This window comes from Zea mays, chromosome 2 (genome assembly GCF_902167145.1).
Source record: "Zea mays cultivar B73 chromosome 2, Zm-B73-REFERENCE-NAM-5.0, whole genome shotgun sequence".
NCBI classification, from domain to species: Eukaryota; Viridiplantae; Streptophyta; class Magnoliopsida; order Poales; family Poaceae; genus Zea; species Zea mays.
Genome location: NC_050097.1, coordinates 194,361,159 through 194,501,979, shown reverse-complemented (window position 1 = coordinate 194,501,979; position 140,821 = coordinate 194,361,159). Strand labels below are relative to the sequence as shown.

Genomic DNA, 140,821 nt, shown 5'->3' with positions numbered 1-140,821 from the left:
TGGGCTTGTCGGACCAGTCTAGGTAGACTGGCATTGCTACCTTCACCGAGCAGACCTCTCGGCGCTCTTGCTTGCGGTGTCGAGCCGAGGCATCCGCCATTTGCCCACCATAGATCATGAAGCAGTTGTGGACCTCTGGGAACTCTTCTTCTCTGTCGCCTCCCTTCTTGTTGTTGCCTTGGTCCTTGCCGTCCTCCGCCGAGGGTCCAGCCTTATTGAAGTAACGCCGGAGCATGTTGCACTCTTCAAGGGTGTGCTTGACAGGACCCCTGTGATAGGGGCACGACTCCTTGAGCATCATGTCGAACACGTTGGCCCCTCTGGGAGGCTTCCGAGGATTCCTGTGCTTGGCAGCAGCGACGAGATCCGCGTCAACGGCGTTGCGTTTTGCTTGCGCCTTCTTCCTGGTCTTCTTCTTTGCGCCACGCTGGACGGATGCCTCGGGGTCGTCTTCCTTCTGCCTTCCCTGAGGCTGCTTGTCCTTCCAGAAGATGGCTTCGACCGCTTCCTGACTATAGGCGAACTTGGTGGCTATGTCCATCAATTCGCTCGCCTTGGTGGGTGTCTTGCGCCCTAGTTTGCTTACCAGGTCCCGGCAAGTGGTGCCGGCGAGGAATGCTCTGATGACGTCCGAGTCAGTGATGTTAGGCAACTCGGTGCACTGCTTTGAAAACCACCGGATGTACTCTCGCAGGGATTCCCCTGGCTGCTGGTGGTAGCTCTGGAGATCCCATGAGTTCCCAGGGCGCACGTATGTACCTTGGAAATTTCCAGCGAAGGCCTTGACTAGGTCGTCCCAGTCGAAGATCTGCGCAGGGGGCAGATGCTCCAGCCAGGCCCGGGCAGCGTCAAAGAGGAAAAGGGGGAGGTTGCAGATGATGAGGTTGTCGTCGTCCGTCCCTCCCAACTGGCATGCCAACCGGTAATCCGTGAGCCACAACTCCAGCCTTGTCTCCCCTGAGTACTTGGTAATGGTAGTCGGGGCCCAGAACTGGGCCGGGAACGGCGCTCATCGTATGGCCCGGCTGAAGACCCACGGACCTGGTGGTTCGGGCGAGGGGCTCCGATCCTCCTCGATGTCGTAGCGTCCCCCGCGTCTGGGGTGGTAGCCTCAGCGCACCTTCTCCTCGAGGCGGGCTCGACGGTCGCGGCGGTGTTGATCGTCACCGAGGCGATCCCGAGCTGCAGGTGTCTCGTCTCTTGTAAGCTCGGTGTGGACCGAGGCCTCGCGCATGTGTCGCGAGGACGCTACGTGATGCACCGAGGGGCACCCTCGCCTTCGGGAGGCAGAGCTCTCGGCTCGTCAGGCTGCGGCATTTTCCAGGAGGTCCTTGAGTTCGCCCTAGATACGCCACCCCTCGGTGGTAGATGGCTCCGGCATCGTTCGAAGTAACATCGTCGCTACAGCTAGGTTCTGGCTGGCCCCATTGAAGGCCGGGGGCAGCATTGCCCTGGAATCGTCAATAATACGACGCTGGACGTCTCGGGCCCGATGACGCGCTCCTTCGGCGAGCGCTTGGCCTGCCCACTCTTGCTCGAGGTTTTGTCGGAGCTGCACGAGTCGTCCCGTTTCTTCGTCGAGCTTGGCCTGCATCTCGCGGAGTTGCTCGAGCTGTGAGCCCTGACCCCCATGGGGACCTGGGCCATAGCTAGCTCCCGCGGGATCTCAACGTGAGACGCAGGTGCAAGGGCGTCGTCATCCCCTGGCATGCCGGGGTGGTTGTCTCCGTCGTGATCTTCCTGATCGATGTGGAAGCACTCGCGAGTTGGGTCGCAACCCTCGTTGTCGAGGCTGTGGCCATCATCAGAGCAGCCGGAGAGGTAGTGGTCACATGCGGACATGAAGTCACGCATGGCATCGGGATCACGGAGTCCGGAGAAATCCCAACTGACGTCGGGGTCGTCCTCTTCCTCGGAACCCGTGGGTCCGGAGGTTGAGACGGCCGTCAGTCGGTCCCAAGATGACCACATATGATATCCCAGAAGGTCAGGATATGCCCTTACGAAAGCGCTTACCGAAGCGGGGTCGCTTGGTGGGTCGAAGCTGAACCTAAAGGGAACAGGATGGAAAACTGAAGATACCTCTTGGTTGGTGGGCGGCGTCGAAGTTGCATCGGAGGTGGAATGTGTCGTTATCTCAGGTGCGAGACTAATGCCCGACAAGTCCCTCGCAAGGGTGCCGGCGTCATCAGTCCGCCTGGGGCTGGCGTTTTGCTGGGAAGCGACACCCGTCGTTGTCTCAGGTGCGAGGATAACACCCGACATGTCCCCCGCAGGGGTGTCGACGTCATCGACTCGCTCTGGTCTTACAGCCGTCGAGGTGCTGCCTCTTGCCTGGCCATGGTTGCCCCGTCTCCGTCTCCTCCGGCGAGGAGGGTGGTGGGGTTGACTCGGGTGTTCCTCTTCCGCCACGGGGGGATGTCGTCGTCGAGTTCGCTTCCACCGGGCAAGACGACGACCGTCGTTGTTGTCGCGCTGCGGGGGGAGGAGTACCATGTCATAGCTACCGTCGGGGGACATGAACTCGAGACTCCCAAAGCGGAGCACCGTCCCGGGCTGAAGAGGCTGCTGAAGATTGTCCATCTGGAACTCAACGGGAAAGTATTGTCAACACACAGCTTCCCCTACCTGGCGCGCCAACTGTCCGCGTTTTGGACCCAGGGGACCCTCAACCGGACCGACTAGTAAATTTTGTGCCGCGTGCCCCTGTCTGTAGCATCCCAAAAATTCAAATCTTGGAAATTTCTCAAACTCGCTCTAAATTCAAAATGAATTTCAAATTTCATTTCAAAATGTTTGTTTGCGAGTTGATATCAACAAAAAAATTATAGTGGTCTATATTCTCTCTAAAATCTCCTCAAAATATCCTACAAATATTTCCCTAGTGATCACCCTCAAACTCTTTCAGAAATACTGCCCAAATATTCCACCGATATATGTCCAAGTATTTTCTTCCTGAGAAATACCTTCAGAATCATTTTCAAGTCCCTACAAATATTTTCTCCATAACTTTCCCCATGCTCATACGTATATGTATGCCTCCGGTGTCATACGGTGAGCTCTACAAGCTAATTACACTCATATAAGACAAATCCATGCTAATCTCCCACTAATCCTCTCATCCTCCCACTAATCCCCTCATCCCTCCCCCTAATCCCCCCACCATGGCTATAAATAGAGGGGCAAGGGCCTCCTCTCATCCCACCCCAAGCCATTTCATGGCAACTCCCTCCCCCCCACATGCCCACTCCCACTCCACTTCCCACACAAGCACACACTAGCACAAGGATCGTTCGATCGTTCTTCGATCGTTCGTCCACCTGTTCTTAGTTTGTTCGTTCGTTCGTCCGATCGTCCGATCGTTCATGGTTCGTTCGTCCGTTCGTCCGATCGTTCGATCGTTCGTCCGTTCATTCGTCCAAATAATCTTTTTCCTGCCATTATGCTACCGAAATTCCGATCGTTCGTTCATAGTTCCTATTCATCGTTCATCGTCACTATTCATCGTTCATCGTTCGTTCATACGAACTATTCACCATCACTATTCACCGTTACTATTCATCGATCATCTGATTACCCCAAATTTCAACTACTCATCCGTCATGCTGTCCAGTCCACCTAAGACCAGCCAGACCCATATTCCAGTCATACGAACTCCGGTGACTGTGATTTTCCTTCCAGTAGGGAACTTCCCATCTGGTCACCCATCCTAGATTTCTCCAAGTTGAGCACGCTTAACTTTGGGATTCTTTCAAGCCAGACTTCCAAAAAGAAAGGCGAACCATGTTTGTATGGATACGTCTTCAATCCTATAAAACCTGGCCCAAGATACCACAACCCACTTGGACCAGAATACCACAGCATCCCAGCTATTTGGGTCCCGCCTTACTGTTGTCTGATGAGACACATTAGGTAGGAACAGTTCCCACCAACATAAACCTCTGCCCAAGAAAAGCCCAAAAATAATTCCTCGCACCCCGCTCAAAAATACATTTGTATTTTTGATCTTCCAAATATCTCTAAATATTCAAATTCTAGAATATTCCTTTCCTTTCCTTTTTCTCCCTATGATTATAAAATCCAAAACTCCTCCATCCAAACTCAGATTTCAGTCATTCTTGTTTCTAAAACTCTTGTCAAACTATTCCCTATCCAACCATGTCATCCCTTAAGCATGGTTTATATTCCCGAAAACTCCCAAAATACTCTTGTCCCATATTCTGCCTATAACTCTCCTGTCCATGCTAAGTCAGACGATTCTTTCGTCACTATTCTCACCAATAGTGAACTTCACGTAGCTACACCACATACACCCAGCTACCCTCTCCCACTCCACACACTCAACACCCTCAGCCAAGGCAAACACCCCACCCACTCAGTTACTCCACTCTGCCGGCTATACGCATAGTGTCGCTTCGCTTCCAGTCCACCCTCTTGGTAAGCACCTCTGCTCCACCACTAGTAGTACCTCAACACCACATGACACAGATTCTACTCAAGACTCTGCCCATCCATATATCGCTATTCTGATCACTATAATAAATATTTGTTGGTATACTTGCTTGTTTGTATGTTGCTTGTTCATGTTGCATAGTTATCGGAGCGTTCGTGTCGTCTCGTGGAGGCCAGATCTGCAAGTCTACGCCAGGCGGTGGAGCCAGAAGCCAGTTCCGCGAGCTCCCCTTCCCCTTTGCCGGATAAGCACGGCAAGCTCACTGGATCCCTTTGATGCATAAATTACCTGTGCTTTTACAACCACAACCCCCAGTCTGTTATTTTATGCATGATATGATTTTGAGACAAGTTATTATGGCCACCAGTTGCTTGCCGCAATCAATCCTTGATATATTTGTTACAAGTGATTTGAGAAAAGGTGTGAGTTTTCAAAAGAAAATGCTTTTCAAAATGTGTATGATGAAGGGTTTTCACCCTTATCACCTTTGAGTAGGGATGATTAGGGACTCCCTGGTTTAGGGGAGGGCCTAAGGTGGTGGCTCAGCTGGTTTAGGCGTGAGCAGAAGGATTGTCCCCTCATATAAGGACCGGTTTGTCATCCTTCACTACCTGTACTCATGATAAGTACAACCACTCGAGACTGTGTGGGCAGTCACTCAATCTGAACTCGTACGGTCCAACCCCAGGGTTATGAAGGCTAGGGAGCACCAGGAGGATAAGGAGGGGGAATGTTTTGTCCGGTTTGGGCATGGTGGTGGCCTGACTCCTTCCGGTATAACCGTTAAGGTTAGGACGTGCGAGGAAAGAAAGAGATTCGGCATTCGGGTCTCACGACGGTGAGATCGCAGAAACCGAACTAGTGGGTAAAGTGTACACCTCTACGCAGAGTTTCAAACCTATTCGAATAGTCCGTGTCCACTGGTATGGACGAGTCTGGTGTGGTATGGCAATTAGTGTTTTGTTTTCAAAAAAAAGGGTGCGTTTGAGAAAAATGGTTTTTAAAAGTTCCGTCGGTTTAGTCGTGAGCTATGTGTGGACGGGAAGTCCAGTAGCTGTTTTTGAAAATGAAAACCAGTGGGAAACTGTTGAGATACCTGGATGGTTTAGTCCAGGGTATTTTATTCTATATTGACAAACTTCCTGCTCCTTTTGGAGATGATGCGCTTTGCAAAATGCAAAATGTTTTACAAAATAACCCTGCATCAAATATTGTTGTTTCTGCAAAATATCCTGAGCTCCACATATTCCATGCATTATATCTGATTTCCCCATTCCGCGGGTGAAGGTGGGCTGCTGAGTACGTTTGTACTCACCCTTGCTTATTTGTTGTTTTTCAGAAAAAGGAGATCGGGTAAGAGTTACGACTGTTCCCAACTTTGCCTGTGGCTTTTGGACCGTTGATTTGCTTCGCTGCGTATATCGGGCTGCTTCAGCCCCACTCTTATGATATGTCCCGAGTTGTGGACCAACTCTTAAAGTTGATCGCCACCTTTATAGGTTGGTCTCGTTTAAGCAGATCTGAAATCATCTGTTGTATAAATGTGTTTACTAGCCTCCTGAGACTAGTAATTGTATCACATTTGAGTCCCAGAGGATTGGGGCGCTTCAGGTGGTATCAGAGCTGTTAGGTTGGCCGCAGGACGTAACCCTCAGCGTGATCCAAAAGTTTTTGAGTCAAAACTATTTTCTTAAAAAAATCTTGCTCTCATCCCTTCATTTCAAAAATGTTTTCTCCCTTTCCTTCTCTCAGAAGTCAGATGGAGGTTCGCTGCCAAACCAGCTTTTGCCAGAATGAAGATGGTTTTCCCAAGTTGCTGAAAGCATGCACAGTCTGCCTCGGAATCAGGAGCCAGCCAGAGTGTGATGGTCGTGAATTCATCGAGCATGGCACAGAGAAGTGTGTCGTGACTGTATACATTGGATCCAGTCCGCACCATGTGGAATGGAGTGTCACTGTTGCTAGGCACAGATTCAAAGACACCTGCCAAGTCGTCGCTCGCAAGGCATTGAGGACCCTGTGTCAACTGTATGAAGAAGAAGTGGCCGACAGACCGCTCAGATTCTTTCCACCCCTTCAGAGAGACCGTCCCATTTGGATGGTCAAGATGCGTGCATTGGAAGGTCAGCAACTGCTTGAGGACGACCCCTCAGTCGTGTACCTCACTGCCTACCTGCTCACCCTGGATGCACAATATGATTTCTTGGCTCGACACCACTGTCAGATGATTGCCCGAGCAGAAGATGCAGAGAAGCGCAACCGTCAGCTCCATGTGGGTCTCACCTCAGCTCAAGCCCATGTAGCTGCATTGGAAAGTCATGAAGCCATTGCTGTTGAAGCCCTAAAGCAAGCTAAGGATGAGCACGTCTAGAAGTTGATGGAGGCCTACTTGGTAACCCATAACCAACGTAGAGCCCTGCGGATCCAAGAGCCCGCTTCATCTAACCCTGTTCAACCCATCATAGCTGAAGACCCCCAGATTCTTAAAGGTCACTTGGTCTCTATCAGAGGAGAGAAGAAGACTTGGGAACTCCCGGAAGGAGCCATAGTCTTAGAAGGAATTCCAGTCTCCCCAAAGGCTTTGGATAAGCAAGATCACCCTGAATCCTCCCAAGATCCCCCGCTAGAGTTGTTTGAGCCCCTCACCATGAAGAAGATTCTAGCACCGTCCCGTGAGATCAAGGAAGAAGCTGCAAGCACCCCGCCAGCACCACTGCCCTCTGAGGAGCTACAAGAGCCTGTCCCGCTTCCAGAAGAGTTCGACCCCGTGTTGCCATCTCAGTCACCGCCAGAAGAAGTCATCAACATCAGCTCCCTCTTAACCCATCCAGGAGATGCCTCAGATTGAAGTTGTGCGCCAGCCTTGCTAGAAGAGAAGCTGTCTCGTCTGAAGTTAGTTATGCCCAGTCCTCTGCATGCATTGGGTAGTGAAGTTTTTCTTCACTTTGGCTAGAGCCCTGCATGTATGAGAGGTAATCGTGTAGCCCCGTGTTTTGAAAAACTCTAATTGTGTGGCCCCCTAGGGCATTTCAAAATGAATTTCGCTTGATGTTTTCTCCCCTTTTGAGTGCATATGTGATGCTTTAACGTTAGTGCTCATAAGTTGCATTTAGCATAGTTCTCAATTCAGGAGCCAAGCAATAGTAGTTATGCTTAGCCCCCGAATCTGAGTAGTTCGTGCTTTGGAAAAACTCTATTCTTCCCTTATTCAAAACATTTGATTTGTTTGTGCTTATCATTGGTGAGCTTGTGTGTTTTCTTTTTGTTTTTCTTAAAAAGGTTTTCTCTAAAAACATAGATAACAAATTAGAGCTAATCCTCACCTTATGCTTCCATTCTCATCTTAACCCATCTCAAGAGAAAAGTGCCTTACCCAAGAAGATACTGAGAAGCTTACCCTTGAAGCCTGGAATAAGCTACAAAAGGAACCTATCCAGCCGCTCAGTCAAAAGGACCGATCGTGAGAATCAAAGCACCGCCCCTGAGTCAAAGTAAACAGAAAAAGAGGACAAAAGGAGTTATTACCATACAGAGAGGCAAAGATTCTGGGAGCCAGACACCACAAATATTAGGGTCATTGACCCCACCACTCACCCGTGCTCCCCCCACGCATGCCCTGCCTCCAACCACCGCCCCACGCCCCCTTTGCAGCGCACTACCGCCACCCATGCCCCCTTTGCAACGCACTACCGCCACCCACGCCCCCTTTTGTAGCACACCCACCACCATCGTCGCCGGCAACAGGCCCCCTTCCCCTTGTCGCACCTGCTGCCTCGTATCACCTGCTCCATCACTACCACTCCTCACCCCCCCCCCCCCCCCCCGAGCACCCCCCACTCGCCTATAAAACCCCCACCAGCTCCCTCAGTTCCTATTCCGCTGAAAGCAAAACACTCCCGATAAAATACCCTCTGCCAAATTGCAAGCAACTCCATTTTCCACTCCCTCGCCCCTAAGATCATAATGCTTGATGATTCTTGGGTTGAAGACTATTGTACATGGTTCACAATCTTTGGTTTCCTCCTCTGTATGATGGTAATACTCATCGATAGAATCCTCCAGTGGGAAGAGCAAAGAGAAAGAAAGAGGCAATAAGAAGAGAAAAGAAAAAGCGAAGAGAAGATAAGAAGAAGGTTCTCCCAGAATCAACCCTATGCCAGTCATCTCTCAGCAGTCTGCTCAAGCAGCAGTAGAAGAAGGCCCCGTAACACCCTTGTTATGTGGTACTTCAAGGAGTTCAAATCCCCGAGATTCAAGAGTTCTACCCTCATTCTTTTTAAGTGGGGTAGTGTTCCAGCAAGGTTCCTGCTATGGAGAAGAAGAAGAAGGCCTGTAGCAAGCTTGTGGAAGACCAGATCATCGAAGCTTATAAGTTTCTGGATGAGAAGTGGTCACCCAAGTTCCGTTGATGAAGCACCAGAAGACTAATCAAGGAAGGAATCCATGTGGAAGTTCGCAAGAGGAAGGTTTGTGTGTTGGCATCGATGCTTCTTCAATAAGCTAGCTGCCAAGCGAAACCTAGAAGCCTGAAGATGATCTTGAGTAGCCAGAATCAGCGTTTGCAATCGTCAACCAGATGCTCCTCAAGGCCAGATCTTGTTGAAGTTCCATCTCCTCGAAGAGTTGCAAAGTGAAGATATGTAGCTGAAGTAAAGCTATACCCATAACCCTTCTAAGCCGAATCTCGAGGATGAGATTCCTTTTAAGTGGGGTAGATTTGTAGCATCCCAAAAATTCAAATCTTGGAAATTTCTCAAACTCGCTCTAAATTCAAAATGAATTTCAAATTTCATTTCAAAATGTTTGTTTGCGAGTTGATATCAACAAATAAAATTATAGTGGTCTATATTCTCTCTAAAATCTCCTCAAAATATCCTACAAATATTTCCCCAGTGATCACCCTCAAACTCTTTCAGAAATACTGCCCAAATATTCCACCGATATATGTCCAAGTATTTTCTTCCTGAGAAATACCTTCAGAATCATTTTTCAAGTCCCTACAAATATTTTCTCCATAACTTTTCTCATGCTCATACGTATATGTATGCCTCCAGTGTCACACGGTGAGCTCTACAAGCTAATTACACTCATATAAGACAAATCCATGCTAATCTCCCACTAATCCTCTCATCCTCCCACTAATCCCCTCATCCCTCCCCCTAATCCCCCACCATGGCTATAAATAGAGGGGCAAGGGCCTCCTCTCATCCCACCCAAGCCATTTCATGGCAACTCCCTCCCCCCCCCCACACGCCCACTCCCACTCCACTTCCCACACAAGCACACACTAGCACAAGGATCGTTCGGTCGTTCTTCGATCGTTCGTCCACCTGTTCTTAGTTTGTTTGTTCGTTCGTCCGATCGTTCATGGTTCGTTCGTCCGTTCGTCCGATCGTTCGATCGTTCGTCCGTTTGTTCGTCCAAATAATCTTTTTCCTGCCATTATGCTACCGAAATTCCGATCGTTCGTTCGTTCGATCATTCGATCATTCATCGTTCGTTCATAGTTCCTATTCATCGTTCATTGTCACTATTCATCGTTCATCGTTCGTTCATACGAACTATTCACCATCACTATTCACCATTACTATTCATCGATCATCTGATTACCCCAAATTTCAACTACTCATCTGTCATGCTGTCCAGTCCACCTAAGACCAGCTAGACCCATATTCCAGTCATACGAACTCTGGTGACTGTGATTTTCCTTCCAGTAGAGAACTTCCCATCTGGTCACCCATCCCAGCTTTCTCCAAGTTGAGCACGTTTAACTTTGGGATTCTTTCAAGCCAGACTTCCAAAAAGAAAGGCGAACCATGTTTGTATGGATACGTCTTCAATCCTATAAAACCTGGCCCAAGATACCACAACCCACTTGGACCAGAATACCACAGCATCCCAGCTATTTGGGTCCCGCCTTAATGTTGTCTGATGAGACACAGTAGGTAGGAACAGTTCCCACCAACATAAACCTCTGCCCAAGAAAAGCCCAAAAATAATTCCTCGCACCCCGCTCAAAAATACATTTCCAAATATCTCTAAATATTCAAATTCTAGAATATTCCTTTTCTTTTCTTTTTCTCCCTATGATTATAAAATCCAAAACTCCTCCATCCAAACTCAGATTTTAGTCATTCTTGTTTCTAAAACTCTTGTCAAACTATTCCCTATCCAACCATGTCATCCCTTAAGCATGGTTTATATTCCAGAAAACTCCCAAAATACTCTTGTCCCATATTCTGCCTATAACTCTCCTTGATATATTTGTTACAAGTGATTTGAGAAAAGGTGTGAGTTTTCAAAAGAAAATGCTTTTCAAAATGTGTATGATGAAGGGTTTTCACCCTTATCACCTTTGAGTAGGGATGATTAGGGACTCCCTGGTTTAGGGGAGGGCCTAAGGTGGTGGCTCAGCTGGTTTAGGCGTGAGCAGAAGGATTGTCCCCTCATATAAGGATCGGTTTGTCATCCTTCACTACCTGTACTCATGATAAGTACAACCACTCGAGACTGTGTGGGCAGTCACTCAATCTGAACTCGTACGGTCCAACCCCAGGGTTATGAAGGCTGGGGAGCACCGGGAGGATAAGGAGGGGGGATGTTTTGTCCGTTTTGGGCATGGCGGTGGCCTGACTCCTTCCGGTATAACCGTTAAGGTTAGGACGTGCGAGAAAAGAAAGAGATTCGACATTCGGGTCTCACGATGGTGATATCGCAGAAACCGGACTAGTGGGTAAAGTGTACACCTCTGCGCAGAGTTTCAAACCTATTCGAATAGTCCGTGTCCACTGGTATGGACGAGTCTGGTGTGGTATGGCAATTAGTGTTTTGTTTTCAAAAAAAGTGCGTTTGAGAAAAATGGTTTTTAAAAGGTCCGGCGGTTTAGCCGTGAGCTATGGTGGACGGGAAGTCCAGTAGCTGTTTTTGAAAATGAAAACCAGTGGGAAACTGCTGAGATACCTAGATGGTTTAGTCCAGGGTATTTTATTCTATATTGAAAAACTTCCTGCTCCTTTTGGAGAGGATGCGCTTTGCAAAATACAAAATGTTTTACAAAATAACCCTGCATCAAATATTGCTGTTTCTGCAAAATATCCTGAGCTCCACATATTTCATGCATTATATCTGATTTCCCCATTCCGCGGGTGAAGGTGGGCTGCTGAGTACATTTGTACTCACCCTTGCTTATTTGTTGTTTTCAGAAAAAGGAGACCGGGTAAGAGTTACGACTGTTCCCAACCTTGCCTGTGGCTGTTGGACCGCTGATTTGCTTCGCTGCGTATATCGGGCTGCTTCAGCCCCACTCTGATGATATGTCCCGAGTTGTGGACCAACTCTTAAAGTTGATCGCCACCTTTATAGGTTGGTCTCGTTTAAGCAGATCTAAAATCATCTGTTGTATAAATGTGTTTACTAGCCTCCTGGGACTAGTAATTGTATCACATTTGAGTCCCAGAGGATTGGGGCGCTTCACTGTCCAGATGGGTTGATGCAAGATAGAACACAAGAGGAGGGATGAGGTTTATATTATCTTGCACCGGGGGTGCTTGCAGTAGGGGTTATAAGCTTCGCGAGAGAGGGAACGGGTCCTAGGCCTCCTGAGGAGTCTAGTGTTGCGGAGTGGAGCTCGATGTTTGAGTGAGTCCGTCTCCGTTGTCCTTGCTGCCTGTGCTCTCCTATCCCCCCTGAGAAGGCCCTGGGCATCCCCTTTTATAGATACAAGGGGATGGTCCAGCTGTACATATAGGGGTGTTGCTATGTGCTAACGTGGCCGGCGGAGGAGTGCTTGAGCCCTGTATGAAGCGTAGCTGGCGGTGCGGCCCTGGGTCCTGCTGACGTTTCTTTGCCTTCGTAGAGAGCTCGAGGGCTATCGACGTCATAGACGCACGCGGGGAGCCATCATTACCTGTGGCCGGAGTAATCTAGATGTGACTCTGGTCTTGTTCCTTCGTAGCCTGAGGCAGCTAGCTAGAGGTAGGGTAATGATGTATCCCCTGTAGCGTAGTCGGTCTGAGGCCGAGGTTGGGCGAGGCGGAGACCTCCTCCCGAGGCCGAGGCTGAGGCCGAGGTCGGGGTCGGGGTCGGGCGAGGCGGAGACCTTCTCCCGAGGCTGAGGCTGAGGCCGAGGTCGGGGTCGGGCGAGGCAGAGACCTTCTCCCAAGGCCGAGGCCTAGGGTTGGGCGAGGCCGAGGCCAAGGCCGAACTCGGGAAAGGCGGTGACTCACTGTTGTTAGTCTTTCCCTGGTGGTTGGCACAGTAGTCAGAACGGGGTAAATAGTGTTGTTTTCCTGTCAGAACAATCAGTAAAGGGGCGAAGTGACTGCGGTCACTTCGACCTTGCCAACTGAGGCGCGCGTGTCAGGATAAGGTGTCAGGTGATCCCTGCATTAAATGCGCATGCGATACGGTCGGTGGTAAGGTGATTTGCCTGAGGTTGCTATACGACAAAGTCTGCCCGAGCTTAGCCTCGGACGAGCTGGGGGTGCGCCCGCTGCCTGAGGGGCCCTCGGGCGAGGCGTGAATCCGTCCGGGACAACTGTTCTTGCCCGAGGCCAGGCTCGGGCGAGACGAGATCGCGTCCCTTGGTAGATGAGGCTTTAACTTTGCGCTGTGCTTACCATCCTTTACGGTCTGTTTTGAAGATATTTTCCAGCTATGCTTAGGAGTATTGGGGGTACCCCTAATTACGGTACCCGACAGATTTTATGTATCAATAACATATATTTATATACTGTAATTTATAACACGTTCTTCGGCTCGCTATCCTCTCGAAAACATACAAGGGCTACATTTCATTGTATTTAAGAGAAAGGAATCAGTCCCATACAACTTCATCCCTTCATTTTGGACCGAGTCATGAGAGCATCTCCAACGGTACCTTAAATCAGTATCTTATCTTGAAATATAGAGCTTAACTCATAAAAACCGCTCCAACATTATCATGTTTTACAAATTTTTATAAGAAAATATAGGACACACAATGAAGTGACCTAAATATACTACACCTCATATTAGTGCCATTTTCTTGTTTTTACTCCATTCTAAAGAGTTCGTTTTCCTAATTATGTAACTTACTTTCTAAAATACCTGATTTAGGGCTTAATTATTGGAACAAAATTTATTTGTAGTGCCCTAAACACATTAAATAATGTAGTATTTTAATTTTGGGACACTATTTTGAGGTACTTAAATAATGTAGTCTTTTAATTTTTAGGATACTATTTTAAGACACTTTGTTGGAGATGCTCTCAGGGGTATCAAATAAAAAAACATAAGTTTTACGGGAGAAAAATAGGAAGGGTGAGACCTGAATAACAGCCCTTAGGCTTGGCTGGAATCCCTCAAACAGGCTTGCATTGTGGTGTTTTCAAAAACTTCATGCGCCCAAAATGACAGAATGCATTCCTTTTCGTTTTTCCGGTAGTAGCGATTTACAGTGGGAAATAATGTCGATAGTAGCACAGGATGGGTGGAGACAATGTCAGGGCTAGGATGAGCACTTGAATAGCAAGCAGATTCTTGCCCCTCTAGTCATATTCTCCCATGTATGTCCTCAAGTCTTAGAGTTATAGGTGTACATTCGGGCCGCCCGGCTTGACCCGATCCAAGCTCAAAAAGGCCCGGCACGTTTAATTTCAGGCTGGCCCGGTGTTGGGGGCCTTCGGTTTCCGAAGGTTCTTAAAAACATGATTTGATAATGTTTTCCAAGTGAAATATGTGAACATGTATCTTCAGATCCGGATCATGAGCATACAAAGCATGGTTAGGACGAAGCCTGAGCGAGACGAATGGTGATTATGACGAAGGACAAGGTGATCACGAAGCTGTACACAGGAAAGCTTCGGCATGACAGTAGAAAAGGAGAACCGACTTAAAGATGAAAAGACAAATTAGACCTCGAAGGATTACTATAGTGTTATTGGCAAATATAAAGGGCATGAATGTAATTTTACATGGGCTGCGTCCCTTGCCTATAAATAGATGAACAATATTCCCGTACTGTTCACGCTGACTCAGCATTCGCTTTCCGCATCACGTCTGTACCTTTACTTTCCGTCAATCCGAAGGTACATGTATAATTTGTTATTTTGAATATGATAATGCAAATAAATATAAGTTGATAATAATATCTAAATTATTCTTTGTATCTGGTATATGAATTCTTCTTTATTGTCTGTCAAACTTATGAAAGTTTTTTCCTTCATAACCTTCGTCCGGAATTCATTATGTCCGAAGGGATATAATGTCTTCAAGGATGAAGGACTTTAATATTTAACACTTTTTATGGTGCCTTATTCTTAACTCTTAGCATTTGAGAACAAGTCCCCAACACCCGGCCTAGTATTAAATTCGGGCCGACCCCTCGGCCCACGGCCTGACCCGTATTCAGCTAAACGTGCCGGGCTTTAAACGGGCGGCCCAAAAATAGTAAAGGCCCGAAATACACATTTGGGCCCGAAATACAAAATCGAGCCCAGAATACATAATTGAGCCCAGAATACAGAATCGAGCCTGAAATACACTAAAGCCTAAAATTGGAAACATACAATCAAATATGATCAGCAAACCAACAAAATAGAAGACAAACAATTTTTGACCAAAACAAACTTAATATTATTAGAGCTGTGCAATGGCTGCCTCATTAAAAAATCCTTTGGTAAGAAGGGGAAAAGAGTGCAGCTAGCTCTAGATGCAGTTCAATAGTTCATAAGTTCAAAGTTCATTGTCCAAGTACATAACAAAAGTAAAATTACATCACAAGAAACATCTAACTACGACCAACGCCAGCTTCGCGTTCTTTATCCAAGTACATATTCTTGTAGTGTTCTTCCATGTCGTTGTTTGCAATGTTGTGCTGCTCCCGACTCTCTCCTAGCTGCCAATCCTTTAAGCAAGTTAGAATCTCCACCATTTCACTTGTTAGAGACCGCCTTCTCTCCTTAATCAACCTGCCAGCAAGACTAAAAACAGACTCGGAACTGATAGTTGAAACAGGAACAGCTAAAACATCCTTAGCCAAAAGAGACATGATAGGATAATTAGATTTATGCTCATGCCACCAACTTAGAATATCAAATCCATCATCAAAGACAGTGGTTGGGTCACTATCTAAGTACATTGCTGTCGGGGACCATAATTAGGGGTACCCTCAAGACGCCTAATTCTCAGCTGGTAACCCCCATCAGCATAAAGCTGCAAAGGCCTGATGGGCATGATTAAGTCAGGGATCAGTCCACACGAGTGACTCGATCACGCTTCACCCGAGCCTAGCCTCGGCCGAAGGCAGCCGACCTCGAGAGACTTCCGTCTCGCCCGAGGCCCCCTTTTTATGGCGGACACATCACCGGCTCGCCCAAGGCCTTGGCTTCGCTCAGAAGCAACCTTGACTAAATCACCACACCGACTGACCAAATTGCAGGGGCATTTAACGCACAGGAGGCCTGACACCTCTATCCTGACACGCGCCTCCGGCAGAGCCGAGGTGACCGCCGTCACTCCACCGCTCCACTGGCCAGTCTGACAGAAGGACAGCGCCGCCTGCGCCACTCCGACTGCAGCGCCACTCGACAGAGTAAAGTCTGACAGGCAGTCAGGCCTCGACAAAGACCCGGAAGACGGCGAACTCCGCTCCGCCCGACCCCAGGGCTCGGACTCGGGCTAAGACCCGGAAGACGGCGAACTCCGCTCCGCCCGACCCCAGGGCTCGGACTCGGGCTAAGACCCGGAAGACGGCGAACTCCGCTCCGCCCGACCCCAGGGCTCGGACTCGGGCTAAGACCCGGAAGACGGCGAACTCCGCTCCGCCCGACCCCAGGGCTCGGACTCGGGCTAAGACCCGGAAGACGACGAAACTCCGCCTCGCCCGACCCCAGGGCTCGGACTCCGCCCTGGCCTCGGCCGAACGACTTCCGCCTCGCCCGACCCCTTGGCTCGGGCTCGGCCACGGCAACAGAAGGCAGACTCAACCTCGGCTTCGGAGGAAACCCCACGTCGCCCTGCCTAGAGCACAGACCGCCACGTCAACAGGAGGCGCCATCATCATCCTACCCCGAATCGACTCGGGTCACGGAGAACAAGACCGACGTCTCGTCCGGCCAGCTCCGCCAGAGGGGCAATGATGGCGCTCCACAAGCTCTATGACGACGGCGGCCCCCAGCTCTCTTACGGAAGCAGGACAACGTCAGCAGGGACTCGACCGCCCCAACAGCTGTCCCTCCATCAGGCTCCGCCGCACCTCCGATAGCCACGACATCACGCCAGCAGGATGCCCAGATCTCTCCGGCTGCCACATCGGCATGTACCTAGGGCGCTAGCTCTCCCTCCGCTAGACACGTAGCACTCTGCTACATCCCCATTGTACACCTGGATCCTCTCCTTACGACTATAAAAGGAAGGACCAGGGCCTTCTCAGAGAAGGTTGGCCGCGCGGGACCGAGGACGGGACAGGCGCTCTCTTGGGGCCGCTCGCTTCCCTCACCCGCGTGGACGCTTGTAACCCCCCTACTGCAAGCGCACCTGACCTGGGCGCGGGACGAACACGAAGGCCGCGGGACTTCCACCTCTCTCACGCTCGGCTCCGACCGCCTCGCCTCTCCCCCCTCCGCGCTCGCCCACGCGCTCGACCCATCTGGGCTGGGGCACGCAGCACACTCACTCGTCGGCTTAGGGACCCCCCTGTCTCGAAACGCCGACAGTTGGCGCGCCAGGTAGGGGCACGCTGCGTGCTGACGAACAGCTCCCCGTCAAGCTCCAGATGGGCAGTCTCCAGCAACCTCTCCGGCCCGGGACGGTGCTTCGTTTCGGGACTCTTAAGTTCATGTCCTTCGACGGCAGCTACGACATGACACTTCTTCCACCGCCGCGCGACTACGACAATGGCGGCCGACAACCCGCCCTCCGGCGGTGGAATCGACGACGTCTTCCCCGCGTGGTGGAAGAGCGATATTCGGGCTCGCTCCGTTCTCTCCCCCGCCAACGGAGGAGGAGGCGGGGCCGTCAAGGCCAGACGGGAGGCCGCGCTTCGTCAGCCGTCGAGTGGATCGACGCCCCCGACGCCCCGACGCCCCGACGGAAGGCACGCCGGACATCGACCTCGCGTTCAAGACGGAGGCAAGCGCCGTCCCCCCGCGGCACGATGACCCCGAGCAAGAAGACGACGCCGGCGCGCTCGCGGAAAGCCTGCAGGACGTCGCCCTCGAACCAGAGATGACGGCGCAACCAGTCCCCGATGTGACTACGTCGCTCCTCGTCGACCAAAAGGTAACGACTAACTCCCATCTTGCGTCATTTCGACTCGGCCTCAACCCGCCAAACGACCTCGTTTTGGCGGGCGCCCTCATTGAGGCGAGTGCAACCCCACTGAGGTTCTGTATGCGGTCGCCTTGGGACCGACTGACGGACGTCTCGACCTACGGGCCCTCTGGGTCCGAGGAAGATGACGATCCCAGCATCGGTTGGGATTTCTCCGGACTTGGCAACCCCAGTGCCGTGCGGGACTTCATGACCGCATGTGACTACTGTCTGTCCGACTATTCCGATGGAAGCCGCAGCCTTGGCGACGAGAGCTGCGGCCCAAGCCGCGAATGTTTCCACGTCGAGCTAGGGGATCCCACCGAAGGCAACCACCTTGGCATGCCGGAGGATGGTGATCTCCCTAGGCCGGCGCCTCGCGCCGACATCCCGCGGGAGCTAGCTGTGGTCCCCGCTCCGGCGGGGGGTTACGACCCACAACTCGAGCAAGTCCACGAGGCGCAGGCCAGGCTCAACGAGGGAACAGGAGCGCTTGAGCCGATCCGTCGAGACGTCGGACAGGCATGGGTGGGCCAACCCCTGGCCGGAGAAATACGTCATCTGCCCCAAGGTCTCCAGCACCGCGTCGCCAACGACGTCAGGATCAGGCCGCCGCCCGCATCCAGCGGGGTCGGTCAGAACCTGGCAACTGCAGCAATGCTCATCCGCGCGATGCCGGAGCCGTCAACCACCGAGGGTCGGCGAATCCAGGGAGAACTCAAGAATCTCCTGGAAGGCGCTGCGGCCCGGCGGGCCGAGAGCACTGCATCCCGGAGGCAAGGATATCCCTCGGAACCTCATGCCGCGACTTCCCGATTCATGCGGGAAGCCTCGGTCTACACCGGGCGCACGCGCAACACCGCGCCTGCGGCCCCGGGCCACCTCGGCAACGAGCACCATCGACGCGACCGTCGGGCTCACCTCGACGAAAGGGTGCGCCGAGGCTACCACCCCAGGCGTGGGGGACGCTACGACAGCGGGGAGGATCGGAGTCCTTCGCACGAGCCACCCGGTCCGCAGGCTTTCAGTCGGGCCATCCGACGGGCGCCATTCCCGACCCGGTTCCGACCCCCGACTACTATCACAAAATACTCGGGGGAAACGAGACCGGAACTGTGGCTCGCGGACTACCGCCTTGCCTGCCAACTGGGTGGAACGGACGACGACAACCTCGTCATCCGCAACCTCCCCCTGTTCCTCTCCGACACTGCTCGCGCCTGGTTGGAGCACCTGCCTCCGGGGCAGATTTCCAACTGGGACGACTTGGTCCAAGCCTTCGCTGGCAATTTCCAGGGCACATACGTGCGCCCCGGGAACTCCTGGGACCTTCGAAGCTGCCGGCAACAGCCGGGGGAGTCGCTCCGGGACTACATCCGGCGATTCTCGAAGCAGCGCACCGAGCTGCCCAACATCACCGACTCGGATGTCATCGGCGCGTTCCTCGCCGGCACCACATGCCGCGACCTGGTGAGCAAGCTGGGTCGCAAAACCCCCACCAGGGCGAGCGAGCTGATGGACATCGCCACCAAGTTCGCCTCTGGCCAGGAGGCGGTCGAGGCTATCTTTCGAAAGGACAAGCAGCCCCAGGGCCGCCCGTCGGAAGAAGCTCCCGAGGCGTCTGCTCCGCGCGGCGCCAAGAAGAAAGGCAAGAAGAAGTCGCAATCGAAACGCGACGCCGCAGACGCGGACCTTGTCGCCGCCGCCGAGTATAAGAACCCTCGGAAGCCCCCCGGAGGTGCAAACCTCTTCGACAAGATGCTCAAGGAGCCGTGCCCCTACCATCAGGGGCCCGTCAAGCACACCCTCGAGGAGTGCGTTATGCTTCGGCGTCATTTCCACAGGGCCGGGCCACCCGCCGAGGGTGGCAGGGCCCACGACGACGACAAGAACGAAGAACACCCAGCAGGGGGGTTCCTCGAGGTCCGCGACTGCTTCATGATCTATGGAGGGCATGCGGCGAATACCTCGGCTCGGCACCGCAAGCAAGAGCGCCGGGAGGTCTGCTCGGTGAAGGTGGCGGCGCCAGTCTACCTAGACTGGTCCGACAAGCCCATCACTTTCGACCGGGCCGACCACCCCGACCATGTGCCGAGCCCGGGGAAATACCCGCTCGTCGTCGACCCCGTTGTCGGCGATGTCAGGCTCACCAAGGTCCTGATGGACGGGGGCACCTGCCTCAACATCATCTACGCCGAGACCCTCAAGCTTCTGCGCGTCGATCCGTCCTCCGTCCGAGCAGGCGCTGCGCCCTTCCACGGGATCATCCCTGGGAAGCGCGTCCAGCCCCTCGGGCGACTCGACCTCCCAGTCTGCTTCGGGGCACCCTCCAACTTCCGAAGGGAGACCCTGACGTTCGAAGTGGTCGGGTTCCGAGGAACCTACCACGCCGTGTTAGGGAGGCCATGCTACGCGAAGTTCATGGCCGTCCCCAACTACACCTACCTGAAGCTCAAGATGCCGGGCCCCAACGGGGTCATCACCGTCGGCCCCACGTACAAACACGCGTTCGAATGCGACGTGGAGTGCGTGGAGTACGCCGAGGCCCTCGCCGAGTCCGAGGCCCTCATCGCCGACCTGGAGAACCTCTCCAAGGAGGTCCCAGACGTGAAGCGCCATGCCGGCAACTTCAAGCCAGCGGAGACGGTCAAGGCCGTCCCCCTCGACCCCAGCGGCGACACCACCAAGCAGATCCGGATCGGTTCCGGGCTCGACCCCAAATAGGAAGCAGTGCTCGTCGACTTTCTCCGCGCAAACGCCGACGTCTTTGCGTGGAGTCCCTCGGACATGCCCGGCATACCGAGGGATGTCGCCGAGCACTCGCTGGATATTCGGGCCGGAGCCCGACCCGTCAGGCAGCCTCTGCGCCGATTCGACGAGGAGAAGCGCAGAGCGATTGGCGAAGAGATCCACAAGCTAATGGCGGCAGGGTTCATCAAAGAGGTATTCCATCCCGAATGGCTTGCCAACCCTGTGCTTGTGAGGAAGAAAGGGGGGAAATGGCGGATGTGTGTAGACTACACTGGTCTCAACAAAGCATGTCCGAAGGTTCCCTACCCTCTGCCTCGCATCGACCAAATCGTGGATTCCACTGCTGGGTGCGAAACCCTGTCCTTCCTCGATGCCTACTCAGGGTATCACCAGATCCGGATGAAAGAGTCCGACCAGCTCGCGACTTCTTTCATCACGCCGTTCGGCATGTACTGCTACGTCACCATGCCGTTCGGCCTGAGGAATGCAGGCGCGACGTACCAGCGGTGCATGAACCATGTGTTCGGCGAACACATCGGTCGCACAGTCGAGGCCTACGTCGATGACATCGTGGTCAAGACACGGAAGGCTCCCAACCTCCTCTCCGACCTTGAAGTGACATTCCGGTGTCTCAAGGCGAAAGGAGTCAAGCTTAATCCTGAGAAGTGTGTCTTCGGGGTGCCCCGAGGCATGCTCCTAGGGTTCATCGTCTCTGAGCGAGGCATCGAGGCCAACCCGGAGAAGATTGCGGCCATCACCAGCATGGGGCCCATCAAGGACTTAAAAGGGGTACAGAGGGTCATGGGATGCCTCGCGGCCCTGAGCCGCTTCATCTCACGCCTCGGCGAAAGAGGTCTGCCTCTGTACCGCCTCTTAAGGAAGGCCGAGTGTTTCGTTTGGACCCCTGAGGCCGAGGAAGCCCTCGGCAACCTGAAGGCGCTCCTTACAAAGGCGCCAGTCTTGGTGCCGCCGGCGGACGGAGAAACCCTCTTGGTCTACGTCGCCGCGACCACTCAGGTGGTTAGCGCCGCGATTGTGGTCGAAAGGCAGGAGGAAGGGCATACATTGCCCGTTCAGAGGCCGGTCTACTTCATCAGCGAAGTGCTGTCCGAGACTAAGATCCGCTACCCACAAGTTCAAAAGCTGCTGTATGCTGTGATCCTGACGAGGCGGAAGCTACGACACTACTTCGAGTCCCATCCGGTAACTGTGGTGTCATCCTTCCCCCTGGGGGAGATCATCCAGTGCCGAGAGGCCTCGGGCAGGATCGCAAAGTGGGCAGTGGAGATCATGGGCGAAACGATCTCGTTCGCCCCTCGGAAGGCCATCAAGTCCCAAGTGTTGGCGGATTTCGTGGCTGAATGGGTCGATACCCAACTACCAACAACTCCGATCCAACCGGAGCTCTGGACCATGTTTTTCGACGGGTCGCTGATGAAGACGGGGGCCGGTGCGGGCCTGCTCTTCATCTCGCCCCTCGGAAAGCACTTGCGCTACGTGCTGCGCCTCCACTTCCCGGCGTCCAACAATGTGGCCGAGTACGAAGCTCTGGTCAACGGATTGCGGATCGCCATCGAGCTAGGGGTCAGACGCCTCGACGCCCGCGGTGATTCGCAGCTCGTCATCGACCAAGTCATGAAGAACTCCCACTGCCGCGACCCAAAGATGGAGGCCTACTGCGACGAGGTCCGGCGCCTGGAAGACAAGTTCTTCGGGCTCGAGCTCAACCACATCGCTCGGCGCTACAACGAAACCGCAGACGAGCTGGCGAAGATAGCCTCGGGACGAACGACAGTCCCCCCCGGACGTCTTCTCCCGGGATCTGCATCAACCCTCCGTCAAGCTCGACGACGCGCCCGAGCCCGAGGTACCCTCGGCTCAGCCCGAGGTACCCTCGGCTCAGCCCGAGGTACCCTCGGCTCAGCCCGAGGTACCCTCGGCTCAGCCCGAGCCAACCTCGGCCCGGCCCGAGGTACCCTCGGCCCCCGAGGGCGGGGCATTGAACGTCGAGGAAGGGCAGAGCGGGGCCACGCCAGACCAAGATTGGCAGGCCCTGTACCTGCAATATCTCCGTCGAGGAGAGCTACCCCTCGACCAAGTCGAGGCTCGGCGGGTAGCGCGACGCGCCAAGTCATTCGTCTTGCTGGGCGACGAAGAGGAGCTCTACCATCGCAGCCCCTCGGGCATCCTCCAGCGATGCATCTCCATCGCCGAAGGTCGGGAACTGCTGCAAGAAGTACACTCGGGGGCTTGCGGCCACCACGCAGCACCCCGAGCCCTTGTTGGAAATGCTTTCCGGCAAGGCTTCTACTGGCCAACGGCGGTGGCTGACGCCACTAGAATTGTCCGCACCTGCGAAGGGTGCCAATTCTATGCGAAGCGGACACACCTGCCCGCTCAGGCTCTGCAGACAATACCCATCACCTGGCCCTTCGCTGTGTGGGGTCTGGACCTCGTCGGTCCCTTGCAGAAGGCGCCCGGGGGCTACACGCACCTGCTGGTCGCCATCAACAAATTCTCCAAGTGGATCGAGGTCCGACCCCTGAACAGCATCAGGTCCGAGCAGGCGGTGGCATTCTTCACCAACATCATCCATCGCTTCGGGGTCCCGAACTCCATCATCACCGACAACGGCACCCAGTTCACCGGCAAAAAATTCTTGGATTTTTGCGAGGATCACCATATCCGGGTGGACTGGGCCGCCGTGGCTCATCCCATGTCGAATGGGCAAGTAGAGCGTGCCAACGGCATGATTCTACAAGGGCTCAAGCCTCGGATCTACAACAACCTCAACAAGTTCGGCAGGCGATGGATGAAGGAACTCCCCTCGGTGGTCTGGAGCCTAAGGACGACGCCGAGTCGTGCCACGGGCTTCACGCCGTTTTTCCTGGTCTACGGGGCTGAAGCTATCTTGCCCACTGACCTGGAATACGGCTCCCCAAGGGCGAGGGCCTACACCGAACAAAGCAACCAAGCCAGCCGAGAGGAATCACTGGACCAGCTGGAGGAAGCTCGGGACAGGGCTTTGCTACACTCGGCGCGGTATCAACAGTCCCTGCGACGACACCACGCCCGAGGGGTCCGGTCCCGAGAACTCCAGGTGGGCGACCTGGTGCTTCGGCTGCGACAAGACGCCCGAGGGAGGCACAAGCTCACGCCCCCCTGGGAAGGGCCATTCGTCATCGCCAAAGTTCTGAAGCCCGGAACATACAAGTTGGCCAACAATCAAGGCGAGATCTACGGCAACGCTTGGAACATCAAACAGCTACGTCGCTTCTACCCTTAAGATGTTTTCAAGTTGTTCATATACCTCGCACCTACGCAAAGTTTAGTTGTCAAGGAAGGGTCGGCCTAGCCTCGGCAAGGCCCGACCCTCCCTCGGGGGCTAAAAGGGGGGAGACCCCCTCTGCGTCGAATTTTTTCCTCGAAAAAGGACCTCTTTTTAGCAGGATTTCTTCTGTGCTTCTTGACTACTTCGGAAAGCGGATCCTGGAAACGACGAGGTACACGTAAGCAGCCAAGGCTGACCGAGCCGAGGGACTCCTACGCCTCCGGGATACGGATACCTCACTCGTCCCCTTCTGCGATAAGTAACTTGCGCTCGGGTAAAGCGACTCCGTGGACCGAACGAGTCATCACGTTCGGAAGCTTTCCTGCCGAAGCAGTCCTTCAAGCTTTCTCGACTAAGTCGGGGACAGGGCCTCATGGACGGGTGAAAGTACGCGTAAGCGGCAAGGCCGACCGAGCCGAGGGATTCCCACGCCTCTGGGATACGGATACCTCACTCGTCCCTTCCGCGAAAAGCAACTCTCGCTCACACAAACATCCCTGTTACCGACAGAGTCCAGATGCTCGAAACAGGAGGAAAAAGGGCGCAGCTTCGCAAGTGCAGCGAGGGTGTTTTCTTCTGGCCTCGGCGGCCGCAGGAAGCACACGCTACAAGATGATCGGATCCTGCAGGCTCGGGTCTTCACGCCGAAGGGAGCTGTAGCACCCTCGGCATCGACGATGTCTTCAGCAAAGCCCGACCCAGCCTCGGGCGGCGCCGAGGTCCAGGGGCTCCTCCAGGAATCCGGCCCGAGCAGGCGGCTCAACCGGTTACCCCTGGGGCCTCGGGCGACCGGCTTCCAAGGGCGCTAGCCCGATCCGAGGCCTCGACTGATCGACTTTGGCGTCGGCCCCGCTGACGGACAACACGGCTAGGCTCCGGCCAACCAGGTTCCCCATTCTCGAGCCAACTCCGCCTCTGTTCATACTGATATCGCTACCCCCGGCCTCGATCCACCAAAGGGCGGCCGAGGGGTCCCTTCAACTAGGCTAGAGGAGCCTCACGTAACAAGGCCGAACGAGCCGAGGGATTCCTACGCCTCCGGGATACGGATACCTCACCCATCACCTTGACACGGGGCAACTCATGCTTGGTAAAGCGGTTCAGATAATCAAACAGGCGAGACTTAGTGCTCGGAAATGAGGAAAAAACACGGCTCCGTGCCGAAATTACATACACGTTCAGGCCTCGACAGCCACAATGAACGAACTCACTGGCATACGAGATGCCACTACCAACGGAACTCCGGTTCCCCCCTCCGTAGGTACGAACGACCCCACTCCATGGGGAAGGCCTGCGGAGCCACAGAAGACCGATGGCCGGCTCGCCGCCGCCCGTCCTGACTGCGGCAACAGTGGGTCGGCGCTGCTGCGGTCTTGTCCCCGCCCCCGCCGACGCTCGAGGGGCGAGGACAAGCACGCCGGCGCGGTGGCCCGGGGCGCGGGCGGTGGCAGTGATCCCGTCGGTGACGAGGACTTCTCGAGCCGCCTCCGCAGCGGCGCCGACGGCAGGGGGCACCAGCCCCCCGGCAGATCCCCACTCAAATCCTCCCGGACGAGTGGGGGCGCCGGCCACTGCACAAGGCCGCCGTCCCAGTGCAAAAGCAGGACCACCCCAGAACACGAACGCCGCCCTAACGGCGCGCGGAATCCTGGGTGGTCCTCCTATGCACACGATGCGGCGGCCACCCTCCGGCAGGAGGGGCCGCCGGAAGCCCAGCCGACGACTCCGACACGCTGGAGGTGACGACGCCCGCCGTCGTTCAGCCCCTCGTTATCGAAGTCCGCGCCGTCCGCAGGGCCAGCGAGCGCCTCCACCCCCAAACGCCGTGGGAAGGGGCGACCCGCGGACCCGCGCGGAAGGTAGAGCGCCGGCTCGGCATGACTCCCGCCCCAGCGGGGATGATGAACATCCTTGAAGCTGAGGGTGGGACCAAGATTGCAGCCTGGCTTGCTCTTCCCCACCTAGAAACCGGCGGTCACCATCCTGGGTGATCGTCGGCATGGGGGTACGGCCGGGCCGGCTGATGAAAATCCTTGAAGCCGAACGATGGCTGAGAGGTACCAACTCCCATGGAGTCGCGTTCCTCCAACGAGGAGGCGGAAAGGCGGCGGATATCCCCCATCCGGGGGCTTGGAAGACGGGAAGACCCGGCGCTTAAGGGAGGAAGAAGACATGGTTGCCTTACGAAAGGAGCCCCCCTCCTTTTAAAGGCAACTCCCCCTACGTGCGTCCCCAGGCGCCGCGGGCCGAGTCTTCTCCAACACGCTCCAAGGCCCTCCCCTGCGACTCGGGGGCTGGGTCCCGCACGTCATGCAAGCTGGCTCAGGGCAGAAAAAGCCAAACCGCCGCGCATGGTGCGCACGACCGTCCAGCGGTTACAGGCGACCCCCCATTTTCGCCCAGACCAACGGGCGGAAGGGGCGGGCAGCCATGCAGGCGGCATGCAACCGCGCCAGATGGACGCGCTTCTCCGACTTCTGACACGCCAGCCTGGAACCCAGGCCCACGCGTCGAGCAACCGGCGCGCCAGTTGCTGCATGCAAGCAACCGCACCGCCACTTGTGCCACCATCGCGCCTCTTCGGTTGCGAAGCCTATGCCATGACTCGAGGCGACCCAACAGCGCCAGACTGGCGCGTCGGTCAAAGCGACCGAAAGTGGGCCAGCAGTAATAGCGGTGGCAGGCGGGCGGGCGCAGCGGTCGCGTCGTCAGCCAGGCTCACGTCCCATCCTGAGACAGCAAGAGAGCCTCCTCTCACGACGTGAAGACGGTGCACCCGTGACCCGTTCCTCGAACGGATCGCACACGCGTAGCGGCCGCCCCGCCAACCACTCGCCCCCTCGCATTAACTCCGTGGCGGGACACGCGGCGCTTCTGGCAGGAGGAGCGCGCGACGCTTCGCCTACGCCTTAATAACCGCGTCAGAAAAGGTACGCCATGTCGTCCGATTTCGTATCCTTTTCCGTTTTCCTCTTTCTCTATCTCTTGCAACAGGGACCGGGGAAGGGGGATACCCCGAAAGGGATCCTTCTCCGCGAAGGAACCGGGCTCCGAGCCCCCCATTACTGATCAGGGGTTCGAAGGCTGGCCCCCCGAGGGTTCAACAACCGCCTCAGATCGCGTGGGCCCGACACCCACTACTGGTCAGGGGTTCGAAGGCCAGCCCTCCGAAGGGCTCCATGGCCGCCTCAGGCTACTCGGGCTCCGCGCCCATTACTGATCAGGGGTTCAAAGGCTGGCCCCCGAAGGGTTCACAGTCGCCTCAGACACCGAGCGAGGGATGACCAGGGGTACGTTCGATACATAACCGAGGCTCGGGCTGCGCTCCCGAGGTACCCTAGGACATTTCCGAGACCAGCGGGAACGATCTTGTAACGGAATCCCATCGGAGGGAGGCATCGAGCCCTCGGACCCCGTCGCCAGGGGACCGGGTCCGGCAAATCACCCGCAGGTACTTTTGGGCGTGCCTCTGGGCCCCTAGCCGACCCCCAACGAACGGGGCACGGACGTCCACTCGGATTACCCGCTTGCAGCTCACCAGAGACACCATGTTCGGTGCCCATCGAGGGTAACATGGCGCACTCCCCCCTCCTCCTTGCGGAAAGGCGACGTAGGGGCGTATGTAAAAAGCCGAGTCTGTCCCTGATCGTCCTCTCGCCCTGAGCAGAGGCTCGGGGGCTGCTCTCGCAAAAACCGGCTCCGGCCAAATCGTTGACAGCGTCAACATACCAGCCCGAGAGCTTGGGCCCCGACCGTGCACCCGGGCTACGGCCAGTTCGCATGAGGGAACGACCAGACCAGCCGAAGCGTAAAGCGAAGCATTAAGACCTCGAAGGAGTGTAACCACTCCTCCGAGGCCTCGGGGGCTACACCCGGCGGGTGCGCTCGCGCGCACCCGCCGGAACGAAATGCAACCGAGAAAGGCTGGTCCCCTTGCAAAAAAGTGCGACAAAAGCCTCCAAGCGAGTGCTAACACTCCCTTCGAGGCTCGGGGGCTACTGTCGGGGACCATAATTAGGGGTACCCTCAAGACGCCTAATTCTCAGCTGGTAACCCCCATCAGCATAAAGCTGCAAAGGCCTGATGGGCATGATTAAGTCAGGGATCAGTCCACACGAGTGACTCGATCACGCTTCACCCGAGCCTAGCCTCGGCCGAAGGCAGCCGACCTCGAGAGACTTCCGTCTCGCCCGAGGCCCCCTTTTTATGGCGGACACATCACCGGCTCGCCCAAGGCCTTGGCTTCGCTCAGAAGCAACCTTGACTAAATCACCACACCGACTGACCAAATTGCAGGGGCATTTAACGCACAGGAGGCCTGACACCTCTATCCTGACACGCGCCTCCGGCAGAGCCGAGGTGACCGCCGTCACTCCACCGCTCCACTGGCCAGTCTGACAGAAGGACAGCGCCGCCTGCGCCACTCCGACTGCAGCGCCACTCGACAGAGTAAAGTCTGACAGGCAGTCAGGCCTCGACAAAGACCCGGAAGACGACGAACTCCGCTCCGCCCGACCCCAGGGCTCGGACTCGGGCTAAGACCCGGAAGACGGCGAACTCCGCTCCGCCCGACCCCAGGGCTCGGACTCGGGCTAAGACCCGGAAGACGGCGAACTCCGCTCCGCCCGACCCCAGGGCTCGGACTCGGGCTAAGACCCGGAAGACGGCGAACTCCGCTCCGCCCGACCCCAGGGCTCGGACTCGGGCTAAGACCCGGAAGACGACGAAACTCCGCCTCGCCCGACCCCAGGGCTCGGACTCCGCCCTGGCCTCGGCCGAACGACTTCCGCCTCGCCCGACCCCTTGGCTCGGGCTCGGCCACGGCAACAGAAGGCAGACTCAACCTCGGCTTCGGAGGAAACCCCACGTCGCCCTGCCTAGAGCACAGACCGCCACGTCAACAGGAGGCGCCATCATCATCCTACCCCGAATCGACTCGGGTCACGGAGAACAAGACCGGCGTCTCGTCCGGCCAGCTCCGCCAGAGGGGCAATGATGGCGCTCCACAAGCTCTATGACGACGGCGGCCCCCAGCTCTCTTACGGAAGCAGGACAACGTCAGCAGGGACTCGACCGCCCCAACAGCTGTCCCTCCATCAGGCTCCGCCGCACCTCCGATAGCCACGACATCACGCCAGCAGGATGCCCAGATCTCTCTGGCTGCCACATCGGCATGTACCTAGGGCGCTAGCTCTCCCTCCGCTAGACACGTAGCACTCTGCTACATCCCCATTGTACACCTGGATCCTCTCCTTACGACTATAAAAGGAAGGACCAGGGCCTTCTCAGAGAAGGTTGGCCGCGCGGGACCGAGGACGGGACAGGCGCTCTCTTGGGGCCGCTCGCTTCCCTCACCCGCGTGGACGCTTGTAACCCCCCTACTGCAAGCGCACCTGACCTGGGCACGGGACGAACACGAAGGCCGCGGGACTTCCACCTCTCTCACGCTCGGCTCCGGCCGCCTCGCCTCTCCCCCCTCCGCGCTCGCCCACGCGCTCGACCCATCTGGGCTGGGGCACGCAGCACACTCACTCGTCGGCTTAGGGACCCCCTGTCTCGAAACGCCGACAATTGCCAACTCAGAAACTTGGGAGCCAAATGATGAACTCGAAACAGATGCATCACTTACCTCACTTACCTCAGGCGATGCATAAATTTTGCCCCAAGCTGTTTTCTTCCTGCTGGTACTTGTGGTGTGGGTTGGTCTCTGCAATTTGGCGGCATATCTAACCTTCTTACCATTTATGTCCTTGAACAATTGCTCGAAGTCATTCCATACATTGGAGGTGCTCTTGCGGCCGCGCTTGTGGCATATAGTATCCGTGCTTGCGGTACTCGCTGTCGCTGTCGACGGCGTCGCAGCTGTACCTGTACCTATATCTGCATCCAAAGCATTCTCGCGACCAGTGGAACTCAAAGTCAGAGGATCGGCAAATGATTGGCTGGTGTTATTGTCGATTCGATTCGAGTTCCCATCCATAGAAATGGTGTACGACTCGAGTTGGCCGTCAGTAGCAGCAGGAGCAGGGACACACGGACGCAAAGGAGGTCGGGGAGGAAGGGAAACTCCCTGTCCTGGGGGTCGGGGAGGAGCAGGGGGGCTGCTCCGGCCGTCCTCGCGGCGGTCGGTGGGCCGGGTGGCCGTGGAGGTAGCTCCACGGCTGCTGGAGTGCTGGAGAACCCTGCCCTCACGACGGCGCCAGGTAGACCAACAGGAACAGCTAGGTCGCAGGGCGCAGGCCGCGCAGCCGCGCAGGGCGCGTCGCGCACTCTCGCGCTGGAGCTCGTGGGGGCAGGGGTGGCTCCGGTAGCGCTCGCGTAGGGGCGGCCGCGGCTCCGCAGGGGCGCAGGGACGCAGGGCGCAGGGGCGGCTCCGGTGACCGGTCACGCTCGCGCAGGGTGCAGGGGCTGCTCTCCGGTCGCGGTCGCGTTGGAGCCTGGCCGCCTTGGAGGCTGAGACGGCGGCCGAACGGGGACGAGAGTCAGGACACGGGACGGGAGCAAGACGGCGGCCAGACGGGGACGGGAGCAAGGTTTCTTGGCATTTGGCAACACCGCAACAGGGCAAGTCGGCAACGGGCAATGGCAGCAAGACCTAAAGCTGGAAATGGGTCGCGTGGCCGCGCCTTAGGCCCGTCTGCCCGTGGACAGGAGTGCGCTGCTGGCCTGCAGGCTGCAGTTGCTGAGGACGCGGAGGCAGCCATTTCGGGCCTTTTCGTGCCTATTAACGGGCCATTTCGAGTCTGCTTAAACGGGCCGGGCTCGTGCCCGCCCGTGGGCCTCGGCGTCGGCCCAAGCACGGCCCGATGCAACGGGCCGTGCCGTGCTTGGGCCGTGCTTTTTTTTCGTGCTTCGTGCCAGCCCATTAAGCTCGGCCTAAATGTACACCTATACTTAGAGTTACGTTGAGAGTCTTGTTTGGAAGCCATGGAAATAGAGAAGATTATGCTATCTTCAGCAGGTTATCCATTCTTATACTCATATTTAAATTCTACACTGCGAACACTATAATATACAATGTAAAATATTACAAAACAGTGTTTTGGTTGACCATATGAATGAACTGCTAGATACGGTCTTAGAGACACTAAAATCTTCCTTCTCCCAAACATTGCCGAGGCTTTGTTTAGATATTCTAGTATTTAGCACAATCCACGTGTAGTGAGATAGATTAGAATATAAATTAAATTAATTTATACTCTAATTCATCTTAATACAGAATACTAGAGTATCTAAATAAAGCAAGGGAGAATAAGGTGGTGAAGACAAATGAAAAATATGGTCTATATATGATTTTTGCGTCGGTACTGTTCCTAAACTATCAACCAAAAATATTGAACGACCGATTTCCAAAGCTGGATCCGATATTCCGATGAAAGAGGTAAATCGAGCAGCGGGCATAGTTGGAGGTGGCCCAAATGACTTCTTTCCTGCTTTACAGTTGAGAGCCCAATCCCATATGGTAGAGGCCCGCACGTTTCCCCTTGCGACGTCAACCTCGTTCTACCCACCAGCCACCAGCCGGCACAAATTCTCCCTTCCCACAAGAACATCACACGGCGATAGCAAAACCTTCCGTCGGAGGATGGCTTCCGCCGGCGCTGGAGAAGGGAAGGAGACGGCTGCCGGGAGCAGCCTCCACAGCAAGACTCTCCTCAAGAGCCAACCACTGTACCAGGTAACCCATCCGAAGCACCAAGCAAAATGTTTCATCCCCCCAAGCCTCCATAACCGTTCGTCTCGTCGGTGCGACCGTGCCACACCGATGACCTTGCTTCGCTTCGTCTAGTACATACTGGAATCCACCGTCTTCCCACGCGAGCCGGACTGCCTGCGGGAGCTCCGCGTCGCCACCGCCACCCACCCCATGTGAGCCCCGCCCCCCGGATCCGCTAGCTGCTCGTTTCGTGCGTTGGCTTGGGCTCGACCGCTCCTTGCACGGTAGGTGTTTGACGTATGTCCCGGTGAGCTGAGCCGCGCTGCAGGGCGGGCATGGCTGCGTCGCCGGACGAGGTGCAGCTGCTGCAGCTCCTGATCGAGATTCTTGGCGCCAAGAACGCCATCGAGGTTGGCGTCTTCACCGGGTACTCGCTGCTCGCCACCGCCCTCGCCCTCCCCGACGACGGCAAGGTCAGTGCGTGACCACTTCGCCGCGACCTTGCAAAATCTGTTCACGTTTGGTGTCGCGCGCGGCGTGCGTGAACCGTGACCTTGCTGTACTGTATCCTTGGTCGCCGTGTTCGGCGCGGCAGATTGTGGCCATCGACGTTACCCGCGAGAGCTACGACCAGATAGGGTCGCCGGTGATCGAGAAGGCCGGCGTGGCGCACAAGATCGACTTCCGCGTCGGGCTCGCGCTGCCCGTGCTGGACCAGATGGTGGCCGAGGTGATGAATAGAAACTTGTATTCCTCTGCGTTTCCGTGCGCGCGGAACGCGTCCATGTGCAGATGTTGTCGCGGTGCAGTGCAGGGATAATGCCGGCCGCTGCGGTTTTGGCTTTGCAGGAGGGGAACAAGGGCAAGTTCGACTTCGCGTTCGTGGACGCGGACAAGGTGAACTTCCTCAACTACCACGAGCGGCTGCTGCAGCTGCTCAGGGTCGGGGGCCTCATCGCCTACGACAACACGCTGTGGGGCGGCTCCGTGGCCGCGTCCCCCGACGAGCCGCTCTCCGAGCGGGACCGCGCGCTCGCTGCGGCCACCAGGGAGTTCAACGCGGCCGTGGCCGCCGATCCCCGCGTTCACGTCTGCCAGGTCGCCATCGCCGACGGGCTCACGCTGTGCCGCCGCGTCGCCTGATCCGTATCCGGTTATCCGCCTCGAAATACAGCAGAGCTGTGGGCTGTCGCTGACACTGCTGTGAGCTCTGTGCTTGAAATGGCCATGGTCTGTAATAACGAACTGGGCTTGAGCGAAAATAAATCCACCAGCGCGCTAGCGTGTGTCAGCGATCATCATGCTCAATCTATTGGCCGGTTGGCTGGGGTAACGGCAGTCCAGCTACGCCAGTGACGAGCCGGCACCTTCTTCCCGGCGGTGAGGGCCTTTGGCGGCTTGGCGCATGGCGGCATGGGCGATGTGTATGCAGTATGTGCCGTTCCGTACCACAATTACCGTTGTTCCTGGGCCGTGAATGTACTTGGGCTTCAGACCGTTCCGTACCACAATTACCGTTGTTCCTGGGCCGTGAATGTACTTGGGCTTCAGAGTGAGCGGAGCGACGGCGAGCCCAACCACTTCTTCGTGCGGCCTGATCGCGGTAACAGCCGTCAGCCCGCCGCCGGTGAGGCGGTGACCGGTGACCGGTGAGCGGTGAGGTGATGGCCCGCATTCTGCATGACGCCGGCTAGTGTGTACTTTGTAGCGCCCGCCAGCTAGGACAAGGGTCCCACACAGAACTGGCCACGTACAGCGAACACCAGTACACCACGAGCACAGATAAGAGTAGGCAAAAAAAAAAAAAACCCAGCATTGTTTACTGACACCTTCTGTTTCCTCTCACCTTCCACTCCTGGATCTCCAGCTCCAGGCAAGGCCCGAACTGGGGATTTCCGATCCCAAGAGCCCCCACCAAGCGCTCCCGCCGATCCCAAGGACTCCTGCCTCCGATGCGGCAACTCATCCCATCCGGCTTCTAAAGCCGCGGCCCCTGTGGTCAATTCCGGTGGCCGGCGGCATGGATTCCGGCGCCAACAGCATCGGCGAGTCGGTGGGCGAGTCGCCGTCGCTGGCGCTGGCGCCGGAGCCGCAGACACGGCCGGCCGAGCCGGTCACCAAGGGTCGCGGGCTCCGCCGGTGGCGCCGTATCCCGCGCGAGCAGCACCAGGAGGGGTCTCCGGGTAGCCCCGGGGCCGATACCGGCGTTGGAGCTAGCGCGGGTGAGGACTTGGCGGCGCAGCTCCACAAGCGTCGTTACGGTCCTGCCGCCGACGAGCCCAAGGGAAAGCAGGACCCGGCTGCAGCAGAGGAGGTCGAGAGCTCGGTCGCGTCCGTGGAGTCCAGCTTCGTGCCGCTGGAGGCGTCCCCACCGCCGGCGCCGACTAGGTTGGACCCGAATCTAGGCCACCTGATTGCCACCGCTGGTTTCTCGGTGGGCGCCGGCGGCGCCGATTCGGACAACAGCGACGACCGCACCAGCAAGTTGTCCACGGCCGCCAGCGCGCCGCGCCACGACTTCTCGTCCGTCGGCTTCGGCCGGGAGCGCGACAGGGCGCGGTCCCGCGCCCCCGGCGCTGCTCACGGCAAGGGCATCCGTGCTGCACGTGTGCGCGGCGCCACTATGCGTGTTGCCTCTTCCCCTGCTGAAGCGGGGAATTCTCGCTCCAGCGTCGAGTCCAACCTCCGGAGCTCTAACGCTGCTCATGCGCGGCGATCTAGTGCTGGCGTCACAAGCAACGGTGTTCACAAGATTCTGTTCCCTGATGGTCATCAAAGTGACGATGAACCTCCAAGTGGGGACATGCGGTATGGTACAGGACGTTTCTACAAGGAGAATGGGAGTATAGAAGGGAGATTGGGGAACTGTGACTCCGACTCCAACCATCATACCTTTGATGAAGCGAGCGTGGGCAAGTTTGAGAATGGAGGGACTCATTCAGGTTTGGATCTGTATGGTGAGTCGATGGCGTTACTTCAGTCGGCACAAGAAGCGCTTGAGAATGGTATTGTTCGGATTTCTCACTACCAACTTAACTTGCGAACTTTCAATTTTTTCAAGCCTTGCCCATTAGAGACGATTGAATCTCATGGTTTTGAAGAGAGAAAGTTGATTGTTGTGGTCCAAGTGTCATATTTTTTCATTACTACTTTTGTTGGACATGCAGGCATCATTGATCTTTTGGTTTGCTAGGTTAGGGGTGACGCCCTGGATCTTCTCAATGAGATTAATTAGTTCAGGTTTATGATGTGGCCTACTCTATTTGCTGGAATGAAATTATGAAAATGGTAATTGTTGTGAATGTGAGATCATTGATTGAAGGGGGGCAACCAGTAAAGGATTGTTTGGCCTTGTAGGATAATATTTTGATGAACTTATTTCATGCCACTCTCTTGCTTCTTTCATACGGACTGGTCGTTAATTCAATAGACACGAGTGTTTGAGTGTGTTTGCTCCACTAGAAGAGTTTGGCTAAGAACATACTGCCAAATGGTCCTTAATTATTTTTTAACAGTGTTTTAGCTGTAAGATGATCTGGTCAAGGTGAGAGCATGCTTGTTTCTAAAACAAATGCAGTAACTTTTGACCTTTTTCATTTTGGTTGACATATCATAGCCGTCAAGCAGTTCAAAATTCATGGTTTTCCCCCAAGAATACGAAGTCCGCTCGAATTGTCTACCGCAATTGTTGATTGTGAAACACCTGCTGGAATTTTCCTGTGCTGTGATGTACTCATGCACTTTAGAATTTTCAGCTGAAAATGACTAATTGCCATGATTCATCTATAACTTCTTGGAAGTGGAGTATTCGTCATTGTATTCAGCTAGCATTTTTGTGCTTATTTTGCTTCTTAAAAAATACAGTACTATGTTTGCACTGTTAATTTGGCGTGCTAACATATCGTCTGCTGCATGGTCATAACTCATCTATATATTTTTACGATATTCTGAAACCTTATCTTGCTTTTCCTAGAAAAAAACTTGTTTTTTGGGTCCTAAGAAAATCTTCTTTGGCCCAGTCAAGTGTTTTCCATTGACCGTTTCCTTCTATATATATTGCAGAGATCCAAAAGTTTGTGGAAATCAGGAAAGAAACTGACGAAGATTCCACAGCTCACCAAAGTGAAATCGAATGGAGCAGCTCACCTGTAGAAGAACTAAATGAGAAGATAAAGATGCTCGAATTGAAACTGGAAGAGGCCACCATGCTCATCAATGAGCGGGATTCAGAAATACTTGAACTAGATGCACTCAGCCATGTACAACCACAGAATACAGTAGCATGTAACAACTATCCGCTGTCCCTACAGTCTGATGTAGACCGGCTGTTCCTGGAGAAGATGGAAGCAGAGATTCAGTGCTTTATCCTTACAAGAGCTTCTCAGGACTGGAAACTCCTGACAATGGATCAATTTGCTCTTAACGAGGCACAGAAATCCCTTCTGTCGGATCACAAATCCCTAGAAACTAAACTGAGGCACGCCGAGAACAGGGCGATGATGCTGGAGGAGATGGTGGATAAACTAGAGTCGCAATGCAAGGCGCTGTCTGAGACTTCAGAAGTTCTGAAGCTGCAGGCCGGAGCTAGCAGGGCCTCTTTGTTCTGCTCGATCCAGTTTGTGCTGCTGTGCATAGCCATTGGGACCCTCCTCGTTCGCTTCCTGTCCTCTTCTCCGGAGATTGTACCTACTTGAGGTTAGAGAATTATGCCAGTCAGCCTTTATGTAGGCGTTGTTGAACGGTTGTTTACTGTAACTTATTAGGGCATCAATCGCCTTACAGATTTTCGTTTTTTGTACCATCAACTCGATTTTGCTAGTAATTTCTTTATGAATACGAGTTTACTCCACTTCTGGGTTCTCTGGATTCTGGAAATGCCACATGTGTAGTTTTTTTTCTATGGTCGGTATAATGTTCGAAAGGGAATCTCGTCACCTTGGTGGTTTATGCTGAGAGATCTGTCATGATGCTTTATGTGTTGTTTGCAACTTGCAAGTCATGAACTCGCAAAAACATTATTGGGCTATCTAAAGTCTTAAAAGACGCTCGGTTTTGGGCGCACCACCGCGTTTCACGGGGCCGGGTGGCTCGGCATTTCGATGCGTACCAGCCTATTTTTCAAAAAAGAAAAAATCTTTTTTCTGAAATCAATCCACCATGCCACCATCCTTATCGAGCCCTTTCGTGTAACCCTAACTGCGGCCAGCGGCAGGGGAGGAGGATAAGGTGGCGGCGACATCGCCTGCGCCCACGGAGGACGAGGCGGTGGGTCCGAGTGCGGGTGACGATGTCGCGTCGTCGCAGACCCCGAAGCGCGTTAAGGTCCCCACGCGTCGTGCCGTCGCCCCACCCCGGCCTCTTCCTCCCCGCGCCGTCGTCGCTAGCGCCATCATCCGCCCCATTCGCTTCCTCCCTGCGTCGCGGCCGCCCCCTCCTGCTCGCCTCCATGGTGACGCGAAGACGAACAAGGTGTTCACCAAAATCTCCCTCAGCCTAGGGCCAAGCCCGCTGTCGCTTCCCGTCCGGACCCCCTCCCCTCCTTGTCTGGATGCCTGCAGCAGCGACAGACCGCCGCAGGAACTCTCACATAGCAACACAATAGCATAAGCTTCTGCATCCCACGCTACTTAAATACTCTAAATTTTTGCAAGAGGTAAGACAGGTCTTCGTTCTCCCATTGCTTTGATAGTCCTAGGAGGATGTAATCGGATTTTCTTTCTGTAGGTTACATCAGGAAATGCTGGATTTGGGGCTACTGTTCTTTCCATCTTATGTATGCCCACAAGCCATAGGCATGAAGAGGTTCTGATTTTGTATTATAAATATTATTAAATTGAAACATATATTTGGGCAATTTGTACTTGCTCTATGTCTCGGTAGATGCTTTTTATCCTTATGAAAATAATAGATAAAAGCACAAACTATTTAATTGTGACTCGAAATGTAAAAAAAGTCTTATTTTCATGTCTAATTATCTACTGAAATCAGATTCTAACACATACCAAAGTCAAAGTATGAAATAAGTGTTTCTTGGTAGATGCAACTGAATTGAAACAATTTCATAGACTGTTAAGTTGGAGCTGATATGTCATAATGACATTATCGATTTCATAAACCTATCAAAAACATTATTTACAGGCAACATTGTTCTTTGGACGGGAAGAACCATCCTGACATGCCTTGTCTTGCTCCAAACTATTATCTGATGCTGTCTCAAAGGGTTTATCATTAATTAACGATGCTTTTCCACAATTCCGTTCAACAGAAGCCACATAATGCACAGGTAGGATAATCAACTGACATGTGCATAGGCTGCAGACCTTCAGCATTGTCATTTCTCTGCTTTAAGCTATCTATATTTTTACTATCACAGCTTGCACATTGAACTGTATCATCATTTTTGTTTATATCATTGATATTAGACCACTATGATTATCACATAGTTTCAATATAAATCAGCCAAAATGTCTTTGGTCCAGAAACAAAAGGATAAAAACGTTTATTTTCCCATCTCCCTTCTGAATATTAATTTTGTACAACCATAAATACGATAGAAGTCCAGCAGAGGTATCAATGCTAGGAACTCGTCATATTACAGATTGGCATGGGCGTTTTGCTGAACTGTTGCTAATCTTGCCAAAATTTTCTAAAAATTATAGAATTACAAATCCCTGCACTGATAGTTCAGTTCATGGTTGTAACAACAAACTGAGGTTTATTTATATATGCTCCTTATCCCTTTAGTTCATCTATAAAGTATTTTTTGGAATTTGATTCGCCTAGGAATTTAGAATTTGAGTTAGATAATTTATTTATATATAAGTAACTTAGAAAGAGACACTTGTTGTCGGGCACCATAATTAGGGGTACCCCCAACACTCCTAAACACGACTGGTAACCACCATCAGCACAAGCTGCAGAGACTGATGGGCACGATTCAGGTCAAGGCTTCGTCTACTCAAGGGACGCGATCTCGCCTCGCCCGAGCCCAGCCTCGGGCGGGAACAGTAGTCCCAGACGAATTCACGCCTCGCCCGAGGGCCTCCTCAAGCAACGGGCGCACCCTCGACTCGCCCGAAGCCCAGCTCGGGCAGGCTTCGTTGTGAAGCAACCTTGGCCAAATCGCCTCACCAACCGACCGTATCGTAGGCGCATTCAATGCGAGGATCGCCTGACACCTTATCCTGACACACGTGCCTCAGTCGGCAAGGTCGAAGTGACCGCAGTCACTTCGCCCTTCCACTGACTGACCTGACAGGAAAACAGCGTCGCTCGCCCTGCTCCGACTGTCGTGCCACCCGCCAGGGTGAAGCTGACAACAGCCAAGTTCAGCCTCAGGCGCAACAGGAGGCTCCGCCTCGCCCGACCTTAGGCCTTGGCCTCGGAAGGAGATCTCCGCCTCGCCCGACCCCAGGGCTCGGCCTCAACTTCGGCCTCAGAAGGAGGACTCCGCCTCGCCCGACCCTAGGGCTCGGCCTCAACCTCGGCCTCGGAAGGTGGTCTCCGCCTCGCCCGGCCCCAGGGCTCGGCCTCGGGAGGAATCGTGTCCTCGCCCGACCCTGGCCTCGGACTCAGGAGAAGTCTCCGCCTCGCCCGACCTTGGGCTCGGACCGACCGCGCCACGGGGGATACATCATTACCCTACCCCTAGCTAGCTCAGGCCATGGGGGAACAAGATCGGTGTCCCATCTGGCTCACCCCGGTAACAAGTAATGATGGCTCCCCGCGTGCGTCCATGACGACGGTGGTTCTCAGCCCCCTACGGAAGCAAGGATACGTCAGCAAGATCCCAGCAGCACCGATGGCTGTGCTTCTACAGAGCTCAAGCACTTCTCCGACGACCACGTTATCACCTAGGCAGGGCTCAAGCACTTCTCTGATAGCCACGTTGGCATGTACCCAGGGCTCAGGCACCTCTCTGCCAGACACGTTAGCGCCTAGCTACACCCCCATTGTACACCTGGACCCTCTCCTTGCATCTATAAAAGGGAGGTCTAGGGCCTTCATGCGAGAGGGTCGCGCAGGAGAACGAGCTGATGAACAGGCTCACTCTCTCTCTCTCGCGAACGCTTGTAACCCCTACTACGAGCACACCCCCCTTGGCGCGGGGTAACACGAGCCACGTTTTCTCCCTTGTGTTCCATCTCGCGCCAAACCATCTGGGCTAGGACGCGCAGCGACAAATTTACTCGTCGGTCCAGGGACCTCCCCGGGGTCGAAACGCTGACAGTTGGTGCGCCAGGTAGGGGCCTGATGCGTGTTAACGAACGACTTCCCATTGAGTTCCAGATGGGTAGTCTCCAGCAACCTCTTCAGCCTGGGACGCTGCTCTGTTTCGGGAGTCTCGAGTTCAAGTCCCTCGACGGCAGCTACGACATGGTACTCCTCCCCCCGCAGCGCGACAACGACAACGACGGCCGTCAGCTCGCCCGGCGGCGGCGAACTCGACGATGTCTTCCCCCCGTGGCGAAAGAGCAACATCCGGGTTTGTCCCGCCACCCTCCTCGCCGCAGGAGGAGGAGACGGGGCAACCATGGCCAGGCAGGAGGCGGCATCTCGTCGGCTGTCGAGTGAGTCGACGGCGTTGGCACCCCAGCAGGGGACATGTCGGGCGTTGTCCTCGCGCCTGAGACAACGACGAGTGTCGTTTCCCCGCAACATGCCAACCCCAAGCGGACAGATGACACCAGCACACTCGTGAAGGGCTTGCTGGGCGTTAGCCTCGTACCTGAGATAACGGTGCAGTCCGTCCCCGACGCGACTTCATCACCGTCCATCGATCGAGAGGTATCGTCCGTTTTCCACCCTATGTCTTTTAGATTCAGCTTCGATCCACCAAGCAACCCCGCTTCGGTGAACGCTTTCATAAAGGCATATCCTAACCTTCCGGGGTACCATATGTGGCCAACCTGGGACCGACTGACGACCGTCTCGACCTACGGGCCCCCAGGTTCCAAGGAAGAAGACAAGCCCGACTCTGGTTGGGATTTCTCCGGGCTCGGTAATCCCAGTGCCATGCGAGACTTCATGACCGCATGTGACTACTGCCTCTCCGATTGCTCCGATGATGGCCACAGCCTTGACGACGAAGGTTGTGACCCAAGTCGCGAATGTTTCCACGTTGATCTAGGGGGTCACGACGAAGGCAACCACCTCGGTATGCCGGAGAATGACGATCCCCCTGGGCCTGCTTCTCGCGTTGACATCCTGCGGGAGCTAGCTGTGGTACCAGTTCCTGCGGGGGGTCAGGACACACAGCTCGAGCAAATCCACGAGATGCAGGCCAAGCTCGACAAGGAAGCAGGGCAACTTGTGCAGCTCCGGCAAAACATCGAGCAGGAGTGGGCAGGCCGAGCACTCGCCGGAGAAGCGCGTCATCAGGCACGGGACGTCCAACGCCGTATCGTTGACGATGCCAGGGCAAGGCTGCCCCCGGCCTCCAGCGGGGTCGGCCAGAATCTGGCTGCGGCGGCGATACTGCTCCAAGCGATGCCGGAGCCATCCACCACCGAGGGGCGGTGTATCCAGGGAGAACTGAAGAATCTCCTAGAGGATGTCGTGGTCCGACGGGCCGAGAGCTCTGCCTCCCGAAGGCAAGGGTGCCCCCCCCCCCCGGAGCATCACGCAACAACTTCCCGACTCGTGCGGGAGGCCTCGGTCCACACCGGGTGCACGCGGGACGCGACACCTGCAGCCCCGGGTCGCCTCGGCAACGAGCACCACCGCCGCGACCGTCGAGCTCGCCTCGACGAGAAGGTGCGCCGAGGCTACCACCCCAGGCGTGGGGGACACTACGACAGTGAGGAGGATCAGAGCCCCTCGCCCGAACCACCAGGTCTGCAAGCCTTCAGCCGGGCCATACGACGGGCGCCGTTCCCGACCCAGTTCCGAACCCCGACTACCATCACCAAGTACTCGGGGGTAACAAGGCCGGAGTTGTGGCTTGCGGACTACCGGCTGGCCTGCCAGCTGGGTGGAACGGACGATGACAACCTCATCATCCGCAACCTCCCCCTGTTCCTCTCCGACGCCGCCCGAGCCTGGTTGGAGCATCTGCCTCCTGCGCAGATCTCCAACTGGGACGACCTGGTCAAAGCCTTCGCTGGAAACTTCCAGGGCATGTACGTGCGCCCTAGGAACTCCTGGGATCTCCGAAGCTGCCGCCAGCAGCCAGGGGAATCCCTGCGAGAGTACATCTGGCGGTTTTCGAAGCAACGCACCGAGCTGCCCAACATCACCAACTCGGATGTCATCGAGGCGTTTCTCGCCGGCACCACTTGCCGCGACCTGGTGAGCAAATTGGGCCGCAAGACTCCCACCAAGGCGAGCGAGTTGATGGACATCGCCACCAAGTTCGCCTCTGGTCAGGAGGCGGTCGAAGCCATCTTCCGGAAGGACAAGCAGCCTCAGGGACGCCAGCAGGAAGACGTCCCCGAGGCGTCCACCCAGCGTGGCGCGAAGAAGAAGGCGAAAAAGAAGTCGCAAGCGAAACGTGATGCCGCCGACGCAGATCTTGTCGCTGTCGCCGAGCACAGGAACCCTTGGAAGCCTCCCGAAGGGGCCAACCTGTTCGACAAGATGCTCAAGGAGTCGTGCCCCTATCACCAGGGTCCCGTCAAGCACACCCTTGAGGAATGCGTCATGCTTCGGCGCTACTTCCATAAGGCCGGGCCCCCTGCGGAAGGTGGCAAAGGCCAAGACAACGACAAAAAGGAGGGCGACAAGGCAGAGGAGTTCCCCGAAGTCCACGACTGTTTCATGATCTATGGTGGGCAAGTGGCGAACGCCTCGGCTCGGCACCGCAAGCAGGAGCGCCGAGAGGTCTGCTCGGTAAAGGTGGCAGCACCAGTCTACCTAGACTGGTCCGACAAGCCCATCACCTTCGATCAAGGCGACCACCCCGACTGCGTGCCGAGCCCAGGAAAGTACCCGCTCATTGTCGACCCGTCATCGGCAACGCCAGGCTCACCAAGGTCCTCATGGACGGAGGCAGCAGCCTCAACATCATCTACGCCGAGACCCTCGGGCTCTTGTAGATCGATCTGTCCACGATCCGGGCTGGTGTGACGCCCTTTCACGGGATCATCCCCGGGAAGCGTGTCCTGCCCCTTGGGCAACTCGATTTGTCCGTCTGCTTCGGAACTCCCTCCAACTTCCGAAAGGAAACACTCACGTTCGAGGTGGTCGGGTTCCGAGGAACCTACCACGCAGTGCTGGGGAGACCATGCTACGCCAAGTTCATGGCCGTCCCAACTTCACCTACCTCAAGCTCAAGATGCCAGGCCCCAACGGGGTCATCACCGTCGGATCCACGTACCGACATGCGTACGAATGTGACGTGGAGTGTGTGGAGTACGCTGAGGCCCTCGCCGAGTCCGAGGCCCTCATCGCCGACCTGGAGTGCCTCTCTAAGGAGGTGCCTGATGCGAAGCGCCACGCCGGCAACTTCGAACCAGCTGAGGCGATTAAGTCCGTCCCTCTCGACCCCAGCAACGACGCCTCCAAGCAAGTTCGGATCGGCACCGAGCTCGACTCCAAATAGGAAGCAGTGCTCGTCGACTTTCTTCGCACAAACGCCGAAGTTTTTGCGTGGAGTCCCTCGGACATGTCGGGCATACCGAGGGATGTCGCCGAGCACTCGCTGGATATCCGAGCTGGAGCCCGACCCGTGAAGCAGCACCTGCGCCGCTTTGACGAAGAAAAGCACAGGGCCATAGGCGATGAGATCCACAAGCTGATGTCCGCAGGGTTCATCAAAGAGGTATTCCATCCCGAATGGCTAGCTAACCCTGTGCTTGTGAAAAAGAAAGGTAGGAAATGGAGGATGTGCGTAGACTACACTGGTCTAAACAAAGCATGTCCGAAGGTTTTCTACCCTCTACCTCGCATCGATCAAATTGTGGATTCCACTGCTGGGTGCGAAACCCTGTCATTCCTCGATGCCTATCCAGGTTATCACCAAATCAATATGAAAGAGTCCGACCAGCTCGCGACTTCTTTCATCACACCTTTTGGCATATACTGCTATACTACTATGCCATTTGGCTTGAGGAATGCAGGTGCGACATACCAAAGGTGCATGAACCATGTGTTCGGAGAGCACATCGGCCGAACGGTCGAGGCTTACGTCGATGACATCGTTGTCAAGACAAGGAAAGCCTCCGACCTCCTCTCTGACCTTGAAACGACATTCAAGTGTCTAAGAGCGAAGGGCGTGAAGCTCAATCCCGAGAAGTGTGTCTTCGGAGTCCCCCGAGGCATGCTCCTGGGGTTCATCGTCTCCGAGCGAGGCATCGAGGTCAACCCGAAGAAAATCGCGACCATCACCAACATGGGGGCTATCAAAGATTTGAAAGGAGTACAAAGGGTCATGGGATGCCTTGCGGCTCTGAGCCGCTTCATCTCGCGCCTCGGCGAAAAAGGCCTACCCTTGTACCGCCCCTTAAGGAAGACCGAGCGCTTCACTTGGACCCCCGAGGCCGAGGAAGCCCTCAGAAACTTAAAGGCGCTCCTTACAAACGCGCCCATCTTGGTGCCCCCCGCTGCAGGAGAAGCCCTCTTGATCTACATAGCCGCAACCACTCAGGTGGTAAGCGCCGCGATCGTAGTTGAGAGACGAGAAGAATGGCATACACCGCTCGTCCAGAGGCCGGTCTACTTCATCAGTGAGGTGTTGTCCGAGACCAAGATCCGCTACCCGCAAATTCAGAAGCTACTATACGCAGTAATTCTGACACGGCGAAAGTTGCGACACTACTTCGAGTCTCATCCGGTGACTGTGGTGTCATCCTTCCCCCTGGGGAGATCATCCAGTGCCGAGAGGCCTCGGGTAGGATAGCAAAGTGGGCAGTGGAGCTCATGGGCGAAACAATCTCGTTCGCTCCTCGGAAGGCCATCAAGTTCCAAGTCTTGATAGACTTCGTGGTTGAATGGCTCGACACCCAATTGCCAACAGCTCCGATCCAACCGAACTCTGGACCATGTACTTCGATGGGTCGCTGATGAAAACAGGAGCAGGTGCTAGCCTGCTCTTCATCTCACCCCTCGAGAAACATCTCCGCTATGTGTTGTGCCTCCATTTCCCAGCGTCAAACAACGTGGCCGAGTATGAGGCTCTGGTTAATGGGTTGCGCATCACCATCGAGCTAGGGGTTCGGCGCCTCGACGCTCGTGGCGACTCGCAGCTTGTCATTGACCAAGTCATGAAGAACTCCCACTGCCGCGACCGGAAGATGGAGGCCTACTGCGACGAAGTTCGACGCCTGGAAGACAAGTTCTACGGGCTGGAACTCAACCATATCGCCTGACGGTACAACGAGACTGCGGATGAGCTGGCTAAAATAGCCTCGGGGCAGACAACGGTTCCCCCGGACGTCTTCTCCAGAGACATACATCAACCCTTCGTCAAGATCGACGACACGCCCGAGCCCGAGGAGGCCTCGGCCTAGCCCGAGGAGGCATCGGCCCAGCCTGAGGTATCCTCGGCCGCCGAGGGTGAGGCCCTGCGCGTCGAGGGAGAGCGGAATGGGGTCACGCCTAACCCGAACTGGCAGGCCCCGTACCTGGAATATCTCCTCCGAGGAGAGCTACCCCTCGATAAGGCCGAAGCTCGGCGACTGGCGCGACGCGCCAAGTCGTTCGTCTTACTGGGTGATGAAAAGGAGCTCTACCACCGCAGCTCCTCAGGCATTCTCCAACGATGCATATCCGTCACCGAAGGACAGGAGCTATTGCAAGAAATACACTCGGGGGCTTGCGGTCACCACGCAGCACCTCGAGCCCTCGTGGGGAACGCCTTCTGACAAGGCTTCTACTGGCCGACCGCGGTGGCCGACGCCACTAGGATTGTACGCTCTTGCCAAGGGTGTCAATTCTACGCAAGACAGACGCACCTGCCCGCTCAGGCCCTACAGACAATACCCATCACCTGGCCGTTTGCTGTGTGGGGTCTGGACCTCGTCGGTCCCTTGCAGAAGGCACCCGGGGGCTTCTCGCACCTGTTGGTCGCCATCGACAAATTCTCCAAGTGGATCGAGGTCCGACCCCTAACCAGCATCAGGTCCGAGCAGGCGGTGGTGTTCTTCACGAACATCATCCATCGCTTTGGGGCCCCGAACTCCATCATCACCGACAATGGCACACAGTTCACTGGAAAGAAGTTCCTGGACTTCTGCGAGGACCACCACATCCGTGTGGACTGGGCCGCTGTAGCTCACCCCATGACGAATGGACAGGTGGAGCGTGCCAACGGTATGATTTTGCAGGGACTTAAACCAAGGATCTACAACGACCTCAACAAGTTTGGCAAGCGATGGATGAAAGAGCTACCCTCGGTGGTCTGGAGTCTAAGGACGACGCCAAGCCGAGCCATGGGTTTCTCGCCGTTCTTTCTAGTCTATGTGGCCGAGGCTATCTTGCCCACAGACTTAGAATACGGTTCCCCAAGGACAAAGGCATACGACAACCGAAGCAACCAGACGAGCCGAGAAGACTCACTGGACCAGCTCGAAGAGGCTCGGGACGTGGCCTTACTACACTCGGCGCGGTATCAGCAGTCTCTGCAACGCTACCTCGCCCGAGGGGTTCGGCCCCGAGGCTTCCAGGTGGGAGACTTGGTACTTCTCCTACAGCAGGACGCCCGAGGGCGCCACAAGCTTACTCCTCTCTAGGAAGGGTCGTTCATCATCGCCAAGATTTTGAAGCCCGGAAGATACAAGCTGGCCAACGACCAAGGCGAGGTCTACAACAACGCTTGGAACATCCAACAGCTACGTCGCTTCTACCCTTAAGATGTTTCAAGTCGTTCATATACCTCGTCATTCTCTTTACATACATAAATAAAGTCTAACCGTCAAGGAAGGGTCAGCCTTGCCTCGGCAAAGCCCGACCCTCCCTTGGGGGCTAGAAGAGGGGAACCCCCTCCGCGTCAAAATTTTCCTCGGAAAAAGTCTTTCTGCCAAAACATCTTTCGCGCTTTTCGACTGCTTCGATAGCGGGATCCTGAAAACGACGAGAGTACACGTAAGCGGCAAGGCTGACCGAGCCGAGGGACTCCTACGCCTCCGGGATACGGATACCTCACTCATCACCTTCCGCGAAAAGTAACTCTCGCTCGGATAAGCGATTCTGCTACCGACGAACAAGTCCTGATACTCGAAACAAGAGGAAAGGAAACGCAGCTTTATAACACGATAATAAGATGTTTAGGCCTCGGCGGCCACAAAAAACATACGCATACTACAGACAAACTGTTCCTGTAGGTTCAGACATCGACAGAGGGAGCAGCAGCACCCTCGGCGTCGTTTCCACCTTCGGTGGAATCTGGCCCGGCCTCGGACGGCGACACGGGCGGAAGGATCTCCACCTCGAAGGAGGACGCCAGCACCGCGCTTGGGCCATCGTAGCCAGGGTCTCCTCCGGGGTCCCGACCCGAGCAGACACCTCGGCTGACCGCTCCGTAGCCACAGCCAGCTGTCCCCCGAGGACCTCATTCCGGCTCACGGCCTCGGCAGCGTGACTCCGAGGTTGGTCCCGCTCACGGATGACCTGGCCAAGCTCCAGCCGCCGCTACTGCACCTCCTCGGCCTGGGAAGCCACCTGCTCCTGGGCCGACAAAGCCTCTTTTTGAGCCGACTCCGCCTCTGTCCACGCCGACACCGCTGCCTCCAGCTCCAGCTCATCGCAGAGCGGCGGAAGGTTCTCAAACTGAGGAAGAGAGGCCTTGAGTGGCAAGGCCGATCGAGCCGAGGGACTCCTATGCCTCCGGGATACAGATACCTCACTCGTCACCTTCCGCGCAAGGCAACTCACACTCGGTTAAGCGGTTCAGCTAGCCGACAGGCGAGTCCTAGTGCTTGAAATGAGGGAGAAACACGGTATTACGCTCAAATACCTAGATGTTCAGGCCTCGACAGCCACAATGAACAAACACCCATACTTAGGGTGCCATTACAAACGGAACTCCGGTTCCACTCCCGCGGGTATGAACAACCTCCACACTAGAGGGCCTATGGGACAACAAACTCCGGGTGGCTCGTCGGCGACCGCTGCACCAACAGCGCGGCAACGACCTCCATCTCGGGCGGCAAGACAGCAGCAGCGATGGCCCCAGGGCGAACGCTATCGCTGGAAGGCCCTCGTTCACGTCCCCTCACAGGGGATGAGAACCAGCCATTAAAGCCAAAGAGCCGGAGGCCCGGAGCGCAGGTGGCGCTGACGGTCTCGTCAGCAAGGGAAATCGCTTCAGCAGAAGCAACCTCCTATGGCGACGACCACCTCAGCACCGACGACAACGACCACCTGCCCACCAACACCGCACCAGCGAGCGACGACCGCCCCAAAGCGCACCGGCAGGTCCTCACTCCCGTTCTCGCCACGAGAACGAGAACGGGACCGTCCCAGAACACGAGTACCGCCCTCGCGGCGTACGACGTGTTGTGCAGCCGACGGCACAGAGAGGACCTGGGCGCAGCCGGCCCGCGCGCGGCACGGCCGTCGCCCGGGTGGAGGACGGACAGTTGCACCCTGTCCAGGAAGCAGCAGTTCGCCTTCCCCCGCATGGCTAGAGGACGCCTCCTCCGCAGAGCTGGAGAATGCCCCTCTCCCCCGAGCGCCGGAGGAAGAAGCGGGTCGCCGGCCCACGCGGAGGTAGGCCCCAACTCGCCCCGCCCTCCTTCCCAGCGAGGATGATGAAGATCCTTGAAGCTGAGGGCGAGGCAGAGGCCGCAACCCGACTTGCTTCTCCCCACCACCAAACTGGTGGTCATCATCCGGGATGACCATTGGTGAGGGAATGCAGCCGGGCTGCATGATGAAAATCCTTGAAGCCAAAGCGATGGCTGAAGGGCGCCAACCCCCGCAAGGTCATGCTCCTCCAACGGCAGCAAGATGAAGGCAACGCGGGCGCTCCCCATCCGGGGGCTCGGAAGGTGGAAGGGCGCGATGCATGAGGGGAGTGCGAAGGCATGGCTACCGCCCGGGGATCGATCCCTTTTTAAAGGCGGCTCTCCCCACTCGCATCCTCAAGCGTCACGGGCGAAGTCTTCACCGATGTGCTTCAGGGTCCTCCCCCTACGACACGGGGGCTGGGTCCCACGCGTCATGCAAGCTGACCCGAAATGGAAGAAGCCAAACCGCCGCACGTGGAGCGTGTAACCGCCCCGCGGTTACAAGCACTCCTCCATCCTCGCCGAAACCAGCGGTCGAAAGGATGGACCGCCATGCAGGTGGCGTGCAACCGCACCGCGGGGGCACACCCCTTCGGCTTTGTCGCATCTAGCATGGAGGCCTAGGCCCACACGTCATGTAACCGGCGCGCCGGTTACTACGTGCAAGAAACCGCATCGCCACTTGCGCCAATGTCGCGCCTTCTCGACTGCGGAACCGGTGCCGTGACTCGAGGCAACCCTGCGCATGGCCCAACAGTGCCAATCGAGCACAACGATCATGGGTCAGTCAGCAGCGGGAGGAGGCGCGACGGTTGATATGGCCAAAAGTGGACCGGCAGTAATGGCGGCGGCAGACGAGCGGAAGCAGCGGTCAAACCGCCTGCAGGCTCGCGTCCCCTCCTGAAGCAGCAGGGGAGCCCTCTCCCACGGCGTGAAGACGACGCGCCCGTGTTCCGTTCCTCGAATGGCTCGCGCACGTGGCCGCCCCGCGAACCGCCCGTCCCGTCGCATTAACTCTGCGGCAAGGCAAGCGACACCTTTGGCAGGCGAAGCGGGCGTCGTTTCACCTCCGCCATAATGACCGTGTCAAAGAAGGTGCGCCACGCCATTTAAATGCATATCATTTTCCTCTTGCCCTTTCTCTCTCTTGCTACAGGGACCGGGAAAGGGGATATTTCGAAAGGGATCCTTCTCCGCGAAGGAAGCGGGCCCCGAGCCCTCCTGCTGATCAGGGGTTCGAAGGCTGGCCCCTCGGAAGGGTTCGACAGCCGCCCCAGAGCACTCGGGCTTCAAGCTCATTACTGATCAGGGGTTCGAAGGCTGGCCCCTCGGAAGGGTTCGACAGCCGCCCCAGAGCACTCGGGCTCCGTGCCCACTACTGATCAGGGGTTCGAAGGCTGGCCCCTCGGAAGGGTTCGACAGCCGCCCCAGAGGACACAGAGCAAGGGATGACTCTGGGTGCGTCCGTTACATGGCCGAGGCTCGGGCTACGCTCTCGAGGTACCCTAGGACATTTTCGAGACCAGCATGAGCGATTTTGTAACGGAATCCCACCAGAGGGAGGCATCGAGCCCTCGGACCCTATCGAATGGGTCCGGGTCCGGCAAATCACCTGCAGGTACTTTTGGAGCGCGCCTCTGGGCCACTAGCCGACCCTTATCGAACGGGGCACGAGCGTCCACTCGGATCACCCGTTAGCAACTCACTAGAGACACCATGTTCGGCGCCCTCCGAGGGCAACATGGCGCTTCCCCCCCCTTCCTCCTTGCGGAAAGGCGACGAAGGGGCGTATAATAAAAATCGAGACAGTCCTTGATCGTCCTCTCGCTCCGTGCAGAGGCTCGGGGGCTGCTCTCGCAACCCGGCTACGGCCAAACCGTTGACAGCGTCAACAAACCAGCCTGAAAACTCGGAACCTAACCATGCACCCGGGCTACAATCAGGTCGCATGAGGGAACAACCAGGCCGGCCGAGGCATCACGAAAGGCATTAAGACCTCAGCGGAGTCAAACCACTCCTCCGAGGCCTCGGGGATTACACCCGGCGGGTGCGCTCGCGCGCACCCCCCGGAACAAAGTGTAACCGAGAAAGGCCGGTCCCCTCGCAAAAAAGTGCGGCAAAGCCTCCAAGCGAGTACCAACACTCCCTTTGAGGCTCGGGGGCTACTGTTGGGTACCATAATTAGGGGTACCCCCAACACTCCTAAACACGGCTGGTAACCACCATCAGCACAAGTTGCAGACACTGATGGGCACGATTCAGGTCAAGGCTTCGTCTACTCAAGGGACGCGATCTCGCCTCGCCCGAGCCCAGCCTCGGGCGGGAACAGTAGTCCTAGACGAATTCACGCCTCGCCTGAGGGCCTCCTCAAGCAACGGGCGCACCCTCGACTCGCCCGAAGCCCAGCTCGGGCAGGCTTCGTTGTGAAGCAACCTTGGCCAAATCGCCTCACCAACTGACCGTATCGCAGGCGCATTCAATGCGAGGATCGCCTGACACCTTATCCTGACACACGTGCCTCAGTCGGCAAGGTCGAAGTGACCGCAGTCACTTCGCCCTTCCACTTACTGACCTGACAGGAAAACAGCGCCGCTCGCCCCGCTCTGACTGTCGTGCCACCCGCCAGGGTGAAGCTGACAACAGCCAAGTTCAGCCTCAGGCGCAACAGGAGGCTCCGCCTCGCCCGACCTTAGGCCTCAGCCTTGGAAGGAGATCTCCGCCTCGCCCGACCCCAGGGCTCGGCCTCAACTTTGGCCTTGGAAGGAGGACTCCGCCTCGCCCGACCCCAGGGCTCGGCCTCAACCTCGGCCTCGGAAGGTGGTCTCCGCCTCGCCCGACCCCAGGGCTCGGCCTCAACCTCGGCCTCGGGAGGAATCGTGTCCTCGCCCAACCCCGGCCTCAGCCTCAGGAGAAGTCTCCGCCTCGCCCGACCTTGGGCTCAGACCGACCGCGCCACGGGGGATACATCATTACCCTACCCCTAGCTAGCTCAGGCTACGGGGGAACAAGACCGGCGTTCCATCTGGCTCGCCCCGGTAACAAGTAATGATGGCTCCCCGCGTGCGTCCATGACAACGGTGGTTCGCAGCCCCCTACGGAAGCAAGGATACTTTAGCAAGATCCCAGCAGCACCGACAGTTGTGCTTCTATAGGGCTCAAGCACTTCTCCGATAGCCACATTATCACCTACGCAGGGCTCAAGCACTTCTCCGACAGCCACGTTGGCATGTACCTAGGGCTGAGACACCTCTCTGCCAGTCACGTTAGCGCCTAGCTACACCCCCATTGTACACCTGGACCCTCTCCTTGCATCTATAAAAGGGAGGTCCAGGGCCTTCATGCGAGAGGGTCGCGTGGGAGAACGAGCTGACGAACATGCTCACTCACTCTCTCTCGCGAACGCTTGTAACCCCTACTACGAGCACACCCCCCTTGGCGCGGGGTAACACGAGCCACGTTTTCCCCCTTGTGTTCCATCTCGCGCCAACCCATCTGGGCTGGGACGTGCAGCGACAAATTTACTCGTCGGTCCAGGGACCCCCCGGGGTCGAAACGCCGACACTTGTCGTTATGCATTGAGCCATTCATTTGTTCGTTTGTCCACATTTGTTTTGAATTTCTAAAAATGCAGTCAAAATATTTAGCCATTCTTTTTCGAAGCAAGGAACAAAATGTGTTGTAGTTTGGTTGGTCTCTCTATCTCTCTCTCCTTGCATGAATGCATAAGAGAAAATCAGGCTACATTTTCACCAACTGGATCCCGGCCTTCATCAATTGCATTGCATCCATGTCTACATCGGTAGATTCTGTTCCACCCGACGGTACCCCTTGTCATACACCACAAAGCACTAAAACCTCCGGCAAGGATAAGGTAACTCATGCTTTTGTACCAGCAGCAGATTCTCTATTGTCACCAACTTAGGCCACCTTACAGACTATATGCCCTTCCATGTAGCGTGCGAGATCGACGACGACACCATCATCAACGCCACTCCAAGCTAGCTGTTTTTCTGTCTGTATAAAGAAGACACAAATCAAGTAAACACACAATTTTAAAAATGACTCTTTCAACTTGTAAAAACTCACAGGAAATACTAAACACTGTGTAGCTTGCAATCAGACACCTATCAGCAACAAAGCTCTTCAACATGCTACCTTTATAGTGTGTTTTTGTACTCACATTCCTGTATTCCTTGTTTGCAACCTCCACAAATCTAGAGTCTGAACACACGATGGATGATGTGCTTAAACAGGGTGAACAGTTCGCTTAGCTTTTTGTGGATTGAAGTGGACTTGCGCTTGTGGTTTGTTGAAGTCTATGTACATAACTGTGTGGATTGCATCGGCCAAGCTATGTTTACCAGTATCATTTATATACCTCCCGCTATGGTGTGTCCCTACGTGTGGCGCGTAACTTAGACTTGGATCATGTCACCTTATTTTGAATCAGCTTCCCGCTGTGATGGGTCTGGTCGTTATAATGTGTTGCACCTCTGTGTATGGTAACTTGCTAAAACAGAGAACAACTATAACTTTAATGTAAAATATTACCTGCCTCTCTATGTGCCTGGTCTGATCGTTGCTTTGTGTTCTGTCTCTCTCGCATGCTAAATAGTTTATAAAATCTTTAGCGTTTCTGTTTTCCCCCTCTGTGTTAGATAGGGTGCCCGAAAGGGCGCCCCCTGATCTAGTACGATATAAACATACTGTAAACTATAGTTCGATATGTAAACTATAGTTCTATATACATGAAACCCATGCGTTGGAAATATACGCAACGCATGCACTGGCATCCTGATTTTTGTGACTAAGCCCTTCTTGATCGGATAAAACCTTCAATGTCGAGACATGTCTGGTGTAATGGCTAGTTTATAGCCATTTGGAAGAACACCAGACAATGTACGGTGTAAGGATCAAGAGCGCATTAGACATATCTGTTGTGTGCAATTCGTGTCCATGAAGAGGTAACAATTAGATTTTAAGTCGGGGCTATAAATAGACTCCTTAGTCGTTTTTGGCTAATATCGCTTCACGTCTTACACACCTTTTAAAACTAAAGAAATACGCTCCACTCGATTGCATCTCATAGATCATCATTTGTTTGAGATCTAGTGCATTACATCTTGTGTCACTAGTTGAGCGGATTGAGCCGGCTTTATACTTGTTACTTCTAGTGATTGTCATCACCTAGACCACCAGCAGTTCATGAGATTATTGAGTGGTTATTATAGATTGTTGTTAGCTTCGCTCATCAGTTGTAAAGGGCTATTATGATCATTCTCCATGGGAGATTCGTAAAGAGCAACTTTAACAAAATTGTGGCTTGTTAGAATTTGTGATCATTCTCCACGAGAGATTCATAAAGAGCAACTTTAACAAAATTGTGGCTTGTTGCCTTTTTTAGTGTGGTTCTTATGACATTATTATTGTGGGTTTGGTGTATGATGCCAATTAGTATATAAACCACCTATCTTGAATTATTGATTACCCCATATGGCTTGCACTCTTTGCTCTTGCAATTGTGTATATATAGTTGTTGTACAATACTTGCTTAGCTAGCACTGCGTAGATTATATTAAATTATATTGTTGCTTGATATGTCCTGATTGTAAGTAGCTTATTTCGGTTTAATACTCTCTCAGTTACAATTTATTATTCGTTTGACTTTTGTACTAAGTTTGAACGGCTCGTTTTATTCTTTTTCGAAAAACTAAAAAAAAATAAAGACATACTTAAAATATATTATATGCTAAATGATATCCTAGTAAAGTTAATGGTAATTATGAAACTTTTTGAATAAGACGAGCCAGTAGTAAAAAATTCAAACGAATTATAAACTGAAACAAAAGATGTATATATTAGAGAAAAATAGAGATGGCCTAAAGGAAAACAAAATAGCCTGCTGCAGTGCTGCTGCAGCTAGGCGTTGCTGCCGTCCGAGCGATCGGATGGGGATGTGAAGATTAGCCTCCCCACCACCAGCCAGCCACCCCAGCGCCGGCGACCTCGTTCCGTGTCGGCATGGTGCAGGCGATCTAGTTTCTTGTAGGCGGGCTCAACCTCGTTGTCCTGCAGCAGCTGCACGCCATGTGAAGTTGTCTATCTGCAACTTGTCGTTGGGACCTTAGCATGTGCTTCTTATTTGGACTAGCTAGAGTATGGTTGTGTTGAAGTTTAACCTTTTGAACTGTCCACATCCCTTCTCTGCTACACTAAATTGAATACCAGCATTACAACCTATTCTTGTTGTGGCATGTGATGAATCAGATCCTCTATATCCTTGTTTGCAGCAAACTATCTATTTGGAATACACAGTTTTATCAGCTCGACGCTTTGTATCATGCTTTCTTATACTGAACCCAACCTGACCAGCATATGTGTTATACATGTCATAAGCATTCTTTTCAGAGTCAAAAGACATCCCAATTTGAGGAACGATCAGAGTTGGTTCAGCATCATCTACCACCTATTAAAATGCGTTCAGAATAAAAGTTCTATTACAATACAAAAGAATTGTTATGCATAGTTCTATTACCTCTGTATCTTCAGGTATTGATATGTCATTAGCCTGATCTTTTGCACTAGTAGTCATCGAAGTTGCTTTACGTGTCTGCTCTTCCTGAACAAGTATTATATTTTTTGCGTAGACCATAAATGACCAAACTACAGGTGAAACAGATGTGATATCAAATAAATAATTGATTCTACATGTGTGTTCTGCTGTCTGTCGCCTCCATGATCCCCAAGAATAGCAGAATTGTCATCAGTAAAAGGGAGCACAAACTTATTTGCCATGCCTTCATGTTCATCCATGTCTTTGTATCTTTTTCGTGGTGATTAGAGGCGTCAACGATACTCAAAGAATATACAATGAAAGAGAATTTTTGTGGAGATAAAGATGTTAACAAGACCTCACCAAAATATAGGACGGTCCGGTCAGCGGCGGCGACGGTGACGGTTACTTCCTTTCTTTACCCTTCCGTGAATTATATGGGCTCTTTCCTTTTCTTAACCTTCCGTGACCTGTATAAATCGATTCAGCTCAGCTCCTATTGTTACTAAAGCCGAGCAAGAGGCCGAGCGAGCTGACTGTACGAAGCCGAGCCCGAGATAAAGGCCACTGAAGCTAGGCTAGAGGCTGATGCTGATGGCGTGGGCCCGCACGCATTGTTTGTCTGGGGCTGTAATACCTTCGTTCTACGTCCGGTCTGTACTGAATTTTTTTCCTGCAGCGAGGGGTTCGCTTTCGTTGCGGCGCCCGCGCTGGACGAGGTGGCCGGGCTGGAGCTGGCCTCGGCCACGCCAGTTGGACGTGCCGGATAGGACCAGGCAAACAACCAGCCCTCGGCATCGCGCATGACATACTGACAGGGGGAGTAACTGAATAGTGAAGACAGAGACAGATCAAATTCATGTTGGCATGGTGCACTATACAAATACCAATTATTCTGCAGTTGCACTACTTGTCCAAATTAACCAAACTTTGATCGGATACATGACAAGCACACACGCACGCACACGGCTGTCTGTAGAATACATCCTCGACGACCGCTCAGAAGAAGTTGGGGTCGTATCCGTTGCTGGAGGTGGCGAGGATGTAGTAGGCGACGATGTGGCCGAGCGAGCCCCAGGCGAGGACGTCGACGAGGTTGAAGCCCACGGGGTCGTTGGACTTGAGCAGGGCCGCGAACTCCTTGGCGCGCTCGTCGCCGGCGTCGAAGTGCGTCTTGCCGTTCTGCGCGGGCACCTGCTTCGCCACGTTCTCCCGCTGGAAGTTGAAGAAGACGAAGCGGCCCAGGAAGAGCGACACGCCCGTGCTCAGGCTGATCACCAGCGCCGAGCTCAGCTCCGCGCGCGCCGCCACGGACCGCCGCGCCGGCGCCGGCGCCGCGCGGAACGACACGCGCGCCCGGCCGGGAGACGGCGCCAGGCGGAGCCCGGCCACGGACGGCGGGGACAGCACGGCGGCGGCGGTCGATGTGGCGGCCATGGCGATCGTGTCCCCTGAGTTAGAGTGCTGGAGGCGGGAGGCGCTTGATCTTGGGAGCAAGCAACGTGTCCGCTTGATTAATGGAGTTGGGTATATAGTGGGATGCTGACTTGGCAGATATGGCGGGGACGTCGGAATGCGAGGTTAGTGGTGGAGGAGACGAGGATTTGGCCGTGTGCCCATGGCGTGTGCCCATTGGAGAGCGCCGGATAAGGTATCCGACCATCCAGAGTCCAGACCTATTTTTTCTCCCGGTGGTGATGTCACTGTCTTCGCGTTTGGCAATTAGCAAGTTACTCGGCATTCTAGTACTTGGTTGAGCTTGTTCAGAGCCTCTGGTCAACCACGAAATTTTACCATGCCGAACAAGTGAAAGCAGAGTTTAGCTGGTTAGCATTGCCTATCTACCACCCTTTTCGGATTTCATTCAGATATAAAGATGTCCATATTATATCTTGAAAACTATCCATCCAGAGAAAAGTGGTACAGCAGCGCGTCATCTGCATCCACGTACGGCGGAACGGCGGAGCGTTAGAAGGCGAACCGGGAAGGAACCCGACACCAGACCCACAGCGTATGCGTGTCAGAAGCTACCTGACTTGAGATGAACCCGGCGGCGGCGAAGCGGACGGCGGCGAGTACGGCTGCGCGGAGCGCAATGCCTCCGTGGGGACCCATCTCTTGTCACGCCTCCTCCCCGATCGGATCGACCCTTGACGGCGCGGCAATGCGCGTTCGGGTTACTACCAGGCGAGCAGAAACGTGCGGGAGTGACACGCGGAGGCGGAGGGGCGCGGCCGCGTGGGCAGAGGTTGGCGCCGGTGCACGCGGGCGGGAGTCGATCAAGAACTCAAATGGGAGGGGAGCGGTCAAAAATAGCTAGCGCTATGGATGGTTCGAAATGCCAAGGGCAAATGACACGGCTCAACAATACGCAGCAGTAGGGCAGCGAAAGCTTTGACATTTTGCAAGCTCTGGAGATCACAGAAGCCAGAGTGTAGCTACAAAAAAAATGATCGATTTCACACGCATCCGCGCATACAGTGTGCCGAGCCAGCGACAGGTTTGGCGTCATGACGCTTCAGAAGTCGAGCAAAAACAAGATGCCAAGGGCAGCGTCAGGTTCATTATTTGCTAACCCAGACAGCTTCGGCGCGACGACGACAACCCTACTCCTATGAACAGCAAAATCTCCTCTGCACAAGTAATCAGAATGGTACGTTCAGTTCCGCCAAATATAGCATCAGGCAAGATTGCATCAACAAGCCTAAAAAAGGAGTTCACGAGTGGCTTACCCTAACGCTGGTCGATTGGTGCTGCAGAGCTTCTACCGTCTCCACCAGTTCCATCTGCTTTTCCACCGCAGCCTGCAGCGCCTGTTGAGATACGAGGCATGTCCATTCAAAGAGCGAAACCTCAGCAATTATATGAGTTCAACTAACGGCACCAGGCGCAATTAAAAAAAAGATGCTTCTTAGTACAGGCAGTGAGAACAAAATAACAAGCCATGTATGAATATGCCTGTCACATATATATATATAGCAGGTTTCTTGCTCCATCGACTAATGGGGAAACTCCGAAACTTAATGTTACTCTGAAGCATGTAAATCATAGTAGATTTTAAAAAGCGCTGCAACACGAATGAATCCTAAACCGTCAGTAACTATAGATCACTCTGAGAACGAGGATGGCCGCAACAAAAGAAAAATCTACAGATGTGACAACACAAGAGCATTGGGAATCATTGTGACAGGGGACATTTTTCGCCTAGGATTGTCCTGGTACCGCACTCATCCTACGAATCTACACAGAGTGATTAGTAGTAAAAAACCAACTTACGTTTTTCGTCGCCTCCAGTTCAGCCTCGAGGGATTTTATCCGATCGAAGGACTGCATCAATACAAGTTCTTTCTCCTTCGGCATATCCGGAGGTTTGCTCATGAGGTGATCACACAGTGACTCGAGCTTCTTGAGGCGTCGTAAACAAGCACTCATGTCCTCTTCCCTTTGAGGTTCTGGTTCCTGTGCCGCGGCACAGGGTTGGACGGTTTCTATAAATCTTTCTTGCCGGTAGACGGAAAGGTGGAAGAAAGATGATATCCTGATCAAGAGTGTGATCAGTCCGGTAGCAAGGTTTTCCAGAGTCCTTCCAGCGGATGTACCATGCAAACTAATGTAAGCATTCCCTGAAATTTCACAGGAAGAACGGTAGGTTATAAAGCAAGTTAACAGATGGTTCAATTCGTAGCTAAATTTATGGTAAGGACGTTATGCAGACGGAAATGACATGTTCAGATTATAAACATTTACGTAGGAACATTTTATTCAACAAGTAACAGTTTTCAGTGCTCTGAAGTCCAAGCAATCACTATTTTTTTTTAAAGATGGAAAGCTTATATCAGATGGTTCAATTATTAACTAGTAATGTTTTATTAAAGACATCATGCAGATGGAAATGACAAATTCAGATTAGAATTGTTTACCGAGGAACATTTTGTTCGACACGATGAACAGTTAGCAATGCAATAGACATGCACTTATGTTTTGTAATGGAGGAAAGCTTATATCAGATGGTTCAATTAGTATCTAGTATTTTTGTGGTGAAGACACCATGCAGATGGAAACGAAATAGATGCAGATCAGAATTGCAGTAGAAAGCAATAGACATTCGCTTAGAGCTTGTTTAGGAGCACGAGTAATGGAGGGAATTGAGGGGGCCAAAATCCCTTACTATTTAAAATTGAATAGTAAGGATTTTGACCCCCTCAATTCTCCCTATTATCCTTGCTCCAAAACAAGCCCTTAATTTTTAATGGATGAAAAGAAAACTTATACCACAAAGTAAAAAGATGCATGTTCAAGGAAAAAAAGTAAAAAAGAGAAAGTATATACCTAAATTATTTAGCCACCCAAAGGTAGGAAAATATTTACGGCAAGTCAACTGAATGGGCATCTCCATTTGAGGGGTGGCCTGAGGAGCTCCAGGAGTTGTATCTAGGAGATGCTTACTGCTAGAACTACAAAATATCGAAGTATCTGACCCCTTGACCTAAGAAAACCATTAGATACAAAATCAGCTCACATAAGGTATCATATATACACGATATTACAGAAACTGGATACGTAGAAGTTTATCCAAGTTAAGGTAAACAATGATTGGAATTCTAAAATTAACATGATACATACTTCTTCATGAACTGGGGTTAGTAAACTGTGGTCCGTACTCTTTTGGACAACTGTTAAACCAACGTCATCAACATCCGACTCAGATTCAGCATTTGATATGTCACTAAGCATGCCCTGCTTCCAAGAGAAATAATAATATCAATGTCTCGGAAAACTAAAGCTGTAGTCAGTGTTGCAATGATTTAGAAAAATGGAATTTCAGAACCTTGCCTTCAGGTTTTCTGCCCTTAGGGAAGAGCCACTTCTTTCGTCCCCGTCAGAAACTTGCTTTATTTCTCTAGTACTACCACCTTCCATACTGTGTATTAGCTACAAATGAAAATTTCTGTTAGTCCATAGAAGGATTTTCATACCCTTTCATGCCTGAAGAGGAACTGAAAGCAAATATCTCTCCTGTCACAGGAAAATGTTCTCCACATGAAGTTCTGGCCAGATTCATTAACGCATTGCAAAAAGACATGGTTACATAATTGTAGAATTTATTAGGGTACCTTCATGATGACAGGGTCATTCCATGGACCCCTGTTAGACCTGAGGCAACCACCCTTCTCACTGCATGTGCATGATCCGCCAAGAAATTTTGGCAATTCACTGATAAAACATATGCAAAAATGTATTTTCATAAGATGGTAAGCCAAATATACGACTTCAAATAATTCTGATGATATAATAAATTGGCACTAACCTTGAGTCAATAACTTCGATAAGTCTGCTCTGGTAGTTGGAACCAAGAACCTATGAAGAAGACTATATAAGCTCTTATGCCGCAGAACTATTGTTTATGCAACATAACTGTCATGTTATAATATCAGTCATGGAGCTTACATGGATCTTGGAAGAAGTTTTTGGGTCTAGGAATCCCTTAACACTGTTCCAGATCAACTTAAACCCACTGCCTGCATTCACAACATACATCTGATGTAGCGTCTGCAAATTCATCTTCAGTTAGAAAGGTTGCTCAAGCAAAACAACCTGGCACATCACATTCATTCACATTCACAACAGCACAAGTACCTCAGGGTAGTAGTCACTGTCTATTCTCTGCATACGTTGGACAAGCTCCCTTGCGGTCTTTGAGAAATTCTTGAACCCCTGAAACAACAGTAAGAAACTGAGTGGACGACAATCTGACAGTACTAGCAACGAAGACATGAAAACTGAATGTTTCTGCCCAGTCACTGGGCCATTAAGCATTAGCATACCACACCATGGACGTCCAGTATAGTGGTAGTGGAGTCAATGTGCCTCTTGGCTGACAGTGTGCAGGCAGGGAACCTCTCCCTGAAGGCCCTCTCGAACTCCTGCACATGGTACTTGATGTAGCGATCCACCGAGGTGATCTGCATGAGCTTGTTCGGATCAACTTTGCCGAGCCTCTCAATGTACACGGGCCGGCCTTCACGGTCGACGCCATGGTAGCCCTGAGGATAGTAGTGGAGTACATCGTTGAGCTCGTCGAACTCAAAGTCCTGACAACATGAACCCCGATTGTCCATCAATGGAAGGATCCAAAAAGAACACAGGTTTGGGTGTTTGACAACTTGTGAAACAAAATTGTGAAGACAAAATCTCTCATCACCTCCAAGATTGTGTCGGTACCAAACTCTTTCCTCCACCTCAGCATCTCTGACCACATTTGCATTGCCTTGTCGGAATCGAACTTCCTTGCTTTAAGAAACCTGCGTTTATCATCGAGAGAACGCACAGGATGAAGTCATTAATGGCAAACGAGGAATGTATCTATTTATATTAATACAACATAGTCAAAAGAAGCATCCACTTGCGCGGAGAGGGTACTGAAATCTCAAGATTAATCGAGAAAAGGAGAAAAATATTCACCATTAGATTTTATGAAGACCTAACGGTCTAAGTTAAACCTATATATAAAATGTAAAAAAACTACAAAAGAAAAGCACCAAATTTGATTTATAGAACAAATGATGCTTGAATGATGGACCTGTATATTAAAATCTCGAGATTAATCGAATGATGTACTGAGATGTATAATAAAATGATGTACTGAAAAACAACAAATGATGTACTGAAATCTCGAGATTAAATCGAATGATGGACTTGCATATTGAAACAACAAATGTATAATAATTGCTTGAATGAGGGCTCCCCCTCCCCTACTCCTCTGTAATCGAACCTCAGCATCATGTGGTAGTCGTCGTGCTTGTCGGGGAGGAGGCGGTGCGCGGCGAGACGGTCGCGGAAGGCGGCGACGGCGCGCTCCTCTTCGGCGTCGCGGACGTCCTCGATGGAGATGGCCGCGGGGAACCGGAAGTCAGTGACGCGACGCCGGGCGCGCTTCTTCCGTAGCGCGTGGATAGCCTTGAGCGGCAGGGACCCGATCTTCCGGCGCCGCCGGTCGTCCTCGGAGCTGGGGTCGCACAGAGATATCTCGTGCTCGTCGGCATGGCTCACTGCAGTGAGAGCGGCGCGTCAGCCCCATTGTTTTGTTTCAGCCAAAAAAAAATCCTAGATTGATGTATTACTGACGAGAACTGCGTTTTACTACCTGACATTGCTGTGACTCTGTGTCAAATTTGGGATTGCGCGCAGTATCGGAGCTCCCGAGATCGATCGAACAGGAGCTTCTTGCACTCGCTCGCTGGTCGCTGCTACAGACAAGCCGTTGTAAGGTCTAAATCTAAAGAGGCAGCGGATGGCGCCGAAGCTGTGAATCCTAGGAACTCCAGAAAGGAATTTCAACAAAGAACTGATGGATAGCAACTGCTCAACTTACACGAAGAAGAAAAAAAACAGTCTTTGTAGCACGGTCCTTGGTAGGACAAAGGTACATCCATGAAAACAAAAGCATAAAACGGATGAGATGCACGAAAACATACATTTTCCCCCCTAATGAAGCCCGCGAGATCCCGATTGTAGGGTAGGCAGAGCAGTGGAGGACTAGGTTCCTGCCGTCCGCTGCAGGTAACCGCTGCGGTGTTGCGTTCCGGCTGGCGGCGGCGGCCTATCTCCGGCGACGGCGAGACTGGAAGGGGCAGTGGCCTGGCCGCCGATCACGCAACACTTGTTTATATGCACCAGGGCCGAGGGCGGGGCGGGGATGCGTGCGTCGTGTACAACAACAAGACAACTATGTGCCGGTGCGGTGACTCGTGGACACATGCAGGCGTACGTGACGGTGGGGCCTCTTCGTCCTCACTCCTCAGAGAGACACGCCGGAGCTCGGACTAAAAAAGGCGTCTCGTTTCGTTTGCTTGCCTGCGATGCGATGCGATGGCATCGGTCAGTCAGCGAGCTGCTTCCTCCTCTCACGAGTCTCGCACGCAAGAGCTAGCTAGAGTTGAAAACGAAGCTCGGTCGCTCACGGTCACGGGCCGCTGCTGAACCAACGGCAGGCCACGCCGTGCCACTCCGATGTCAGAATTCTTTACGGAGTCGAGGCTGAAAAAGGCTCGAAGAGCACATCAGATCAGACACAGACAACCTGGTAGGAGCCGAGTACGTACTACTGGTATGGACGTACGGCGACAAGTTTTTGACCCAGCTAGCTTCAATTAACAACTGATTGTAGCTGCTCGATTAGCAACGTTTCTTTTATTATCAGATGGAATCAGAGACCAATGAGCTCGAGCAGAGAAGTTGTCTCCTGACCGCTGCAGTACCGATTGGACTCGTCTCAGCTCAGGGCCCCGCCGGCCCCAACGGAGCGGAGTAGGTAGAAAGAGGAATAGAGACAAGGATGCTGCCGGGGTGGAGAAAGATGCGTCGAGCCATCGATGCGAGGAGAGACGAGAGAATGGCAAAGGCACTGCACCTGCACGCCGTCTCGTCGTCGTGGGATTGGGAAGAGACGCGTCGGCCGGAGTGCATGCCGGAACGGGGCTGGGCATCTACCGCAACTACTACGTCCGCTCGTTGTTCGCCACGCGGACACCCTCGGAGCCTCGAGTCGCCTGCTCCACGTCCGGCGATTCCGACTCGCCGCTCCTGTGCTGGTGTTTGCGTCCGGCGCCCCTCGTCTCCTCCGCCCGGCCACGACGTGCCCCAGCGACTCCGCTCCGCTAGCCCCGACGCGCCCTCTAGAGGTCACGGAACCAGCCAGGCAGAGGCAGCCAGGCGAAGCTGGTATTTTCGGCTCTTCCTAGCTCCCGTCGGAGAGCGAAGTATCCGGAGCTTGACGCGCGGAGCGGCGCCTCCTTCGCCCGTTTGTTTGGCTAGCGTTGGCAAGAAACAAGCTTCAGAAGCCGGACGACTGGACGAGAAGGCGCTGCCGCTACCCCACGGGCCACGGCCCCCAAGTAGCAGGGCTCATAAGAGTTTTTTGGGGCTAGAACTGTAAAGGGATACTGCTGTCTGCTATACCAAACCCTCTCTTGTCGTGTTACGCTGCGCTCTGGGCACGGCCTCGTGACTGTACAGTGCTCCGCCCCGCCGTGCCGTGCTCCACCGCACCGGACTATTTTTAAATCTGACGCGACTGTGCTCTCGCATCGAAAATGTGCGGCGATCAATGCCAGATTTTTGGGGTGGGGGGTGGGGGCACCGGAGTCGGAGGAGCATGTGACTCTTTAGGTACGAGAGCAGAGCTGCACGTGCTGACGGCTTGCACTTGCCGGTAAGCCGGCATGCCACGCAGCCAGGCCCGACTGGGGATGAGGGGCATGGGGCTAGGGCTGGACCTCTCGTCCGGCGCCCCGCCCGCCGGCCGTCCAGCGCCACTCTGCCCACGCGCGCACCCGGCACCCGCCCGGCATGGTTGGTGTTGGTGGAGCTTCGTTTCAGGACCGCCCGGCGCCTGCGATAGACAGATGAGCATTGGAAGAGGCGTTTCGCTCCATGACTCCTGCGCCTCCTCTCCTCTGCCCTGTTGCCTGTTGGGTCCTTGTCATCTTGCTGGTGGATGTGCATCCATCCAAATGCCGGAGTCCACGCCAGCCATAATGCCTGCAGAAAGATGGCTCTGGCCGTCTGCCGGTCTACCAGCTGCGGCGCCCAGCAGAACGGCTTCTCCGGTGCACCGGAACGCTCCAGGGCACGGGCCGGCGGTGAAGGCCAATCGGTCATGCCGTCTAGACGCCCCTGCTGCATGCAGCACATGCAAGAGGGGTTTTCATCTTGCGATGTTAGGATGGTTCACGAGAGCGTAGCAAGTTTAATAATATAGTCAATTGCTGACTATATGGATCTTTAGTTCTTTACTGCCTATATCTTATAGCTAATATGTATAATAGTTAGCTCTTTACAATTAATAGATGTCCACTCATCACTCTCATAAAATTTATCTCTAAATGATCTGTGGACTAGTCGGGCACTCCAGCGCTAAAGATGCAAATGGTATAGATATTATCCGCTCATATTCGAATTCAATCCGTTTAAAAGAGCTCAGATCCAATCTGTATCAGAGTTCGGGTATCCAGTATTCGATCCGTATTAGGTTTATATCTGTATCCGTATAATTAAAGCCGGATATTTAAGATATCAATATCGATATTTAAATCTTATCCGACACAACTCGATAATATCATTATCTTATCCAAAGAGAAAAAAATATGAAAACAAATATGGTACAAGTAATATCCTTCATATCCGATTCGATTACACCCCTATCTAAGACCGACGTAGGTCGGTTCATGAACCTATCGACCGATCGTTCCGATTGATATGAATTATATTGGAGCTGAATAGATTGATAAGTACCAATCGGAATCAAACCTATATTACAGGGGTGTTTGGTTTCTAGGGACTAATTTTTAGTCCCTTCATTTTATTCTATTTTAGGCTCTAAATTACTAAATACGGAAGCTAAAACTCTATTTTAGTTTCCTTATTTAACAATTTAGAAACTAAAATGGAATAAAGTAGAGTGACTAAAGTTTAGTCTCTATAAACCAAACACCCCCTACATTGTTCGATCGGTACTCACTCGAATCGGACGATAAGGGTCACCTTTAGTGACGCGCTATATTCTGATTGGTCGACATATCAGCTAACTGTTTTTAACCGTTTGATATCTAAAAAAATTCAAAATAAAAATATTGAAAATATAATTTGACATATAACTTAGATTTAATTTATGGAATGTATAGTTTTATATTTATGTTTTTATTATGTAACTCTATTTGCGAATTATGTTTTTTTATGTTTAAGCTAGCCATCTAACTATTAGCTTCATTATATTTAAACGGGGCCTTAATACAAGACATGGCGACTAATTTGGGTGTGCTACTGCTAGTCGAGAACTGTATGTCCTCTGGACGATGGTTACATGAGCAACGTTGTATATATATATTGAATTTGTCATGGGTCACATCAGTGGGTGGGTGTTTGCTCAATATCATGGGTCACATACAGTGGGTGTTTGCTTATATAGTGACAAGCAGGAAGATAAGACAAAGAAAGTGTACTAGTTGGTTGTTCATCGTTGTACGGTTTTATATATCATATAGCTAGATAGATCTCAATTAAATGAGATGTTTAATCAAACATGATTATATATTTTTTTTTATTTTACGATTATTAGTATATATACTTAAAGCATGTCTCTTTATATGACACAAATAGACATGTGCTGTAGTGGCACAAGTTGCTTGCTTTGAGCTGAGCCCAGACACATTTTTTTCTGTATTTTTTTTTGGCGTGCGTTCGCTCTGGGGACGAGACAAAGATTTCTGTGCATGCTTTATAGTTGTAAGTAGAAAGAATTGTAATTTCAATTGGCTGGCAACGGTATTGATAAACAAAACAACGAGGTAGGTTTGCAAAAGTTAGTCATTTTATAATGCTCTGGTACAACTTGGGGAGTTAATAGATCGTGATCAAAATGTTTCTTCACAAATTATTTTTAGTTGAGAAATAAATAGAAATAGGGTACAATACTAACCCGATCCGATACTTATATTTTATAATGTAAATTTAGAGTCTATTGTCACCCCTAGCTACAACCATCAGTCTAGCTACAACCATCAGTAGGATGTATTTGATAGAGTGACATGACAATAAACGTGATGCATGTTAATCTAAGTGCTTGATAGCGCTGTCTGACGTACTGTTTTCTCAATCTAATGGCTTGTTAATACCGTCGTACGCACTGGACGGTACGACACGATGCCCTACCCCCCTGGCCTGTACCTGTACGTCTTTAAATTGGCCAGCCGTCTCACACGTACTACTGTTTTGTACACCTGAGACCCCGTACTGCAGTATTGCAGCTGCAGCATTACGTACTATCTGAATAGTGCAGCATGCATGGACGTGATACTGATGCTCGGGATCGCGATGCACCGTATAGGTAATTAGGTACACGTGCGCACGCGTGATCCTCCCGTCGCGGCGGCGTTGCTGGCCACGGTACGGTAGTCCAGTGCGCCTGTGCCATTGCCAACCTTGCCGCTTTGCGCCAATATGATACCCACCCATCCCGGCCCGTCCCGACGAGAGGAGCTGAATGCTGCATGGAGGGGCGCCAGCGCCATGCATTGCTGCAGCACTAGTCCTGATGAGCGCGCGCGACACGTACGAACGGCCTGCGCTCAGGCGATCGCGACAGGCAGGCACGACCAACGGCTCGCGGGTTCACTGCACTGCACGACTGCACGAGCGAGCTTCTCGCTGCGGCGCCCATGCCCATGCAGGGGCTGGCCGGCTCGTGGCGGCTTTTTGCCGGCCGTCTCGTGATCGATAACGTAATAATTTGGGTTCAGGGCTTGAGGCCCGCCTGCCAGGGAGATGGACGCTGGGGTCGTGGATTCGTGGTGCAGTGGTCGAGGTCTCGAGGACACGACTGATTGGCTTTTGCACTGCACGTCTCAGCTTTTTAGGCTCTCCTCCCAGCATTTTCGCTGCGGTGTGCGGTGTGGGCAGCGGGCAGTGTGTGCGGTGTGCCCCGCGTGTCGGCAAAAAGCCTGGGACTGGGAGAGAGCCTCTCTGCCTGTGCCTCGACGAGTCGGCGTCAGCCTCCAGCTCTCGCTCGCCCGGCACCGGCAGCCCGCTACGACCAGAAAAGCCTGTAGGCTGTAGCTAGGCATGCATGCGTCCGGTAGTACTCTACGTCCGCGCGGTGCACGTCTCGTGCTCGTTCGTGGCGGGGGGGGGGGGGGGGGGGGGGGGGGGGGGGGGGGCTCGGTACGCTCGGACGCACGCTGTAGCTTTTGCACGTAGGTACGGGCGCCGGGCAAGCAGACCGTGGGCCTGTTTGGTTCAGCTTTTTTCTGACCAGCTTTTCTGAGAATCTGACTGTGTAGAGAATCTGAGTATTATTAGGATTACGTGCGGAGGAAGATAAATGTGTCATTAAGACTTAGGATGTAGAAAGTGACAGATTACTATTGCAACGACTCAACCGATTATATGTTTATGTTAATTTTGAATGGTTTTTAACCAAACGAATTTTATAGAAGCTGACTGAAAAGCTAAGCATTTGGCAGTTCGCAGCAGCTTTTGGTGGCCAGAAGCTCTAAAAAGCTGAAACAAACGAGGGCCGTGCCTGTTGTTTGCTGTAGACCTACAGCTCCGCCTGCGCGCACGGACCTGATGGACGGTAGCCTGCCCGGCTGGCACTGTGTCCGCGCGCGCGTGAAACGAAGCTCCCCGTCGTCGTCGTCGTGGTGGCCGCCAATAAATGCGAGGCCGGCCGGCCAGCGGGGCGGAGTCGCGGAGAGGTCGAGAGGAAAGGAGAGGCGAGCGACGGTTTAAGGTCAGCGTCCGGCAAGGTGTCAGCGTGGACACGTGAGACGGTGTGAGGGGCATATGCGCGATCGGCGATACAGGGTTGCAGGGGACGGAGCGAGCGGGAATGGGGGATGCATGGCGAAATTTTATTATCGTGAGGTGCGTCTGTCCAGTGGTGTCCATGTACTGCTCCCCCGCAAGTATCAAGTTCCAAGGCTATGTGTAGTATGCTGTATGTTGCTCCATGCGTATTTGTACTGGAGTATCTAAAAAGAGCGTTCAGTCACCTGCTGTTTGGATCCACATTTTTTTCCTGATGATTTTCTCTTTTTTTACATTTGACTTTGAGATGAGAGTAACGCATCAGATCACCTTTGCTTGCATATATAACTCGCAAAAAATAAACCGCACTTCCATTTTTGGAGCACTAGTTTAACACAGCGGAAAATCTGCATATGGTGATTGCCCGTTGGCCATGATTAAAAACTGTACTAATAAATAAAACAATTTCGAACCCTTGTCACCGTAGGATCCGTGGCGCAATCGTAGCGCGTCTGACTCCAGATCAGAAGGTTGCGTGTTCGATTCACGTCGGGTTCAATACCCCGGTCCATTCTCGGAATCCATTTTTTTTCCCTCTGTATCCCTCCAATATTGTACAGAATTGGGCCGCACATGCGCGAACCTCCTGGGCTCCAGTGACGAAGACAGGGAGGGGCTCGGGGCCAACGTCCCCCATTTCCGTAAATTCACGTGTACCATTATTTTTTAGTTGATCTCTATATAAATATGGTAAAATATCCCCTAACGATGGCCCAACAGCACACTTGTTACTTGTGTGGCCCAACAACCACCACATGCACATTTGTATGGGTACGAGTAAATTGCTCGCGCTAGTCTTTGAGCGATGTAGTTACACAATTCTAAAAGTAGGAGTTTTGAACCTTTTTTCTAATACCCGTTGAAAATTTGTGTATTTTTGGTTGAGCCGTACGAGATGAATTTTTCATATACGGTTCTCGGAGGGGGTGTCGGGCTAGTTACCCATCTCAATAAAGTATATAATTGGTTTGAAGAACATCTTGAGTTTTAGACAATTGCGGATGATATAACTACTAAATATGTTCCTCCTCATGTCAACATATTTTATTGTTTAGGGAGAATTACACTTACTTGTTTTCTAGTACAAGTCGCTACCGGTTTTGCTATAACTTTTTACTACCGACCGACCGTTACAGAGGCTTTTTCCTCCGTTCAATATATAATGACGGAGGCCAACTTTGGTTGGTTAATCCGATCGGTTCATCGATGGTCAGCAAGTATGATAGTTCTAATGATGATCCTGCACGTATTTCGTGTGATTTGAGCGATGTGGTTACTTTTGGTAATATATCAGCAAACTAATAATAACCTTTGGTAGCAAAGGAAATAGTTGTCATGGTGACCATGATTGCACTATAAGTTGAAACCTTATCACCATGCAAAAGTGATTTACAACCAAATAGGTATGATCGGATTAATAAATTTGTAGCATGGAAATTTAAAGCTTAGGTAGTCATAGGGAGGAAGACAACAAAGGTGAGACATCAACATCCGTGTAATACATTTGATAAAATAGGTTCTGACAAAGAGCTGCCATTACCACTCTTGTTTTATTGGAGAAAAAAAGCTTATGTACACGGTTCCTATTCTTCTTAAGAAGTTCACTGCGGTACCTCTACAGAACATAATCATATGTAAAGAAACAATAAATGCAACAAATTTCTCTGCATATGTATAGATGGAACATGAAGAGGAAATAAATATGTATGGTTTTCGCAGGGTATATTAATAATTTTTGGAACATACCAAGCTCATCGCTGGAGGCCCATGAGGGCATGGACGGGCCTCAAATGTCGCAGTCTAATTTGCATCTGAGCTAGTTTCGTTTGCAGGCCCACTTGCACATCTCCATTTGGTAGTGTACCGCTTCACGTTTCATGATCGGTGTCGTGGTGCCTGGGCCTAGCGTCGTCTAGAGCTAGCGGTGCGCTAGACGGCCCCTGCCGGCGACGTACGAGCGACATGCGTCGCTTTCCCTGGTGGACCGTGAGAATCAAGGCACATAATGCATTGTTCACCACCACCATCACAGCAAGAACAAAAACTGATACCACCTACGTCTGAAACATGTTCTACTCGAACTATGGCCTCATGCTGCACAGTGGCAGGGACTGATAGATCTTTTGGATCTTTTCAATAATCCTAACCACTAGATCAAAGCACAGACATAAATTATACCTCTGTTTAGCTCCACCACCGCCGCTCACATTTGTCGGCGAAGCTCTGAGCTAAGGCAACGACAGTCAGAGAAGCAAGTCCGACGCCGCCGGTGGACTTCGCGTTGCTCATGGCCTTCGCTCAAGATCGGCCTAATGTTAAGGTGGGGAACCGAGACACTAGCTACTACGGAACCTCATGTATTAGTTCGTGAACCCCCACCTCTCTATAGCCTGCTCAACAGGGGCGTGAGGTAAAAGACCCAACGGTGCTACAACCAATGCACGTACACAATACCAATTCACGTAGACAATGCTACAAGTAGACGCGACGTTATGATAAAATGATGGAAGAAGAAAACATATACAATTTACTTGTGATTGATTCCGTGACCAATTAGCCGCCAGGGAACCCCACTTGAACAGATAAACTATCTTTTGTGCACAGCTGTACAATTCTGCATTGCAAGCTCTAATAACTTTGCATGGTCTATATCCTATAAGACCAACTCCAGCAGCACTCCGCATGCGGCTCCGTATCCGTATTTTGCGGAGTCTAGCACACTATTCATCAGTCCAGCAGGCTCCGTATCCGGCTCCGTAAAACGCACGGCGTGTACCCAGACTCCCCATTTCCACGCTTTCTCTCTCCTCTCCGCAGCTCTCTCGCGGGCGCGCGCGCCTGCTGGCGGGCCCCAGGTGTCATAGACTGCATGCGGAGTGGGATGGGGAGTGTTGCTGGAAACGGAGCCGGATACGGAGAGGAGAGAGAATGTGTCGGCCGCGCGTTTTAGGGATACGGAGTCCCACACTGCTGGAGTTGGTCTAAGCGAATAACAGGAAATGCATGCAGATTGCATATACACAAATGACAAATCCGCGGCTTAAGGTAGACCCTTAAATAAACAGATCGTCAGGTCATCGCTGCAGTCTGCAGAACTAATGGATCAATAATGAAAACCATGCTTAAGGGTTTCGTTCCTAAATTATATAAGTTAGATTATAGATCAATAATGTAAGTTGTTTGTCACCTAAATTATATTACTTTGGAGCCACAAATAAGCTAAAATAAACCAGCATTAGATAGTTCATTTCAGCTTATTTTTGACCTCAAAATGATATTTTATTCACCTACTCTGTTATCATGATCCAGCTTATATAATATAGGCAAGGGCTAAGTATACCGGTTTTCAAAGATTTTTTTTTTAAAAGTGATAAAAACTGCTTAAAGAAAAAAAGAATGACTAGCCTGGAATAAACAAATAAACAGTGGTTGTTCGTTTCGGATTAAAGACAACTGTTCAGACCGATGTAACTACAATCTAGAGAAATAAAACGTTGTATAAGTAGTGGAAGTCGGTACGGATTAAAGCCACGCGAACACGAAAACACGAAAATGCTGCTTGTCAACGAGAGAAGATCATCTAAAAAGGTAAAAAAAGAAAGGAACTAAAACAAATCCAGTCCAATTAACCAGATAACAACACGAAAAAGGAACACGTTGTACAATCAAATACATACACCCATTCAGTTTTAATCAGCCGATTCCATGTCATGCCAAACTACTACTCGGCGCAGTACAGCAGAACAGAACTTCAAAGAACACCTATCAAATCACCTAAACGTTTAAGCTTGTTAGCATAATACCTGTCCCATTACAGCACCAGCAGGATGAGTTAGGCTTAGGCAATAGCATACACTAGCAGCCCAATCAAAGGGCGCCACCCAGTTTTACAGCAATCTTACCCTAATTTTAGAATCAAACCACAAGTCTTATTTACGCGGTAAGAAGGTGATGATGATGATGATTTACTGTTGAGGCATGGGGTAGTTGGCGAGGGGGTCGGTGGCCGGTGCTCCCGCGGCAGGATGCGCTTTCTCGGCAGCCGCAGCTGCGGCGGGCGCCGCGTCAGCGCCTTCTTTGGCGTCGTCGTGCAGAACGGTGTCGCGAAAGAAGTCGAACACATCGGTGCGGGCGATGGCAGCGACAATGTCGGACTTCTGGAGCATGCGGCGCTTGTTCGCCTCCGCGTGTGCCCAGCCGTGGCGGGTGAGCTCGAGGATGAACATCTCGCAGGCCCAGGGGAACACGACCAAGACCTCGGCGGTGATTGCGCAGACGTCCGGGTCGGCCCTCATGATCTTCTTGATGCGGCTGAGCGGGATGTTGTGTTTCTTGAAGTCGGTGGTGGCCTCGATCTCTCGGCGCAGCTCCAACCACAACATCTGCAGCTGATGCTTGTGCTTCTGCGCTGCCGCCGCCTGCTGGACCGCGGCAGCATCCGGCGGCGCATAGGCAACGCGGACGGGGGCGCCCAGTAGCTGCTGCTGCGCGGCCGTCGCCTGCTGGGCCGCGGCAGCATCCGGCGGCGCGTAGAGCTGCGGCGGGTAGGCGGCGGCGGCGACGGCGACCTCGCCGGGAGGGTACGCCGCCGGAGGGCAGACAACGGGGGCGCCCAGTAGCTGCTGCTGCTGCTGCGCGGCCGCCGCCTGCTGGGCCGCGGCAGCATCCGGCGGCGCGTAGAGAAGCCGCGGGTAGGCGGCGGCGGCGACGGCGACCTCGCAGGGAGGGTACGCCGCCGGAGGGTAGGCAACGGGGATGTCCATGACTGGAAACAACGAAGGGGTGCCGGATTGGCTGGGGTCCATGGATTCGGGGGCTGCTGGCCAGTGGTGAGACGAGGAGGCAAAATGGGTGCGGAGGACGAGGACGAGGACGACTGGAGGAGGACGAGGTCGGTGGCTCGGTGCTTGTCAACTGGTCATTTTTCTGACGTTGGTTTGGTGCTCTAGTACTGTCTCAGTGCCACCCTTTCCTATATTCATATACTTGCCTCAGGCTAACGTGTTAACCCTAGACTTAGATATATTTATCAAATGTCAGGGACAATCGAATCATTTTAATTTTATGTATCCAAACTTAGTAAAAACGTAATTGGTAACATTAAATGCATTCCTTGCAACAAAGAAAAAGTGAAAGAATTTTGAAAGATTAAAATTATATATAAAATTTTCCTGTGTGGTACTTTAGAACAAATGATTGAGTTTCTGTAAATCATATAAAATTTCTATACAATGGCCCGTAGTAGTGATATTTTCGAGGAATTTTAACATGTGGTCTAACTTTTTTGGGAAGTTTCCTTTTGTGTCTATTAATCTTCTCTAATTCCTATGTTGTATTCAAACTTTTTATAAGAATTTTTTCTACGTTTTTAATTCCGACAAAGATTCTTCAAGGGCACTAAACAAATTCGTACTTTAAAATATAAGGCTTAAAACCATAAAACATCTTCCAAGTGGACTGTCCACAAAGATTCTTCATCTATATTACACCTCTCACAACGTTCGCCCTAAATTCTACTATATGTAAATAAAATAATTTCTATTCCAACTATCGTACCTCTCTCCCGACATTTTTTTAACTCTTTGTTTTATTTCATCGCATTTTTTCTAAGACATATAATATTAATGTTAATTACTTTTAAATTGTAATATATTTGCACGTTAATTGTAAATTAATTAATTGTAATGAGATATCACAGAGAAAAGTATATAGGTGCCGCCCTCTTTGAATAGGTTGTCGAAGACGAGCGTCTGGGCGGGCTCGAACCTATCGACGGCGGTGAGCCAGAACTCTTGAAGGCGCCGCCACGACGTGTGAGCTTGCCCTTGCGCATGTCGTGGACTCGTGGTAGCTGACTTGGACGGCGTCGTACCCGTCTATGGTGGTCGTCTTCACCTACGTCACCACGTTCCCGCCCTCTCAGAACCCGACGATGCCCATCGGCACCTGTCGGTGTTTCGGACCCGCGAGGACCGTCAACCGACTATTGAATTTGTCGCTGCGTGTCCCTGCCCAGATGGGTTGATGCAAGATGTAACATAAGAGGGAGGATGGGACTTATATTATCTTGCACCGTGGTGCTCGTAGTAGGGGTTACAAGCGTCGCGCGCGAGAGAGAGAGGGTCCGACCCTGAGGTGAGCTGTCTGAGTTAGCCTCCTCTGCGTTTCTCTCACTCTGCCTGCCTCTGCTCGCCTCGCTCGCTTTAGGAAGGCCCTGGACATCCCCTTTTATAGATACAAGGAGATGGTCCAGTTGTACAACGGGGGTGTAGCTATGTGCTAACATGGCTGGCGGAGAAGTGCTTGAGCCCTATATATGTGCTAACGTGGCCGTCGGAGAAGTGCTTGAGCCCTGTAGAAGCGTAGCTGACGGTGCGGCTCGGGGTCCTGCTGACGTTTCTTTGCCTTCGTAGGGAGTTTGAGAGCAATCGACGTCATGGACGCATGCAGGGAACCATCATTATCTGTTACCGGAGTAATCTAGATGAGACACCGGTCTTGTTCCTTCGTAGCCTGAGGCAGCTAGCTAGAGGTAGGGTAATGATGTATCCCCTGCGGTCGGTCCGAGGTCGAGGTCGGGCGAGGCGGAGACTTCTCCTGAGGCCGAGGCTGAGGTCGGGCGAGGTTGTGACTCCTCCCGAGGCCGAGGCTGAGGCCGAGCCTTGGGGTCGGACGAGGCAGAGTTCCCTGCTGCGCCCGAGGCTGAACTCGGGAGAGGCCGCGACTTACTGTTGTTAGTCTTTCCCTGGTGGTTGGTACAGTAGTCGGAACAGGGTGAATAGTACTGTTTTCCTGTCAGAACAATCAGTAAAGGGGCAAAGTGACTGCGGTCACTTCGACCTTGCCGACTGAGGCGCGCGTGTTAGGATAAGGTGTCAGGCGATCTCCGCATTAAATGTGCATGCGATATGGTCGGTTGGTAAGGCGATCCGGCCGAGGTCGCTGTACGACAAAGTTCGCCCGAGCTTAGCCTTGGGTGAGACGGGGGTGCGTCTGCTGACTGAGGGGACCCTCGGGCGAGGCGTGAATCCGTCCGGGACTACTGTTTTTGCCCGAGGCTGGGCTCGGATGAGATCGCGTCCCTTGGTAGACGAGGCCTTAACTTGAACCGTGCCTATCAGTCTTTACGGTTTGTTCTGAAGATGTTTGCCATCCATATTAAGGAGTATTGGGGGTACCCCTAATTACGGTACCCGACAGCACCGACTTTCCCGTCTCCGGCTCGAAGTAGGTCATCATACCCATCTTGATCGCCATCACGCCCACCTCGCCCTCGTCCGACACGCGCACCGCGCCACTCCAGAAATCGGTAACGTCATGACGCTGCGGGAGGAGGAAGGCCACTGCACCACCCACAACCACGCCCACGGCCGCCATGGCCATGCTTCCTTCGATTTGACCAGGATTAGCTCGGAGCGGAGTTAGACGACGGCAGACAGTGCGGGGAGCGGCGACGGACGGGCGTGGCAAAGTTTACTACGGGCGCGGTAACTAGAGATAGAGTGCCTCCGAGTCGCGAGCGAGAGAGAAGATCGCACTAGAGTAGGGAGACAAGAAGAGGGCATTGAGAGCAACTCCAATAAATCATTGAAACCAGCCCAAAATCGTTTTAATGACTAGCTTGAAAACCACAAAACCGGAGTAAATTGAAGGGGCTAAAATCCCTTCTTATTAATAGTGAAAACTCATCTCCCGACACATCCAACAGCTAGCTCCGCGACCCCTATGGAGCTCAATCTCCCCCAAATATTTGTGAGGGAGGTGCAGGTGCCCACCACCAATCCCCTATTGCAGCTGCTGGCTGCTGCTGCTTCTTGCTGGTGGTCGTCCGACTGATGTGGTCGCCGGCTGGCGTCCAGTCTGTTGGTCGAGCAGTCCGGCTGCTGTGTCCGTCAGCTAGCATGCTGGCTGTTGGTCGAACAGGCGGAGGACGAGGACTCGGATGAGGCTGCCTCTGTGTTGTTGCCTTGTTGGAGAGGGAGTTGGACTCAGCAGTCGTGTCGTGCATGAGAGTGTGGTACCGGCTACCGCGCGATGTCTACGTTGTGCTGACGTGGCAAATGTTTAAATTGTTGGGGATTAATTATTAGAGATCGGCTGTGTGGAGAAAATATTTTTGGGGAAGTAGTTTTTAGTGGAGCACCCAATATATAGGTTTCAGGAATAAATTTTTAGGAGGCTTTTGGAGTTATTCTGATGCAGCAAATATGGGGCCTACTGCGGACTATTGTGATGAGCAAAGTGGACCTCCAATGGGCTTTACAGAATGGCCCCCTGAGCAATTGCAGCTCGTCCGCATGAGCCACGAAGATGATTTTGCTTGGCCGGTTTGGCAGATTCTGGCCGCAAGCCTAGATTACCTCAGTTGTGATTAGGGCTGGACAAAAAACTCGTGGCTCGATAACTCGCTCGACTCGACTCATTAGTGGCTCGACTCGACTCAGCTCGTTTGAAATGAGTTACGAGTTGAGCCAACATTTTAGCTCGGTTCTTAACGAGTCAAACTCGAGCTGGCTCGCGAGTTACTCGCGAGCCTAACGAGCTGTATAGCTGGCTTGTGGCCTAGCGATGTCTAATTACACAGCAACATAGACACATGCTCAAATCATTGCGACCCATACCAAATGTCCAGGCCCAAACCAAATGTCCAGGCGGCAGGTGCCCAGGCCACAAGCCCAGCCCCACTCCCGTACGGGTGGAGTCTCCACTAGGGCACCAGATAACCAGTCACTAGACGTTGGTCAAGCCGCCAAGGGCCAACTCGGGTTCGACAACTCCCAGTCCTAAATCAAAAACCTAGACTGTTAATGCTGACGCCGTCACTCAAGCTCATGCGTCACTGGTCATGCCGCAGTCGCCACTCGACAGTCCACCATCGCCGCCAGCCCGCCATAGCACCATCCGTCCCCGGCTAGGCGTCCACGGTCCATAACTCCAATCGCTTGCCGTGCAAGCTCAGCAGCGCGCTCCACCGCATGCCGAGGCCACAGCGGGCATCCCCTCCTCCTCCAGTTCGGTGACTTCAGTCTCCCGTTGTTGGCTTGTCGCCATGTAGGCCCAAGATCCGGAGCCGGAGGTGCACAAAGGGGAAGGGCGACTGCCAGGACTGCAACCTCGACAAAGTTCTTGCTCCAGTTCTGTGAGCAGGCGCACAAAGACCCTGCATCCAAGAAGAAGTCGGCGACATGTTGGGAGAAATTTGATCCTATGTTTGTCAGTTTGAGTGGAAGTATCCAAATATTTTTGTTTGTTTGATTGAATGAGCTAGTTTCTATTTTGTAAAGTGATTATATGAATTTTCAGCTTTGTGTTTGTTTTGATATCGAGTTGGCTCACGAGCTAATCGAGCTAGCTCGAGCTGATAAACGAGTCGAGCTGAGCAGCTTCTTTAGCTCGTTTTGTTAACGAGTCGAGTCGAGCTGGCTCGTTATCATAACGAGCTAAAACGAGTCGAGTCGAGTCGAGCCAGCTCGATATCCAACCCTAGTTGTGATAGTTTAACGATACGGTATTCTCCTGGACGAATCCATTCATACTGAAATTAGGGGTGCAGCTGCACCTTAAAAAAGCTCTTAAGAGCATCTCCAAGAGATCCCAAAAATAAATCTTTCAATACAAGGGAATTAGGATCTCCCTAAATCTCTTAATTCCAATCCATAGGTACCATCCCCAACAGCTCCCAAGATTTTTAAAAAATCTAAATGCATAGGCACACCACTACCGTATCTAGAGGTAGTATGTGTAAGCTACTGAAAACAATCGCCATATTATCTCAGTTCTCAATAGATAAGACCAAGTATTAAACGCACATATAAACAACTGCATCTGGCAGAGTGCTCCACCTACGAATTTTGTTGCAAGATTACTGGAGACGCATGAAGATCAAACCTTGCTTCCAATTATCAAATCATCATGAGTCGTCGAACATTAACAGATCAGAGCATACCGTGTCTAAATAAGGAAGAACAAGGTGCATGGGGACAGGTGAAGATGCGAGACCCAGGCGTCCGACACGGGAGGACCTTTATATTGAAGGCGATAGCCGATAGAGCGCAGCGCCATAGGATGATCTCTGGACGTGGATAGAGACGGTGAGCCAGCGAGCATATTGAAGGCGAGAGAGAGAGAGCAGCACAACACCCTTTCGCGTGAATTCAAACGAACGCTACAACCGGACTGGCGCGAATCGGTGGAAGCAAGGTGGGAACGGTGTAGACCTCGACTGGGAGCTCCAGAGGCGGCGAAGGTTTGCGCCGTGGAGGGGAATTTTTTCGTATGCGGTATTTTACGGATGCCACATAGGAAACTGTTGGAGACAAAATTTTCTTTTTTCCCTAGAATAAGGATTGGGCTGAGGGTTTTAAGGATCTCTTGGAGATACTCTAAGGTCTTATTCGTTTGTCCCAAATTAAACCTAAAATCGTTCCAGTTAATTAAAGTTCATATAAAAATTAGAGAATCAATCCGGCCAACCAACGGGGCGTAAATAGGGGTGGTAATGGATCATGGCCCTAATACTTGCTTCATAAATCAACAAGTTCCTTAATTTTGTTAGTTTAAAATTGTATTGTTTTATGATCCGGCTCTAACTTGATTCGATCCTTAAATTTACTAGGCTAAATTAAATGGCCCATTACCACCGCTAGGCGTAAAACAATAATTACCCTATATATGCACCTTCTATGTCACACTAGTAGGGTGCCCGTGCGTTGCAACGGAACCGAATTAAAACACGATAACTTACATGTCTCTGTTGTATGTTATAGATATGTGCCCGTGCGTTGCGACAGAAGTAAAAGATTTGTATGAAACATTAATACGGAACGACAAATATTACTATAATATGCAAAATCCGTGTGGCAAACATTATCAATATCACACTAATCAGCTAATCCTTTTTAGCGATATCGATAAGTCTCTGTTGTATGTTTGCAGGGATGACATATCGGCACGAATTATCCTCATAACTTAACAGATCAATCACAAAGTTCCTTCGAACAATCTTTGCATCCTACAGACAAAGACATAAGAGAACAAAATATATTATCTTGTAAAAAGAGATATCTGTAATATATGTTTTGAACATAGAACGAACGTACTACACTTACCCCAACAAATTTCATTCGTCTGTCATTCCCCACATGGACATAGCTTGTAGAACGAGGTAGCTGGTATTAAACCTATAATATAATGTTTGGGCAACTATGTTTTATACAATGATTATCGTAGGAAAAATTTAAACTGCTGATAAGGTGGTACTTAGAAAATACCCTCTTAAGTCAATTGGAACACCAGTCTGAATGGTATGTTCCCACTTAAAGATATCCTCCGCCCATCCAGAACGTTTCTTGCTGTAAGCAATCTTATATTTCTTTGAGGCCATGATAATCGCTTCCGCAAACATCTTGTATGGCATGTGTTTACACCAATCTTGAGTCGGTGTAAAGTCGATAAAAGTCACATGCTTTTTAACATGATCTATTACGAAAAGGGCATGACATCCGTTGAATTTCCATGGCATAAGAACCTGCAAAATATCAGTCATTAGGATTGCAAAGAAGTGTCCTTTATAAATACATTCGAAATGAACACATACTTACATATCTACAACCCGTGATATAATAATTCATTGATGGCCAACAATCGAGTGTTTTTGCTAACTCTTCTGCTGTAGGGTCCTGATGGTACTTTGGAAGTTTACCAAAGCCAACCATTCTCTGGACAGTATATATACATGTCCACATGAGGATTAGATGTAGATATACTATATATTAATACATTAATAATTGGAAACAAACTTACCCAGAAACGCATGTCCATATATTGCTTTCTATTATTTATGATTTCTCCTTTCGGCCTACGTGACTCTTTATTGGCAAGCAGCCGAACAACCATGTCAAAACATCTTAGAATCATATCTTGATTTATCGTTAATATGTTTTGCAGGTCTTTGACAGAGATTTCTATCTTAAAAGGATTGAAACTTCGCACCCATGTCATCCTGTAATGTATCATGACGAAAGTCTATACCAAGAATCTAAGTAGTTGATATACATAAAATAGATAAATAAATGAGCACTTACTCGAGTGTCGTATCGTCTTCTATTGCCATGATATAATCACATAAAACATCTATTGAATCGGCTTTGGTCACTGGCATGTCCTTTGTGGAAAGACCAACCATTAAAAAGTCATTGGTGCACCCATCGTTAGAGACTTTTACAGGAGCTCTTTTATCCCAATCATCAACGAACCACTTTTGCAAGTCTGCTTGAGTAATAGGGCCTTCCTCATCTTCATACACTACTTCGCTATCATGAAGCACGTGGAGTAGTTTCCTCTTCTTAGAATCTATTGAATTTTCTAATATCTCAACATCTGATGGGCTTCCAGAGTCAACTTCTTTATCATTTTTGTATAACAGACACCCCCTTCTCTTATTCAGGTCTGAAGATAGTAATATAGCAGCCATTTTTTTTCCTAAAGTGTGACATGTCATCCTACAAATAAGAAATAATTATTTAGCATTATATATGTAACACTGACTGTAGATGTGCATATATGTCATAGTAGTAATAATATACCTGGGTAAAACTGTCAGACAGTTCATCCCCTGTCCAGTATTCGATATAGTTCAAAAGAAAGAGGCCACATGAAGAGCTACAATATACATTAATAAAAACATAAAGATTAGTATGAATGAAAAAATTGGTAAAGAAGATTTTAGGGCATACCTATCTGTCTGCTTTGCTTATCCCATGTCTATTTCTCTGAGCGGCCAAGAAGCAACTTGGAGGTCTGGCCACCTGTGGTCTTTTAACTCCTTACGTTGAGATATCATATCAATTTGTCTTTGGAGACCTTTAATCTTTATATATTGTAAAACAAAATTAGAGATTGAGATAAGTTAATAGTGAATTCATAATTGTTGAGTTTGTGCATACTCACAGAGTCAGTGAGGTCTTTACGGTCTTGTGAAGTACCAAGTGAATCGGAACTTGAATCTCCATATTTATTGCATGGATCACGGCAAGATACCAGTGCGTCTCTCGGATGTTTATCGGAATAAACACCTACAAAAACAGTTATAAATACTTGCATAAGAATAAAATACATGTACACACTAACTTTTTGTTTAGATTGTAAACTCTTATGTACCATGTCATGGTCTAGGTAAAGTAACACCCTTCGTTCAACGCTACATATTTGTGTCATGTCTTCAATTGGATATAGCTCCTCTGTTTTAATTTCAACATCGCCATCTCGCTTCAAGAAATTAAACTGGAAAGCATTTTCTATGTGAACGCGACCTCCAGATCGGCACTTTAGATGCTTTTGAGTTTTTATCAAATTTATATAACAGTCTATAACCTGCAAGTGTGTAAGTTGTGGTTAAAAATACCAGGGTGAGTAAAAAAAACCTATACATAACAAGGTCACCAAATTTTAAAACTAAGCATGGATTACCTCGTCACCTATATATGCATTCGGTTGAAATAAACATTCCATCGACTTTCTTTCAACAAAGGCATCATCAATAAGCACGACTTCTACCCTTGGTTCACAAGGGATTTCCTTAATAAAATCGATGAGGGCAAGATCACCTTGTGTGCAAATATAGTCTAGAGCAAACAATCGTGAGATAAAAATAAAATTAGTTATTACAATAAAAAACAAATTGATCCATACAGAACTAAGAAAATTATAATACCTTTCGGAACTATTGCGGTTGCCGCCGATTTTTTGCTTGTTATGACACAAGCCTACGGATAGAGATTCCATTCTCGGGACAAAAACCTACATTCATAAAGTAAGATACGCTAGTGTCCATGCTTTGCCATGTTAGTGGAAAAAATAAATGACGATTTAGGATAGTAAGCTAACATGCATAACAAATTATTAGATGCATAATAAATTAATAAATAAATCACGGAGCCATCTCTGAACTAATAGAGTGGACAAAATAAAAAAATGACACATGATTGCTTCAATCTTTACGAGAACAAACAGGTTACTTTCATGTCAGAAAATGAACCAAGACCAAGTTGTTTTTTGTAATAATGTATTAGCTTTTTTTTCCTTCACTATTCATGGTACTATAGAGTATTAGGAGATACATGGGTGTGATGGGTTCGTCTCCGGTGCAGCAAATGAAATTGTCTATTGGCAGCATTCCAGAAACCTAGCGCCGAGCAGGATGGGGGTTGGTGTGGCTGCCACGCTGACACAGAGCACACATGAGAACATGCATAAAAGAACCCAGACACGAGATCGATCTGAAGGTGAGTGAGTGACACAAATTAATACACAGAATGATTTGCTTGGGTACTGTTCTGTAGCATCTTTTTGTTATACAATTTTATGCAACTTGATTCTTTTTTTTGTTCACTCTGCAAACATAGTCGATGAAACTTTATGCTATTCTATATTTGTGTCCTAATGATGTGGTAGTATTGATTCACAGGTGTGCACAACAAACATGAAGCCGAACCTTCAGAAACGGGGCTGTCGCGGGCGAACCTTCACCATGAGTATAGTTTAGCTACAATTTTATGCATATATGATGTTTGCTGTGCACAACAAAAATAGTTTGCGAGCATCACGGGGCTGTCGCGGGCGAGGACCGTGGGGTGGGGCGGCTGCGGGGGCATCCACGCCCTTCCATCTACGGAGAGCAGAGTGGGAGCGAGGATGGCGGGGGTTGGCGCGGGGGCATCCTGGAATGGCGCCCTTTCCATCCACGGATAGCGAGCGCGGGGTGAGGATCGTGGGGTGAGGGCGGCTGCGGGGGCATCCGCGCCCTTCCATCGACGGGTCGCAGAGTGGGAGCGAGGTTGGCCGGGGCTATCGCGGAATGGCGCCCTTTCCATCGACGGATAGCGAGGATGGCTGCGCAGACTGTTGGTAACTCAGTATCCAAGTTTCTGTCGGGCTTCAGCGATGGGAAGACAGACTCGGCAGCGAGAGTTTCTTTCAAGGTTAGCTTTCCCCTTCTGCGCCATGCTAGCGTTGGAAGCTCTAAGGATTAGTACCTTGAGTTTTGCTCATTTTGCTGATGAAACTGCCCCGACTCCCGAACCTTTTCTTGTTATGATTCAGTATGGGTGCACGAGGGGAGTCTTTGGCACGTCGTTTTTCTTTGTGAACGGTTTCCTCGAGCCTGGGGCGGATGGCCCATCGACTACAGCACGTGGATTGGCATCCTGGACCCCCTTGTTTCCCAGAACGGTGAACGGGTCGAGATGTTTACTTCGATGTAAGTGATTGAAGTGGCCTTGCTACGGAGGATACGGTCGTACAGATGTTTCGCTAGTGCCGACGGCGGACAAGCAAACAACTATTATGCAATTGCAAACTGTGTGTAAGCTCTGCAGTGGTAAATAGCATCCCACTTTGCTCGTTGGACTGTTAAGCTAGCAGTTGTGTGCTAGCTACAACTAGTATATCGGGTAAGTATGTGAAGAAACTCTTGCATTGGAGCCTGCGATATGTTAAACTTCGCATGATCCTATATTCGCATTCGCTCTTCTCCATGCTTTTTCTTAACTATTAGCACTCCTCTGCCTTGTCATTTCGTTGACTAACGATACTATGTTTATTGGCCTGTCGTGTCTCAGTGTACACACATGGTCTTCTGCGTTGGCGCGTTTTAGATATATGCGGCCTAGTTTGGTAGACGATCACCATCAGCTAATCACCTCTGCCAAGAACCGAAGCACATGCGAAAGTAAAAAAACTCAACAGTATTTACCGAAGCACATGCGCGGGGCGAGGATGGCGGAGGCGTTGGAAGCCGGGCGACCAGCAACCTCCCTGTCGCTCTGCAACTCTGCTCGTGTTCCGGGACAAGGGATTTGAATGTCACGGATGGCTATTGGCGCGCTGTTTGGAATCCAAGTCGAGTGGAATCCGATTCGCCGTCGAGACTTCAGTCGGCCCTTACTCGTGCTGTTTGGTCTATCGCGCGCGGTCGCGAACGTGGAGGCGAAGTCGAAACAGTGTAAAGCCGCTGTGCGGCAAGCCTAACGACGGAGGAGGGGATGAGCCAGAAAGCATGAGGGCTGCGTGATTTTTTGGTAGCGTGCAAATTAATGGCCACCAAACAACCGAGCAGTGCACAGGGCAAGGAACGAGGGGAGGGAAAGCCGAGGGCGGCTGCTCACCGGAAAAACATTAATAGGATACAGGTTAGCGAGTCTAAAGTTTGTATCAGTAAGTTTAGCCTCACTAATAAGTCACTAAACTAATATACAAAGTTTGTCGCAGCATAGTTACAAACTCCCTGGAGACTCAAACTCTCCACGTCCGACGCATGCAAAAGTAGTTACAGGGAGCATCTATGTTGCGACAAGTTTAGACTCACCGGAAAATTTCAATATGAAGAAAATCTTATTGATGTCGATCAAAGTTCAGGTAGGTTATAGTTGAAACCCAACATAAATCACAAGTCAAGATTCAGGCACATGTATAACTGTTTCCTATGGTGTATGCACTCCTATAGTCCTATTTAAGGCTAAATATTTGGATATATTCTATCCTTTTAAGTCTCCTTTTACTACCTCTCCCCATCTCAAATTTGGCCTTCTCCTGCCTCTCTTCCCATTGCTACTGCGCCTTAGGACCCCACAACGTATTGGTGCTTTTGGAGGGGTCTCCGTTGGACATAAAAAGATCAACTGAGTCAATGTAATCGCGGTTCGATAAAAAGATGTATGTTATATCCGGATCACAAGTCTATTTGTTTCTACGACATCCCATGAATTAATGTAAGGGGTTCGCTACTAACATACAACTGATCAACTGAGTCATCTGAATTGCAGATGCACAGAACCTATAAGCCTATAACAGTTTCATACTTCAAATATGCTTCGAAATGGATAGGTATAGAAACCTTTCACAGAAAAACTACAACAGAAATCAAACATACTGCATTCACAACAATATCCATCAACTGACCAGCTAATCCTTTATACAACTGCAATAAAGTAAGTCCATGTAAGACATGAGTGGCACACAGGTAAATTTATTATGACATAGCAGATGAAAGAATGTAGCACCTTTGTCTCCAGAGTTGTTCACCAGTAATGACTGACGCCTTAAACTTATCGAGAAAATTGAGACATGCTTTCTTAGCAACATCAAATTTGTCGACCAAGAATCTTGGATGTGTCCATGCAAGAATAACAATTGGTTACAATATAATTATAGAAAATAGCTTATTACCAAAAGTGTGAAATGATTCTCTGACTGAAATTGATTCCCTAAGATTCTCTACGATAAACTCTGCACATAGTGATTCTGTGCATGAAGTGAATTAGAAGCTACCTTTTTTCAGCTCCCGGTAAATTTCAATATGAAGAAATAGTGTTACAGGGGGTTTATTCACATCTGGAGACTCAAACTCTCTTACAGGCTGAACCAGTGACCGACACATGCAAAAGGCTGAACTTGTGGACTTTGCAAACCGAGATCTATTAGGTTGTCAAGTGGCACACACACTATGAATTTCTTTGTTCGGTGCTTCTATTTTGCTCACAGAAACATTAGCTCTGACATTCCACTAATATCACTGCAAAGTGCAAACTGAACAAAATAGGTATTGAATCTGTTTCACTTGCAATTCCAGACCCTTGATTGGCACATATCAAGACCTGAGTCGTTGGCACGAGGCCAAGCAAATACAAGGACCTCATCTTGGTGATTCTTGCAGAAACTGAGTTACCTTCCATGTCGAATCACAGAGTGAATGGTAATGCTCTGCAACTTTCTTTTGGAACTCTATCTTTTCATATCGCTCACCCCCATAGCCTCCTCTTTCAGCCGCTTTCTGTAACATTAGATTAGCATTGACAATCATGAAGCCCGAGGATAATACATATATGTATATACTATTGAAGTGAGCGTAGCATATATTACATGGTACTGTCGAGTAACATGTTTAACATCACAGACAACATTTAGCATTATAGAAGTGTGGCCAAAGAAATTTGCTGAACAAAATGTGTTCTTCCCCATACTTCCTGGCTTACTATACTTTAGAATCATAAAGTGGTGTCGGGGACCATAATTAGGGGTACCCTCAAGTCTCCTAATTCTCAGCTGGTAACCCCCATCAGCATAAAGCTGCAAAGGCCTGATGGGTACGATTAAGTCAGGGATCGGTCCATTCGAGGGACTCGATCACGCCTCGCCCGAGCCTAGCCTCGGACAAGGGCAGCCGACCCCGGAGGATCTCCGTCTCGCCCGAGGCCCCCCTCCAGCGACGAACATACTTAAGACTCGCCCGAGGCCCTGTCTTTGCCAAGAAGCAACCCTGACCAAATCGCCGCGCCAACCGACCAGATCGCAGGAGCATTTAATGCAAAGGTGGCCTGACACCTTTATCCTGACACGCGTCCTCCAGACGACAGAGCCGAAGTGACCGCAGTCACTTCGCCGCTCCACTGACCGGCCTGACAGAAGGACAGCGCCGCCTGCGCCGCTCCGACTGCTGTGTCGCTCGACAGAGTGAGGCTGACAGGCAGTCAGGCCCGACCTCAGGCACCATAGGAAGCTTCGCTTCGCCCGACCCAGGGCTCGGACTCGGGCTCAGCCCCGGAAGACGGCGAACTCCGCTCCGCCCGACCTAGGGCTCGGACTCGGGCTCAGCCCCGGAAGACGGCGAACTCCGCTCCGCCTGACCCAGGGCCCGGACTCGGGCTCAGCCCTGGAAGACGACGAACTCCGCTCCGCCTGACCCAGGGCTCGGACTCGGGCTCAGCCCCGAAAGACGGCGAACTCCGCTCCGCCCGACCCAGGGCTCGGACTCGGGCTCAGCCCCGGAAGACGGCGAACTCCGCTCCGCCCGACCCAGGGCTCGGACTTGGGCTCAGCCCCAGAAGACGACGAACTCCGCTTCGCCCGACCCCAGGGCTCGGACTCAGCCCCGGCCTCAGCCGACGGTCTCCGCCTCGCCTGACCCAGGGGCTCAGACTCGACCACGGCCACGGAAGACAGACTCGACCTCGACCTCGGAGGAGCCTCCACATCGCCCAACCTAGGGCACGGACCGACCATGTCGATAGGAGGCGCCATCATTACCCTACCCCAAGCTGACTCAGGCTACGGGGAACAAGACCGGCGTCCCATCTGGCTCGCTCCGTCATATAGGCAATGATGGCGCCCCGCACGCTCTGTGATGACGGCGGCTCTCAGCCTCCTTACGGAAGCAAGAGGACGTCAGCAAGGACTCGACAGCCCCGACAGCTGTCCTTCCGCCAGGCTCCAGCGCTCCTCCGACGGCCACGACACCACACGAACCGGGTGCCAAAACCTCTCCGGCTGCCACGACGGCATGTGCTTAGGGCGCTAGCTCTCCTCCGCTAGACACGTAGCACTCTGCTACACCCCCCATTGTACACCTGGATCCTCTTCTTACGCCTATAAAAGGAAGGACCAAGGCCCTCTTACAAAGGGTTGGCCGCGCGGGGAAGAGGACGGGACAGGCGCTCGCGTGAGGCCGCTCGCTCCCCCTCCCGCGTGGACGCTTGTAACCCCCTACTGCAAGCGCACCCGACCTGGGCGCGGGACGAACACGAAGGCCGTGGGATTTCCACCTCTCTCACGCCCGTCTCCGGCTGCCTTTCTTCCCCCCTTCGCGCTCGGCCTCGCGCCGACCCATCTGGGCTAGGGCACGCGGCGACATTTCACTCGTCGGCCCAGGGACCCCCCCGGTCTCGAAACGCCGACAATTGGCGCGCTAGGTAGGGGCCTGCTGCGTGTTGACGAATAGCTTCCCGTCAAGCTCTAGATGGACAGTCTCCAGCAACCTCTCTAGCCCGGGACGGTGCTCCATTTCGGGAGTCTTGAGTTCATGTCCCTCGACGACAACTACGACATGATACTCCTTCCCCCGCCGTGCGACAGCGACAATGGCGGCCGACAGCCCGCCCGCCGGCGGCGGAATCGACGACGTCTTCCCCGCGTGGTGGAAGAACAACATTCGAGCTTGCCCCGCCGATGGAGGAGGAGGCGGGGCAACCAAGGCCAAGCAGGAGGCGGCCCCTCGTCGGCTGTCGAGCAAGTCGACGGCGCCGGCGCCCCAACAGGGGGCGCGTCGGGCATCGACCTCGCGTTTGAGACGAAGACGAGCGCCGTCTCCCCGCGACACGCCAATTCCGAGCAAACGGACGACGCCAGCACGCTCGCGAAAGGCTTGCTGGACGTCACCCTCGTACCTGAGACGACGGTGCAGTCAGTCCCTGACGTGACTTCATCACCACCCGTCGACCAAGAGGTACCGACCGATTCCCATCTCACGCCCCTTGGATTCAGCCTCGACCCGCCAAGCGGCTTCGCTTTGGTGGACGCTCTCGTAGAGGCGAGTCCAAACCCTCTGGGGTTTCGTATGCGGTCACCCTAGGACCGGCTGACGGACGTCTCGACCTACGGGCCCTCGGGGTCCGAGGAAGATGACGAGCCCGACTTCTGTTGGGATTTCTCTGGACTTGGTAACCCCAGTGCCATGCGGGACTTCATGACCGCGTGCGACTACTGCCTTTCCGACTGTTCCGACGGCAGCCGCAGCCTCGGCGACGAGGACTGCGGCCCAAGTCGTGAATGTTTCCACGTCGATCTAGGGGGTCCCTCCGAGGGCAACCATCTCGGTATGCTGGAGAGCGGTGATCTCCCTAGGCCTGTGCCACGCGTTGACATCCTACGGGAGCTAGCTGTGGTCCCCGTTCCGGTGGGGGGTCATGACCCACAGCTCGAGCAAATCCGCGGGGTGCAGGCCAGGCTCGACGAGGGAGCAGGAGCACTTGAGCCGATCCGCCGGGACGTCGGGCAGGAATGGACGGGCCAACCTCCGACCGGAGAAATGCGTCATCTACCCCAGGGTATCCAGCACCGCATCGCCAACGATGTCAGGATGAGGCCACCACCCTCTTCCAGTGGGGTCGGCCAGAACCTGGCTCCAGCAGCAATGCTTCTCCGCGCGATGCCGGAGCCATCAACCACCGAGGGGCGGCGAATCCAGGGAGAGCTCAAGAATCTCCTGGAGGGCGCCGCGGTCCGACGGGCCGAGAGCTCCGCCTCCCGGAGGCAGGGGTACCCCTCGGAACATTGTGCCGCGACTTCCCGATTCATGTGGGAAGCCTCGGTCCACACCGGGCGCACGTGCAACACAGCGCCTGCGGCCCCGGGTCGCCTCGGCAACGAGCACCATCACCGCGATCGTCGGGCCCACCTCGACGAGAGGGTGCGCCGAGGCTACCACCCCAGGCGTGGAGGACGCTACGACAGCGGGGAGGATCGGAGTCCCTCGCCCGAACCACCCGGTCCGCAGGCCTTCAGCCGTGCCATACGACGGGCGCCGTTCCTGACCCGGTTCCGACCCCCGACTACTATCACAAAGTACTCGGGGGAGACGAGACCGGAACTGTGGCTCGCGGACTATTGGCTGGCCTGCCAACTGGGTGGAACGAACGATGACAACCTCATCATCCGCAACCTCCCCCTGTTCCTCTCCGACACCGCTCGCGCCTGGTTGGAGCACCTGCCTCCGGGGCAGATCTCCAACTGGGACGACCTGGTCCAAGCCTTCGCCGGCAATTTCCAGGGCACGTACGTGCGTCCCAGAAATTCCTGGGACCTTCGAAGCTGCCGACAGCAGCCGGGAGAATCTCTCCGGGACTACATCCGGCGATTCTCGAAGCAGCGCACCGAGCTGCCCAACATCACCGATTCAGATGTCATCGGCGCGTTCCTCGCCGGCACCACCTGCCACGACCTGGTGAGCAAGCTGGATCGCAAGACCCCCACCAGGGCGAGCAAGCTGATGGACATCGCCACCAAGTTCGCCTCTGGCCAGGAGGCGGTTGAGGCCATCTTCCGGAAGGACAAGCAGCCCCAGGGCCGCTCACCGGAAGATGCTCCCGAGGCGTCAACTCAGCGCGGCGCCAAGAAGAAGGGCAAGAAGAAGTCGCAAGCGAAACGCGCCGCCGCCGACGCGGACCTTGTCGTCGCCGCCGAGTACAAGAACCCTCGGAAACCCCCCGGAGGTGCCAACCTCTTCGACAAGATGCTCAAGGAGTCGTGCCCCTATCATCAGGGGCCCGTCAAGCACACCCTTGAGGAGTGCGCTATGCTTCGGCGCCACTTCCACAGGGCCGGGCCACCCGCGGAGGGTGGCAGGGCTCGCGACGACGACAAGAAAGAAGATCACCAAGCAGGAGAGTTCCCCGAGGTCCGCGACTGCTTCATGATATACGGTGGGCAAGTGGCGCTCGCCTCGGCTCGGCACCGCAAGCAAGAGCGTCGGGAGGTCTGTTCGGTGAAGGTGGCGGCACCAGTCTACCTAGACTGGTCCGACAAGCCCATCACCTTCGACCAAGCCGACCACCCCGATCACGTGCCGAGCCCGGAGAAATACCCGCTCGTTGTCGACCCCGTCATCGGCGACGTCAGGCTCACCAAGGTCCTCATGGACGGAGGCAGCAGCCTCAACATCATCTACGCCGAGACCCTCGGGCTCCTGCGTGTCGATCTGTCCTTGGTCCGAGCAGGCGCTGCGCCTTTCCACGGGATCATCCCCGGGAAGCGCGTCCAGCCCCTCGGACAACTCGAACTTCCCGTCTGCTTCGGGACGCCCTCCAACTTCCGAAGGGAGACCCTCACGTTCGAGGTGGTCGGGTTCCGAGGAACCTACCACGCGGTACTGGGGAGGCCATGCTACGCGAAGTTCATGGCCGTCCCCAACTACACCTACCTCAAGCTCAAGATGTCGGGCCCCAACAGAGTCATCACCGTCGGCCCCACGTGCAAACACGCGTTCGAATGCGACGTGGAGTGCGTGGAGTACGCCGAGGCCCTCGCCGAGTCCGAGGCCCTCATCGCCGACCTGGAAAGCCTCTCTAAGGAGGTGCCAGACGTGAAGCGTCACGCCGGCAACTTCGAGCCAGCGGAGACGGTTAAGTCCGTCCCCCTCGACCCCAGCAGCGACGCCTCCAAGCAGATCCGGATCGGCTCCGAGCTCGATCCCAAATAGGAAGCAGTGCTCGTCGACTTCCTCCGCGCAAACGCCGACGTTTTCGCGTGGAGTCCCTCGGACATGCCCGGCATACTGAGGGATGTCGCCGAGCACTCGCTGGATATTCGAGCCGGAGCCCGACCCGTCAAGCAGGCTCTGCGCCGGTTCGACGAAGAAAAGCGCAGAGCCATAGGCGAGGAGATCCACAAGCTATTGGTGGCAGGGTTCATCAAAGAGGTATTCCATCCCGAATGGCTTGCCAACCCTGTGCTTGTGAGAAAGAAAGGAGGGAAATGGTGGATGTGTGTAGACTACACTGGTCTAAACAAAGCATGTCCGAAGGTTCCCTACCCTCTGCCTCGCATCGATCAAATCGTGGATTCCACTGCTGGGTGCGAAACCCTGTCTTTCCTCGATGCCTATTCAGGGTATCACCAAATCAGGATGAAAGAGTCCGACCAGCTCGCGACATCTTTCATCACACCCTTCGGCATGTACTGCTATGTCACCATGCCGTTCGGCTTGAGGAATGCGGGCGCGACGTACCAGCGGTGCATGAACCATGTGTTCGGCGAACACATTGGCCGGACGGTCGAGGCCTACGTCGATGACATCATAGTCAAGACGAGGAAAGCCTTCGACCTCCTTTCCGACCTTGAAGTGACATTCCGGTGTCTCAAGGCGAAAGGCGTGAAGCTCAATCCCGAAAAGTGTGTCTTCGGGGTGCCCCGAGGCATGCTCTTAGGGTTCATCGTCTCCGAGCGGGGCATCGAAGCCAACCCGGAGAAGATCGCAGCCATCACCAGCATGGGGCCCATCAAGGACTTGAAAGGCGTACAGAGAGTCATGGGATGTCTTGCGGCTCTGAGCCGCTTCATCTCGCGCCTCGGCGAAAGAGGCCTGCCTCTGTACCGCCTCTTAAGGAAGGCTGAGTGCTTCACTTGGACCCCTGAGGCCGAGGAAGCCCTCGGGAACCTGAAGGCGCTCCTCACGAACGCGCCCATCTTGGTGCCCCCCGCTGCCGGAGAAGCCCTCTTGATCTACGTCGCCGCGACCACTCAGGTGGTTAGCGCCGCGATTGTGGTCGAGAGACGAGAAGAGGGGCATGCATTGCCCATTCAGAGGCCAGTCTACTTCATCAGCGAGGTACTGTCCGAAACCAAGATCCGCTACCCACAAGTTCAGAAGCTGCTGTACGCGGTGATCCTGACGCGGCGGAAGTTGCGACACTACTTCGAGTCTCATCCGGTAACTGTTGTGTCATCCTTCCCCCTGGGGGAGATCATCCAGTGCCGAGAGGCCTCGGGTAGGATTGCAAAGTGGGCAGTGGAAATTATGGGAGAAACAATCTCGTTCGCCCCTTGGAAGGCCATCAAGTCCCAGGTCTTGGCGGACTTCGTGGCTGAATGGGTCGACACCCAGCTCCCAACAGATCCGATCCAGCCAGAACTCTGGACCATGTTCTTCGATGGGTCACTGATGAAGACAGGAGCGGGCGCAGGCCTGCTCTTCATCTCGCCCCTCGGAAAGCATCTACGCTACGTGCTACGCCTCCACTTCCCGGCGTCCAACAATGTGGCTGAGTACGAGGCCCTGGTCAACGGGTTGCGCATCGCCATCGAGTTAGGGGTCCGACGCCTCGACGCTCGCGGTGACTCGCAGCTCGTCGTCGACCAAGTCATGAAGAACTCCCACTGCCGCGACCCGAAGATGGAGGCCTACTGCGATGAGGTTCGGCGCCTGGAAGACAAGTTCTACGGGCTCGAGCTCAATCACATCGCCCGGCGCTACAACGAGACTACGGATGAGCTGGCTAAAATAGCCTCGGGGCGAACAACGGTTCCCCCGGACGTCTTCTCTCGAGACATGCATCAACCCTCCGTCAAGATCAACGACACGCCCGAGCCCGAGGCACCCTCGGCCCAGCCCAAGGCACCCTCGGCTCAGCCCGAGGCACCCTTGGCTCAGCCCGAGGTACCCTTGGTTCAGCCCAAGGTACCCTCGGCCCCTGAGGGCGAGACACTGCACGTCGAGGAGGAGCGAAGTGGGGTCACGCCTAATCAAAACTGGCAGACCCCGTACCTGAAATATCTCCACCGAGGAGAGCTACCCCTCGACCGAGCCGAGGCTCGACGGTTGGCGCGACACACCAAGTCGTTCGTCTTGCTGGGAGATAGGAAGGAGCTCTACCACCGCAGCCCCTCGGGCATCCTCCAGCGATGCATTTCCATCGCCGAAGGTCAGGAACTCCTACGAGAGATACACTCGGGGGCTTGCGGCCACCACGCAGCACCTCGAGCCCTTGTCGGAAATGCTTTCCGGCAAGGTTTCTACTGGCCGACGGTGGTGGCCGACGCCACTAGAATTGTCCGCACCTGCGAAGGGTGTCAGTTCTACGCAAGGCAGACCCACCTGCCTGCTCAGGCTCTGCAGACGATACCCATCACTTGGCCTTTTGCCGTGTGGGGTCTGGACCTCGTCGGCCCCTTGCAGAAGGCACCCGGGGGCTACACGCACCTGTTGGTCGCCATCGACAAATTCTCCAAGTGGATCGAGGTCCGACCCCTAAACAGCATCAGGTCCGAGCAGGCGGTGGCGTTCTTCACCAACATCATCCATCGCTTCGGGGTCCCGAACTCCATCATCACCGACAACGGCACCCAGTTCACCGGCAGAAAGTTCCTGGACTTCTGCGAGGATCACCACATCCGGGTGGACTGGGCCGCCGTGGCTCACCCCATGACGAATGGGCAAGTAGAGCGTGCCAACGGCATGATTCTACAAGGACTCAAGCCTCGGATCTACAACGACCTCAACAAGTTCGGCAAGCGATGGATGAAGGAACTCCCCTCGGTGGTCTGGAGTCTGAGGATGACGCCGAGCCGAGCCACGGGCTTCACGCCGTTCTTTCTAGTCTATGGGGCCGAGGCCATCTTGCCCACAGACTCAGAATACGGTTTCCCGAGGACGAGGGCCTATGCCGATCAAAGCAACCAAGCTAGTCGAGAAGACTCGCTGGACCAGCTGGAAGAGGCTCGGGACAAGGCCTTACTACACTCGGCGCGGTACTAGCAGTCCCTGCGACGCTACCACGCCCGAGGGGTCCGGTCCCGAGACCTCTAGGCGGGCGCCCTGGTGCTTCGGCTGCGACAGGACGCCCGAGGGCGGCACAAGCTCACGCCTCCCAGGGAAGGGTCGTTCGTCATCGCCAAAGTTCTGAAGCCCGGAACGTACAAGCTGGCCAACAGTCAAGGCGAGGTCTACAGCAACGCTTGGAACATCCAACAGCTACGTCGCTTCTACCCTTAAGATGTTTTCAAGTTGTTCATATACCTCGCTTCCACGCAAAGTTTAGTCATCAAGGAAGGGTCAGCCTTGCCTCGGCAAAGCCCGACCCTCCCTCGGGGGCTAAAAGGGGGGTACCCCCTCTGCGTCGAAATTTTCCTCGAAAAAAGATCCTTTCTGCCAGAATGTCTCTCGTGCTTTTCAACTACTTCGAAAGTGGATCCTGAAAACGACGGAGTACACGCAAGCAGCCAAGGCTGATCGAGCCGAGGGACTCCTATGCCTCCGGGATACGGATACCTCACTCATCACCTTCTGCGATAAGTAACTCACGTTCGGATAAGTGATTCCGCGGACCGAACAAGTCTTCACGTTCGAAAACTCCTCTGCCGAAGCGATTCTTCGAGCCTTCTCGACTACGTCGGTGACAGAACCCTATGGATGGGTAAGAGTGCGTGTAAGCGGCAAGGCCGACCGAGCCGAGGGATTCCTACGCCTCCGGGATACAGATACCTCACTCATCACCTTCCGTGAGAAGCAACTCTCGCTCGCACAGACAATTCTGTTACCGACAAAAAAGTCCAGATACTCGAAACAAGAGGAAAAGAAACGCAGCTTTACAACACGACGAGGGTGTGTTTGGGCCTCGGCGGCCGCAGAAAACACACGCTACAAGATAATCCGATCCTGCAGGCTCGGATCTTGACGGTTGAAGGGAGCGGCAGCACCCTCGGCGTCAACTACACCTTCGACGAGGTCCGACCCAGCCTCCGACGGCGACACGGTCTGAGGGTCTCCACTCTGAAGGACGACTTCATCATCACGCCCGGGCCATCGCCGCCCGGGTCTCCTCCAAGAATCCGGCTCGAGCAGGCGGCTCGGCTGGTCACCCCGAGGCCTCGGCCAGCTGTCCCTCGAAGACATCAGACCGGCCCGAGGCCTCGGCAGATCAACTCCGGCGTCGGTCCCGCTAACGGACGACCCGGCCAGGCTCCGGCCGACCAAGTCTTCTTTTCGAGCCAACTCTGCCTCTGTCCGCGCTGACACCGCTACCCCTGGCTTCGGCTCATCGAAGAGCGGCCGAGGGGTTCCTTTAACTAAGCAAGAGAAGCCTCAGACAGCAAGGCCGACCGAGCCGAGGGACTCTTATGCCTCCGGGATACGGATACCTCACTCGTCACCTTTGCACGGGGCGACTCACGCTTGGTGAAGCGGTTTAGACAACCAACAGGCGAGTCTTAGTGCTCGAAAATGAGGAAAAAACACGGCTTCGTGCCAAAAATACATACATGTTCAGGCCTCGACAGCCACAATGAACAAAAACACCGGCATTCAAAGTGCCATTACAAACGGAACTCCGGTTCCGCCTCCGCAGGTGCGAACAACCCCACTCGATGGGGGGGACCTGCGGAGCAACAGAAGACCGATGGGCGGCTCGCCGTCGCCCGCTCCGGCACCAACGACAACGGCCCCCGCTCCGGATGGCCGAACTGCAGCAGCGATGGCCTCAGGGCGGACGCTGCTGCAACCTTGCCCTCGCCTACGCCGACGCTCGAGGGGCGAGGACAAGTACAAAGAGCCGGAGGCCCGAAGCGCGGATGGTGGCGGTGATCCCGTCGGCAACGGGGACTTCTCGAGCCGCCTCCACCTCGGCACCAACGATAGGGGCCGTCAGCCCTCCGGCAGATCCCCACTCAGATCCTCCCGGACGAGTGGGGCACCGACCTCCGCGTGGAGGCGCCGAACCGGTGCAAAGGCAGGACCGCCCCAGAACACGAACGCCGCCCTGGCTGCGCGCGACATCTTGGGCGGTCCTCCCGTGCGCACGGCGCGACAACCACCTTCGCGGCAGGAGGGGGCACCGGGAGCCAAGCCGGCGAGTCCAACGCGCTGAGGCTGACGACGCCCGCCGTCGACCAGCCCCGTGTTGTCGAAGTCCGCCCCTCTCGCAGGGCCAGTGAGCGCCCTCTCCCTCGAACGATGAAGGAGAGGCTGACCCACGAAACCGCGCGGGAGGTAGAGCTCCGGCTCAGCCCGGCCTCCACCCCAGCGAGGATGATGAACATCCTTGAAGCTGAGGGTGGGACCAAGATCGCAGCCCGGCTTGCTTCTCCCCACCCAGGGGCTGGTGGTCACCGTCTTGGGTGACCACCGGCGAGGGGATGCAGCCGGGCTGACTGATGAAAATCCTTGAAGCCGAACGATGGCTGAAAGGTACCGACTCCCACGGAGTTGCGTTCCTCCGACGACAAGGCGAAAGGACTGCGGGCATCCCCCATCTGGGGGCTCGGAGGGTGGAAAGACACGATGCATAAGGGAGCGCGAAGACATGGTCGCCTTTCAAGGGGGTCACCTTCCTTTTAAAGGCGACTCTCCCTACTTGCGTCCCCAGCCGTCGTGGGCTGAGTCTTCTCCAACACGCTCCAAGGTCCTCCCCCTACGGCGCGGGGGCTGGGTCCCACACGTCATGCAAGCCGGCCCAGATCAGAAGAAGCCAAACCGTAGCGCGCAGTGCATGCAACCGCCCAGCGGTTACAAGCAGTTCTCCACTTTTGCCCGGACCAGCGGACGAAAGGGCGGGCAGCCATGCAGGCGGCATGCAACCGCGCCACGTGGGCGCACCTCTCCGACTTCCAACGCGCCCTGCATGGAAGCCCACGCCCACGCCCACGCGTCATGCAACCGGCGCGCCGGTCGCTACGTGCAAGCAACTGCACCTCCACTCGCACCACTGCCACGCCTCCTCGACTGCGGAACCAGTACCGCGACTCGAGGCAACCCTGCTTACAACCCAGCAGTGCCAGCCAGGCGCGATGGTCAATACGGCCAAAAACGGGCCGGTAGTGATGGCGGTGGCAGGCGGGCGGGAGCGGCGGTTACGTCGTCAGCCAGGCTTACGTCTCATCCTGGGGCAGTGAGAGAACCCTCTCTCACGGCGTGAAGACGGCGCGCCCGTGTCCCGTTCCTCGAACGACTCGCGCACGCGCAACGGCCGCCCCGCGAACCACTCGCCCCGTCGCATTAACTCCGCGGCGGGACAGGCGGCGTCTCTGGCAGGGGATGCGAGCGACGCTTCGCCTTCGCCATAATGACCGCGTCAAAAAGGTACGCCGCGTCATTCGATTTCGTGTCCTTTTCCTTTTCCTCTTTCTCTCTCTTACAACAGGGACCGGGAAAGGGGGATACCCCGAAAAGGACCCTTCTCCGTGAAGGAAACAGGCTCCGAGCCTCCCTACTGATCAGAGGTTCGAAGGCTGGCCCCTCGGAGGGGTTCAACAGCCGCCTCAGAGCACGTGGGCTCCACACCCACTACTGGTCAGAGGTTCAAAGGTCGGCCCCTCAGAAGGGTTCAACGGCTGCCTCAGGCCACTCGGGCTCCGCGCCCACTACTGATCAGGGGTTCGTAGGCTGGCCCTCGAAGGGTTCACAGCCGCCTCAGACACAGAGCGAGGGATGACCATGGGTACGTTCGATACATAACCAAGGCTCGGGCTATGCTCCCGAGGTACCCTAGGACATTTCTGAAACCAGCGGGAACGATCTTGTAACGGAATCCCATCAGAGGGAGGCATCGAGCCCTCAGACCCCGTCGGCAGGGGACCGGGTCCGGCAGATCACCCGTAGGTACTTTTGGGCGCGCCTTCGGGCCTCTAGCCGACCCCTAACAAATGGGGCACGGACGTCCGCTCGGATTACCCGCCAGCAGCTCACCGGAGACGCCATGTTCGGCGCCCACCGAGGGCAACATGGCGCTTTCCCCCCTCCTTGCGGAAAGGCGACGCAGGGGCGTATGTAAAAAAGTCGAGTCTGTCCCTGATCGCCCTCTCGCCCTGTGCAGAGGCTCAGGGGCTGCTCTCGCAAACCTGGCTCCGGCCAAACCGCTGACAGCGTCAACATACCAGCCCGAGAACTTGGAACCCGACCGTGCACCCAGGCTACGGCCAGCTCGCATGAGGGAACGACCAGACCAGTCGAAGCAATACACAAGGCATTAAGACCTCGGAGGAGTCAAACCACTCCTCCGAGGCCTCGGGGGCTACACCCGGCGGGTGCGCTCGCGCGCACCCACCGGAACAAAACGCAACCGAGAAAGGCTGGTCCCCTTGCAAAAAAGTGCGACGAAAGCCTCCAAGCGAGTGCTAAAACTCCCTTCGAGGCTCGGGGGCTACTGTCGGGGACCATAATTAGGGGTACCCTCAAGTCTCCTAATTCTCAACTGGTAACCCCCATCAGCATAAAGCTGCAAAGGCCTGATGGGTACGATTAAGTCAGGGATCGGTCCATTCGAGGGACTCGATCACGCCTCGCCCGAGCCTAGCCTCGGACAAGGGCAGCCGACCCCGGAGGATCTCCGTCTCGCCCGAGGCCCCCCTCCAGCGACGAACATACTTACGACTCGCTCGAGGCCCTGTCTTCGCCAAGAAGCAACCCTGACCAAATCGCCGCGCCAACCGACCAGATCGCAGGAGCATTTAATGCAAAGGTGGCCTGACACCTTTATCCTGACACGCGTCCTCCAGACGACAGAGCCGAAGTGATTGCAGTCACTTCGCCGCTCCACTGACCGGCCTGACAGAAGGACAGCGCCGCCTGCGCCGCTCCGACTGCTGTGCCGCTCGACAGAGTGAGCCTGACAGGCAGTCAGGCCCGACCTCAGGCACCATAGGAAGCTCCGCTTCGCCCGACCCAGGGCTCGGACTCGGGCTCAGCCCCGGAAGACGGCGAACTCCGCTCCGCCCGACCCAGGGCCCGGACTCGGGCTCAGCCCCGGAAGACGGCGAACTCCGCTCCGCCCGACCCAGGGCTCGGACTCGGGCTCAGCCCCGGAAGACGGCGAACTCCGCTCCGCCCGACCCAGGGCTCGGACTCGGGCTCAGCCCCGGAAGACGGCGAACTCCGCTCCGCCCGACCCAGGGCTCGGACTTGGGATCAGCCCCAGAAGACGACGAACTCCGCTTCGCCCGACCCCAGGGCTTGGACTCAGCCCCGGCCTTAGCCGAAGGTCTCCGCCTCGCCCGACCCAGGGGCTCGGACTCGACCACGGCCACGGAAGACAGACTCGACCTCGACCTCGGAGGAGCCTCCACATCGCCCAACCTAGGGCGCGGACCGACCACGTCGACAGGAGGCGCCATCATTACCCTACCCCAAGCTAACTCAGGCTACGGGGAACAAGACCGGCGTCCCATCTGGCTCGCTCCGCCATATAGGCAATGATGGCGCCCCGCACGCTCTGTGATGACGGCGGCTCTCAGCCTCCTTACGGAAGCAAGAGGACGTCAGCAAGGACTCGACAGCCCCGACAGCTGTCCTTCCGCCAGGCTCCAGCGCTCCTCCGACGGCCACGACACCACACGAACCGGGTGCCAAAACCTCTCCGGCTGCCACGACGGCATGTGCTTAGGGCGCTAGCTCTCCTCCGCTAGACACGTAGCACTCTGCTACACCCCCCATTGTACACCTGGATCCTCTCCTTACGCCTATAAAAGGAAGGACCAGGGCCCTCTTACAGAGGGTTGGCCGCGCGGGGAAGAGGACGGGACAGGCGCTCGCGTGAGGCCGCTCGCTCCCCCTCCCGTGTGGACGCTTGTAACCCCCTACTGCAAGCGCACCCGACCTGGGCGCGGGACGAACACGAAGGCCGCGGGATTTCCACCTCTCTCACGCCCGTCTCCGGCTGCCTTTCTTCCCCCCCTTCGCGCTCGGCCTCGCGCAGACCCATCTAGGCTGGGGCACGCGGCGACATTTCACTCGTCGGCCCAGGGACCCCCCGGTCTCGAAACGCCGACAAGTGGATTGTTTTCAGTGTTCCAAAAGAGAAATAAATAGCGGACTGTTGATTGGGTTAAGGGCAAACAGTGGCCATCATCTGTGTATAAGTCTAAGCAATGGAGCAGAAGTCAAATTCGTGAAAAACATAAAAAGAAACTAAAACACTGTCATGTTGGAATAGGCTAAGTGAGTATAAATAGAGTACCTCTGGCTGTACATCAAGATATATTACAAGGTCTGGAGCAATAAGTCCATTTTCTGGAGCCTAGAAAAGAGGATAAATAGGCATCACTTCTTAGTTTGCTGCTATATATTGACATGAATGAAAGAGAGCAAGTCATTATTCATCCGTATGGCACGCAGCTCACCTTGCACCACTCAATGTCAAGGCCCTTAGCAGCTGAAAAGGCCACTCCCGAATAGGAGTAGCGGTCTACAATGAGAGTAGTTCCACTAAGTAGCTTGCTCTCCATCAAAGCTCTGGAAGTGACAAGCCAAATCAACAGATTCATAGTTACAGCATCTCGAACACTAAACCCATCACATCTTTAATTTTTAAAAACTGGTGACTTACTTTTGCAAACCTATGAACTTCATTTAAAAAAAGCATCTAGAGAGAGTATGGCAGCCAATAAAAATCTCAGCACATGTTGAATTACAAATAAAAGAACAACAATGACATCCAATCTCTCGCTCCCATGGACTATTCAGAAGAAGACCAACTTAAGCTGTTGGTCAACATTGGCTTACAGAAACGTGAAGATGGGGGTGAGCCCGAGTTTAGAATACACATATAACCATAGTTGTACGCATGTCTACTCAATAATCCCAAGTCCAAAACCCCCATAAAATTCATAATAGACAATTACGGATTGGAGTGAAAATGATTATCGTCCGTCTCCTCAACGTAGAGTAAGCAATAATGATCCAAGTTGGGGAAAATTAGTAAAATAATTGGCCAGTTCAGCAAAGAGCTAAAACTCAAGGTTTGCATGGGAACTTGGAGAAATCTGGGTGTCGTCTCTCCATGTACGCGTTCTTCCCTTCCTTTGCCTCCTCCGTGCCGTAGAATATATGTGTGGCATTCCCGCCAAGCTCCTAGAGCAGAAGCGTAAACATCAGTAATGCAACATGCAGACAGAAGTTCACCAGCAGCAGTCCCAACTTCCAATGGAAGGGTTAGCATTTTGGCAGGCTTTACCTGAAGGCCTGCATGGCCATCCTCTGCCGCGTTGAGTGCAGATTTCAGCACGCGAATAGCCATGGGGCTGTTTCTTAAGATCTGACGGCACCATTTGACAGTTTCCTGCTCCAGTTCAGATTGGGATGTTAAAATACAGGATAACTTACATGTCTCTCTGAAGGTGTATATGAACTCAAGCATGACAAGGTGTTCATATAACAGTTTCCTGGTGGGGACTTTGTATGCTTACTTGGCATTCTTGAGTTCATATACAACAAGTGTTCCGATCCGTGCTTGTGTCATGTCTAAAAGTGAACAGCGGGAGAGTGATGAACTGAACTACGACTGAAGCAGTAGTAAAAGGAACAAACATGCAGAGAGGGCAAGTAAAAAGGTAATAAAAAAGGCAAGAACAATAGAAGGGTCCCAGTTCCGATGGGCACATGGGCAGGAAGGCAGACATAAGTTTCAGAGTAACAGCATATGTCCTTTGAATGCACAAGCATAAACATGAACCTATCACCGCTTAGAAACTGAATCTAGATCTAGATTTATCATAGAGCAGTTCTACTGATGAATCTAAAAATTATCGTAAAAAGTGTTCAGCTAGCTATCATCTTCAGGTCCACGCAAGAGTATTTTAGTTAAAATGGGTTAGATTACGCTTGCGGTAGTGTCTGGAAGCAACATACCAAGCACAGGAGATCGTAGCATCTGGAAGCAATATACCAAGCTCAAGAAGTGAAGCATGAATACCCCAACCTATCAAACAGAACAGTTACAAACAAATCAATATTATTTTATAAAGCTCCTTAACATCTCCTCATCAAAACGTCACAATTACATTTGAGTGTTAGTCTTGTGTCAGTGTCTTTTTATTGAAACAAACAATTGAGTTTTGACAGACTTACCGTAGGTCTAGTTTGTTAGGACCTCCTTATAGACGATGTTCTTAGTATATGTCCCACAATCTACTGTGGGGTTCTTTCTTACACCCTTCCTCGACGTTTTTCCCATCGACGGGTGGGATTGCAAGAATCTTTATGTTTGATCGGGCTGTCGCTCTAGATAGAGCAACATATAGTTGGCCATGAGAGAACACTGGTTCGGGCAAGTATACACCAACATTGGGAATAGTCTGACCCTGTGCTTTGTTAACCGTCATTGCAAAGCTAAGCCGTACAGGAAACTGCTTTCTTTTGAACTGGAAAGGGAACATCTCTTCATCGGAGGGACACAGAGGTATACGCGGCAGAAAAATGTGTTTTCCAGCGTGTTGACCCAGTACAATTTCTGCGTCAATGCTATTTCTTTGGAAACCACGAACGACCAGCCTGGTGCCATTGCAAAGTCCATTCGCAGGGTCTATATTCCGAAGCAATATAACAGGGCATCCAATCTTGAGCTTCAAAACATGTGGTGGCAGCCCATTAGGCGTCAGTGTGTTTAGGAACTCGGGTGGGTAGTAGTTATGGGGATCATCCATGGCGCTATCGAAACTATGGTACACCATATGCTCCCCTTGAAAACGATCAATCATCTTAACATTTATCATATCCACCCATTCGTTCCGTGTTGACAGTATCGCCCTTGAAGTGATGTAGGTCGAATCAGACATATTTTTGTTGAGATTTGGGAAAACTAAGTCTATTAGGTTGTCAAGATCGTTGTCACTCCCACTGTAAGGCACACATACCTCGTTAGGAAAACGGATGTCGCCGTCAGTATTTGTGTCCTCAGTTCCACCGCCTACGCACAGCAAATACTCCGCAAACCAAGGGTCGTTTTTTGCCCTCATATTGGTAACAAGCTTTAAGTGGGACATGAACTCCCATAGGTAAGACATCCGTAGCGAAGAAGCGACCACTTGAGCCCTTGAACCTTTACGAACAACAGGCAAGACCTGTCTGAAATCCCCACCGAAGACAATGGTTTTACCACTGAATGGCAGTCCGGGTCGACCCATTATATCATGCATGCTATTGTCCAGTGCCTCCACGGCTTGTCTCTTAGTCATAGAAGCCTCGTCCCAGATAATGAGAGATGCTTTCCGTAGCAACTCTGCGGTTCCACTCTGCTTCGTGAAGCTACATACAGTGCCATCGTCAATAGTGAGAGGTATCTTGAAGCGTGAATGGGCGGTTCTTCCTCCAGGCATTATGGAAGCAGCAACGCCAGATGTAGCTGTTGCCACTGCAATCTTGCCCTGGCTGCGTAGCGTCGCGAGCATCACTCTATATAGGTAAGTCTTTCCGGTGCCACCAGGTCCATCCACAAAGAATAATCCGCCCTGATCAGTGTCAACGGCAGACAGAATCTTATCATAGGTGGCCCTGTGTTCCTTGTTAAGACAGTCTTTGAGAGCCACATCTCCTGCTGCCGGTTCGATAATTTCCTCCTTGTAAACCTCCCTAGCTGTACCAATAGCATCGTCATATGCATCCATGATAGGAGGAAGAGGGAATGTCTTTATGTCCTTTCCCATTGACTGCAGCATGTTCCTAATGTCAATCAATACCATCTGCTCAACATGAGTTTTGCACGGATTCCTGTGTTGATAGTCCTCGGACATAGAATCTAGGTGTTTCTGCTAGAGTACAACCACATCGCTTGGCTCACAGTACACAAGTATTGTGGCAAAAAGCCGTCGCAGCGTTGATGGCATCTGGAAAAGAGCACGTTCAGTGAGACACTCATCCAGTGTGTTGTCCGACTCAACCAGTCCCCTTCTCTCTGCTGCCTCACGAAAAGTCGGTAGCGTGACACCATCTACTGTCCTTAGATCCACATAGGAAGTGGCGCCAGTCACATGGTTTAGGAGAACACGAAGATAGTAGCGCTCCCCCTCGGTCGGATGAGCAGAGACTATTCTACCGACCTGTCCACCCGTATCTCATTTCCTCTGTTGCCATACTTTTCCCTTACCATTCAGGGAAGTCACGATACAGGATGCCACGAGCCTCCTTGTGTAGACTATTCACCTCAAAATATGCTGTGAGCATTGACCTATCAACACCTGGACGGTTGACGACTCGCTCGACCATTTGCCGCTCGTGGAACGACACCATGTGCATGTTTGGAAGATGGAGTTGCAACTGCATCACAGGTGGAGATATCTGACTAAGCTCAAAGCTGTATATCCTCCATAAGGCTTCTGGAGGAGTCACCCACCTTGCATCTCTGTACTGCTTGATCTCATCTACATCATCATCTGCCTTGCTCGCATCTCTCATAACAACAGAAGCACAATCATGGCCTTTGTATATGTACTTGAACAGGTATTTAACAGCCTTGATGCTCCCACATGCCTCAACATTGATGTGACAGTTGAAGAGACGAAGGAGGTATGGGTTGTAAGGGACAACCCATATATTGTCCAATTCGCACCCTCGAACCTTTTCGGTACGACCATCGTCACGACGTCTATAAACAGGGTACAAATCCTTCCCTTGCAAGGTTGTGTCACTGAAATTCCGAGGGTAATGATTCTTGCATGATTTACGACCCTTAGTGCATGGGCAGTTAGGGTTTAGCGACCCACACGGGCCATGCATCATATGCTTGATAACCATCTTTCGTAGTTCAGGGTACTTGTTGCTTGGGATCTCAGCTGAGATCAAAAGGTCATACTGCTCAGGACATGTGAGCTTGTACTTCCTCTGCATTATGAGTAGAAAATGGGCATGCGGCAAACCCCGCTTCTGAAACTCCACGACATAGACGTAGGCTCGGACCTTACCAAGAATATCCTGTTTAGTCAGCCTATGCTTTAACTCCTGTAGCTTTGCATGAAAGACACGCACTACAAGATCCGGACGATCTTGCGGTGTCTGCCCAAGGAGAAGCTCCCTCCTTATCTCATCCCAGTTAGGGTTACATGTCATGGTAAGAAAGATGTCTGGTTTACCAAACTTGCGCACCAGAGCCATAGCATCCATATACCGACGTCTCATGTCACGAGGACCGCCAATAAACGATGTCGACAGCACAGTTCGCTTGCCAATCTTCTCTGCTCTAATATCTCCATCTAGCATGCTATCCACCAAGCCCTGGTATAGGTCTGCCCTTAACCGATCTTGGTTCTTACATATGAAATCTAAACGAGAGCTCTCAATCTTTATGTACGTGTCGACCGTGAACTGCTGGAAAAGCCGCTTTCCATGAAGTATTGGATTGAATACCCCAGGACGAATCTAGAATTTGTAGCAGTAGTAGTCACGTACAGACACACATAAATGGCTAGGAGATTCTGCATATGCAAGGATTGAAAAGTGAGTGATGTCGAAAGCATAGTTAATAATGTGCAAATATCTCAAATATCAAATTAACAACTAACCCGCATCTTCATCATTTGCATTACTTGCCCTATGTGTCGCACGGTATGCATCCACTTCGTCCATGGATACTCCAACCTTTGGGATATTTGCATGCCATCCAAGTTCGCCTCTAGGGAAGAACAATGGATATGATAGTGCATCGTAGCATCAATGGTATGAGCGGATGCAGTGGCTTGAACTATCCTTCCCATGGAGCATAACACTCTTGCTGAATTGGCCTCGCCCTTCGCTCCCTTCGATCCAGACAGCGGCCACCTCCGAAGTGAGAGGTGTGTTATATGTCTTCTAGTTCAACGTCTGGTCAAGGTTCAACGTGATACGATAGTCATCAAAGTTGTCAACGTGGCCCATGGTCCTAAGGTGCTCGGAGTACAGGTTTCCACGTAGTATGTCGACTATCTGTTTGATAACCTCCTTGTCTTTCTGTTGATGCTCTTCACGGCACTTACGATACCGATGCTCGAGGCTGGGATCGTCATCGTAAAAGTAAAGCTCAAGGTGTTTATGCTCTGCCCCACCTTCCCTACCAAATGACTTGATATTATGGTACATCATGCCCTGTGCTCGAAACGTGTATATACCAGAACCCCTTACATTAGTTGTCATACTATCGAGACAACAGTATAGGGAAGTGAAAGAGAAATGGCCATTGAAAAACCTAATGTTATCACAAAAGTGCCTAGCATCAGAGTCTGCACTATCCCACAACCTCTTGAGTTGGGGAGGGGTCTCCACTGGAGCTAGCTCAACCTTCCCACCACGACAACAAAACCCAGGTGGCTCATACTCAAACTTCTTCGCGGTGCAATAACCGCAGTTGGGAACAAGCTTGAGCATATGTGTTTCTTCAGGGATGTTGCTGTACACCTTGTCGTACGGGTCAGAAACATAAGTGGCAGTAGATTCTTCTTGAGTACCATCGATCTCGATATCCTCATCGGTATCCTCATCTGATATTTTTTTGAAAACAATGAGTAAGACATGAATATTTACATAAGCCTTGCTAGGATAATAATAATCGAAAATAGTACATTGCGCAGCGAATAGGTATCCCTCGTTCTCATCATCGTCGTCTTCGAATATGACACCCTCATCGTCATCACCTAAATGGATCCAAGATGATGTAAGCACATGTTTAGTCAGACTACATACTATCGATGTCTTGCAATATCCATATAAACTTGGATAGTAATTACCATTGTTGGTGATCTTCATAGGCGTATGGCGCTGTGTCCAATCGTCCCCTTCAACAGCGTCACCGCTAGTATCCTCAATCGAAGTACCCACCTTCCTTGATATGGCTGATTCAAATAGCTGGTTTCGACGAGCTAATATAGCTTGTCTTTCCCCACGAGGAACATGATGTTTACGCTTTAGTGTATTGGTAGACATATCGGGCGAAGCGGCATCCTCGGTCTGGGTTGGAGATGGCAAGAAAGGTGCGTTGACGAATTCAGGGATAACCCAGTCGCAGACAGTTAATATGGATCCATCAGATCCCTTTACATCTGCTGTAGGGTGTACCAACTCAGGGGTATATGTTGGGTCCTCCATGGCGATGGATGTGGGATTCAAAGTGTCGGCTTGCATAACTCTACGTCTCCTGTTGTGGTCTACCTTTGCCTCTTTTCGCCTTGGTGTTCTATTATACAACCTAAGGCGTTCACGCCTAAACTCCCTCTCGACGGGAGTTAAGTTTTTGTACCGCTCGCTAAAGTAGGCGGTCCTCTGTCTAGTATGCTTAGGTGTGTGGCCAACATTTTCGTGCACACTGCCTGTAATAAGGCATACTACGTTAAACCGTATGAAACTTGATTTTTTTGCATGTTTAGTCTAATGAACAATCATGTACCTGGTGTTAGAACTTCTGTCGTTGCATCAATGTCGTTTGACTGTAATGTATAATTGATATGCAACCAGTCAGAATCATCATCTGGATCAACATTTACTTTTTCGTCTCCACCTACAAAATATGAACACATTACTTTCAGTAGTAGGTTTATGCACAGAAACATTACTCTAAAGTTGACGAATTTCATCACCTCTTGGCGCGTTGGGCATCATATTTTGGCAATCATTTCGTTGACTTGCTTCAGGACGCTTCTTATTCAACTCTTTATTCCGTAGACGTGCTTCTTGACGCTTTTTGTTTTTCTCGTTTTTCTGTTCATCGGACATCGTGGCATATCTTTCCTTATCTCTTTGCCTCTTACGTTCCTTAGCATCAACAATTGGTCGTAACGAGTTTGATCCATTTTGATCACCTACAATGTAACTTTGTATATTAGTGTTCTATTACATACTACGTTGCATTCATTAATCTACACGCATGTACTAAGCTTTACCTGTATTAATGGTGTTTGAGATGTCTGCACATGGTGTGCGAGCAACATTATGTGCCATCTGATTTGTTTGTGTTTGTTCTCTGTTCTCCATAAAGAAAACCTGATAGTGGCAATGGACTTTTTAAATAATTTTCAAGTACGTCAAGGTTCACAGACTATTTCAAACAAACATGTCCACAGAACCAATCTAAAATGTAGTTCAGAAGTGCAGTCTGTCAAAGGACCAGGAGAGTACTAAAGAAAGAAAAGAACTCATTGACCAACAAATGTAGTTGAGAAGCAAAGATTCAAGCCAAATGAGCAGTCGAATCTTGTGCAAAATTCAGGCCCAAAGACATGCCATTCTCATTGCTTTCAGTTTTATCCTACCAATCTAGTGAACCAAACAGTTTAATTACAAGTGAATCAACAGGAAACAAGATCTACAGACTGCAAGTATCAAAATTAACTAAGAGCAGTGATTGGAACATAGAAAATTGAGTTCACTAAACATAACAAGCATATCAAAGTCACAAAATGGTGAAGCAGTGCCCAGATTCATAGGAGCTAACAAATTATTTTTTAGCCTCATACCAGCCAAGTGACATGCTAGAAACACCCAACACATGGTAGACCAAAAGATTTGTATGTGTTTGTGTGGCATACATTTGTTAAGGTCTGTTGTCTTATACCCTTGTTTAAATCTAGTTAAAGGATACACCGGAGAATGTCGAACAAGAAACAGGTGTTCCCTTAAAATTACTGGGTTTACATGCCTAAGTAGAGAAATTCCATAAAAACAATCTTGGATACCCTTAAAATTACTGGGTTTACATGCCTAAGTAGAGAAATTCCATAAAAACAATCTTGGATAGGTCACTGAACGCAAACATAGTGTTGGACAAACTTTTTGCTAGTAAAAGTGTTGTCATGGAACGATTAAGATAGGTCCTAAGCCTAAGTGCTTCACTCAAACAAGAATATTACCAGACTAAACTTGATTTAAAATGTACATTCTAAAGTACTTGCCAAGAGAATTTACATGAATAGGATGACAAAATGAATAGGGATATCTTTCCTGTTAATACTTTTAGCAACCATTACCCAAGTAACTTTGGCAATAGAGCATCTTAATAATAAGTGGTCAATGGTTTCAATCTGATTACAAAAGCAGCAGTTGTAATGACCCACCCACTTTTTTACTCAGATTGTCCTTGGTTCACAAAATTCTATTTTCAAGGGACCACTTGAAAATTTTAATTTTAGGAGGGATTTTTTCCTTCCATATATGGGCCATAGTTACAAGGTTCAACATGAGCATACATAGATTTCATAACAAATTTCATAAATCCCAGTCAGACAGACGTGGCGATTTTGAAAGGAAAGGAAGAAACTTTGTAACGTCTGATTGAACAGGTTTCATGAACTTGAAACCTGTTTAGAGAGGCCCTCAATCAGTTTGACTGGGATTTATTTCTGCTCTAGAAATTTCGTCGCACATTTAGCGATTCTTTGAGTACTGTATACTATTTATTATTGTGTTATCGTATTCAGTAACACTTGACTGACTATTACGTTGTCTATTAACACTTGACTGACTATTAATCCTTACCACTTTACCAGCCCAGCAAGGATGAGTAATTGAGGATCCTGCTGGAAGGATAGGATGAAAACACACATGATGCAGGCCAAACATGAAGAATCCACTGGTGGTTTTCCATGTTGAATTCTGACTGGTGTTTATTTCAACTATGGAAAAACTAATGATGCTCAGTGAGTATTTTCTTTTTTCACAGTTCCTTAACTCTGCTTTATGTGCTATTGAACATGTTTTTTCCCTAGAATTTCAATATAGCTAAAACTACCTTTCATTACGAGATACTAAGCCTTAGATAAACACTATAATATTAGAACCAAGCAATAACAAAAGTTGTCATATATAAAGAAGGGTCCATAGCTACAGTTGATAGAGATATGTGTCGGGCATTGTCATGCGTTGTTGTAATAAAATCTGAAGAACTCGAAATGACAATTGTTACTTATAGTATCGTTATGTATCAAAATCCAACTTGAACTTTCTTGCTTTATCACATATTTCATTCCACATCTTAGCATTCTCCTCTTGTAACTATCTTCTGAAACACAACTACCTGTTTTTTTAGCTTCCAGAACTAAGATATTTATATCTTCGGAGATCTCATATTTAGATTTCTAAGATTTTTAATCCCAAGACCTCCATTGGTTTTCTTAGTACAAGCTCTAGATCATTTTACCAAATAATACTTATTTTTTATCTCCCCCATGTCAAAGGAAACGTCTCCTTTTCATATCGAGCTTTTTAATTACAGTTTTTGGCATCAGGTACATGGACATGTGGTATATATGAGTATTAGATAGGCAAGCATTAATATGTGTAATTCTCCCAACTATAGTCAGAACACTGCCTTTACAACTTTGAAGTCCTTTTATCAACCTTTTTGTCGGGGACCATAATTAGGGGTACCCTCAAGACGCCTAATTCTCAGCTGGTAACCCCCATCAGCATAAAGCTGCAAAGGCCTGATGGGTACGATTAAGTCAGGGATCAGTCCACACGAGTGACTCGATCACGCTTCACCCGAGCCTAGCCTCGGCCAAGGGCAGCCGACCTCGAGAGACTTCCGTCTCGCCCGAGGCCCCCTTTTTATGGCGGACACATCACCGGCTCGCCCGAGGCCTTGGCTTCGCTCAGAAGCAACCTTGACTAAATCGCCGCACCGACTGACCAAATTGCAGGGGCATTTAACGCAAAGGTGGCCCGACACCTTTATCCTGACACGCGCCCCCGGCAGAGCCGAAGTGACCGCCGTCACTCCACCGCTCCACTGGCCAGTCTGACAGAAGGACAGCGCCGCCTGCGCCACTCCGACTGCAGTGCCACTCGACAGAGTGAGCCTGACAGGCAGTCAGGCCTTGCCAAAGGCGCCACGGCGAACTCCGCCCCGCCCGACCCCAGGGCTCGGACTCGGGCTAAGACCCGGAAGACGGCGAACTCCGCTCCGCCCGACCCCAGGGCTCGGACTCGGGCTAAGACCCGGAAGACGGCGAACTCCGCTCCGCCCGACCCCAGGGCTCGGACTCGGGCTAAGACCCGGAAGACGGCGAACTCCGCTCCGCCCGACCCCAGGGCTCGGACTCGGGCTAAGACCCGGAAGACGGCGAACTCCGCTCCGCCCGACCCCAGGGCTCGGACTCGGGCTAAGACCCGGAAGACGACGAAACTCCGCCTCGCCCGACCCCAGGGCTCGGACTCCGCCCTGGCCTCGGCCGAACGACTTCCGCCTCGCCCGACCCCATGGCTCGGGCTCGGCCACGGCAACGGAAGGCAGACTCAACCTCGGCTTCGGAGGAACCCCCACGTCGCCCTGCCTAGAGCACAGACCGCCACGTCAACAGGAAGCGCCATCATCATCCTACCCCGAATCGACTCGGGTCACGGAGAACAAGACCGGCGTCCCATCCGGCCAGCTCCGCCGGAGGGGCAATGATGGCGCTCCACAAGCTCTATGACGACGGCGGCCCCCAGCTCTCTTACGGAAGCAGGACGACGTCAGCAGGGACTCGACCGCTCCAACAGCTGTCCCTCCGCCAGGCTCCGCCGCACCTCCGACAGCCACGACATCACGCCAGCAGGGTGCCCAGATCTCTTCGGCTGCCACATTGGCATGTACTTAGGGCGCTAGCTCTCCCTCCGCTAGACACGTAGCACTCTGCTACACCCCCCATTGTACACCTGGATCCTCTCCTTACGACTATAAAAGGGAGGACCAGGGCCTTCTTAGAGAAGGTTGGCCGCGCGGGACCGAGGACGGGACAGGCGCTCTCTTGGGGCCGCTCGCTTCCCTCACCCGCGTGGACGCTTGTAACCCCCCTACTGCAAGCGCACCTGACCTGGGTGCGGGACGAACACGAAGGCCGCGGGACTTCCACCTCTCTCACGCTCGACTCCGGCCACCTCGCCTCTCCCCCCTTCGCGCTCGCCCACGCGCTCGACCCATCTGGGCTGGGGCACGCAGCACACTCACTCGTCGGCTTAGGGACCCCCCTGTCTCGAAACGCCGACAGTTGGCGCTCCAGGTAGGGGCCTACTGCGTGCTGACGAACAGCTCCCTGTCAAGCTCCAGATGGGCAGTCTCCAGCAACCTCTCCGGCCCGGGACGGTGCTTCGTTTCGGGACTCTTGAGTTCATGTCCTTCGACGGCAGCTACGACATGATACTTCTTCCACTGCCGCGCGACTACGACAATGGCGGCCGACAACCCGCCCGCCGGCGGCGGAATCGACGACGTCTTCCCCGCGTGGTGGAAGGGCAACATTCGGGCTCGCTCCGTTCTCTCCCCCGCCAACGGAGGAGGAGGCGGGGCCGTCAAGGCCAGGTGGGAGGCCGCGCTTCGTCGGCCGTCGAGCGAATCGACGCCCCCGACGCCCCGACGGAAGGCACGCCGGACGTCGACCTCGCGTTCAAGACGGAGGCAAGCGCCGTCCCCCCGCGGCACGCTGACCCCGAGCAAGAAGACGACGCCGGCGCGCTCGCGGAAAGCCTGCAGGACGTCGCCCTCGAACCAGAGTTGACGGTGCAACCAGTCCCCGATGTGACTACGTCGCTCCTCGTCGACAAAAAGGTACCGACTAACTCCCATCTTGCGTCATTTCGACTCGGCCTCAACCCGCCAAACGACCTCGTTTTGGCGGGCGCTCTCATTGAGGCGAGTGCAACCCCACTGAGGTTCCGTATGCGGTCGCCTTGGGACCGACTGACGGACGTCTCGACCTACGGGCCCTCTGGGTCCGAGGAAGATGACGATCCCAGCATCGCTTGGGATTTCTCCGGACTTGGCAACCCCAGTGCCGTGCGGGACTTCATGACCGCATGTGACTACTGCCTATCCGACTGTTCCGATGGAAGCCGCAGCCTTGGCGACGAGAGCTGCGGCCCAAGCCGCGAATGTTTCCACATCGAGCTAGGGAATCCCTCCGAAGGCAACCATCTTGGCATGCCGGAGGACGGTGATCTCCCTAGGCCGGTGCCTCGCGCCGACATCCCACGGGAGCTAGCTGTGGTCCCCGCTCCGGCGGGGGGTTACGACCCACAACTCGAGCAAGTCCGCGAGGCGCAGGCCAGGCTCAACGAGGGAACAGGAGCGCTTGAGCCGATCCGTCGGGACGTCGGACAAGCATGGGTGGGCCAACCCCTGCCCGGAGAAATACGTCACTTGCCCCAAGGTCTCCAGCACCGCGTCGCCAACGATGTCAGGATCAGGCCGCCGCCGCATCCAGCGGGGTTGGTCAGAACCTGGCAACCGCAGCAATGCTCATCCGCGCGATGCCGGAGCCGTCAACCACCGAGGGTCGGCGAATCCAGGGAGAACTCAAGAATCTCCTGGAAGGCGCTGCGGCCCGGCGGGCCGAGAGCACTGCCTCCCGAAGGCAAGGTTATCCCTCGGAACCTCATGCCGCGACTTCCCGATTCATGCGGGAAGCCTCGGTCTACACCGGGCGCACGCGCAACACCGCGCCTGCGGCCCCGGGCCACCTCGGCAACGAGCACCATCGACGCGACCGTCGGGCTCACCTCGACGAAAGGGTGCGCCGAGGCTACCACCCCAGGCGTGGGGGCGCTACGACAGCGGGGAGGATCGGAGTCCCTCGCCCGAACCACCCGGTCCGCAGGCCTTCAGTCGGGGCATCCGACGGGCGCCATTCCCGACCCGGTTCCGACCCCCGACTACTATCACGAAGTACTCGGGGGAAACGAGACCGGAACTGTGGCTTGCGGACTACCGCCTTGCCTGCCAACTGGGTGGAACGGATGACGACAACCTCATCATCCGTAACCTCCCCCTGTTCCTCTCCGACACTGCTCGCGCCTGGTTGGAGCACCTGCCTCCGGGGCAGATCTCCAACTGGGACGACTTGGTCCAAGCCTTCGCTGGCAATTTCCAGGGCACATACGTGCGCCCCGGGAATTCTTGGGACCTTCGAAGCTGCCGGCAACAGCCGGGGGAGCCGCTTCGGGACTACATCCGGCGATTCTCGAAGCAGCGCACCGAGCTGCCCAACATCACCGACTCGGATGTCATCGGCGCGTTCCTCGCCGGCACCACTTGCCGCGACCTGGTGAGCAAGCTGGGTCGCAAAACCCCCACCAGGGCGAGCGAGCTGATGGACATCGCCACCAAGTTCGCCTCTGGCCAGGAGGCGGTCGAGGCTATCTTCCGAAAGGACAAGCAGCCCCAGGGCCGCCCATCGAAAGAAGCTCCCGAGGCGTCTGCTCCGCGCGGCGCCAAGAAGAAAGGCAAGAAGAAGTCGCAATCGAAACGCGACGCCGTTGACGCGGACCTTGTCGCCGCCGCCGAGTATAAGAACCCTCGGAAGCCCCCCGGAGGTGCAAACCTCTTCGACAAGATGCTCAAGGAGCCGTGCCCCTACCATCAGGGGCCCGTCAAGCACACCCTCGAGGAGTGCGTTATGCTTCGGCGTCACTTCCACAGGGCCGGGCCACCCGCCAAGGGTGGCAGGGCCCGCGACGACGACAAGAACGAAGATCACCTAGCAGGAGAGTTCCCCGAGGTCCGCGACTGCTTCATGATCTATGGAGGGCATGCGGCGAATACCTCGGCTCGGCACCGCAAGCAAGAGCGCCGGGAGGTCTGCTCGGTGAAGGTGGCGGCGCCAGTCTACCTAGACTGGTCCGACAAGCCCATCACTTTCGACCAGGCCGACCACCCCGATCATGTGCCGAGCCCGGGGAAATACCCGCTCGTCGTCGACCCCGTTGTCGGCGGTGTCAGGCTCACCAAGGTCCTGATGGATGGGGGCAGCTGCCTCAACATCATCTACGCCGAGACCCTCAAGCTCCTGCGCGTTGATCTGTCCTCCGTCCGAGCAGGCGCTGCGCCCTTCCACGGGATCATCCCTGGGAAGCGCGTCCAGCCCCTCGGGCGACTCGACCTCCCCGTCTGCTTCGGGACACCCTCCAACTTCCGAAGGGAGACCCTGACGTTCGAGGTGGTCGGGTTCCGAGGAACCTACCACGCCGTGCTAGGGAGGCCATGCTACGCGAAGTTCATGGCCGTCCCCAACTACACCTACTTGAAGCTCAAGATGCCGGGCCCCAACGGGGTTATCACCGTCGGCCCCACGTACAAACACGCGTTCGAATGCGACGTGGAGTGCGTGGAGTACGCCGAGGCCCTCGCCGAGTCCGAGGCCCTCATCGCCGACCTGGAGAACCTCTCCAAGGAGGTGCCAGACGTGAAGCGCCACGCCGGCAACTTCGAGCCAGCGGAGACGGTCAAGGCCGTCCCTCTCGACCCCAGTGGCGACACCACCAAGTAGGTCCGGATCGGTTCCGGGCTCGACCCCAAATAGGAAGCAGTGCTCGTCGACTTTCTCCGCGCGAACACCGACGTCTTTGCGTGGAGTCCCTCGGACATGCCCGGCATACCGAGGGATGTCGCCGAGCACTCGCTGGATATTCGGGCCGGAGCCCGACCCGTCAGGCAGCCTCTGCGCCGATTCGACGAGGAGAAGCGCAGAGTGATTGGCGAAGAGATCCACAAGCTAATGGCAGCAGGGTTCATCAAAGAGGTATTCCATCCCGAATGGCTTGCCAACCCTGTGCTTGTGAGGAAGAAAGGGGGGAAATGGCGGATGTGTGTAGACTACACTGGTCTCAACAAAGCATGTCCGAAGGTCCCCTACCCTCTGCCTCGCATCGACCAAATCGTGGATTCCACCGCTGGGTGCGAAACCCTGTCCTTCCTCGATGCCTACTCAGGGTATCACCAGATCCGGATGAAAGAGTCCGACCAGCTCGCGACTTCTTTCATCATGCCGTTCGGCATGTACTGCTATGTCACCATGCCGTTCGGTTTGAGGAATGCGGGCGCGACGTACCAGCGGTGCATGAACCATGTGTTCGGCGAACACATCGGTCGCACAGTCGAGGCCTACGTCGATGACATCGTAGTCAAGACAAGGAAGGCTTCCGACCTCCTCTCCGACCTTGAAGTGACATTCCGGTGTCTCAAGGCGAAAGGAGTCAAGCTTAATCCTGAGAAGTGTGTCTTCGGGGTGCCCCGAGGCATGCTCCTAGGGTTCATCATCTCCGAGCGAGGCATCGAAGCCAACCCGGAGAAGATCGCGGCCATCACCAGCATGGGACCCATCAAGTACTTAAAAGGGGTACAGAGGGTCATGGGATGCCTCGCGGCCCTGAGCCGCTTCATCTCACACCTCGGCGAAAGAGGTCTGCCTCTGTACCGCCTCTTAAGGAAGGCCGAGTGTTTCGCTTGGACCCCCGAGGCCGAGGAAGCCCTCGGCAACCTGAAGGCGCTCCTTACAAAGGCGCCTGTCTTGGTGCCCCCGGCGGACGGAGAAGCCCTCTTGGTCTACGTCGCCGCGACCACTCAGGTGGTTAGCGCCGCGATTGTGGTCGAAAGGCAAGAGGAAGGGCATGCATTGCCCGTTCAGAGGCCGGTCTACTTCATCAGCGAAGTGCTGTCCGAGACTAAGATCCGCTGCCCGCAAGTTCAAAAGCTGCTGTATGTTGTGATTCTGACAAGGCGAAAGCTGCGACACTACTTCGAGTCTCATCCGGTAACAGTGGTGTCATCCTTCCCCCTGGGGGAGATCATCCAGTGCCGAGAGGCCTCGGGCAGGATCGCAAAGTGGGCGGCGGAAATCATGGGCGAAACGATCTCGTTCGCCCCTCGGAAGGCCATCAAGTCCCAGGTGTTGGCGGATTTCGTGGCCGAATGGGTCGACACCCAGCTGCCAACGACTCCGATCCAACCGGAGCTCTGGACCATGTTTTTCGACGGGTCGCTGATGAAGACGGGGGCCGGCGCAGGCCTGCTCTTCATCTCGCCCCTCGGAAAGCACTTGCGCTACGTGCTGCGCCTCCATTTCCCGGCGTCCAACAATGTGGCCGAGTACGAAGCTCTGGTCAACGGATTGCGGATCGCCATCGAGCTAGGGGTCAGACGCCTCGACGCCCGCGGTGATTCGCAGCTCGTCATCGACCAAGTCATGAAGAACTCCCACTGCCGCGACCCAAAGATGGAGGCCTACTGCGACGAGGTTCGGCGCCTGGAAGACAAGTTCTTCGGGCTCGAGCTCAACCACATCGCTCGGCGCTACAACGAAACCGCAGACGAGCTGGCTAAGATAGCCTCGGGGCGAACGACAGTCCCCCCGGACGTCTTCTCCCGGGATCTGCATCAACCCTCCGTCAAGCTCGACGACGCGCCCGAGCCCGAGGTACCCTCGGCTCAGCCCGAGGTACCCTCGGCACAGCCCAAGGTACCCTCAGCCTCCGAGGGTGAGGCACTGAACGTCGAGGAAGGGCAGAGCGGGGCCACGCCAGATCAAGATTGGCAGGCCCCGTACCTGCAATATCTCCGTCGAGGAGAGCTACCCCTCGACCAAGTCGAGGCTCGGCGGGTAGCGCGACGTGCCAAGTCATTCGTCTTGCTGGGCGACGAAGAGGAGCTCTACCATCGCAGCCCCTCGGGCATCCTCCAGCGATGCATCTCCATCGCCGAAGGTCGGGAACTGCTGCAAGAAATACACTCGGGGGCTTGCGGCCACCACGCAGCGCCCCGAGCCCTTGTCGGAAATGCTTTCCGGCAAGGCTTCTACTGGCCAACGGCGGTGGCTGATGCCACTAGAATTGTCCGCACCTGCGAAGGGTGCCAATTCTATGCGAAGCGGACGCACCTACCCGCTCAGGCTCTGCAGACAATACCCGTCACTTGGCCCTTCGCTGTATGGGGTCTGGACCTCGTCGGTCCCTTGCAGAAGGCGCCCGGGGGCTACACGCACCTGCTGGTCGCCATCGACAAATTCTCCAAGTGGATCGAGGTCCGACCTCTGAACAACATCAGATCCGAGCAGGCGGTGGCGTTCTTCACCAACATCATCCATCGCTTCGGGGTCCCGAACTCCATCATCACCGACAACGGCACCCAGTTCACCGGCAAAAAATTCTTGGATTTTTGCGAGGATCACCATATCCGGGTGGACTGGGCCGCCGTGGCTCATCCCATGTCGAATGGGCAAGTAGAGCGTGCCAACGGCATGATTCTACAAGGGCTCAAGCCTCGGATCTACAACGACCTCAACAAATTCGGCAAGCGATGGATGAAGGAACTCCCCTCGGTGGTCTGGAGCCTAAGGACGACGCCGAGTCGTGCCACGGGCTTCACGCCGTTTTTCCTGGTCTACGGGGCTGAAGCTATCTTGCCCACTGACCTGGAATATGGCTCCCCGAGGGCGAGGGCCTACACCGAACAGAGCAACCAAGCTAGCCGAGAGGAATCGCTGGACCAGCTGGAGGAAGCTCGGGACAGGGCCTTACTACACTCGGCGCGGTACCAACAGTCCCTGCGACGCTACCACGCCCGAGGGGTCCGGTCCCGAGAACTCCAGGTGGGCGATCTGGTGCTTCGGCTGCGGCAAAACGCCCGAGGGAGGCACAAGCTCACGCCCCCCTGGGAAGGGCCATTCGTCATCGCCAAAGTTCTGAAGCCCGGAACATACAAGCTGGCCAACCATCAAGGCGAGATCTACGGCAACGCTTGGAACATCAAACAGCTACGTCGCTTCTACCCTTAAGATGTTTTCAAGTTGTTCATATACCTCGCGCCTACGCAAAGTTTAGTCGTCAAGGAAGGGTCGGCCTAGCCTCGGCAAAGCCCGACCCTCCCTCGGGGGCTAAAAGGGGGGAGACCCCCTCTGCGTCGAATTTTTCCTCGAAAAAGGATCTCTTTTTAGCAGGATTTCTTTCGTGCTAGTTGACTGCTTCGGAAAGCGGATCCTGGAAACGATGGAGTACACGTAAGCAGCCAAGGCTGACCGAGCCGAGGGACTCCTACGCCTCCGGGATACGGATACCTCACTCATCACCTTCTGCGATAAGTAACTTGCGCTCGGATAAAGCGACTCCGTGGACCGAACAAGTCTTCACGTTCGGAAGCTCTCCTGCCGAAGCAGTCCTTCAAGCTTTCTCGACTAAGTCGGGGACAGGGCCTCATGGACGGGTGAAAGTACGCGTAAGCGGCAAGGCCGACCGAGCCGAGGGATTCCCACGCCTCTGGGATACGGATACCTCACTCGTCCCTTCCGCGAAAAGCAACTCTCGCTCACACAAACATCCCTGTTACCGACAGAGTCCAGATGCTCGAAACAAGAGGAAAAAGGGCGCAGCTTCGCAAGCGTGGCGAGGGTGTGTTTTTTCTGGCCTCGGCAGCCGCAGAAAGCATACGCTACAAGATGATCTGATCCTGCAGGCTCGGGTCTTCACGCTGAAGGGAGCCGTAGCACCCTCGGCATCGACGACGTCTTCAGCAAAGCCTGACCCAGCCTCGGGCGGCGACGCGGCCCAGGGACTCCTCCGGGAATCCGGCCCGAGCAGGCGGCTCGACCGGTTACCCCTGGGGCCTCGGTCAACCGGCTTCCAAGGGCGCCAGCCCGACCCGAGGTCTCGACTGATCGACTTCGGCGTCGGCTCCGCTGACGGACAACACGACTAGGCTCCGGCCAACCAGGTTCCCATTCTCGAGCCAACTCCGCCTCTGTTCATACTGATATCGCTACCCCTGGCCTCGGTCCACCGAAGGGCGGCCGAGGGGTCTCTTTAACTAAGCTAGAGGAACCCCAGACAACAAGGCCGAACGGGCCGAGGGATTCCTACGCCTCCGGGATACGGATACCTCACCCGTCACCTTGACACGGGGCGACTCATGCTTGGTAAAGCGGTTCAGATAATCAACAGGCGAGACTTAGTGCTCGAAAATGAGGAAAAAACACGGCTCCGTGCCGAAATTACATACATGTTCAGGCCCCGACAGCCACAATGAACAAAAAACACTGGCATTCGAGATGCCACTACCAACGGAACTCCGGTTCCCACCTCCGCAGGTACGAACAACCCCCCTCCGAGGGGGAAGGCCTGCGGAGTAACTGAAGAACGATGAGCGGCTCGCTGCCGCCCGTTCCAACCGCGACGACAACCACCCCTGCCCTAGACAGCGAAGCGGCTTAGGCAGCAGCTTTGGGGCAGGTGTCACGGCAGGAGGACTCCCCCCCCGCTGAGGACGAGAACCAGCCATTCAGGCAGGGAGACGGAGATCCAGGGCCACTAGCGCCCTACGTATCCCGGCATGGCTGGAGGAAGTCTCCGTGGGGCTCAAGGACGCCCTTCACCCCCGGGCGCGGGGGGAAGAAAAGGGCAGCCGACCCACGCGGGGGCGGCCCCCCGACTCGCCTCATCTTCCATCTTGGCCTGGATGACGAAAATCCTTGAGGCCGAGGGAGGAGTAGAGGCCGCGGCCTGGCCCGCTTCCCCCACCGTCGAACTAGAGGTCACCATCTTGGGTGGCCACCGGTGGCGGAGCGTGGCCAGGCTGCGTGATGAAAATCCTTGAAGCCGAACGATGGCTGAGAGGTACCAACTCCCATGGAGTTGCGTTCCTCCAACGAGGAGGCGGAGAGGCGGCGGATACCCCCCATCCGGGGGCTTGAAAGATGGGAAGACACGGCGCTTAAGGGAGGAAGAAGACATGGTTGCCTTCCGAAAGGAGTCTCCCTCCTTTTAAAGGCAACTCTCCCTACGTGCGCCCCCAGGCGCCACGGGCTGAGTCTTCTCCAACACGCTCCAAGGCCCTCCCCTGCGACTCGGGGGCTGGGTCCTGCATGTCATGCAAGCCGGCTCAGGGCAGAAGAAGCCGAACCGCCGCGCGTGGTGCGCACGACCGTCCAGCGGTTACAAGCGACCCCCCATTTCCGCCCAGACCAACGGGCAGAAGGGGCGGGCAGCCATGCAGGCGGCATGCAACCGCGCCAGATGGACGCGCTTCTCCAACTTCTGACACGCCAGCTTGGGAACCCAGGCCCACGCGTCGAGCAACCGGCGCGCCAGTTGCTGCATGCAAGCAACCGCACCGCCACTTGTGCCACCATCGCGCCTCTTCGGTTGCGGAGCCAATGCCGCGACTCGAGGCGACCCAACAGCGCCAGCCTGGCGCGTCGGTCAAAGCGACCGAAAGAGGGCCGGCAGTAATAGCGGTGGCAGGCGGGCGGGCGCAGCAGTCACGTCGTCAGCCAGGCTCACGTCCCATCCTGGGACAGCAAGAGAGCCTCCTCTCACGGCGTGGAGACGGTGCACCCGTGACCCGTTCCTCGAACGGATCGCACGCGCGCAACAGCCGCCCCGCCAACCACTCGCCCCGTCGCATTAACTCCGCGGCGGGACACGCGGCGCCTCTGGCAGGAGGAGCGCGCAACGCTTCACCTTCGCCGTAATAATCGCGTCAGAAAAGGTACGCCACGTCGTCCGATTTCGTATCCTTTTCCGTTTTCCTCTTTCTCTATCTCTTGCAACAGGGACCGGGAAAGGGGGATACCCCGAAAGGGATCCTTCTCCGCGAAGGAACCGGGCTCCGAGCCCCCCACTACTGATCAGGGGTTCGAAGGCTGGCCCTCCGAAGGGTTCAACAGCCGCCTCAGATCGCGTGGGCCCGACACCCACTACTGGTCAGGGGTTCGAAGGCCAGCCCCCCGAAGGGTTCCATGGCCGCCTCAGGCTACTCGGGCTCCGCGCCCATTACTGATCAGGGGTTCGAAGGCTGGCCCCCGAAGGGTTCACAGTCGCCTCAGACACCGAGCGAGGGATGACCAGGGGTACGTTCGATACATAACCAAGGCTCGGGCTGCGCTCCCGAGGTACCCTAGGACATTTCCGAGACCAGCGGGAAACGATCTTGTAACGGAATCCCATCGGAGGGAGGCATCGAGCCCTCGGACCCCGTCGCCAGGGGACCGGGTCCGGCAAATCACCCGCAGGTACTTTTGGGCGTGCCTCTGGGCCCCTAGCCGACCCCCAACGAACGGGGCACGGACGTCCACTCGGATTACCCGCTTGCAGCTCACCGGGGACACCATGTTCGGTGCCCATCGAGGGTAGCATGGCGCACTCCCCCCTCCTCCTTGCGGAAAGGCGACGTAGGGGCGTATGTAAAAAGTCGAGTCTGTCCCTGATCACCCTCTCGCCCTGTGCAGAGGCTCGGGGGCTGCTCTCGCAAAAACCGGCTCCGGCCAAATCGTTGACAGCGTCAACATACCAGCCCGAGAGCTTGGACCCCGACCGTGCACCCGGGCTACGGCCAGTTCGCATGAGGGAACGACCAGACCAGCCGAAGCATTGCGCGAGGTATTAAGACCTCGAAGGAGTGTAACCACTCCTCCGAGGCCTCGGGGGCTACACCCGGCGGGTGCGCTCGCGCGCACCCACCGGAACGAAATGCAACCGAGAAAGGCTGGTCCCCTTGCAAAAAAGTGCGACGAAAGCCTCCAAGCGAGTGCTAACACTCTCTTCGAGGCTCGGGGGCTACTGTCGGGGACCATAATTAGGGGTACCCTCAAGACGCCTAATTCTCAGCTGGTAACCCCCATCAGCATAAAGCTGCAAAGGCCTGATGGGTACGATTAAGTCAGGGATCAGTCCACACGAGTGACTCGATCACGCTTCACCCGAGCCTAGCCTCGGCCAAGGGCAGCCGACCTTGAGAGACTTCCGTCTCGCCCGAGGCCCCCTTTTTATGGCGGACACATCACCGGCTCGCCCGAGGCTTTGGCTTCGCTCAGAAGCAACCTTGACTAAATCGCCGCACCGACTGACCAAATTGCAGGGGCATTTAACGCAAAGGTGGCCCGACACCTTTATCCTGACACGCGCCCCCGGCAGAGCCGAAGTGACCGCCGTCACTCCACCGCTCCACTGGCCAGTCTGACAGAAGGACAGCGCCGCCTGCGCCACTCCGACTGCAGTGCCACTCGACAGAGTGAGCCTGACAGGCAGTCAGGCCTTGCCAAAGGCGCCACGGCGAACTCCGCCCCGCCCGACCCCAGGGCTCGGACTCGGGCTAAGACCCGGAAGACGGCGAACTCCGCTCCGCCCGACCCCAGGGCTCGGACTCGGGCTAAGACCCGGAAGACGGCGAACTCCGCTCCGCCCGACCCTAGGGCTCGGACTCGGGCTAAGACCCGGAAGACGGCGAACTCCGCTCCGCCTGACCCCAGGGCTCGGACTCGGGCTAAGACCCGGAAGACGGCGAACTCCGCTCCGCCCGACCCCAGGGCTCGGACTCAGGCTAAGACCCGGAAGACGATGAAACTCCGCCTCGCCCGACCCCAGGGCTCGGACTCCGCCCTGGCCTCGGCCGAACGACTTCCGCCTCGCCCGACCCCATGGCTCGGGCTCGGCCACGGCAACGGAAGGCAGACTCAACCTCGGCTTCGGAGGAACCCCCACGTCGCCCTGCCTAGAGCACAGACCGCCACGTCAACAGGAAGCGCCATCATCATCCTACCCCGAATCGACTCGGGTCACGGAGAACAAGACCGGCGTCCCATCCGGCCAGCTCCGCCGGAGGGGCAATGATGGCGCTCCACAAGCTCTATGACGACGGCGGCCCCCAGCTCTCTTACGGAAGCAGGACGACGTCAGCAGGGACTCGACCGCTCCAACAGCTGTCCCTCCGCCAGGCTCCGCCGCACCTCCGACAGCCACGACATCACGCCAGCAGGGTGCCCAGATCTCTCCGGCTGCCACATTGGCATGTACTTAGGGCGCTAGCTCTCCCTCCGCTAGACACGTAGCACTCTGCTACACCCCCCATTGTACACCTGGATCCTCTCCTTACGACTATAAAAGGGAGGACCAGGGCCTTCTTAGAGAAGGTTGGCCGCGCGGGACCGAGGACGGGACAGGCGCTCTCTTGGGGCCGCTCGCTTCCCTCACCCGTGTGGACGCTTGTAACCCCCCTACTGCAAGCGCACCTGACCTGGGCGCGGGACGAACACGAAGGCCGCGGGACTTCCACCTCTCTCACGCTCGACTCCGGCCACCTCGCCTCTCCCCCCTTCGCGCTCGCCCACGCGCTCGACCCATCTGGGCTGGGGCACGCAGCACACTCACTCGTCGGCTTAGGGACCCCCCTGTCTCGAAACGCCGACACTTTTCCACCAGCTTAACCCAGTCATTCACACGAAGCCTGCTAGGACTTACAGGCACTCCAAGATAGTTCATGGGGAGATCACTGATCTTAGTGTCGAAAAGGTTAGCATGTTGTTCTGACTGTCGAAAAGGTTAGTCATGGGCGAGGTTTTTTCTGACTGCGATACTACAATATGAAGGTTGTTGGGGTGACTGAATAACTACAGTAGTCACCCCACATTGATGATTGGTGTCCTAGCTATAAACTGAAGCTGGTTGATTATGTGCTTACTGGCACAATCTATGCCTAGCTTAAATTAGCAGACAATGGCTTAAAAGACTCACTCTCCAAGATAGCTTAAATTAGCAGACAATCTGTGCTCATTGTCAGAAACACTCACTCTGCAACCGTGTGTAAATTGGCTGGTAGATTGTATGTTGTGATAGTCTGAACTTTTACATGACAGACCAGCAGATATTGTCATGGCTCAGGATGAAGCTGTGGCTACCTAGAAGACCGGAAATACAACATCTCCTTCAGACCTACATGTCTCATGTGTTCTTAATCTGTCAAAATATGACATGTATAGTGAAAGTTGCCTGGTCATGCTCATTCTTATTGCTGTTTTTGAGATCTTACAAGGAATGATATCATAATTTATTTCTGACTGCGAGGGTTTGATAACATTATACGTATCGAATTCAACACAACAAAGAGCCAGTTTTTAATACATAAACGGCGAAATACAAATAATTGTGACCATCTTTAGTTGATAACAAGCTATCACACTACACATCCGGAACCACTGTTGCCAGATAAGCACGTCTCCTCTCTAGATAATTGTTGATTAAAGCACTCCTCGGATTTTGGATCATGGAGCGCCGAATTGCTACAATTTAGTAAATGATATGTAATAACATGATTACTTAATTATAATTTCTAAATTATTGCAAGAAACACTCACTCTGCAACCGTTGTGTGGTGTGATGATCTGGATCGAATTCAACAGTGCTATGGTCTGAGGTTTGCAAGCATCCTATTGTTATAGTAGTAGACTTAGTTACTAAAGAAGGTCATTGAGTTTACTCCAACAAAGATGTTTAAGGATAATATAATTTACTGTGTAGCTTATTACGACGCAGCATAGTTCCGATAATTATGCTCTTGTTTTCTCTAGCTAACACCCACCGTAGAGCATTTCTTTGCAACAGTTCAGGCCATATACCCACGATGATTATATCCCACCTATAAATAAAGCTTGTATTGTTTGAATAAAATATAACACGTCTGCAGTTTAAAAAAGATTGTAGTTATAAATTAATGACCTGGAATCCATTAGTATGGCCTCTCTGTACGGCCTTCCACCGATGTGCTCTAACGGCGCCAAATGAATGACAATTCCTATTACATCTGAGACATTCATATATGAGGGATTAATTATTTTTATGGTTTAGTGCGGTATAAGTATACTCCATATAGAAAGACGGGCACATACCTATAAACCTCTTATGAGGTTGTTGGAGGACCTCATGAAATGGCATAAGATGTTTTGGATACGGCGGGAACTGAATTGGCAAGTGGAATGGTTCCACAACAGTCCGAGTTGCCAAGGTCAATTCTAGCCTATGTCCAAAATTCCGAAATAGATACGGCCCCCAGCTTACATAGAACGCCACTCCATATAATGTATATGTAGATCCTTGTTGGTGTAAGGTGTCAAATCTTTGGACATTATCGCAGTATGAAATTGCTTCTATTTTTGACCCCTAGTCATTTCAGAATGCACGTCGTATGAGTAAGAGAAATACGTTGACGTCATTTATTTTTGTTTTAATGTTTGACCCAGTGACTTACAGTGATGTCTTGTAGAATAAAATGTTGGCTGTCATGACGTCTAGGGAACTTAACAACGATTCTGGCTACGATACTCTTAAATTTTGGTAAGTCATCGCTCTCAACGTCATCAAATAACACGAAACTACATTAAAAGTGAGTTTAGATTCTTTTGTCCACGCATATATATATGCGACAAGTGAAATGTGTACTTACGGAAACTTTGTAGGGACGTGATGTAGGGCTGCAACCGACCTATGTTGGTTAAGTGTAGATGGTGCCATTGATCTTATAGTATTGATCATAGTTACAAATATGTTTGAAATAAATCAAAACATAAAAAAAGCCATGTAAATCTCCACATTTGAAGGAAGTATGAAACAAAGTAGAAAAATAAACCAAAAAAACATAGATTTGAGGTTTATAACATGAAATATGCTTTCTTAATCATGAAATAAATCAAAACCATGCAACTGAAATAAATCAAAACTTCATAATAAAAGCATAAACATAACCACCTCATTTTAGGTTTGAATCAAACTTGTGTACCGTGATTATTACACGTGGTAGAAGAAGAAGTTGTCGATGAGGTTGCGCTCGCCGCTGATTTCCAAGACCTTCGGAATCACCTCTGGGCCGGATCACGCTGTGTAAGGAATAAAACTGATCAAAGAAAAGCATAGCTATAGAAGATGGTGTTACGAAGAAAAACACCCTCTTAAGAACTTGATGCTGGTGGTTGGTTGTTACATACATAAAAGAATGCAACCAATTAGAATTTAGATGTTCCAGACAAATCAATAAGAGAACTAAGTAGCATTCAAAGAGTGTAGATTCCAGGGTGAAAGAGAAGATATATTCTCAGCAAAAACACCTTTGCCATTCACCAGAGCATAATTGGTGAGGTGATTTTATGATTTTACTCACCAAACTCACACAATAGACAACATCACAATAGATTGCAGTTGTCTATGCTAAAACTGTTTAATCTATCATGTAAATTTCGTATGCAGATATCTAAAATAGACAGCCACCCATAAACTGCAGTGGTAGTCATCCAAAACTAACGGTCACCAAAATATGACACAAACTGAAGTGGCACTCACCCAAAACTATCAGCTACAAGTAACAGTCACTCAACACTACATTAAACATTTAAACTGACGAGAAATTTGAAGTACAAATAATAGACACTAAATTAACATGAACACTAAAATTCATTGTCACACTCTCAACACAATCTGCAGCACAACCCAGTTCAGTGCACCATGCAAACCCAAATAATACGGTACACTACACAATTACTGTAAATTTTCATAGAAGAGCATTTACAGGGAAAGATGCTATTGTGCATGATGAGAAGATGTAAAAATATGTAGCCAGCAATATTATTAGGATGTGGAAAAATTGTACCTTTGATTGGTCAGGGAAGTTCGCCAAGCTTACTCAGTCACTCCAAGAATGTTGTTCACAAGTTCATGCGAGAGCATCCTACCTAACCACACTAATAAAGTTAAGCCATCATCAAGGAGGTATAAACCTTAGTATCTAAACACTAAAACGTTAATGACATTCGCTTGAATGAAATATCAATCCTATTTGCTTCCTGCAAAACACAAAATGCTCTTTGGTTCTTATAGTTTTGAATCTTTTGATTAGTGTTTGGTTAACTTGCTTAAACCACGAAACGGATAGGCTTAAAAAACAGGAAATAGCTGACCAAATGATATATCACAGTGCAATTAAGCGAAAAATGTCGGGCCACACACTAACACTTAAAATAGAACTCACTGGAATCAATCATGCATGGTTTTGATTCAAACAATACAAAATTAAATAAGGTGTATCGTTGAAAAGAGAGAATCAAATTGCATAGGCGTAAGTATGGCCATTAAAGCATCAGATACTAACAGAATAGCGAGTTTGTCCAGAACAAGATAGACTGACACACTGCACCCAACAAAACATTTTGCAACCAGAGCATAGAAACAAAGGTTTATCGTTGAAAAAAACTACCACATAAAGATCTACCTGAAATAAACAGATGCAACCAAGATCTACAGACTGCAATACCAATAAGATGGATGAGGGTGATTGGATCATCAATAAAAGTTACAAAATTACAAACCTCTAGACAGCACACAGCACGAACCAAAGATGGATGAGGGTGTTTGAATCGGTGAATCTGAGGAGAGTGGGGATGGGTTGCAGACCTCACCTCTGTCCATCCTTTTAATAGCATTCCTGTACGGCGAGTAAGGGGCGTCGTGAATGCCGTCGCTGCCAGGTTAGTCCGCGAATCTCGCCTTGCATGAAGGTGCCATCGAGGGCGCGCGCAGGTGCACGGTTTGCTGTGGGCGGGATACCCGACGGGCGGGGGCGCGGGGGTTGCGCGGTCGGGAAACCCCACGGCGGTCATCACGGCGCGCCGGGGGAGGGGGGGTGGGGGGCGGGGTGCCTGGCGCGGGCGACGCGCGCGGGATGCTGTCCTCGCCGGGGATGGCGGGCGGGGTGGGGGTCGGGGTGCCTGGCGCGGGCGACGTGTGCGGGATGTTGTCCTCGCCGGGATGGCGGGCGAGGGGGGGGGCTCGCGCGGGCGGGGTGCTTGGCGCGGGCGACGCGCGCGAGATGTTCTCCTCGCCGGGGATGGTGGGCGGGGTGGCTCGCGCGGGCATCACGGCGCGCGGGCGGGATTTCGCGCGGCGCGAGCGACGCGCGCGGGATGAAGACGCGCGCCGTGGGATGGGTGGAGGTGTGGCCTGCGCTGGCGGCGGTCATCACGGCGCGCGGGCGTCGGGGGAGAGAAGACGCGCGCGGACAGGATACACGGCGGCGCGACGTGCGCGGGTGTGATTCGCGGGTGTGAGGGGAAGACGCGCGCTGTGGCCAAAATATCGCGGGCGGGGGCATGGGTTCGCTGGTGGACGCCCTCTGTTGCCCCTTAAGGATTAGTAGAGATATCTATGTAGCCAGAGCAGAACAAAATTCGATCAAGCCTGACCTCCTGTGTCGCATATCAGTCCTGTTCGCTTGTTCTCCCAACAAGGCAACAATTACAGGATTTGGAGGGTCCCCCCTAGATTATATTTATCTAACTATTTCATCTATAAAATAGGGGGGGGGGGGGCACTTAACAGCTTTAATTTGTACGAGCTATTAGCTCCTAGTAAGTAACGAGAGCACCTACCATTGCCCAGCTTGACAGGCTTCGGCTTGCTTGCCAAAAGCTGTTGGATTCGTAATTAACTACTGCAAACTGTCTAGTTGAAAGGACATGTGCCCATCTTATGAATCAATTCCTTAAAAAGAGAGATCCTACACAGCAGCTAAACGCAGCGGATAAAGTAACCTCGCCGACGAAGAATCTCATCTCATATACTTTTGAAGGCATGTATCTGATACTTTTAGCAGGCTTCCAGCTTAATTTACAGAGGATCATAACACAGGGGAGCTGCTCCGGTTCGATCGAGGTCACGGATCGACGACGACGACGACATGTAGATGCTAGAAACACGCTCACGCTCACACAAACTTACTAGTAGCAGAGCAGGCGCGCGGCTAGCTAGTCGAGGCAGGTGCCGCAGATGCCGTAGCCGCCGCTGCATTCGGGCCCGGTGCCGTCGCAGAGCCCCGACGCGCCGACGAACGCTGGGCTCCCGCGGCTGCGACCGCCGCCCCGCCGCCTCCTCCCGCCTTCCCCGCCGTCGCCGGCCCAGGTGAAGATGATCCACGACGTCACGGACAGCCACAGGATGACCGCGCAGTAGAGCGCCTCGCCGCCGAGGCCGCCCTCCGCCACGCTCGGGAAGCGATCGGCCCCCATCCCCCCTCTCCCTTTTCTGTTTTGCTGACTCTGGCCGACCCTCTACGAGCTAGTGCTGCCGTGTCCTTATCCGGTGGTGGTGACTGGTGATGGTGGTATAGCAGCAGCAACGGTGGGTGTGTGAAGCACTGCGCCTCCTGGTGCCTTTGTAGTCGTCGGCCGGGTTGGATTGGAGCGACGCGAGAGCGAGGTGCGTCAGAGAGAGACGGTCGGTCGATGGATGATCCATCCACTTCCGCGCGCGCCGCCACGGCGGGAAAACGGTGCCTCTGCTTAGCGTGCGCTGCAGGAGCTGTAGGCGTGCGGTTCGGCTGGCCACCCGCCGCCCGTGGTCCTCCTGTGGGCGTGCGGGCTTGGACGCGGTCCGTCCTCCGTGGCCGTGGCCTACCCCTATTGCTATTGGAAATCTCTGCAAGCGATGCACATGCACCTGTGCTCTTGTCTCGATCGGTCTAGGCTAGGAGTTGCATGTGCATTGATCTCACTCGTAGAAATTGTATTCATCTACACTGCAGTGCTGTGCTGTGTGCTTTTTTTTTTGGACAGGTCAAGTCGTGGCATTTTTTTGTTCCTGGAATTGAACGCACGATGTGGTCGTGGACAATTAACCGTAGGTAGCGAGTGGTTGCGCGACTGGATTAAGCAATCGCGGCGTGGGATTTCCTCTGTTCTGGGAAACGGCTTTGCGGCTTCGGATGGAGTTGATCGATGGGTGGAGGTTGCTTACGAACTAAGAAAAAGGATCAAGAAGCCAGAGCGAGAGTTTTTGTGTACCATGCTTGGAAGTGGGATGCTACGTACGGATGAGGCATAGCTGCGTGCGGCAGGGTGGTCGGTGCCGTAGCAGAGAACGCCACGGAGCCAAAATAGCGCTACAAGAAATCTACTCCCTTCGTCCTATATATTCAGACGGATGACACATAGATTAATTATTGTATGAATCTATAAAAAAAGCTAAATCGAATTTTAATTTGGAGCGAATGGAGTATCGTTTTTACATTTCATTTATACCATACTATATAAAATTTAAGATTTATGAAACATGGTTGGCGAACGTTACAGTTGTTTCTTTTTAAGATCAGAATATTTTGATGTCACACACCTATGATATCGATGGATGGCGAGAGCCAGATATTCATGATATCGTTTTATGGTTATTATTGTTATACGTTATTGCGTCATGTCATATAGTCAGAGATCAAAAAACATCAAAAAAAAAACTAAAATACGACCTGCCTGTTACCCACATGGCCACATCGTTGGCTGACTTATAACAGGCCTAAAACATTGTTCGGTCGGCCTTCCTTCTTTTTTTACATCGCGCACCAACTATTTTGTAGTTTGCTAGCCCAATTAGCATTCCCAGATTTTATTGTCAGCCCACTTCGTTCTTAATAAACCCACACGATTTTTCTAACAGCTACTTCAGTGCCCTGCTTCATTTTTACTGGCCCATCACGTGCAACATTTTGTCCAGTCCAGCTGGCGCCAAATTTTGTCCAGACCATCTGCAGCCCATTTAAAAGGAACATAGAAATACCGTACTTTGCTACAATTTTGATATATCATCATATACCAAAATAGAAATACCGTACTTCTCTTCTCCAAGTGGAGCTCACACTTCTATCCAGATCTACGGAACTTGTCAAAGCAAACTTGAAATAGTACAATATATATAAGCAAACAAATGAAGCAAGAGATGTCACTCAACAATCGAGCAAACTTGAAATAGTACATTATTCACATGAACAACGATGTTTGGTGGAGCTGATGGCATGTATGGATCTACAGTGTATGCCCGATATTGCCGTGGCATACCCTGTAGCCCAACATACTACTACATTTATATAAAACTACAAAAAAAAATCACAAATTTTGCCATCCTCGCAATCTCAAACGTTGCTTTGCCTGCAGCTTGCCTCGTGAGTTGTAATTCCAAGCGGCGAGCACCATGCTGCCTCGTCTGCTCACCAGTGCAGACTTGCATAAGTGTTAGTCTAGTGGCGATAGAGATCTCTCCTTTGTAAACTATAAACCTACCGAACAAAACAATGATTTCGCATAACTTTCTTCGTACAATCTCGTCTAACTTTATTCTGAATTATATTCTCTAGAAGTCACATAACTGTTATTTGCTCGGCATCAGATAGCAAGCCAGGGAGCCTTTGTAAGCAGCACTCAAGGTTGACAGACTGTTAATGCAGTGACACGAGTAGAACAATTCAATCAACTAAGAAATAAGATTCCATTGATAACTTCATTAGACGAAGGACAATTTATACAAATTCTTAAAATTAAGGAGTATGCTAGTTTTCATTTTGCATGAATACCGATTTGTGGGACAATTTTTTTACCGAATTTCTAAATGATTTTTACTGTATTATACATATAGTAAATTTTTTTGACGCGACATACCCTTCAACAAAAATGTAGACCCGCCTCTGGGCTGATGCCTGAAAAAAAAACACACGAACAACGATGTTTGGTAGATCAGATTATATGAGTCTTGTAAACTCTATTTAGCAAAATATTGGAAGAACACCCAAGTCTGATTTCTAGAGAACCCAAGCGAGCCCTTAATAATTTAGCCATAAGAACGAAACCACAAAATATTCGAAAGTGATCTCGTAATTTGTAAAATCTTTAAAAGAAAATATTTTTTATATGGTATCCTATTTTCAAACACGCACCGCTTGCTTAATTCCTTCTATGCAACTATTTGGATCCATTCGACTAAATTTTATTCTTGTGATATCGAATGTTTTAATGCTAATTAAAATTTTTAAATATAATATAGTTTTAGAACTAATTATATAGATAAGGACTAAATGTAAAATGAGTCTATTAAACCTAATTAGTCTATGATTTGTCCTATATGAATCATGTGATCCTTACGTAAACAATCGTTAATCATAAATTAATTATAGTTTAATAAATTTGTCTTGTCGTTTAGTTTTTATCTATATAATTAAATTTATGTTTAAAATTTATTTATTACTTTTATTTAGCATTCAAACGAACGGACTAAAGTTTAGTAAAATGAACCAAACACTATCCGTTCTTGTAGGACCCAATGAGAGACACAAATTAGGTTTTCTCATAAACAATACTCTATCCGCTTCATTTTACTTATGGCTGGATAGTACAAAATTGAATTATCAAGTGACAAAAAAAAAACCGAGGGAATACAAGCTCGGAACACAAATGTGCTGAACCCGTATTTATTATTGCCGTTGTCTCATCCATCTCCTGCGTCGCTTGCAGACGCTGGAGTGTTTCATCAGGCTGCTGCTGCTGCCGCCAGATGGCCGAAAGCCGCCGGATTTGGCAGCAAACTGGGCGAGTCCCGGCGCACGGCGGCATGGCGCGTTCTTCCTCCCAAGAAACCGCTGCGGGCGCAGGAAACCGCGAGGCGTGCAGGTCGGCAGGTGTCATCGGTCGGTGATACGCTTGCATGGCGGTTGCGTGATGCAGCGGCGACGGCAGACGACGCAGGCTTTTGTGTTGGTCTCCTGTGTTTTTGAGGTTGCAGTCTTGCAGACGCTGGCACGATCAGCGACCGGGGAAGGGTAAATTCTGTACTCTATAGCGGTCCGAAGAAGCTTCATTGAAGTGGATTGAGATGAGATTAAATCATCTCTAATTCTCCTTAATCATTCCTAACCGAACAAGGTTCAGCGGCAGGCGGTAGCGCCAAAATTCACCTCTAACTGAACAAGGCCTTCAGCGATAGGCGGCAGCGCCAAAATTCATCAGCGATGTCGAGGACGGAGATGAGTAGAGGACTTTGGCGTTAACAGGAATAGGAAGAAGCTTACAGAAACATGAGAACGCTGGGTTCTTGTATGTATCATGTATGGTATGATTCATTTTTTGACTAACCGACCAAATATTTGGGAAGACGGACAAAACAAGAAACTCTTCCCGGATACGCGGGCAAAAAGAAAACCTGGGAACGACTCACGCGTAAGTTTGGACAAGAGACAAATAAACAACTCGCGATATGACTAGTAATTATTAAAGGTACAAATACACATACATATTTCAACTCCTTTTTCTTTTCCATGACCTCAAGAAGTCCCATATATATGTCATATATAAAATATGACTTAGAAAGATGAATAGAGATAGCTTTCACATATATTGAGTTATATACAGTTAGAGATGTTTGTTTGAGATTATAATATATCTAGATTATATAATCCAATAATTTTTAATTAATTCAAAAATTATTTAATTATATAATCTAGATAGATTATAATCCTAAAGAAACATCCACTTAGTTAGCGGAAGGTGTACGGAAAAACAGACCAAAGTTTTGGCTAATACTAGATTGATACTGAAAACATGAATAAGACAAACTCTTATTCTTTGCTACTAATTTGTAAGACCTAAAATTAGTAGGAGAAATATATATATATATATATATATATATATATATATATATATATATATATATATATATCATAAAATAATGAAATAAAGAATCAAAAATATATATAATAGTGTGGTGAAAAATTTTGAAGACCTTTGGAAACCTATTAGGATTCTTCCTTCTAATATTCAAACAATAATATTAAATTACTTAAAGTAACTAATAAATTGATAAAGAAAGCTTGATCCCTTGATGATGATTTTATGGTGATACATTCTATGGAACACATAAACTTGACCTCCAATTTTGAAAAAAAAATATAAAATGAGAGGAAATGTTTAGGAAACCATTTATTCATCTCATAAATAAATGAGTGACAAAGAGAATAATATTAATATAAATAATATATGTTATATTAGAGATAATGTTAAAATTTGGAAACTGGAATCTTGAATTTGAAATGAACTGAAGGCTTGGAAAGGAAAATAAAACAGAAAATAGAAAACTGGAAAAAAAAGAGAAAGCATACCTGTTGGGCGCCTGGGCCAAAATCCCTAGAACCCGGCCCAGTACATCACGTGAGCGCCCAGCCTCCTTATCCACTCACGCGAGCCACTTCCTTGCGGGGCCCCTATGGTCAGCAAGATCTTCCCCGCCGAGTCGGACGCGCACCGCAACAGTCTCGCCGGGATCCTCGCGCGGATGGAACAGGGTGGGGAAACGGCTTGCAGGGCCACGTCCGAGGGTATTTAAGCCGCACCCCCTTGCTCCTCTTGCCTAACCGCAAGCTCCTCACCACACCTGCCACGCTCGTGAGCTGAAGTGTGGGCGCGCCTTTACCGTGACGCCGGGGAAGGGAGCTAATCCGTGGAACGGGCGACCGTCGAAATTGGGGTCCTGTGGGGTATCAGTCGGGCGCGGAGGAGCAAGGCGTAGATCTTCGCCGCCGATTTTGGCCGTTCGGGTGATCGGTGCGCGATGAACTACTTGTCGAGGTAGAATTCTCCGCCGAGCTCGCGTTCCACCGTGGCCATCATCAACCAGACGCCGATACATGGTATGGACCATAACCATCTCGTTCGCCTTTCCTTCTAGCGTCATGTAGGGTAGTTCGAATAGGGTCTGGGTGACGAATTTGGGCGTGCAGCGTTGGCACCACTTCAAATTGGTGCTCTGCCATGGGCAGGGGCCTGTGCTTGATGGCGGCTGCAATTGGTTGGTGAATTAGATTCAGGAGGTCATCGGTTTGGCGAGGGATGAGCTAATTGGGGAATGGTGCTCGGGTTTGTTGGATTCACAAGCACGACGGTCTCGCCGTCGCGGTCACGGGCGCCGCCGTATCCACGCGCTAGGGGTAGATGACGACTTCTGTGCTGTGGGAAGGATGTGTGCGCCGTCCGTCCCTTGATGAACGACGTGGATTAGTGCAGACCATACCAGTTTGCGGGAGCCATAGATCTCAGATCATGCGGTTTTGGTTATATCAGGGTTCATAGAATCTGGGCCATCGGATTTTGATCCCACGGCCAATAGCGCATACCGGTTCGTTGGGCGCCAGATCTAATCTTGGCTCTCGGTTTTGATCCAACGGCTGTGGATCGCCGATACCCCTTCGCCATGGCAGAATAGCACAAGAGACCCTCCACTTATCCAAAACCAACCCGCAGTCCTGGCGGGGGAGTTCTGAGTCTGCGTAGGCTTTATGTTTTAGCCCCTGATCTTGGTGATATTAGTAGCCGTAGTCCAATAACAGGATGTAATTTTGAATTTAATCCGAAAATCGAATTTTAGTACAAAATTTAATTCAAAAGCTTAGTAAATCCATAATTTCTTTGTTTCAACTCCAAATTAACCCGTTCAAATTGCATTAGCTTCATAATAATATTAACTACACAATAATATTATTATTTGTACCATATTACTTACTTGTATAATTAGATATTGTTTAAACCTATGTTTAATAGATTAATCTCCTTAATCAAAGATGGTTTGTCTATGATTATGATCTAACTAAAATATGGTCTCTACTCAAATATAATATAGATTAGAAGTTATTTATTTAATATCTTTATCACATGATTCATAAAATCAACATAAAAATCTATAACTAATTGTTTAATCAAGTAGGTCTTCCAAAAAACCATATCTTTTTAATCGTAGCTCCGATCTTAGTAGTTCTCGATCCCGCGATTTCGTAGCTTCGCGTAGAATATTATTATTCAGTTTGTACTTATGTTTGGTGTGATGTTAATTTTATCCATACCATGTTTGTTTGTATTGCTACGACTAGCAGTGAGGTCACGAGGATCTGAAGAATCACCCTGGTAACTGGAATCTCAAGTGCCAGGCAAGTTGTGCCCTTGATCCACTTTTGTTACCCAATAATGTTCTTTGTTATCACTATTCAATGCATAGGTTTAATTTTGATGGGACCCAATAGGTCACCCTAGTCTGTTTATCCTTTTACCTTGTTTACCCCTGATTCACTTGGGTAGTTATGCTATTGCTCTATATGGTTTTGGGATTAATATTTCATTACATCCATTCCAATTATTCTGTTATGTTATTTATGTTCATGATAAGATCATTATATTAATTGGAACATGGAGCGACCACCCGGGAAAACAGTGCTACCACAAGGGTTTAATGGGACGCCCTTGGCTGATTAACTAGGAAAGCTAGTGGAGGTCTTCCTTACCCGAAAGGGGCAAGGGCAGTAAGGGAGTGGTCAGTGTAGGGAGGTCCTTGAGTTGACTTTGCTGCGATGGCGGTCAGGCAAGAACCCTGCATTGGAGCTTCCTATAAACTGTAGCGGGATTTCTGAAGCTAGTGGAACTTTGTAAAGGCCTCGTAGTGTTACCCTGCCTCACTTCCTTGGTAGAGGTGTATGGGACTCATGACCCCTTGGCAGATGGGTAACACGGCTTGTGGGTAAAGATGCGCAACCTCTGTAGAGTGTAAAACTAGTATACTAGTCGTGCTCACGGTCATGAGCGGCTCGGACCCTCACATGATTAAATTATGGAACCTAAATTCAATTTGTCATATGCATTTGCATGGGATTATTTATTAATTTTGTTCTATTATTTATTATGGTTTGGTATTTACTTACATCTAGTAATTGCTAATAAAAGTTTGACCAACATTAAAAGCAATGCTCAGCTTTAACCATTTTCTTTGATAAGCCTTACACTTCATGAGCTCCCAACTTTGATGAGTTCATGCCACATTATTCCCCACAACTTGTTGAGCGATGAACATGTGTGAGCTCACCCTTGCTGTCTCACACCCCCCACAGGAGAAGAACAGGTGGTTCAAGAGGAGCCATAACGAGGAGTTCGATTCGATCTAGGTGACGTCTCCCAGTTGACTTTCTGGCGCCAAGGATAGTTTTTAGATCCTGTTATATTTATCTTTTATTTTGTAAGTCTTCCGCTATGTAATAAGTACTCTGATTATTATGACATTTATCTCTATACACTCTGTGATTATATATGTTGTCTTCTTTGGCGCATGTATGAGATGCACCCGGCTTTGTCCGCTAAAACCGGGTGTTACAGAAGTGGTATCAGAGGAATGTTGACTGTAGGACGAAACCTAGATAGAAATGGACAAACCCTTACCTACTTACCTTACTTTGATTCTTTCTATACTTTTCTTGATCTAGTCTCAGCTTCTACTGTTCTACTCTGATTAACCTTACCTATGCTACTCTGATATTTTTCTAAACTTATCTTAATCTTTCCTCATCTATTTCCGCTATACTTTAATTATTCTTACCTTTTCCCTCTAAAGACAAATGTGGATTTCACACTTTGAAATCCTGTGCCTAAAGTGACTTTTAGGAATAGGAGACCTATTCTTAGTAACAAAAACAAAACTATTTTTATAGGTATCTATACGCTTAAGTGTTTGTTCTTATGATATTTGTCTGATTTGGATCTTTGGTTGAGTGTGATTAGTTGTGGAGTAATGTCCACAATTATATCTGCATATACATATAGGCATAAATATAAGTAAATAAAATTCATGAGATAACTAAACAACTTAGATTATCCTCCACTAAAATGTATCTATTTCGTAGAGATCCCTCTTATCTTAAAAGACTCTCTCTTATTCTAATAGATCCATCTTATCTTAAAAGATTCCTCCTTATCGTAACAGAATCATCTTATCTTAAAAGATTCTCTCATATCTTAATAGACCTATCTAATCTTAAAAGATTTTTTCTTACCTTAATAGATTCATTTTATCTCGAAAAGATTCTAGCTTACTCTTAGAGACTCACCCTGTCCTAATAAGCATACTTATCCCCACCACTTTGCTTATCTCATGATAGGGTAACAAACATGATCCATTCTAAAATAAAAGCAGATCTTATCTAGATTAATCTAGTCATGCCTAGACCCCTTTCGACCTAATCTGATCCAAAATTAATTAGGTCTTATTTAGTCAAATCTAGTTATGCTAAACTAATCTAGTTTCCATCTAATCTGAACTAACCCAATGTGACCCACTCGAACAGGTTAGTTAATACATGTAACATGGATTAGACCCTATCCACCCGTTCTAACGTGATTCACTCGGCACTAAATTAAGAGTAACCGACCAACTAGGCCTTATGCAACTACCTTAACCATCCGATGGTTACATAACTCCTCTATTTGAATTTAAACGGAAAATTCTGATCTACCTCAAGTATTAACTAAACCATCTTCATATGAATGGATTCTAAACCTAAACTTGTGTCTTCGACCAACTTGTCCGAGAAACCACGACCCAGCCTATATTATGGGTTGCCCAACCCATTTATCTTAAAAAAACTCTGTTCAATCTACCTACCCCATGTACCCGTATTGTTATCCCAACTAGGATAATGGCATCTAACACCACGACTGATGGTCCCTAATTCAGACCCCCAAAGGAAGCTCGATTATGCCAGTGCACCCATTATATGTCAACACTCATCAAATAGCTAAAACATGATGTACCCTTGTTTCTATACCACACCTGCTAATGGCATGAAAATTCTAAGAGTATAAAAAATATACTAATTGGAAGTTCCACTTAAAAAAGGGAGATACTAGAACTTCGTAAAGATAACGTCAGCTTGATATGCTTAACTAAATGATATTCCTAAATAGAATTATAGAATATAATATGATCCAATCCAATGTGGTCTACTTAGACAGATAAGTTATACTGGTAGAAGAAAGTAGACCTATCTAGTGTGAGTCACTTAACAAGTTAACACTAGTGAAATAAACTAGATCCTACTTCTTTAAACCTTGTTCTCCCCTCATGCACTTAAACCTAAATTTAGTGCATGAGCAGAAGATTTAACCCAACCAGTAGAGTCATGATGGATTGCATGATCCATCTGTCCCCACCAAATGTCAAACAAGATTTTGACCTATAGCCTGCAGTCTATCTCATCCATATCTACTTTAACCATATTCCCTAACCCAATGATATACACTAACTCTGAATCAATGAGACCAAGACCGGAGAAGAAAATGATCAACACCAACAAGGAAGGATATAACAGTCAAAGCAAATCTCGAGATGAATCAAGACTTAAACCTTTCAACTGAGGTCTTTTCCTTGCCATAATCTTTCTTACCTCAACCTGTTCGGCTTACATCCTATATAATTAGTAGCTGGATACCTGTGGTCTCCACATCACCCAGTATTGACTATAAAAAAAGGATAAAATAAGGTCTAATTGACCCCATGTGTTGCTAATAAATTATGCATCATGTTGAGATTTTTGTTTGTGCATATGTGTTGAGACAATATGAGTATACACCCTTCCTTACAAATCTCGAGGACGAGATTTCTGTTAAGGGGGTAGGATTTGTAAGACCTAAAATTAGTAGGAGAAATATATATATATCATAAAATAATGAAATAAAGAATCAAAGATATATATAATAGTGTGGTGAGAAATTTTGAAGACCTTTGGAAACCTATTAGGATTCTTCCTTCTAATATTCAAACAATAATATTAAATTACTTAAAGTAACTAATAAATTGATAAAGAAAGCTTGATCCCTTGATGATGATTTTATGGTGATACATTCTATGGAACACATAAACTTGACCTCCAATTTTGAAAAAAAATATATAATGAGAGGAAATGTTTAGGAAACCATTTATTCATCTCATAAATAAATGAGTGACAAAGAGAATAATATTAATATAAATAATATATGTTATATTAGAGATAATGTTAAAATTTGGAAACTGGAATCTTGAATTTGAAATGAACTGAAGGCTTGGAAAGGAAAATAAAACAGAAAATAGAAAACTGGAAAAAAGAGAAAGCATAACTGTTGGGCGCCTGGGCCAAAATCCCTAGAACCCGGCCCAGTACATCACGTGAGCGCCCAGCCTCCTTATCCACTCACGCGAGCCACTTCCTTGCGGGGCCCCTATGGTCAGCAAGATCTTCCCCGCCGAGTCGGACGCGCACCGCAACAGTCTCGCCGGGATCCTCGCGCGGATGGAACGGGGTGGGGAAACGGCTTGCAGGGCCACGTCCGAGGGTATTTAAGCCGCACCCCCTTGCTCCTCTTGCCTAACCGCAAGCTCCTCACCACACCTGCCACGCTCGTGAGCTGAAGTGTGGGCGCGCCTTTACCGTGACGCCGGGGAAGGGAGCTAATCCGTGGAACGGGCGACCGTCGAAATTGGGGTCCTGTGGGGTATCAGTCGGGCGCGGAGGAGCAAGGCGTAGATCTTCGCCGCCGATTTTGGCCGTTCGGGTGATCGGTG

The 140,821-nt window shown here is 52.2% G+C and overlaps 8 protein-coding genes, 2 long non-coding RNA genes, 1 other non-coding gene and 1 pseudogene across 16 annotated transcripts; 3 read left to right on the top strand and 9 right to left on the bottom strand.

Moving 5' to 3' along the window:
- The first annotated feature begins 31,388 nt into the window (after positions 1-31,388).
- LOC100193609 (uncharacterized) lies at positions 31,389-32,776 on the top strand. Its single transcript, NM_001138711.1, has 2 exons — positions 31,389-31,952; positions 32,075-32,776. Exons 1-2 carry the CDS (start codon positions 31,815-31,817, stop codon positions 32,297-32,299), a joined length of 363 nt encoding a protein of 120 aa, NP_001132183.1. The 5' UTR covers positions 31,389-31,814; the 3' UTR covers positions 32,300-32,776.
- Positions 32,777-33,413: 637 nt separating this feature from the next.
- LOC100279277 (uncharacterized) lies at positions 33,414-36,465 on the top strand. Its single transcript, NM_001152298.1, has 2 exons — positions 33,414-34,484; positions 35,542-36,465. The coding sequence occupies exons 1-2, from the start codon at positions 33,500-33,502 to the stop codon at positions 36,171-36,173; spliced, it is 1,617 nt and encodes a 538-aa protein (NP_001145770.1). The 5' UTR covers positions 33,414-33,499; the 3' UTR covers positions 36,174-36,465.
- A 19,066-nt stretch (positions 36,466-55,531) lies between these two features.
- Positions 55,532-56,203, bottom strand: LOC100285458 (photosystem I reaction center subunit V). Its single transcript, NM_001158351.1, has one exon. The coding sequence runs from the start codon at positions 56,134-56,136 to the stop codon at positions 55,699-55,701; it is 438 nt and encodes a 145-aa protein (NP_001151823.1). The 5' UTR covers positions 56,137-56,203; the 3' UTR covers positions 55,532-55,698.
- An 857-nt stretch (positions 56,204-57,060) lies between these two features.
- Positions 57,061-63,591, bottom strand: LOC100285123 (uncharacterized). 4 transcript variants are annotated; one of them, XM_020547791.2, is made up of 15 exons: positions 63,110-63,591; positions 61,844-61,943; positions 61,472-61,748; positions 60,902-61,001; positions 60,525-60,791; positions 60,337-60,414; positions 60,148-60,249; positions 60,008-60,057; positions 59,814-59,913; positions 59,533-59,631; positions 59,323-59,436; positions 59,029-59,185; positions 57,976-58,322; positions 57,432-57,512; positions 57,061-57,332 (listed from the first exon to the last, which is right to left on the bottom strand). In XM_020547791.2, exons 2-15 carry the CDS (start codon positions 61,848-61,850, stop codon positions 57,312-57,314), a joined length of 1,800 nt encoding a protein of 599 aa, XP_020403380.1. In that variant the 5' UTR covers positions 61,851-61,943; positions 63,110-63,591; the 3' UTR covers positions 57,061-57,311. The 4 variants fall into 4 exon arrangements, with proteins under 4 accessions (XP_020403380.1, XP_008668116.1, XP_035820729.1 ...); XM_008669894.4 differs by lacking the exon at positions 63,110-63,591 and adding an exon at positions 62,175-62,484 and having other exon boundaries at positions 61,844-61,946; XM_035964836.1 differs by lacking the exon at positions 63,110-63,591 and adding an exon at positions 62,072-62,157.
- Positions 63,592-68,490: 4,899 nt separating this feature from the next.
- Positions 68,491-68,562, top strand: TRNAW-CCA (transfer RNA tryptophan (anticodon CCA)). Its single transcript has one exon. It is a non-coding gene; the product is annotated as a tRNA-Trp (tRNA).
- Positions 68,563-71,666: 3,104 nt separating this feature from the next.
- On the bottom strand, positions 71,667-73,026 carry LOC103647526 (nuclear transcription factor Y subunit C-6). The gene has a single exon (XM_008672052.2). The coding sequence runs from the start codon at positions 72,867-72,869 to the stop codon at positions 72,030-72,032; it is 840 nt and encodes a 279-aa protein (XP_008670274.1). The 5' UTR covers positions 72,870-73,026; the 3' UTR covers positions 71,667-72,029.
- Positions 73,027-73,739: 713 nt separating this feature from the next.
- Positions 73,740-75,447, bottom strand: LOC109944363 (50S ribosomal protein L3-1, chloroplastic-like; annotated as a pseudogene).
- Positions 75,448-80,544: 5,097 nt separating this feature from the next.
- On the bottom strand, positions 80,545-80,833 carry LOC103647528 (uncharacterized). Its single transcript, XR_562890.2, has 3 exons — positions 80,799-80,833; positions 80,649-80,724; positions 80,545-80,564 (listed from the first exon to the last, which is right to left on the bottom strand). It is a non-coding gene; the product is annotated as an uncharacterized lncRNA (long non-coding RNA).
- Positions 80,834-84,488: 3,655 nt separating this feature from the next.
- LOC109944055 (uncharacterized) lies at positions 84,489-85,289 on the bottom strand. The gene is made up of 2 exons (XR_002267319.1): positions 85,122-85,289; positions 84,489-85,039 (listed from the first exon to the last, which is right to left on the bottom strand). It is a non-coding gene; the product is annotated as an uncharacterized lncRNA (long non-coding RNA).
- Positions 85,290-85,626: 337 nt separating this feature from the next.
- Positions 85,627-100,632, bottom strand: LOC103647525 (thymidylate kinase-like). The gene is made up of 3 exons (XM_008672051.4): positions 100,498-100,632; positions 100,335-100,394; positions 85,627-85,891 (listed from the first exon to the last, which is right to left on the bottom strand). The coding sequence occupies exons 1-3, from the start codon at positions 100,600-100,602 to the stop codon at positions 85,754-85,756; spliced, it is 303 nt and encodes a 100-aa protein (XP_008670273.2). The 5' UTR covers positions 100,603-100,632; the 3' UTR covers positions 85,627-85,753.
- A 207-nt stretch (positions 100,633-100,839) lies between these two features.
- Positions 100,840-128,120, bottom strand: LOC103649177 (uncharacterized). Of its 3 annotated transcripts, XM_020548519.1 has the most exons (8): positions 127,260-128,120; positions 126,396-126,492; positions 107,995-108,094; positions 107,692-107,913; positions 107,502-107,612; positions 102,005-102,074; positions 101,331-101,435; positions 100,840-101,227 (listed from the first exon to the last, which is right to left on the bottom strand). In XM_020548519.1, exons 3-7 carry the CDS (start codon positions 108,083-108,085, stop codon positions 101,405-101,407), a joined length of 525 nt encoding a protein of 174 aa, XP_020404108.1. In that variant the 5' UTR covers positions 108,086-108,094; positions 126,396-126,492; positions 127,260-128,120; the 3' UTR covers positions 100,840-101,227; positions 101,331-101,404. The 3 variants fall into 3 exon arrangements, 2 of the variants coding, with proteins under 2 accessions (XP_020404108.1, XP_023157448.1); XM_023301680.1 differs by lacking the exons at positions 100,840-101,227; positions 101,331-101,435 and adding an exon at positions 101,559-101,617; XR_002749973.1 differs by lacking the exons at positions 100,840-101,227; positions 101,331-101,435; positions 102,005-102,074; ... (1 more) ...; positions 107,692-107,913; positions 107,995-108,094 and adding exons at positions 124,690-124,902; positions 124,978-125,423; positions 125,509-125,779; positions 125,868-125,991 and having other exon boundaries at positions 126,063-126,492.
- A 1,017-nt stretch (positions 128,121-129,137) lies between these two features.
- Positions 129,138-129,787, bottom strand: LOC100278430 (uncharacterized). The gene has a single exon (NM_001329104.1). It carries the CDS (start codon positions 129,667-129,669, stop codon positions 129,409-129,411), a length of 261 nt encoding a protein of 86 aa, NP_001316033.1. The 5' UTR covers positions 129,670-129,787; the 3' UTR covers positions 129,138-129,408.
- Positions 129,788-140,821: the final 11,034 nt, after the last annotated feature.

What these genes read in the sequence shown, in the direction of transcription:
- LOC100193609 (NM_001138711.1), top strand. Translation starts at nt 31,815, where the DNA reads ATGGCTGCGTCGCCGGACGAGGTGCAGCTGCTGCAGCTCCTGATCGAG. An exon ending in CCCTCCCCGACGACGGCAAG is followed by an intron (nt 31,953 to 32,074) that starts GTCAGTGCGTGA and finishes TCGGCGCGGCAG; the next exon opens with ATTGTGGCCATCGACGTTAC.
- LOC100279277 (NM_001152298.1), top strand. Translation starts at nt 33,500, where the DNA reads ATGGATTCCGGCGCCAACAGCATCGGCGAGTCGGTGGGCGAGTCGCCG. An exon ending in ACAAGAAGCGCTTGAGAATG is followed by an intron (nt 34,485 to 35,541) that starts GTATTGTTCGGA and finishes TATATATTGCAG; the next exon opens with AGATCCAAAAGTTTGTGGAA.
- LOC100285458 (NM_001158351.1), bottom strand. Translation starts at nt 56,136, where the DNA reads ATGGCCGCCACATCGACCGCCGCCGCCGTGCTGTCCCCGCCGTCCGTG.
- LOC100285123 (XM_020547791.2), bottom strand. An exon ending in ATGACCCTGTCATCATGAAG is followed by an intron (nt 59,632 to 59,813) that starts GTACCCTAATAA and finishes TTTCATTTGTAG; the next exon opens with CTAATACACAGTATGGAAGG. An exon ending in ACCAATCGACCAGCGTTAGG is followed by an intron (nt 57,333 to 57,431) that starts GTAAGCCACTCG and finishes TTACTTGTGCAG; the next exon opens with AGGAGATTTTGCTGTTCATA.
- LOC103647526 (XM_008672052.2), bottom strand. Translation starts at nt 72,869, where the DNA reads ATGGACCCCAGCCAATCCGGCACCCCTTCGTTGTTTCCAGTCATGGAC.
- LOC103647525 (XM_008672051.4), bottom strand. Translation starts at nt 100,602, where the DNA reads ATGGAGAGCAAGCTACTTAGTGGAACTACTCTCATTGTAGACCGCTAC. An exon ending in TTGACATTGAGTGGTGCAAG is followed by an intron (nt 100,395 to 100,497) that starts GTGAGCTGCGTG and finishes CCTCTTTTCTAG; the next exon opens with GCTCCAGAAAATGGACTTAT. An exon ending in ATCTTGATGTACAGCCAGAG is followed by an intron (nt 85,892 to 100,334) that starts GTACTCTATTTA and finishes CTAATGTTACAG; the next exon opens with AAAGCGGCTGAAAGAGGAGG.
- LOC103649177 (XM_020548519.1), bottom strand. Translation starts at nt 108,085, where the DNA reads ATGGAGAACAGAGAACAAACACAAACAAATCAGATGGCACATAATGTT. An exon ending in CTCAAACACCATTAATACAG is followed by an intron (nt 107,914 to 107,994) that starts GTAAAGCTTAGT and finishes GTTACATTGTAG; the next exon opens with GTGATCAAAATGGATCAAAC. An exon ending in GACAGAAGTTCTAACACCAG is followed by an intron (nt 102,075 to 107,501) that starts GTACATGATTGT and finishes TCTGTTTGATAG; the next exon opens with GTTGGGGTATTCATGCTTCA.
- LOC100278430 (NM_001329104.1), bottom strand. Translation starts at nt 129,669, where the DNA reads ATGGGGGCCGATCGCTTCCCGAGCGTGGCGGAGGGCGGCCTCGGCGGC.